Source organism: Sminthopsis crassicaudata, chromosome 1 (assembly GCF_048593235.1).
Source record: "Sminthopsis crassicaudata isolate SCR6 chromosome 1, ASM4859323v1, whole genome shotgun sequence".
NCBI classification, from domain to species: Eukaryota; Metazoa; Chordata; class Mammalia; order Dasyuromorphia; family Dasyuridae; genus Sminthopsis; species Sminthopsis crassicaudata.
The window spans coordinates 221,759,465-221,881,360 of NC_133617.1; the positions used below are offsets into that span (position 1 = coordinate 221,759,465).

The following is a 121,896-nucleotide window of genomic DNA, read 5'->3' on the forward strand; positions in this document are numbered from 1 at the left end:
TCTTACAGAACAATAATATTCCATAACATTCATATACCACAATTTATTCAGCCATTCTCCAATTGATGGGCATCCACTCAGTTTCCAGTTTCTGGCCACTACGAAAAGGGCTGCCACAAACATTTTTATACATGTGGGTCTCTTTTCTTCCTTTAAGATCTCTTTGAGAAATAAACCCAGTAGAAAGAGTATGTGGCAATGAAATTCTACCTTTTTCTGGCCATGGTCCCAACTGCGGGGCCCCAAGTTTCAGTTATAGACTTTCCCAGCCATACCACCATACAAACATGGGAAGATGCATTAGTGAAACATTAATGGGAGATCAACCCATTCCTCTTGACTACCATGACTGTCCATACAAATAGGAGCTCTAGAGATGTTAAGAGGCATGTAACCAAATGATTTCAGCCACTGGAAGGGAAACCAATACTTCTCTGATGATCAAAATGAAGGGAACTGAAGAATTTTATTTTACTAACTTTCCTTACAGTAACCCAGGGCTGAGGAAGACAAATGGCCCATAATAATATACAGAGGACTGATAGGAGATTTTAAAAAGTTCCAAGACAATCATTAGCCAAGGATTAGTGCTTTGATATTTTCAGCCTCACTAGTAACTTTTTCTCTAATCCTGTGGCTAAGACCAATCAAATGTAGTTCTTTCGCCTAGGAAGACTCTAATATAACTTCACCATCCTTCCCAAAGGCTACCTACATCTTGCTGCCTACAGCCTGGAGGAAAAATGTCTTCCTGAGGGCACTGATTGCTGCCATTACACCACTGACAAATGTTGACAATACCAGAAAAGGTCATGGTTGAGAGGTCCTAAATTGAATGGTGGTCTACATAAGGAGCAAGGCAGGGAAAATCCAGTGTCTAACCCTCAGTCAAGTTTTGGAGAACATGTTGGATAAGAAGAACCTAGATATTTCTAGAAACTAATGGTTTCTGGGAAAGGAGAGATGCTTCAGTCCAAGATTTTCCTGGATCTGGCCTTCAGATCTGATAAAGCTTCTGAACATAGTTTCAGTTGATCTTGTCTTGCTTTTTTTTTTTATTAAATCTCAAGAGTCACCCAAAGTTCCTGTATGTTTAGAAGAGTCTATATAATCCAAGGAAACTATTCAAGTGCTCCTCAAACAACAGATTTCTTTTTCCCCAAGAAGACTAAGATAATTCCTTTCCAGGAAAGGTTTTGGGGAACATTTGGCAGGTTCTTAGCTTCCTAGCAGTAGAAGGGAGGAGTAACTATCTCTACATTACTCCACATAAAAATGTATTTACTTAAACTAAAGAGGATCCCTGAAATGGTTTAGTAGTAATCTTGAGTCCTAGATGAAAAGAAGGAATAAACCTTGTCCAACTCATAGAAGAAGGATGCAATGCCTCAGCAAAATCCTCAAATATTTGGTATAATTCCTAATCACCTTTCACTTAAGAGAAAGTAAGGTTCTAACTGGCAAATCTAAAACTGTTAAGGTACAGGCCAAGTCTTGATATCATCCCTGCCGCCATGACTGGCTGTGTACAAGAAGATAGTGACATCTTATTTCCCTCACCAGAGATGACACTGACCATTCCAGAAATGTGATCACTTGTCCTTTAGTCTCATTGTTCCTGGCACTACTTCTGCTCATCAATACTTAACAACAAGATATCCATGATGAACTTCCCCCAACATCACTCACCTTATGGAAGATCTGGAACTTGGTCTTTCTAAAAACCTAGGATCTCCAGTCCTCTCCCCCCCACCCCAAAATTTTCTCCTTCAGGAGACAATTGCTTTTATTCCTTTTTCATCATGACTTTCCCCATTGCAGTTCCATTGTCTCTTGGGTCAGCATAATAAATTAGTATAAATAGGAATTTGGAGGGAGTTTTGTGGAAGCTACAGATGGCGCATAAAGACCATTCAAAAAAGTTTAGAAACTGAAGAAATGCATAAAATATATACCATAAAAGAAAAAAGTCTGACTTCTTTTCTGGCATGAATTTTACCCAAATTTTCCAGATCTCAGAGATACTATTCTCCTAACTCCCATTGATGTAGAAGATATAGCAGCATTTGAATATTTTTATGTCTTTATTACTTAATTTTCTTTTACCTACACCAAGTTCTTCCTCCAATCCTCTCAATCTAGGTTTCTTGCATTCCCAGGGACAAACTTGTCTAATTTCAGCTCTATGGCCACAAAAACTGTAGACAATCCTATCGAACCCAGATTCTTCAACTGTGGGTCATGACCTCATACAGGGTCTCATAACTAAATGTGGGGGTCATAAAATTATGATTTATTATCAAACAATGTTTATATATATACCAATTTTTATATATCTATATATCCAGAGTTATATAAAAATTTCTTAGCAAAAAGGAGTCGCAAGTGGAAAAAGTTTAAGAAATCCTGCTATAGAAAATCTGAAAGACCTGGCTGCTAAGGGGTAGGGTTTGGTAAGAGTACATCTACTAGGATCTCTGCCACACATAAGACTAATTTTTGCTTAAAAGCCATCTGCAAGCCTTAATTTGTCCAGAGGACTAAGGCTTGAGCCATTAATGTAACTTCCTACTTACAAAGACCTAAAAGAGCCAGGCTTCTAGGAAAAAGGGTCTCCTCAAACTTCACAGATATCCCATTGCCATGCAAATCAACAAACCCTTCTGAGTCATCACACCTTCTGACCAGACCCACTTCCATAAGTAGATAATGAGGACTGAGTCTGGATCAAAACTATATCATTGCTAAGCCTTTGACCCATAAGCTTAATAAACAAGTTTCTTTTTAGGTATAGGAGGGGGGGGAGTGTCAACAAATCTTTCTGCTCCAATCTCAGGTCTGGCCTTCAACAACTTCTTACCAAGTTCAACATTTGGGGAACTCCACTGCCTAAAGTATATGGTTACTAAATAATAGGATTTGAAGGGCATTTTTCTTTCCTCCCGAAGTTTCTCCAACTTCGGCTGAAAATTCTAATATTAAGTGAGGCATTTCTCTATGTTAAGCATTACCAGACATCCATCCCACTCCATTCTATCCTATGCCCTCACCTACAATAGATAAATATTATTGAGTCATTTCAGTTGTGTCCAATTTTTCCTGCCTTATTTGGGGTTTTCTTGTCAAAAATACTGGAGTAGTTTGCCATTTCCCTCTCCAGCTCATTTTACAGATGAGGAAATTGAGATAAACAGGGTTAATTAACTCTACCTGAAAAAAATAGCCCAGTTGATCTTTAATACTTTAGCATCAATAAGTTTATCAGATAACTTTCCTAGACATTCATACCCCCAAAGTTATATATAAACATTCAAATTTTGTCTAGGGACAAGAAAAGCAAGGTGGTATGACAGTAGTTGCTTGCTAGAAGAGATTAGAAAATTTATCTTTGACCTCTCTCATGGTCCCAGTAGCCAATCATTTATAAGTCTTTTCTACCTATTCTACCTTATGTCAAACACTCAGATTGACACCACTTCAATGGCCTTCATCATTTCTTGTCTAATCTATTACAAAAATTTCCTAACTGGTTTCCTTACCTCAAATATTTCCTCAGCTCCAATCCATTCTTCACAGGATGTCACTTATCTATTCAATAACCTGTAAAGTTCCCTTAGTCTGCAAGATAAAATAGACTCCCTGGTGTCCTATTTAAACCTCTCTACAATTTGGCTTCAATCTATCCAGTCTTACTTTATGCTCCTTCAGGTAAGTAATTTAGCCTCCATGGTCTGCTGTTATTCTCATCTTTAAAATGAGTAGAGTGAAATGGCCCTGAAATCCCTTTGGCTTTCAGGTCAATGATCCTTATATGCATTGTTTTTGAGTCAAACTAGACTACTATTTTTAGCTCTCATCCTCTTTTTTCCTCTGTGCATTTATTTGTCCCAGCCAGTCTCTCCTAATCTGATCTGTTGAAATCTTCTTACAAGATCCAGATCAGAGAATGCTGCCTTCATCTCTTCATTAATTCTATCACATTTTATCTTGATTATACTTATTGGTGTTTTATTCTACCAGTAGAATGTAAGCTCTTTGAGGGCAAATACTGTCTCTTTTTTTTAATATCTTGTATCTCCAGTGCCCAGAACAGTTATCTTAAATGTAGTAGGTACTTAATAAAGGATTTTGGAAATAAATGATTTGTTCAAAGTTTTTATGATTCAGCTAAAGATATGACCTCTAGGGTCATTTCCAAGTGTGGAACTGCATAATTTTACAATTCCACATTATTATTCTTCTGCTATATTGGTGATGTTAAGGCCCATAAATTGAATTGAACTGAGATGAATTGGAAGCAATTTGGTAAATGGTAAGAGAAATAATACTGATTTTCAAATCACAGGGCCTGGGTCCACACCCCACTTCTCAATTTTACTGTGTGAATTTATGCCAACCTCCCTGGGCTTAGTTTCTTCAACTGTAAAATAAAAGGTGTAGACTAGATGATCTCTGAAGTCCTTCCCAACTCTAGATCTGTGACCATTTTAATTGAATTGTCCTGAATTAAATTTCATTGAATTGAACCAGATGGTCACCATATTAAATGAAAAGGGAAAGAGGGTCCTTAAGTTAGAACAAAAATAGAGAAAAACAGAATGTGGTCCACACAGATAGGAGAGCCAAGCATCATCTATAACAATAGTTAAACCTTCTGATCTCTGTTCATAAAAGAATCTGAGTGCTGTTTTAGATAAATTTCATTCCCACCAGCTTAAAGGATAGTTTCCCCAAAAATAACTTTTTTTTAAAGTTTGCATTTGCCAGCTTTCAAAAGCATGAGGTTTTTTAAAAAAACAAAAAACTCAGAATTTTTTCAGTTACTTATCTTGGCTATTCATGCCCAGAATCCACACACATCAAAGGAATCCCAGCTCTGGGGAAAGAAAACAGGGCTATTTTCCCTCTTGTGTCATTAGACTCCATGGATGGATCGCACAGAATCAGGGGTGTGAAAAGAGGAAAACCAAACATCAGTGGGAGAGATGCCAAGTTCCTTCCCTTGCAGTGGATGGAGAATCATTCCAAGTGAAAAGGCAGTGAGGAAAATAAACTTATTTGTCTTCCAGCCTAAGGTAAATATATATGTCAGAACTGCCCAACCTGCTTTATTTACACTTAGAAACAGTTACAGCAGACCTCTGGTAAAATAACATTGGAGAAAATATGTGCAATAGGGATATGTTTGTGCTGCAATGTTCTGTTTGCTCAGATAAAAAGTACTCTCAGTACCAAGTTCCCCTCCATGACATCTCAAAATGTCCTTCTTTGGCTTTGTGAACTCTGCTTATTGTAGCTTTAAAAGCAATAGAGGCAAACAGCTGATAAACGTCTTGATAATTTTTCCAAACAATAATGAATTGGAGAAAAAAAATTTGAGATTGTTTGGTTTTTGCTTTTTTTGTAGAAATTTTATGTTAATTTTAGCAGAAAGTGAAGTATTTCAAAAAGTTGTAGAAATAATGTGTGCCATAAAGGTTTAAACTGAATAAAACAAATTCGCAGCTTGAATCGTTTTGTGTAAAGACTCAATATAAGAATTATGTTTGAAGCCATACTCCAATTGATAAGTGGTTAAAGGATATAAACAGACAATTTTTCAGATGAAGAATTAAAACCATTCTAGTTATATGAAAAAATGTTTTAAATCCCTATTGATCAGAGAAATGCAAATTAAGACAACTCTTAGGTACCACTTCATACCTTTCAGATTGGCTAAAATGACAGGAAAAAATAATGATGAATATGGGAGGGAATATGGGAAAACGGGACACTAATACATTGTTGATGGAATTCTAAGCTTATCCAATCATTCTGGAGAACAATTTGGAACTATGCCCAAACGGCTTTAAAACTGTGCATACCCTATGATCCAGCAGTGTTTCTACTGGGCTTGTATCCCAAAGAGATCTTAAAGAAGGGAAAGGCACCCACATGTATGTTTGTGGCAGCCTTTTTTGTAGTGGCAAGAAACTGGAAACTGAGTGGATGCCTGTCAGTTGGAGAATAGCAGAATAAAGTGTGGTATATGAATGTTATGGAATATTATTGTTCTGTAAGAAATGATCAGCAGAATGGTTTCAGAGAGGCCTGGAGAGACTTAAATGAACTGATGGTAAGCAGAACCAGAAGATCACCGTACATAGCAACAACAAGATTATACAATGAATAATGCGTGACTTTTCAACAATGAGATGATTCAGGCCAGTTCCAATGGTTTTGTGATGAAGAGAGAAGACTGTGGGAACTGAGTGTGGTTCACAACATAGCATTTTCATTCTTTTTGTTGTTGTTTGCTTTCATTTTGTTTTCTTTCTCATTTTTTTTCTTTTTAATTTGATTTTTCTTGTGCAAAATGATAATTGTGGAAATGTGTATAGAAGAGTTGCACGTTAAACATATATTGGATTACTTGCTAACTAGAGGGAAAGATGGGGGAAGGGAGGGAGAAAAAACTGGAACACAAGGTTTTGCAAGGGTGAATGTTTAAAACTGTGCATGTGTTTTGAAAATAAAAAGATATATATCTAATATATAATTTTAAAAGAATATTTGTCCGAATACAATTCTTCCTTTGCAACAACAACAAAGTTCGGTTCTGCACATATATATTGTACCTAGGATATACTATAATATATTTAATATGTATGGGAATGCCTGCCATCTAGGGGAGGGGGTGGAGGGAAGGAGGGGAAAAATTTGGAACAGAAGGGAGAATAAAGGATAATGTTGTAAAAAAAATTACGTATGCATATGTACTGTCAAAAAATGTTATAATTATGAAAATTAATTTAAAAAACTAAAAAAAAAAAAGAATATTTGGCATTCATGAAGGATCCTGGAACTAGAGTTGTCAAGTTGGTTGGGTAAGGAACATGACATATAACTCTTAGTCAAAAAATATAGATATGAATCTTAGCCCTATCACTTTCTAGCAATGTGAGCAAGGGCAAGGAATGGAACTTTCTCAAGCTTTTCTTACCTTTAAAATTGGAGTATTCCACTGCTGTGTTCAAGTTCCCAGTTTCAATTATTCATACCCACTTTCCACAAGCTTCCACTTTCCTATGAATCTTTCCCTTTCACAATATGATTAATGTGGAAGGATGTTTAATATGATTGCACATATATGCTTGCCATCTTGGGGAGGGATGGAAAGAGAGGAAGGGATAAAAATTTGGAACTCAAAATCTTATTAAAATTTTTTGCAGAAGACTATCTTTACATGTAATTGGAAAAAATTTACGTCAAAAATTAATTCATTAATTAAATACAAATTTTAAAATAAACATTCCATAACTGAAAGTAGTGTATGCAAAGTACATGGAAAATAACAGCCCTCTTTGATTGGATGCTTAGACAGAATTGGGTAGTATTCAAAAGGCACTAGTCAATCAAAATCTTCTCTTTAGTTGATTTCTTTCTTCCTAATGGCATCTTGGAAAGAGAGAGCCGCTGTTACAAGAAGAAAGACCTTGGGTCCTTCCCATACAAGGCTGATGTATGAATTGTGAATATTAGGACCATAATGGTTGGTGTAACGTCACACAAGCAATAAAATTGAGAGGTGGAATTGAAAGTCAGGATTATTTCTCTTACCACTTACCATCTTGCCTTTTTGTTCTGACTCTTCTTTTACAAAATGACTAATGTGAAAATATGTTTAATATGACTATGTATGTGTAACCTACATCAAATTGCTTACCATCTTGGGAAAGAGAAGGAGAAGTAGAGAGGTAGAAAAAAATTGGAATTTAAAATCTTATAAAAATGAATGTTGAAAATTATATTTACATGTAATTTAAAAAATATTAAGTGGGGAAAATAAAGAATAGAGTCCATGAAAGGTAATAATATTGAAAAAATCTAGAAAGCTAAGTAGGAACCAAACTATGAAGGGCCTCAAATTCCATACTAAAGAACGGGCATTTTATCCTAGAGGAAATGGGAATTCAATAGGAAGGATAATTCCTTGGAACTCAAGAAGATTCATCACCATCCAAAATCTGTTACTTAATTAGTTTACCCATAAAGTCATCTGGGGTTTTATTCTAGATAATTTATTTCAGAGTCAGTTAGAGACTCAATAAAAGGTGAATTCATTTCCTTGTACTCTGTGGCTTAGCATTATTATATCTAGTGGATGGTTGTGACCTGGAACTTCAAGGCATACAGCTCTGCTCAGGAAGGTGCATGCATCTATCTAGAGACAGAGATACTTCCACCTCCATTTCTTTCCTCTCATTAGTACTTGATTTCTCACCTCAATCACCCTTGAGCTGAAAGAGGAGCATGCTCGTATTTTCCCCTTTCATAATATTTAGAGGAAGATAAATCTGAAGCCAATAAGATATATCAGCCAAATATTTGTAAACTATCACAGTATAGTATTCAACAAAGGGAGAGCCTAAATTTTCCATTTCCCTGCATTTTAAGCTTACTCATTTTTTTAAATGATGATTTCTTTATAATGCTAGACTCCCACTAATGGAAGAAATTGGCTCTATGATTTTTCCCATTCATTTACAGAAGACTCAACATCTTAACAAGTCCTGCATCCTGTAAAAGATTTTATAGTGGGATCCAAAATAACATAACACATGTGGTCATGGCACAAAAATACATCCATGGGCAAGTTAGAACCAGAGCCTATGAAATGTTGTGTCAAATAAATACACTTAGCTTTTATATCATGGCTAATAACACACTAATTCCAAAGCATGGCACCAGATGCCTTTGATTACAGTCGAGCAGAGTGAGCGTATAAGCAAGAGGTGTGACTTATGCTTGAAACTCCTAGCAGCCAGAAGAAGTATGGTGCTGTTGATGTTCTGCCATGATTTTGGAAAACAACCTTTTTTTGAGGCTTGTGACTGTCACACCTACTACTCCTCAGTTCTTTATATGCTTCATAAGTGCCAAAGAATGGGAAATGGGAAACACATTGACAGATTCATTCAGTAATTCTCTTGTTTATATCTTGGTTTTTTTTAGAACAAAGTAGTCCATGGGCCAAGCCTCCTTCAGTGAAATGAACCCCTACCTACTTCCTGTAAATAGCATTGTACCAGCAACCAGACATTCCCCAGCTATGGGTAGAACATGTCAGTACATTCCATGCCCAGTGAACCATCTCTGGTCTCTTTTCTCTCTATGATCCTAAAGAAGAGAATTTATGTTCTCACAAAAATCTTCTACAGTACTTATTACCATCAAATATCTGCCACCTGACAAATCAGCTGTCTGCTGAGAGACAACTACAGAAATCTGTTCCTTCCATATGTGATTGAACATGCAGACTATTCAGCAACTCTCACGGTGACTGTGCTGTGATCCTTACATCACAAGTAGGAGGAGTAACCTGTTTCCTAATTTTTATAAATGTATGAGGATACTTCCCCTACTCAGATTTCACTAATCTGCAAGTTTGGTTCCCCAGTAACAGTTGTCACAAGTTCCAGGGTATCTTGTGGGTCAAATCCCCCCCTCCTATAAAAAGCTTGACTTTAATAATCATCTAATAGAAACAATTAGCTCAAAGCAAAGCTTTATCAAGATGATATAATAAAAACAATAGCTATAAAATATCTCCCCCTTAAACTTGGCCAGTCAACAAGGCTTCCTGGATCTACTCCCCTCTACAAGTCAGTTCCAAATTTTCAGGGCTAATTCTCCCTTGACACTATAGTTGGATCTCTTCTCTACTGCCAAAGATCATGCTCCTTGCAGCTGCTCCCTTCCTCAAATCATTCAAAGTGTTTCTCTGTTGCACTGAGTAGTATGTATCTGCTCCTTGATGAATGTGGTATCTCTTTTTGGCCAAATAGTTCTGCAGCAAGATGTCATAGCCGCTGGCTGAGGATGTCCTGCCTTAAATACCTTAAGTTATGCTTAATGTTGACAGGCTTGTGTTTCAAGAACTGTCAAACCTTACCCAATCTCCAGCTAGTCAGTAGAAAACATCCTAGCAAATTCCATCAGAGTACTCCTTCAAATTTAATAAAAGGCATTAGGGTATAAAGTTATCTTTGCCCTTAGTTTAACATTTTATCACTTCATCTCCTTATTTTCTATTTAAAAATATCACCTAGTTTTGAAGTAATAGAGGAGTAAGAGGAAACCAACTTTCCCCTCCCCCTGCATATTTTTATATGTACAATTTCATATTTTCATACCACAGTTGTACAAGGCATGAGACAAGAGTGTGCTGCAAGATTCATTGGATCATGTTGCTTTCATCCATTTCCAAACATATATAAATATATGTGTATGTGGGTGTGTGGGTGTGTGGGTATGTAAGCACACATACACATACATAATCAATACATTATTTGTATAGAATAACAATAAAAGGTGTTCTCCCAAAAATCAATGTAGCTTTCAGGCCTTTTGTGGAATGTCAGCATGTTGATAATAAAGTTCCACATATAGCATCTATGGATATCTCTGTAGCTGCTGGAGTATATCAGTCTTTTATTCTGAGTCTGCTACCAGATCTTCATCCATTAAAAGAATGGTGTTGATGAGTGTGGATTAGGTAGTTAACAGGACCTTTAAGAGAAGCTTCCCCTCTTGAGATAGGAAAAGAAATCCAAGTTAGTAATCCAGGAAATAAATAAAAAGTCATTCTATGTCAAGTCAGAGCTAACGGTGTTATTGTTGAACTTGGAATTGGGAAGATATAAATTCAAATCCTGCCTCCAAATTTTACTGGTTTTTGGAACACATAAAAGTTACTTAAAACCTCTCTGAAACTCAATTTTCTCACCTGCAAAATGAGATTGTTTTTGAGGTTCAAATGAAATAATTTATGCCTAGCAACATTCTTTGAACCAGCATAGATCAAACTCCTACCCATACATCTATTTGACAAACTATGCTAAATGGACATGAATTCAAAAGCAAAAGGCATTTAATAAAACACAAGGTACATAAAATTAGTTGAACCAAATGACAAATATTCTTTTCACTTACAAACAAGTGGTTATTATCTCCCATACCTCCAGAGAAGTACCATTAAACTTTTCACTTAATTCTTCTGTACCCCCAGTTCAAAGCACTCAAGTGAAGTTAAGAATTTAAGCTACTCTGCTTAATTAAAATGCAATTTCATCTCAGTGTAGTAGATTAGAGAGTACTAATTCCTCAAGACTGGATGAACACTGAAGCCTCTGGTCACAGGTCTCATAGTCATGATGGTGAGGGAAGGCTGGACATGTACTCATTGCTCAGATCCATATCACTCACTTGTTCTTCAGGTGATTTCCTTTTTGTGTGCTTCCATATGCTATGCCATTTCTACCAGACTTTCTGCTAAAACATTCTCACAGCATTTTTTTTTCATTTTTACAGCATTTCTACAACCATTCACCTGCAGAACCTCCTTTTCAACTCAAACTAACTACCAAATGACATCACCACATTGAAAGCTAATATACAACCTTCTAGGAAATGTAGTCATGTCAATTCTCTCTAAAGAATGATGTTCATTTATGCCCAAACATCATGAGAAAAAGAGCCGAAGACTAGATTCTCTACATTCAGGAAAAGCTTTACAAATTTTAAGGTGCTATATAATCTGAGAGGCAATTACTAGCTGTGTGATTCTAGACATGTCATTTAATCCTGTTTGCCTCAGTTTCTCACCTGTAAAATGAACTGGAGAAGGAAATGGCAATCACTCCTGTATCTTTGCCAAGAAAAAACCCCAAATGAGGTCAGGAAGAGTCAGTCATGACTGAAACAACTGAATAACATATAAATGTCATCTATCACCAACATCATCATCATTATACTTCACATCTAAGGACCAGACAAGAATAATAACAAGTATTTCATAGCAATGACCCAAAACCAAGGAGGTCAACATGAATTCACCATGAACAAAACAGGAGACCTCAATGAAATAATAGTTTATTTCACCTATCTTCTACCAAGAAAGAATTCCTTTATAATGATATTAGCCATAGCTACGGCTCCTTCTTATTTTGCTGTATTGGCAAAGTTAACCTAGGCACAATTTATGAAATTCACTAATCCATTATACTCAACAGTGTTCTTTTTAGAAGGTTTAAACTAGTTCAAAGTTTACTGACCTTACTTAGAAATATTATACTTTTAAATTTAAAATACACTGACAGATCTAAAAATGCTCTTGTAAGTCATTCAAGGATGGGGTGTTTTAGTCACAACCATATTGCAATATAACCTGAAGACTGTATTTGTGTTAAAAAAAAATTTTTTTTAAATTAAAAAAAAACAAGAAGCTGCAAATTAATCCAAACTCCTTACATAATCTGGAATTTCACCCCAAAGGTAATTAAAATGTCCATACATTTAGACCCAAAGGCCCTATTCCTAAATATACATCCCAGAGAAGCCAAGGAGAACAAGAAAAGCCTCATGCCTGTTAAAATACTTATTTGAGCACTTTTTTAATCACAGGGAACTAGAAACAAAAGAAATGTCCATCGATAAGGAGAATGGCCACACAAATCATAGTACATGAATGTGATGGTGCAATATCATATTGTAAGACGTGATGAATATGACAAATACAGAGAAACCATACAGAGAAACCACACTCTTATGCACTGATGCAGAGAAAAGCTAGCAGAACCAAATAAATGCAATCACTACCAAAAAAAATGAAAATGAAAAGAATAGAAAAAATCAAGTAAACTGAGTGCTGAAAAGTTTTAACAACCAAGATGGATACAAGATGCAAAATGAGACATACATTATTGGACATGCAAATGCAGGAATCTGTTTTGTTTGACTATACATATCTGTTACAAGGATTTTATTTTTCTTTTTATCCTAATGGAGATGGAAGAGGTGATGGGAGGGATAAAAAAAATTTGTCTTCATTTAAAAGGTTAAATTAATTTTTTAAGGATGAGTCAGATTGAGCCATAAGTTTATTTTCTGAGGACCAGCCTGAATAAGCTCAGTCATGTCACTCAAGTGCTACAGGGTAATGATATTTTCAGTCCACAAAATCCTAGAGATCATCTATTAAGTTATAAAAAAGTGGTGTCCTGCATTAGCAGAGGGCATACCTTTATCAAAATATATTGCATGTCATTAAAGTATAAGAGCACTGTCTTCAGAAATACTTCTTGAATTGATTTGAATTCAATTAATACTGAATTTTAAAATAAGAAAGAGCAGAATTCCACAGACTTTCCTGCTTCCGTCCTCTATTGTCACCCCACATACACACCCTCAAGTGAATTCTCCAAAAGTTGAAATGAAAAATATTCTCCCTTTCCAGCTTTGGGAGAACAGACTTGAGAACAACTGTGCATGGCTCCCCTGGCAAGGCACCCCCATAGGTGGCCTATAAGTGAATTTCCCTACAAGTGAAAGATCAGTCTTCCTTTTGACTTATTGATGAGATTTATCCTGAAAAGTCTTAAATTGTATCAATTCTTACTAAAAAAAAAATATGAATAGTTTTTTTGTGATCTTGGGGGAGGAAAATTGTAGTCCTTCCTTTCCCTGAGGAAAGAGAGTAATGTACTGAATGCTGAAAAGAATGAATTATGATACCCATTGATTTTTGGTCTTCCCTGTTAGAAAGACTAATAATTTGAAATTTCTCTTGCCACCAATTATAAAGGGAGTTTTTTCTTCTTAGAAGCTTCTATAGATATTTAAGTTATTACTTTGCCATATCTTTTATTTCTTTCTCTTCCTCTCTCTCTCTCTCTCTCTCTCTCTCTCTCTCTCTCTCTCTCTCTCTCTCTCTCTCTCTCTCTCTCTCTTTCTCTCTCAGACAGAAGTCTTGGCCAATAATTTTCCAGTCCCTTTAAGGGCATAAAATTCCTCAAATCTTATCAAACAGGTCAAATGACCTTGGAAAAATAGCCTCCTTTTTTCTTTTTCAGGCTATTTTCTTCATAAATCTATGCCCTCTTTTCTTATTATTTAGGATCCAAAGTTCTAAGAGCTACTGCCAAAGACTTCTGCCTACACTAGACATCATCCTTAGAATTCCATTGTGAATTCTTCCATCACTCTTGAAGCCTTCCATTTGCCTCATTCCATTAGCTAACCCAAGGGCTTTCATATCTATCACAAGATTGTAATTTTATGATTCCTCTGGCTTTTCTGCAGTTTCTACTTATTGCTTCTTGTTCTGCCTTCTTGAACCAAGTAGAAGAAGTCCAATCTCTTATTGACCCAAAAGGTATTTTCTTCAAATTATTGAAGAGAACAATCATGTCTTCCCCAAGTCTTTTCTTCTCAAATTAAACAGCCCTTTTAATTCCAACAACTCTATGTACCATGTTCTCGTTTCCTCTTCATCCTGGTCATCCTGATTTTGGTGTGCTTTAGCTTAACAATGCCTTTCTAAAATGTGGTATTCCAACAATACTCAAGATGTGGTCTGATCATGACAGAGAAACGTTCTGTGCTTCTGAATGGAGCATTACCATACTTGCCTATCATGTCACACTGTTGTCACACTGAGCACGTGATCTACTAAAACCTCCAGATTTTTTTCATATAAATATGTCTAATTATAACTGTGGATTGTCTTCATGAAATTGATTTTTTAAGCCATTTGTAGCTTAGCTTTGTAACTATTAAATTCTATCTTGTTGGATTTGGAAATTGTTCCAAAAATCAATTTTAAAAGGATTATTAAGCACTTACAACATTATAGACGAGGCACAATACAGATGAGCAGACACTGCTAAATAGTAACAGCCCTGATAAAAGAGCATCACGGTAGTGCTAGCAGACAGCTAGAACATGACATTTTCCAATGGTGCCTAACTTTATCCAATAGACTGCTGGAAAGTCTTGTCTTCTGTGTGGTGCTTCCACTAGAAGCTTTGAATATTCACTGTAACACAGACAACCTAATAACACAAAATCTATATGCCTTGGTATAATGTGGGGAGGGGCAAATGCTGTGAAAAAGCAATCCTTCCTTTACCACTACAGTTTATTATATTTTATGCTCCTGTAACTCCTATTTCTAGCTCTAGTAAAAGAGATGAAAATTAGTTAACATTAGGATTAGGACTTGATACAGCCACAGTAAGCTAGGTCACCATCTATATAGCTTTGTAGAAAGGGAACTAAAGCCCAGGCAGGTGAGCTAATAGATAAAAGGATATCTCATTGCTTAAAATATATTCATCTCCAAATCCAGATGAATTATATCCAGCATTATATATAGAAAGGACTTGCAGATATAAATAAGAATGGCAGGCTCCTCATCATTGTTAATGCTCAAGCAGAGACTTAAAAAGGAACCGGCCAGGAATGCCATAAAAGAGAATCTGGAAAGATAAGAGGTTATACTAAAGGACCTCTAAGGGGTTTTAAAACATTCTGTGACTCTATAACTCCATGCATCAAATCCTGAAGATGCCATTGCTTTCTTCTTGAAAGATATTTAGAGGTTTTCTGGATGCTTTCTCTTGGTCTGACACTTTCACTGTTGGTGACTAATAGGATATAATGTTGTACAAAATTATACGATGATCAATTCCGATGAATTCCGAAGGCTCTCTTCAATAATGAGCTGATTCAACCAGTTCCAATTGTTCAGTAATGAAGAGAGCCATCTGCATCCAGAGAGAGGACTGTGAGAACTAAGTGTGGACCACAACACAGCATTTTTACTCTTTTTGTTGTTGTTTGCTTGCATTTTATTTTGCTTCTTTTTTTTTCTTGTGTGGCATGATAATTATATAAATATATACGGGATTTAACATATTTTTACTACATTTAACATATATTGGACTACTTGCCATGTAGGGGAGGGCGTGAAGGAAGGGAGGGAAATTGGAACACAGGGTTTTACAAGGGCTAATGTTGAATAATTGTCCACACATATGTTTTGAAAAATAAAAAGCTTTAATTAAAAAAAAGGATTTAATGTTGTAAAGGGAGAGATCATAAATCTTCTTGCATCTGAGGCCAACATGTAATCCCATAAAATGGGCTTCAGACCTTTGTTTTCATTTTTAATGAAGGGATTGAAGATTCCTAATATTCTTTTTTAAACTTTGTGGGTTCAGACACACAGACATACACACATGTACATACATCTATTGGTTGAACACAGAAAAAACATTTCAGTTTTCTTTCAAGTAATTTATATGTCACAAACAAACCAGTTGTCCTAGTCAGGGGCAATATCTCCCACTGTACACAAGCCTGTAATCTCAATAATTCCTTGCTTCTCTCACCCTGTTGAGGGAGGTGTCCTCTTGGCTTGCAAATTAAGGTTGTTTCTAGGCATTTTTTATCTAGACTCGATAAGGAAATTTGCTTCCAAAGCCAAATTAGTTCACTTTGTTCCATTTTGAAACAATTATCATATGTTTCCCAGTCTGAATTTTGGATCCACCCCTAAAGTCAACTTTCCTCTAGGTTAGGGATTCCTTTTAATGCCCTAATAGTGTAGTTTCACTAAACATAGAATTTAGGTTGGGGAATAATTGACTCCCTTTCTGTGCTATTCAGATTAATTTAAAGGTATTCCCATCTTACAATTTTTGAAGTATCCAGGTCTGTTGGCATATAAAACTGATTCTAAGTCACCTTTGTTTAAAAGAAAGAATGTGTTTTTAAAATTCTAGAGGACATTAGCTGAGGTCAATTAAATATTTCTCAGGTACCTGTTATTTGCAAGACACTGTGCTAGGTGCTGGGACAATAATAACATATATTTCTCTGGTGTATTATACTTTACAAAACATTTCCTTTTGCACAATCCTTTGAGAAAACTGACATTCAAAGTGATTGCATACTTTGTCTAAAGTGCAAGCTTTGTCCAAGTTTTGCAGCTCTACCCAACTAGTAAAATTGTAAATGCTGAAACTTGGACCCAAGTCCAGGTTCAGAATTCTTTCCAGTACACCATGTCACTTAAAAAAATACAGAAAATAGAGGTATGTTTTTCTCTCTTTCCAGTGCCATCCCTTTCCCCAGAAAAATGGGCTTTCTTTCTCTAATGTATCCTAACTTCTCACACTTGTGAAGATTTCCCACCCTTCACATCCTCAATGCACAGAAGCATGAATCCTACTTTCTTTTTTTTTAATTTTTTAAAATTAATTTTATAATTATAACATTTTTGACAGTACATATGCATAGGTAATTTTTTACAACATTATCCCTTGTACTCCCTTCTGTTCCGAATTTTCCCCTCCTTCCCTCCACTCCCTCTCCTAAATGGCAGGCATTCCCATAAATATTAAATATGTTATAGTACATTCTAGATACAATATATATGTGCAGAACCGAATTTTATTATTGTTGTTACAAAGGAATAATTGGTGAATCCTACTTTCTTGAACCAAAATCCTATTAGGACAGAGAACAACATTATTCCCTAACAGCTTAGAAGAGATCACAGATACCTTGAAAAACTAAAATGTAGGAAGTATCAAACAGTAAGAGACACTTTGTGTCAACCTGAGAGTAACAAACTACTCCACCATTACTACCATAGAACCGTGGGAGCAATATAGCAGAATGAATAGACAGGAAGATGCATTTGAACACTCTCTATCTTGGCAATGTGGCTTTGGGCAAGTCATTTAACCTTCTAATATTCCCAGTCAATTGTCTAGGAATGCAAATTGCAGAGATGCAGTGATTTCACTATTGTATTCACTTTGTCATTTAATTCAGATATAAAACTTGGAATCTGTTTCTCAGTAGGGAACCCAAACCTAAATATCACACTTGAGGTTCCCAGCAGGCAAACAATTAGAAGCAAGCAACATAACTTAATACTAAAGTGTGTGGCAAGGGCAACCAAAGGAATTCACAGGAAATAAGGATAAACAAATTTCTGAAAATCAAACGTATGTATATATGTACAATATTCAATTTTCAGGAACTTGTTTATATATACACATATGAATATATGTGTGTGTGCATTGTATTTCATTTTCAAATTTTGTTTATCCAAAGGAGGTTTTACTGTTATTGTATTTGTTAGGAAAAAGATCCTCTTCATTCTGAGTCAATGTTGGACAGAAAATGGGAACTGATACTTGACAATGTCAGAATAAATCATTCCCTTTTGTTCTTTAGTCATTTTCAGTCATGTGTGATTCTTCGTGATCCCATTTGGAGTTTTCTTAGTCAAGATACTGAAATAATTTGCTGTTTCCTTCTCCAGTTCATTTTACAGATGAGGAAAATTGTGCACAGTGAAGTGACTTGCTCAGGATCACTCAGCTAGTGAGTGTCTGAGGCCAGATTTGCATTCAAGAAGAGTCTGACTCCTATCCTTTTTATAACATAGTTTCCAGACCTTACAACAGGCAAACTCCTCTACTCTGGATGTACTTTGTTTGCTAATGTTCCTTTTAAAAAGGGATAACCAAAACCTAAGATGATATTCCAGATGCAATTTGCATAGTGGGAGCTCATATAGTGAGGTAAGACAGGCATCCAGAGAGTATAGATGAAGAAAATAGGGCAGGACTTTGGGTGACACCAAATTTTAGAATGTGTGATATGAATACTGTCCTAAACATGTGTTCATATTAGTGCCTAGTACAGTACAGACAATACAGCAATGTATTTTGTATATGTGACTTGCCCATGATCTCACAGCTAGTTTTGTAGGTACACCAATTGATAAATGGTCAAAGGATATGAACAGACAATTTTCAGAGGATGAAATTGAACCTATATCCACTCATATGAAAGAGTGTTGCAAATCACTACTGATCAGAGAAATGCAAATTAAGACAACTCTGAGATACCACTACACACCTGTCAGATTGGCTAAGATGGCAGGAACACATAATGATGAATGTTGGAGGGGATGTGGGAAAACTGGGACACTGATGCATTGTTGGTGGAATTGTGAAAGAATCCAGCCATTCTGGAGTGCAATTTGGAACTATGCCCAAAAAGTTATCAAACTGTGCATACCCTTTGACCCAGCATTGCTGCTATTGGGCTTATATCCCAAAGAAATACCAAAGAGGGGAAAGGGACATGTGTGTGCCAAAATGTTTGTGGCAGCTCGTTTTGTTGTAGCTAGAAACTGGAAGATGAATGGATGTCCATCAATTGGAGAATGGTTGGGTAAATTATGGTATATGAAGGCTATGGAATATTATCGCTCTGTAAGAAATGACCAACAGGAGGAATACAGAGAGGCTTGGAGAGACTTACATCAACTGATGCTGAGTGAAATGTATAGAACCAGAAGATCGCTGTACACTTCAATGTTTTATGAAGATATATTCTGATGGAAGTGGATATCTTCAACAGAAGATCCAACTCACTTCCAGTTGATCAATGATGGACAGAAACAACTACACCCAGAGAAGGAACACTGGGAAGTGAATGTAAATTGTTAGCACTACTGTCTATCTACCCAGGTTACTTATACCTTTGGAATCTAATACTTAATGTGCAACAAGAAAATTGGATTTACACACATATATTGTATCTAGGTTATACTGTAACACATGTAAAATGTATGGGATTGCCTGTCATCAAGGGGAGGGAGTAAAGGGAGGGGGGGGATAATGTGGAAAAATGAATACAAGGGATAATATTATTTTAAAAATTACTCATGCATATATACTGTCAAAAAATTTTATAATTATAAAATAAAATAAGGGGGAAAAAAAGAACAAATAGCCACTTTCTTAGTTCAAGTCCTCATTTTTTCTTACCTATCATTGGCTTACCTACCTTGAGTATCTCCCCTTCCCATCCATTCTACACACTAATGATGCTAAAGTAATTTTCTGAAAATCATATCTTTCCATGTAGGCCTCCTACTCAACCACTGCCAGTTATTACCTAGGATAAAACAAACTCTTTTTAGCTTATAAAACCATTCAAAACCTGATTCCAACCTATCTTTTCAGACTCATTGAACATAACTCAAATTGGGATTCTCTTGATTCCTCACATGTAACAATCCATTTCCAGTTTCCATCCCTTTGTACTGGCAGTCCTACATACATGGAATGTACTTCCTTTCATGGAGCCCTCTCCTTTAAAACATCACTTGATTTCCCCCAAATGTTAGTGATATATAGTACCTTATATTTATCTATTTTATTTATTTATAATAATATGTTCTATACTTATACCATATATCCTTAAATATACTGCTTCTTTCCTTTTTAGAATATAAACTTAACCCAAACTCTACCTAGATGCTACCTTTGGACCTGTAAAAAAGAGAAATCCATCAGAGTATATTCCATATACTCACAGAATTTCAGAAGCTTAGCAAGAACCTAAGAGATAATCTTATTCAATTCTTATGAAGCAGTAGTCCGTACTGTCAAGTTAAGCACCTACTATGTACCAGACATTATGCTAAGCACTGGGGATACAAATATGAAAAAAAAAAGAAACTCTGCCCTCAAGGAGCTTACAATAAATTGGGGGAAGACCACACACAAAAAGAAGCTAAAAAGGGAGATAAGTATCCTAACACAGGAGAGTAGTGTAGAAAACAGGCAGGGAAATCTTAGACTTAGAATAGCCAGGTGACAAACAAAGAAATGTCTGAGCTTAGCTTTCCTTTAAAGGAGGGTTGGGAGTTCATGGCCCCACTCTTGGCCTCTCTGATTGATCATTGCTTCTAATGATGACTTCCAGAATGATGAGGTTACCCAAACAATGGGCTTCCTGGGGCATAATGAAGTCCCAAAATAGTGCATTCTGGTGAAATCACCATAGATATTCCAGCTGTAGACCTTCTTTTTAACTCACTGGAGTGATAGAGAGCTTTCTACCTTCAGTTGTAGCTAATAGATATAAAAGTTGAGGTTTTCTGCTCCCAAAATAACCTGATTATGCAATTGGCTAAAGAAACCAAAATCCCATTTTCTCATGCTGTCAATTTGAAAACTAATAGACTTCCATAGTTAACCACTGTCTTCTCGATTAATAGCTCCTCTATTTGGCATTTAGAGATCTTTACCATCTGGTACCAGCCTATATTCCTTTATATTTTTTCTATATTCCTTTTTTCCTCTTAAGTTTTATTTTGTTGCTCTGGGCTTAGCAAACATTACGCAGAGTAGACATACATATTCTTGTGCATTGTAGAGCAGAGAAAGGAACTGTGAAAATCTCTATTGTATGAAGCTTGCTTTACTTTTTGAATATATAGTGAATTCAACATGTTGCTTTCCAAATAAAGTAAGCTTCTTGTGAGGAGAAATTGTTTGGTTTTTTTGTATTTATATTTCCAATGATTAATAGAGTACTTGGCATATACATATGATAGATTCTCAATAATTTGTTGATTGATTTTTGATCTGGAGCATCATATTCAGTTATGGCTGTCACATTTTGAGAGACATATTAGCAATCAGGAGTATATCTAAGGAAGGATTACCAGGATGATAAGGAGTCTAGAAATCATGGTATATGAAGAAAAATAGAAAGAGCTAGATCCTCCTCAAATCTGTTTGCTGTCCTCACTAAAATGTCAAATCCCTATTCCCATACTTGTGTCAAAGCATAATGACTCAGCATGAAGGAAATCTTTGCCCAACTTTCCAATAAACATAAAAGTAGAAAACCTCCCCACCCTTAGGTGACTCACTAAATGAGGAAGTTTATTTATGGCACAGGCAGCCCTCACAGTACCCACAGCACATCCAAAAGAGGTTCCCCAAGAACAATGGTCCTCAAACTTTTTAAATAGGGGGCCAGTACACTGTCCCACAGACGGTTGGGGGGCCGGACTATAGTAAAAACAAAAACTCACACTCTGTCTCCATCCCTCAGCCCATTTGCTATAACCCAGCGGGCCACATAACCGTCCTTAGCGGGCCACCTATGGCCCCACAGGCCGTAGGTTGAGAACCCCTGCCCAAGAACATAGAATCTTCTTAACTTTTCACAAAACCTGGCAATGGTCACTAGACATCAGAGTTTTACTTAGCACTTTTTTGTGCCCATGGCACAATGACATAAAATTTTAAAATGACCCTCAAAATAAACTTTTTTTTGGTGAGACAATCAGGGTTAAATGTCTTGCCAGGAGTCATACAGCTAGTAAGTGTCAGGTGTCTGAGGCCAGATTTGAAAGCAGGTTCTCCTGACTCCACAGATGGTGCTTTATCCACTTCATCACCTAGATGCTCTTAAATGAACTTTTTAAGATAAATTTAGTCCAGACCCTAAGACCCAGTCCTATAAGAAAATGGTAGGATACTACTAAATAATCTATTTCAATGGTAAAGCAATGATGGGGTTGGCTCATATAGAAAATTAGGCAATATGAAGCAAGTAGGAATTTGAAGAAAAACTTTCCATTTGGAAACTTCTGATATTAATTATTCTTGCTAATTAGGTGCTAAGTTAGTTGTTTTTATGCCACTGTAAGAATTCAAGTGTTGTTCTAAATGTTGATGCCCTGGAAAAAAGTCCCAGTCACCCTATCCAAGTTAACAGCACCACCAGGAAAGGTATATCTGAGTATTAAAAGGAGGAAGAGTGATTTATCTTACGACATCATCAGAATGAAAATTACTGTAAAACTTTTGACTGATTCCACAATACGCAAGTCCTTGAACACTTGGTTATTTCCATATTGTTGCATGAAATATGATGCTTTTAAAAAAGCAAATCAGCACATTCATTTTACCTGAAATATTAAACAACTTATTTATCTTTATTTCCTATGAATTTCTTATTTACCCATACCACAATTCAATACTGAATTGCATCACTTCCTTCAGATTATTTGACTTCTGGGAACTTTAGGTTTGGGTTCCCTACTAAGAAGCTTCTTAAGGACAAAGACAAAGTTTTATAATTCAGTTCAATAATAAATTCAGTATTTATTCTAGTACTTCCTTTGTAAAAAAAAAAAATCTAGCTAGGTATACAAAGTTAGATATAATACTAGAACTGCTCTTCAAGAGTTTACAATCTATGGCTAGAATGAGAGGGAAAGATAATACAGAATGTTGGAGAGGATGTGGGAAAACTGAGACACTGATACATTGTTGGTGGAATTGTGAATACATCCAGCCATGCTGGAGAGCAATTTGGAATTATGCTCAAAAAGTTATCAAACTGTGTATATCCTTTGATCCAGCAGCATTGCTATTGGGTTTATATCCCAAAGAGATCTTAAAGAAGGGAAAGGGAGCTGTATGTGCAAGAATGTTTGTGGCAGCCCTCTTTGTGGTAGCCAGAAACTGGAAACTGAGTGGATGTCCATCAATTGGAGAATGGCTGAATAAATTGTGATATATGAATGTTATGGAATATTATTGTTTTATAAGAAATGACAAGCAGGAGAATTTTAGAAAGTCCTAGAGAGACTTACATGAACTGATGCTGAGTGAAATGAGCAGAACTAGGAGATCATTTTATATATATAATTCAACAATAATACTGTATGAGGATGGAAGTGAATATCTTCAACAATGAGATGAACCAAATCAGTTTCAATAGTGTGGGAGATGAGTATGAACCACTATATAGAATTCCTAATCCCTCTATTTTTTATTTCCTTCACAGGTTAATTGTACATTATTTCAAAGTCCAATTCTTCTTGTGCAGCAAAACAACTATATGGACATGAATACATATATTGTATATGTTAACATATACTTTAACATATTTAGCATGTATTGGTCAACCTGCCATCTGGAGGAGGGGTGAGGGGGAAGGAGGGGGAAAGTTGGAAGAAAAGTTTTTGTAAATGTCAATGCTGAAAAATTACCCATGCATATATCTTGTAAATAAAAAGGTATAATAAAAAAGAAAGAAAAAAGAGTTTACAATATAATAGAATAATGATATCTACACAAATAACCATGAAACAAAGGACAATGAAAAAAGTAAAAAAGGAGACCAGTTAAGTGTTTCAAGAAATATGAGACAGAGATCATTTTGGCCAGGGGTTTTCTAGGGGAAGTGAAGATGTTAGGAAGTGAAAGGAAGGAAGGAAAGAAAGAAAGAAGGGAGGAAGGGAAGGAAGGAGGGAGGGAGGAAAGGAGAAAGGGAGAGAGGGAGGGAGGGGAAGGAGGGAAGAAGGAAGGAGAAGAAGGAGAGAGGAAGAGAGGGAGAAAGGGAGAGAAGGAAGAAGGTAGGGAGGAGGAAGGGAGGGAGGAAGAAGGGAAGGTAGAAGAGGAGGGAGGGAGAGAAGGAAAAGAAGGAAAGGAGGGAGGGAGAAAATATTTATTTATTTAATACCTAATATGTGCCAGAAACTATGCTAAGCATTTAATAATCATATTTGAGCCTCACAACAATCCTGAGATAGGTGAGGGAGACAGAGATTAAGTGACTTGCTTGTTATGGGCCAGAACTCTGAACTTGAAACAAAGGATTCTTACAGAGTACTAAGTCAGTGGAATTGATAGAGACAATGGTTATCTAATTTAGCATGGTTCAGTATGATTGATTTAATCCTGCAACAAATAATGGTTTCCTAGGGATATAAGATTGGTTTATACTCAGGGTAGAGCATATAAACTAGAAGCCTCAGCCAGGATTCATTTGGAGAGATTCAGAGGACAGAGAAGGAGGCAGGAGCTCAAGCTCTTGGAACCAAGGAGAGAAATAGGCCTCTAAGAAATCTAACCAGGCCCCGGGAAAGGAGACAAGACTTTGAAAGAGATAATAAAGGATTTGGACTTTAACACCTGGCTATCCTTATGGTGATTACTGGACTGAAAGGAAGGCTGCTCCCAGAGACCCCAAGAAAACCGAAGCAAGAGAACATTACACTTGCTCATGTTCCCACAGTTAGTAAGTATTTGAAGTAAAATTTGAACTCACATCTTCTTGACTCCAGGCCCAGTACTCTATTTAATAACCATCCAGATGTCTCTGACTTTATTATCAGGGAAGACTACCTGGAAGAGATAATATTTAAGTTGATTCTTCAAGGAAAAGCTTGTCTAAAAAAGAGGAGATAAAGAAAAGATTCCTCTATATTCTTTCCTCCACCATCCAGAAGTGCATAGCAAAATTCTTAAAACAGAGTATGGGCTCATTTGGGTTATTTTATATCAACTACTTTTAATATGATCTTTACCTGGTTTTTCCCCTATACCTAGTTTGAGTATAAGTTCTCTTTTAAGAGTCTCTGTGATGTTGAAGGGTTCCTAGACATGATCAGTATCATGCTATCTACAAATAGAATTGACTGGGAGCCTTAATCATCTAAAGAGAATCTCTTTTCCATTTGAACTTTGTGCTGAACACCTCCCATGGATGAAAAAAAAGTTTATTGTCCAAGTTATGTTATGTAGTTCAATTCTTTTCAATTCAATGATCTATTATTAAGCATTTACCATGTGATAGAATCTGTGCAAGGTGCTAGATAATGCAAAAATAAAAATAAAAATGTCTGATCTCAATGGCTTACTTGTGAGAAACACATTGTATTTAGAAAAGTAAATACAAGATCTATACAAAATAATTGGTGGAAACACTAATGAGTGAGTCAGGAAAGGCTTCTTGTAAAAGAAGGCATTTGAGTTCCATGGAAGGATCATCAACAGTATTGGTCCATAAGTATATAGCTCATAAATAGTCGCTGAATATGGACAATCTGAAGAGGAGTAAGGTGAGATGAATTGCCTTTAGGAAAATGCATCACGCTTTTAATGAGCCTAAGTTGCCTCATGAGAAAAAGCCCACCTTTTTAACATCAATAATTTTCTTTTGTATGAATTCGAGTCATGGGATACTGCATTCTCCAGAGAATTAAAGCTATAGGCCATCCAAAGAGCCATAAAGAAATGTATTAAAGATGTGAGTTGATAGCCCATGACAAAAAACAGATGGGTCAGGAGAAGCAATAAAAAGATATCATCAGAGATATGTGGCCAGAAAAGGAGGAGAGCTGGTCATAAAAGCGAGAACAAGGAATAACCAATGAACAGTCAGCAAGATCCATTGATATCTACATGATGTCAAGAGATGTATAGAAAGACTTCTAGTATTTGGGGCAGACCCTCTATGTAGGATCCTTGTGAAGAAAAGGAAAAGAGAAAGAAATAAAGAAAGAAATAAAGAAAGAAAGAAATAAAGAAAGAAAGAAAGAAAGAAAGAAAGAAAGAAAGAAAGAAAGAAAGAAAGAAAGAAAGAAAGAAAGAAAGAAAGAAGAGAAAGAAAGAAAGAAAGAAAGAAAGAAAGAAAGAAAGAAAGAAAGAAAGAAAGAAAGAAAGAAAGAAAGAAAGAAAGAAAGAAAGAAAGAAAGAAAGAAAGAAAGAAAGAAAGAAAGAAAGAAAGAAAGAAAGAAAGAAAGAAAGAAAGAAGCCTCCATAACTTCTCACAGGATAAAAACATGTGAATGAGTTATGATCTGAATCATTCATTACCCTTTCATCTTTTGTCAGTGGTCATTATAAATGCCATGCTAGACTTCTAGAACAAGTTTGAGTAGCCAAAGAACTTCATATACATTGAAGCATTTTTTCCATAGAATTTTTTTTAATTGAACATTATCCTTTGAGGAAAATGAATACAGACATCAATACTGAGAATGAGTTTTCCATACTTTATGCTCACACATGTAAGACAATTCTTAAGGCATAAAGTTGAAGCATTCCAGGAAGAAGAAAAAAATACATTCTTTAATGAATGATGTGACCCTCCTCCGACTCAAGGAAGAACTGATTCTCTATCATAGCTGACATCTGCTTTTCATAAAATTACAAAATTTCAGATTTGAAAAGAAGGTCAGGTACTTTCTTGTTCAATCCTTTTGATACAAGAATGAGAGAAATTGCACAGTATAGTTGAGTAAAACATCACAGAGAGTTAGATGGTGGTCCCAATTGGATCACTGACTATCCAAGTAATGGTAAAAACAAAATCGTTTGACATAGTCTCTCCATTGCATAATTAGGGATAGTTCCACAGGTTTCTCTCCACTCTGGAATCACAAAAATGTTAAATATTTTTTTAAATGGTATAGGAAGTATTGTGAAATCCCTGGAAGCCAAGTCTTCAGTATGAATACATATATAATTAGCTCTCAATGCTAATACTTACATGTGTGACCTTAGGTAAGTCACTTAAATTTCGACTTGGGCTTCTTCATCTGCAAAATTAGGGCACTGAATTAGAAGTTCACAGACAATTTTCCAACGAAGGCTATTATACCTGCATAGTTCAGAATGTGCTCAAAATCTAGCTAACATCAATTAATCTTTAATAAAGAAAAATAGAATTAGGACGGTAAAACTACTAACATTTCCAGGGTCAAATATAAATGATTTGAAAGAATTGTACATTATTTTCAATTATCAATACTACTTTTCAATGATAAATAATAATTGTCAACATTTACAAAGTGTTTTAAGATCAAAGAATCCCACCCCTGCTACTGATTACCTGGAACTTTGAGTCTTGGTTTCTTCACCTGTAAAATTAGAGAGCTAAATTAGAAAGAGTTTAAGTTCTCTTCTGGTCTATATTTATTAAACTGTGACAGTAGGTTTCAGAACCAGAAAAGACCTTAAAGATCAATTCATTTAATCCTTTCATTTTGTAGATGAGAAAATAGAGACCCTGAAATATATTCTCGAATCTAATGCTCTTTTCACTATACCACACTTACCTATATTATTTTCTAGTACTTTAATTTTTTAAAAAAATATTTAGTATTTTGTTTTTTTCTAGTTACATGGAAAAATGCCAACATTTTATTTCAAAATTCTCTCCCTTCCTCCCTCCTCACCCCCTCACTGAGAAGGCAAGCAATTCGATATAAGTTTATACTTGTATAATCATGTAACCATATTTCTGAATTAGTCATGTTGTAAAAAGAAAACATAAATCAAAAAGAAAAACCTCAAGAAAAATAAAGTATTAAAAAGTATGCCTCAACCTGTATTCAGATACTATCAGTTCTTTTTCTAGAGATAGCATTTTTCATCGAGTCCTTCAGAATTGTCTTGAATCATTGTATTGCTGAAAATAGATAAGTTATTCACAGCTGATCATCTTACAATATTTCTATTATTTTGTATACAGTTCATTTCATTTTGCATCAGCTCATGGAAGTCTTGCCAGATTTTTCTAAGAGCATTTTGTTCACTATTTCTTTTAACATAATAGGATTTCATCAGTCACAAAGCATAATTTGTTGACATTCCCCAACTGATGGACATCCTCCCTATTTCCAGCTCCCCGGCACCAGAAAAGAGTTGTTATAACTATTTTTGTACATCATATAGGTTCTTTTCCTTTTGCTTTTTATCTCTTTTTGGATACAGACCTACTTGTTATACTGCTAAGGTCAAAATGTATTTATAATTTTAAAGATCTTTAAGCATATTTCCAAATTGCTCTTTAATGATTGAATCAGTTTACACTCCATCATTACATTAATGTCTTATTCTTCCCACATCCACTCCACTATTTGTCATTCTCCTTTTCTGTCTTATTAGCCACTCTAATAAGTATGAGGTAATGCCCCAGAATTGTTTCAGTTTGCATTCCTCCAATTAAAAATAATTTTGAGCACCTTCTCAAATGGCTACAGATAGCTTTGAAAAACTGTTCCTCTAGGGGCAGCTAGGTGGCACAGTGGATAGAGCACCAGCCTTGAATTCAGGAGGACCAGAGTTCAAATGTGATCTCAGACACTTAACACTTCCTAGCTGTGTGACCCTGGGCAAGTCACTTAACCCCAGCCTCAAGGAAAAAAAAAAAATACAAAAAAAAAAAAAAAGAAAGAAAGAAGAAAAACTGTTCCTCTAAAAACTGTTCATATCTCTTGGTCATTTATCAGTTGGGGAATGGCTCAATTTAACTCAGTTCTCTATGTATTTGAGAAATGAAGCCTTTAATGGAGAAACTTGCTTCAAATTATTTTTCACAATCTTGATTATGAAATAAATTTCCCTCCATACTATTCCCCTCCCCAATTTATTCTATTCTCTCTCCTTTCAACCTGTTGCTCCTCGAAAGTGTTTTGCTTATCCTTTAATGCTCTCCCTTCTATCATCCCACTCCCTTTTCTTATCCCCTTTACCTTCCACTTTTCTGTGAGATAAGATAGATTTCTATACTCAATTGAGTGCATATGTTATTCCCTCATCGAGCCAATTCTAATCAAAGAAAAGTTCACTCTTTCCCCTATTCACCTCCCTTCTTTTCCGTCCACTGTAAAAGCTTTTCCTTGCCTCTTTTCTGTGATAATTAAATATGTTCTACTCACCTCTTAATTTTATTTTTAGATATAATTCCTTCATATTCAACTCACACCTGTTTATATATACTCCTAACTGCCCAAATAATGAGAAAGTTTTCATGAGTTATAAGAATCAACTTCTCATACAGGAATATAAACAGTTTAAAGTTATCAAGTCCCTTATAATTTATCTTTTCTGTTTACCTTTTAATGCATCTCTTGAATCATGAATCTGAAAGTCAAATTTTCTATTCAGCCCTGGTTTTTTCATCAAGAATGTTTGAAAGAGCTCTCTATCATTGCATATCCATTTTTCCCTGAAGAATTATCCTTAGTTTTTCTGGGTAGGTGATTTGTGGTTCTAATCCTAAGTGCTTTGTCTTCTAGAATATCATATTTTAAGTTTTCCTATTCTTTAATGTAGAAGCTGCTAAATCTTGTGTTATCCTTCTTGTGACTCCATAATACTTGAAGTCTTTCTTTCTGAATGCTTGCAATATTCTCTTCTTGACCTAGGAGTTTTGAAATTCGGTTATAATATTCCTGGCAGTTTTCATTTGTGGATCTCTTTCAGTAGGTGATAGGTGGATTCCTTCAATTTCTATTTTACCTTTCGGTTATAGAATATCAGGGCAGTTTTCTTTGATAATTTCTTGAAAGATTATTTCCAGGCTCTTTTTTGATTATGGCTTTCAGATAGTCCAATAATTGTTAAAGTATCTCTCATGGATCTAATTTTCAAATCAATTGTTCTTCCAGCGAGATATTTCATGCCATCTTCTATTTTTTATTCTTTTGGTTTTGTTTTATTGTTTATTTCTGATAGAGTCATTATCTTTCTTTTGCTTAATTCCAATTTTAAGGAGTTATTTTCTTCAATAAGATTTTGTACTTCTTTTTCCATTTGGCCAATTCTGCTATTCAAGGCATTCTTTTCCTCATTGACTTTTTATGTTCTTTTACAATTTGGCCTAGTCTGTTTTTTAACATGTTTTTTTCAGTATTTTTTTCAGTATGTGTTTCCTTTACCAAGTTATTAGGTTTTTTTTTTTCATTTTTTGCATTCTTTTGATTTCTCTTCCCAATTTTTCTTCTACCTCCCTTACTTGATTATAAAAATCTTTTTTATACTCTTCCATGGCCTGAGATCAATTCATATTTTCTTGGAGGCTTTAAATATTGAAGCTTCTGAGTGTGTTTTTTGAGCTTTCTTATCACCACAGTATCTTTCTATAGTCAGAATGTTTTTCTGTTGTCTGTTCATTTTTCTTTTCTAATTTTTTACTTATAACTCTTTGTTAAAAAATGGATCTATTCCATGGTAGAGAATACACTACCAAGCTTCAGAGGTTTTGTGCAGCTGTTTTCAAAAATCCTTCTAGGGACCTGTAAGTTTTCAGTTCTTCCAAGGTAGTATGCTCTAAGTAGAGAGACATATTTACTACTCTCCTGGCCTGTGCTCTGATCTGTAAGTCACAACAATCACTCTTTTTTCCCCAGAATTGTGACAAGGGTCCCTGCTCTAATATTAGAACCAATATTCAAACCATGTTTTCTGATTCTAGATCCAGTGCTCTTTTTACTATATCACGAAATTGATAAAGTATTCTACTCATAACAATCTTATGAGTGTGTATATATATATGGATTATGATGTCCACTTCAGAAATTAAGAAACTGAGGTACAAAGAAGATTATTAAATGACTTTCACGGAATCAGAATCCAGATTCCAATTTAGGATTTCTAATTACAAAACCAATGTCCTTACATGTTCCTTTAATTAAGATCCAGCTACATTCAACATCAGCATGTTCACTATTAGAGACACTCCTATCATCTCAGGGAAATAACCAGGTGACTGTTTTTATGAAATAAAGGACAAGATTGTCTACCATGATCTAGCCATCTAGAGCACCTCCAGAGAACATAAACAAACAGGGGATTTGCCTTTATCAGGACAAATGGCGTGGCTTTCTTTGAAACACATAGATAAAATTCTTATATGGATGAGTCTGATTTCTCATTTCCAAGGAGGAAAAAAAAGTACAAAAGAAATGAGATTGTTTGAATAGTTATCAAGGATGGAACCAACTAAATAGTCTTGAATCCTGGAGTCTGCAATATCAGAATAACTTCTCACCTAGGGAGCTATCCAGGGTACTAGAATACTTTTGTCTAAAGCTTGCTATCTTTTTTCCCCCCTAAATAGAAAGTCCCCTCCAGGTCTGACTTTCTGCCCATAGGTTTTCAACCATTTTTATTATCAGCTACCTTTCTCCTTTATAGGCTCCTTTTCCTCATCTATAAAATGAAGAGGTAGAATAAGATTGCTTGTGAGGTTCCTTCTAGTTTTAAAACTGTAGCCTTTAATTAATAAGCCAGTACTACTTTCCCCACCATAGCTCAAATTTTTTAATCTGTAAATTAACATCACCATTATCATCATGCAACATTTATTTATACTTATTCTCCATTAAAAACCAACTCCAATGCACCATGTAAAATATAATAATAATAATCCTAGGCTCCTGCAGGTTATGGTGTAGAACATAAGTTCTGTCAGGTGTTTCCAAATCAAAAAGGCTTCAAGCATAGATCTAGGAAAGGATTACATTTTTTTTTTTCTGAGAACCGATTTAGCTAAGGTCAGAAGATTGATCACCAAAGAATTTTTTTCAGCCACAATAATATGTAAATAACATCTACTAAAAGCATGAGGAAGTTAATGAACTGCATTAGTAAATAGAATATATGCAGAGACAGTCAACAATCCTTGAAGTTTTGAAATACTTACTCTTCAACTGTCAAAAAACTAACAATTTGTTCCATGGTAGGAGTAAACACATCAAGTCTCTTCTTTTGACAACATCTCCTGGTGCCAATTTGCAATCCCTAAACCCAAACAATTATTCAATTTAGGGTTAGAAAATTCTTTTTAACCCCTGTTTGTCTAGTTGGACATATAAGACCATCAGGCCTCAGTCCCTCACATCATATATTTGCATTTAGTTTGTATGTCTGCTAGCAACAAAAGACTCAATTTTAAGCTAGATTCTAGTCAGTACAAATATCAGTGAATTTCCCACACATATATGTGTTAAAAGCACAACAGAAACTTTTCAAATAATTTAATCTATATGCATGCTATTCAAATAGAAAGAAAGCTAACAATTAATCTAGATTAAACTACCATTAGTGGTTTAAAAAAGAACAGAAAATAGAAATAAAGACTAGACTATGGTTCTACTGGTATAGGAACTCCCAAATGAAGAAACTCCCTCTACCAACACAGGCTTTTGAGAACTGCCTAGGGCATTGAGAGATTAAGTTTTAGAATTCTCAGAATGAGATACATTATATGTTAGGGAAAGGGTGTGTGTGTGTGTGTATGTGTGTGTCTGTGTGTGTGTTAGAAACTAGTTCTAGGGGCAGCTAGGTGGCGCGGTGGATAGAGCACTAGCCTTGAATTCAGGAGGACCGGAGTTCAAATCTGGTCTCAGACACTTAACACTGCCTAACTGTGTGACCCTGGGCAAGTCACTTAACCCCAGCCTTAGGAAAAAGAAAAAAAAAAAAAAAAGTTTTATAATACCTCACACAAATGTGAGATATTCTTTAAAAAAAAAAAGTCTTCAATCCTCCTTAAGGCACACAGATAAATGCCATTTTAAGAATTCAAAAGTGGAAATAACAATAATAACACACATTTCTAAAATATTTTATGGTTTACAAACTACTTTCCCAACTAGTACCTTGAGGACTAGAGAGAGATCGCTCAGGTTATCATCTCCTTACTACAAAATTAGGGGACTATAGAGGTTTTGACTTAACCCATGGTCACAAAGCTAATAAATTGCCAAGCTATAATTCCAACCCAAGTCTTCTAAATCCAAAGTCCAGTGTACTTTCTAATACATCACACTTATTATTATCTTATTAATTAATTATTATCTTATTAATTATTATTATCTTATTAATCTTTATTATTATATCAATTTTTGAAAAATGAACAATACAAATACATAGAGAGAGGAATGGGCAAAGGGTTACAGATTTCCCAATTTTCTTCAAATTCTAAATACTTCTATAGCTTCAAATTACATAATGAGTTCACAGTGTAATGATTTTAACAGAGTTGAAAAGTTTATTTAAGAAATTTGTTAGCTAATCAAGAGAAAAGCAAATTAAAAGTCCTTTTTAGTTTTTCCCCCCATCTGGAAAAAAGAAATCAAGAATATTAATATTGCCATCTGGTGGTAGAATCAAGATTTTACAATGATACGGTTGAGAAATCCAATTAATAAAGCACCCAATCACTATATGCCAACTAAAAGACATTTATGTTTGCTGCTTAAATAGTAAGAGGATCTTATTAGTTGCTTATAATCTGATTGTAATTTTTCAAAACCTAAAACTTTTAATAACAATAAAAGGATAGATTAAAAATAATGCTTATTGTAAAAAACATTCATCACTATTTTTCTCACACAGCCCACATTTCTTATTATTATTTATTCAGGAACATTAATTGACCTGGTCTAAAGGATACTATTGAAAATGAAGATGAGGTATTTTTAGCCAAGTTAAGAGGAGACAAGAAGAGTTCCAAAGGCCAAACAGTAGCTGAAGCTATCCTCTGATGAGGGGTACCAGGACTGTATTGTCTGCACTTTCTAGGAGAGCCCTGAAACTTTCAAAAGAATGATGAGCAAGATGTAAGGGCATCTCCAGTAGAATACTTTAACCAGTCTTCCAGATGGTTGCATAGCAAATTACCCTGCAGTTTTCCCTTCTGTCTCTACCAACAATCAGAGAAAGGCAGGTTGAGGGGAGATAAATTTTAAAAGGGGGAAAAAAGTGAAAAAGAAACGCTATAAAAAAAATTTTTTAAAAAGCCTGGACTACCATTGAAAAATATGAGTCAGAGCAGTTCTTGGCATTTGAAAATGATTGTTGGAGATCTAACTTACAGACTTTAAGGAGAATATTAAGTCATTCCCTGCATCTAATGCTTTTGCAGATCATCATAGAGCAGTTCAAGCTCTGGTCAGACAGAGAGGAATGTCTACGTCATCTTTACCCAGAGAAGAAGCCTCATCATTAAATTAAATCTTACTAAAATTTACCTTTTTTCCATTTTCTTTAGTCCCTTCTCAGTTACATGCCAGTTCAAAAAATTTGCCAACACATGTCACATTTTCATGGTATTTCATGGCAATTGTGCATAGACTACATGTTTTACATAAAACAAGTATATTAGAATTAATAATTTTGTTGTAATCTACACTGAAGACCACATTTCCAGGATTAATATTTTGGTCTCTAGAGTTCAAAGTGCTATGAAAATGTGATAGAGCATCTATTATGTAGTGTTACTGGTAACTTCTTTTCATTTTAAGTGAATTTCAATATTCAAATCATGATTTAGGTCCTATTGGCATGGTTGTGAATTAACAATTTTATAGCATCATTGAAATTATATCATGTATATATAAATGTATATACCTATTTATATGGATATAGATATACAAGTCAAAATAATTTAATCAATTAATAGTGCAGACAGATTTTCATAAATGTTATCTTTTTAAATCTGATGGTATTGGTATGGATAAATAGGAAAATTGTCATTAAAGGATTTGTGAAAACATTGATCAATATTTTTGACACATTTTACTAGATTACTATTTCTGAATTAATTAAGTTTCTAATTTTATTATTTTCTTTTTCTGGCATTTTAAAATATTGATTTATTATGCTCATTAGCAAAATAAGCATTTTAAAGTATTGATTGTTTAGCTTTACTATTTATACAAATACTAGTATCATCATATACTGGTATTTTCCATATCACATATATTTTCTATTTCAAACGATTATACATATTTGCCAAAAAAAAAAAAAAAAAAAAGCAACACAAATTTCCAGCTTTAAAAAGTTACATTCCTGAAAAAGTTTTAACAGTTTTAATATTCTTTTCTTGCCCTGATTCCTTCAGTGTTATTGACATTTATAATTACTATAGAAGTATGAAGCACTGTACAGAACTTGGGAATAACTATTCTATTTCTTCTTGTCAGCTTTTGCTACTTTAATTGATCTTTCATTAAATATTTTTAAGTTTTTATTTTTTTAATTCAGTTTCCTTTTTTCAGGCACAATTGTCACTTTATATATCAATAAACAAATACAAACAAAAGCATTTGCAGTCACAAAGCAATGAAAAGGCCAATAAAATATTTTTATGCTTAAAAGAAAACATGCAGATAACTGGAAAAGGAAAGTGAATTGGTCTATGGTCTAGAATGAAAGGATTGGAATGTTGTTCAACTGAAAGATATTAAAGGCAGAAAATCAGAAAAGCTTAAATCAGTATTCTTCACTTCTTTTGTCATAGATCCCTTTGGGAGTCTAGTGAAGGTATAGACCCCTCTTAGAATAAGATTCTTAAAAGCACAAAACATGAAGAATTAGCAGTTACATTGACATACAGTTAACAAGATATTTAGAAACCAAATTCATAGATCCTAAATTGAAAATGCTTGGCTTAGATCCTTAGCTCCATCGTAAATTTGGCATTAATACAAACATAGGTGGTACACGAAGCTAATAAAGTAATGCTTTTCATCTGCACATCACATAGCATACTATTTTGGTGGGTTAGTTGCCATTTCAACTAATGATGAAGAGGGCAAATGTAAAAAGAATTCATTGATTCTTTACTGGCTTGTGACCATTAGACTCTTTCCAAAGAAGATTCAATGGTCAACACATCCTTGCCTTCTCATTTCAGGTGAATCTTAGCCTTCTCCCCCCATAAATTCCCTAGAGGGGATCCACTTTAGGTGTGGTAATCTTCCTGGTCTGGAAATACCAAAAATGCACATACTCTCTCCATTTACTTATCCCTTATTTTTATTTACATGACCAATTCCTTTCCCTTTTTTCAGTGATACATCTCTCTGTTAATTTTACAATATTCTGAGCAACTCTTTTTTTTATTTTTTTAATCTCTTTGATAATATTTTATTTAAATTTTTGCATTGTTATTCATTGGGGAAATTGATGTATAATGTTCTTTTTATTGAAACTTTTTATTTTCAAAACATATGCAAAGATAATTTCCACCACTGACTCTTGCAAATCCTTGTATTCCAATTTGCCTCCCTTTCTCCTATCCCCTCTCTCCTAGATGGCAAGTAATCTAATATAGGTTAAACATAGTAAAAATATATGCAAATCCAATATTGACTTACATATTTATACAATTATCTTGTTGCACAAGAAGAATCAGATCAAAAAAGAAAGAAAATAAAATTCAAGCAAACAACAACAAAAGAAGTGCAAATGCTATGTTGTCATCCATACTCCCTTCATCACAAAATCATTGGAACTGATCTAAATCATTTCATTGTTGGAAAGAGTCACATCCATCAGAATCGATCACCCTATAAACTTGCTGTTACTGTGTATAATGATCTCCTGGTCCTGCTCACTTCACTTAGCATCAGTTCATGTAAATCTCTCTAGATTTCTGAAATCATCCTGCAGGTCATTTCTTACAGAACAATAATATTCCATCACATTCATATACGACAATTTATTCAGCCATTCTCCAATTGATGGGCATCCTCTCAGTTTCCAGTTTCTGGCCGCCACAAACATTCTTGCACAAACAGGTCCCTTTCCCTCCTTTAAGATCTTTTTTGTGATATAAGTCCAGTAGAAACACTGCTGGATCAAAGGGTATGCACAGTTTGATAGCCTTTTGGGCATAGTTCCAAACTCTGAGCAACTCTTAACTAAAAATATATTGCAGCCTATTAATATCCCACAAGGTGGCTCCCCAGTACCCTTTGAGTGACCTACTTCTTTAATTATCTGGAGAATGTGGCATTTTATGACTTCCACCTATATAGCATCACCAGGTTGGTATTAAAACAAAGGTGGCTTTTGTGTCAGAAAAAAGCTTGAGGGTTATCAAAAGCATGGTATAAATTCCTCAATGCAGTACAGCCTGCTTTCTTTCTCCTTTTCAGTTCTGGGCCCTCTTCATTGAGAGTTCACAATCTAAATTGATAGATTAATAACATAAGATGGACATAAAATGGGAAAATAGACATTATCCTTTGGGTTTTTCTTATTATGTGAATTACAGAATTAGATTCAAGAAAAGCATTTTCTTAAGCACTAACTATATGCCAGGGACTGTGCTAAGGTTGAGAATATAAATATAAACAAAAAGAAACTTCCTATGCTGGAAGAATTCACATTCCAATGAAGGAAGAAAACACACAAAATGGAGCTAAAAATCTAGGGGGCAGCAGATAGAGCAATGTACCTATGTATGGGCAAAGTGGGAAAATAATTCTGATACTCAAATGCAGGTTCTGGGGGAAAAACTCACCAATCAGAGGAAGCATTAGCTAGCTAATAGAATGGAGGTAGAAAAGTAATCTGGGAAACTATAAGCTGAGCAAATTAAGAGTGAACATGGGCATGGGTAGTATAAGTATTTTTCCTCAGACTGAAGTTATAGAAAGGAACACTTTTAAATGATGATCATCATCATTATTATGATTGAAAAATGATTATGAAGAAAGTACCAATAAGTGCTGTAGGATATACCCACCTTCCTATCCCTTATAACATATTTAAGGATAATTAATATGACAAGAGTATCCATAAGAAAGCTTGTGTAAATGTAATCTTATAGACTTTATCTTTTCAGTCAAACAAGTGATTGAAAGATAAAGAAAATACATTGTCCTTGTTTTTATTTTTTTGTTGATTATAAAACTCATTTGATTCAGTAGAGCAAATTGACATCTTTTTTCCCCCTGAGGCAATTGGGGTTAAATGACTTGCCCAGGATCAGACAGCTAGGAAATGTTGAGTGTCTGAGACCAGATTTGAACTCAGGTCCTCCTGACTTCAGGGCTGGTGCTCTATCCACTGCGCCACCTAGCTGCCCTTAGCAAATTGACATCTTGAAAGCTCTATTTCAACAAGGTAACTGCCATGCATGAAGCTTAACAAGAGATCACTTTGTTTTATCTCCTTTGATTATGAATATCAAATGAGACATAAAATAGAGAAATATATTCTTCAAATATGTTGGCTACCACCATGGAAGATACTCAGTACAGAGTCCATTAGAAAAATGATACCCCATAAATTATGAAGCTTCTTTGAAGGTCCAGTTTCTCATTGATATTATGTTCTCTAATTCAGATCATAACAGATTCAAATCTAATGCAATCTCAGAACACTTAGAAGAATAATGACATGGAATACAAAATTATTCAATGGGAAACACAGATGTTTAGGATCACAGTCCCAGATGCTGTGAACAGAATGCAGGTTTGTCTATATGCAAAGTTTTTCCCATAGCCTGAGCTAGTATTTTAGTCTTGTTCCTTCGAGTTAAATCAGTGGCTTCCAATCTCTGTTTACAGAATTAGACCCTGAATTGGATCCCGATCAAATTTTGTTACCTGAGGTTTAAAACAAAACTTAGGGGAACTGAACTTTGTTCTCAAAATTCTTGAAAACCATATATCCTAATGACTGTCACAATGTAGAAACAACCTTTTCACCTGCAGGCTGAACAAATGGCAAATCCCAGGCTACCATTTATGACTCACCTGTGTCATGAGTCAAGACAAAAAGCTAACATAATAAATAGCAGCAGCTGCAATCTCTGTGGAACTAAAAAAAAAAAAAAAAAAAAAAAAAACACCTGACATCTTCCAAGTGTAATTGTTCTTAGTAGGAGGTGCCTCTGCTGACATTGATGCTCCGTGGATGGATGAAAGCTTGGTCCTAAAGCCACCCTTTCTTCCTGGCTCTTTTCCATTAAAATAAAAAGCTTTTCTATCCTTCATCTCAGCTTAGAATTCTTTTCCACTTGCAGAAGATTATACCTTTGAACTAAACGTGGTAGTGAAAGAAAAAACATGAACCAGAAGACCTGGGACTGACGTTTCTAGTTCAGGCTGTTAATAGCTGTGCATTCTTAGGAAGTCACTTAAACTCTCTGAGCTTTGTTATAGGGATAATAATAATGCTTGCACTACCTCGAGAAGGGCTATTGTGAGAATCAAACAGAATATTAAAAGATTTACAGAACTATAAGAACGATCATTAGAGATCAAAGGAATTTTAGAACTAAAAGAGGAGTATGTAGGTCAACCCCACTCCCTCTCTTGTATGTGGTGCTTTGTTTTTGTTTTTGTTTTGCTTAGGCAATTGGGGTTAAGTGACTTGCCTAGGATCTCACAGCTAGGAAGTATTAAGTGCTCTATCCACTGCACCACCTAGCTTCCCCCATCCCCTCAAGTTTTTTACATGTTATCCTTGTGTCAGAAGTTCTGGCTTGAAAGACCTTTTTAAGCACCACATGTTATCACTCAGATAAAACCTAGGCTTATCTGTATCTGAGACTCCCCCCAAAAGGATGGCCACCAGCTCCTTTGTAAGGAGGCCAAGAAGATATCAAACACAAGACTGGTTTTATTTACACATCACAAAATTATTAAAAAGGATTCATACCCAATCTAATGAGCCTCAAAAATCACTAACCAAGGGTCTTCCCCTCTCTAGGATCCTATACAATCCTCTGGCCTGAGCAGAATCCCAGCAAAAGGAGAACTTTCCTCTGTGGATTTCTCCTTTCTCTTTTTCCCTCTTGGCTTCCCCTCACCTTCCAGATTGGGACCGGTATCCTCACTGTATTCTTACCCTCCGGTCTTTTCCTCCTTCACAATGGCGGTTGGCCAATCCCTTCCAGGTTCCCCAATTGTAGGGCAGATATCGCAATTCATCCTAAGGACTCCTGGTTCTTGCCATCTGTCCTATCACTGAAATTTTTAGGAATTCTAGTTTTTTCTGTCTTGCAAGTAAGCCCTTCGATAAGCACTTTTTCCCCCAACAGTGAGTTCCTTAGGTCGTAGCCTGCAAGTAGTGCTTATAATAGTTGTTTTCGTTGTCTGGGTGGCCACTTGCTATCCTCCACCCCCTCTTCCCTGTTACTGACCAGAAGCTGCTTCTCCCTAGAATAAGGATGAAGATGATATGTACCTGTACATAATAGGTGTTATATACATTCTTTTTTCTCGGTCCAGTCTTCTTATACCTTACTCATCTCTATATACTCAATAATCCAGCAACTGGCCTCCTTGCTATTCCTCAAACAAGATCCATCATCTCTGCTTATCCTGCATATTTTCACCAGCTATTCCTCATACCTGGAATTCTCTCCCTCTGGAGGCTTTTCTTCAAGGCTTAGCTAGCTCCCTTCACCATTAAATGGCTAATCTCTTTTGAGGGCAGGACAGGTTTTGCCTTTCTTTTCACCTCTAATACATACTGGGTACCTAATAAATGCTTGGCCTGACTTGGCTTGACTTCTGCTCTATGACTTTATTACAAATGATTTCTTTAAATGCTGTTACCTTTAGACATACTTCACTCCAAGTCCCATTTCCCTCTCCTGGCCATAATGGGAAAATTTTCCATGTGTCCGAGTTTATCTCCCTTTGCTAGGGAATCCCTATCCTATGTAGTTCTTTAAGTCTAGAGAATTGTGTAAATCACTGTGAAAAAATGGAAGATTTCTATAAATGTGATGTATGGGAAATATTTGGAAGTTCATTATTTCTAGGCATCATCAATTTTATGACTTTTATTATGTTCTTCAGAGGTGGTATATATAGAAGTTCTAGACCTGGATTCAGAGAGATCAAAGTTCAAATTCAGTATCAGATACTAAACATAATGACCCTAAAATTCACAACCTCTGCCTCAGTTTCCTCAACTGTAAAATGGGGATAACAACACCTCACAGGGTTGTTACAAAAATCAAATGAAATCATATGCAGACAGTGCTTAGCATAGTGCCTGGCACATAGTAGGTGCTTAGTACGTGCTTGTTCCCTTTCCACTTTCCTGTGCCCCTTCCCCCCCAAAAAAGTGGCTGATGTCTTATGAGCCTTACTACTTAAAAGGGAGAACTATTAATAGCAGATATTGACACTCAGATTTTATCTGAGTTGGGCCAGAAGAGCCAAAATGAAAAAGAGCCCCAAAGTGAGCCCACTCTTTTGTGTTGAGTAAGCCTACCCTATCATTCAAAATTACACACAGGATGAGGAAACTGAATCCCAGAGTAATTTTGACCAAAATCAAGTAGTACCAGGAAATTTGATCCTAGTTCTATAACTCCAAATTCAGCCTCCTACTTCAGCATGATCTTACAAACTACCCAACTTCTCACTTACCTAGTCTTCCCTAAAATGTGTTGTAAAACAGAGTGCATCACCATCTGGCTCTGAGCCAAGTCTAAGAGAATTGTGTCCAAGAAGGCTTCCTGAAAACTATTTTTTATATATATGTTCAAAAACATTCTGAGTGAAAGGAAAGAGAAACAAAATGTATTGTCTGAATTCAATTAAGTGGAACGTTTGAAAATTGGGCATTTCTCTCCTCCATTCTTCTTTCTGCTTTTATAAAAAGGCCATCTCGGGGAGGGGGAATTCATATCAGGGAGTTATTTTAAAATTAGCTTTCTGCAATGAGATAAAGTTCAAACCTGTTTATATAGTTCATAGAATGAATCATTAATGGTGTAGTAGAGAGGGCACCAAATATGGAATTAAAGGGCCTACACTCAAAGCCCACTTCTATCACTTACAACCTGTGTGAATTTGGATACATCATTACTGATTTATAGAATTAGACTAACTAATCTTTAGATCCCTTACAGAATGAACATTAGATTCCTAACTGTAATGCCCTACTGAGAATTGACAGTTCTGATATGCATTAGCTTTGTGACTCTGAGCAAGTCACAGTCTGCCAGGCACTATTTTGTCATCTGAAAAACAAGTATGTGAAACAATACAATAATCTCTCAAATCCCTTTAATCTCAAGCAGTTATCTGGGTTTGGGACATTCTCCATTCTCTATTCTCAATATAGGCACTCCTCCTGTTCTCGTCTCCCTGGTTAATTTTCCATTGAAAAGCAGTTTGATAGAGAGAAAAGAATTTCTTTTAAAGCCTAATAATTTGAACAAAATCAATATAGGCAATGTGATGATACTATGAAGTATCACACACAAAAAGATGTGATCAAATAGCACACAACTGAAAATACCTTAAAAAAGCAATAAAAGAATTCATAAATAGATTTATTCATTATCAACTGGCAATGTTTGGATTTAAAATGAAAATACAATTATAGTATGAAAAATATTCCACCAAAATTCTAAGAGATCTCCATCTAGGGGTCTAACAGAATCTTGAAAGTCAAGTGTTAAAAATGATTTGTTTTGGTGAATCTCTAGACTTAATGTTGTTAATGTAGATTAAAGGTAAAAATTATGCATTTTTTTTTCTTCCAGGGAGCCAGGTTGCTATTTACCAGCACACTCCTGCATCGCTCTACAAACATTGCTCAAGCTCAAAAGGAATGTAGTCATCATGAGAATGAAACTGTAAGCTAATATCAATTATTTAGAGCTTTAAAGTTTGTAAAATATTTTATCTTTTGATCCTCATAACATCTGTGCCTACATCTTCAATATCTTAAATATTGCCTTAATTCACTAGAGAAGGGAATGACAAACTAGTCCAGTATCTTTGCCAAGAAAACTCCATGGATAGTAGAGCCCACATTGAGTTGTTGGGGTTCATGTGTGTGTGTGTGCGCGTGTGTGCGTGTGTATATGATTCCTTTCTGCCTTTTGCAAAGGTGACGGACTAATCTGTGTGGGGGACTAACTTATGTGGGACACTGTGTTGGTCAGGATTTGATGTTGGTTAATTTTGCTACGTTTTTGTTTTTTGAGATGGCTTTCTCAAGGATGTCAGAAAATGTATGTTAAAACAAGATAGTCAAAATCATTTTTCTCTTTGTTATGAAGGAAACAATGTGGTAGAAAGAGGTATGCATTAAGTCAAAAGGAATCTAGATTCTACACTTACTCTAATAAACCTTTGGAAAGCCATTTGACTAAACTGAAACCTCAGCTTCCACTTCAGTAAAATAAATGACTGAAGGTGGATTTAGGGTCAGATACTGCTTCAGAAAACACATTATCGCCTTGCCTTGTGCATTCATGAGTACTAATGAAATTAAGTGAGTTATTGCAAATCACCTTTGTTCTGATAATCTGTTTATAATATCATAAGCTATTTTGTGTGACCTTTTATGAACAGTATGGATTACTGCTCCATCTCACATGTTAAAAGTCAAAGTAATGCTGAGAAGCGTTTCTTGTAATAAGAAAATCACAGGTCCAGGGTTACTGAATAACTAGAATTGAGGAAAAACGAGGATTGCCTGTTAGAAGCTCATCAAAGATCTACTAGTGATATCCTCAGTGATATCAATTGTATGCAAAAGATCAAACGGAAGGAGGGCAGAAAGGGAAACTGTTTTCTTAAAGACATTCTCCAGTTTTTATAATATTTCAGTTACTTAGCAATCTTAGTGCAAAAAAACAAAGTCAATGTCTTCTTACATGATTTTGTTCTACAAGAAAGCATGTTTTGAGATTCTTTACTATGTAAAGCACCATGCTTCTTGGCTAATCTAACTTCCTGTTTCAAGTTGAGAACTTTGAAGAGGTTAAGTTGATGCTTCTTCCCATTCTCAAGCAGACATTAAATCATCCTATAATAGCACCATTTTAGAACCAATTAAAAACACTCACTAAGGAATTACATAATTTCAGAATATAGGATCTTGATGTTCTTTTAACAAAACAGGAAAGGGTGAGGAAAGGGGAGATAGACAAGTATCTTGTTAAATCCAATAATCTCAGCTTTGCCTTCTCTGCCATGTTTAAGTCAGCATATTTGGGTTTTCAGCAAACAGCTCTATGATCCCCTGCTCCTCTATGGACTCATCTTAGGGCTCCCACCTGGATACTAATTCTACACTATCTTCGTGACCTCATCAGCTCTCATGGGTTCCACGCAGGTGACTGAAATCTAAATTATGTAGCCCTCTCTGCTCTCCTGAAACTCTGCCCCAAATCTCTAAATGCCTGCTGGAAATCAACATCAAGATATCAGCTCAAATTCAGTATATACAAAGAACTGTTCCTCTCTAACCCTATTCATCTCATGTCTGTCAAAAGCACTTAAGCAAGGTTAACAGCTTAGGAGTCATCGATTCTTCTCACCCCCTCAAACTGTAGATTCTACATCATTTCTCATCCATCACTGAATGTCAAATTATGTTCACTTTAATTCAGATCACCTCTTCAACAATTGAAGAGTACACACTTATTAAGGGTTTAATTAACTCTTTCATACCTATACTATTCAGGACTGACAAACTCCAAAGCATCAGTCACTTTTAAAAACTTCAGCTTTTTCCTATTACCTCAAAGATAATAAACAAATTCCTCTAGTTGGCATTTAAAACTCATCTTAATCTAACATCTTTCATATTCTGTATTCCAGCCAACTTGGTCTACTTGCTGATCCTCACATGACATTTCTGGCTCCCTAGGCTGTCTTAAAGAAGGGAATGGGACGTGTATGTGCAAGAATGTTTGTGGCAGCCCTCTTTGTAGTGGCCAGAAACTGGAAACTGAATGGATGCCTATCAATTGAAGAATGGCTAAATAAATTGTGATATATGAATGTTATAGAGTGTTATTGTTCCATAAGAAACAACCAGCAAGATTTCAGAAAGGCCTGGAGAGATTTACATGAATTGATGCTGAGTGAAATGAGCAGGACCAAGAGATCATTATATACTTCAACACCACTACTATATGATGATCAATTCTGATGGATGTGACCACCTTCAACAATGAGATGAACCAAATCAGTTCCATTTGTTCAATAATTAATAGAATCAGCTAAACCCAGCGAAATAACTGTAGTAAATGAGTGTGAACCACTACATAGAATTCCCAATCCCTCTTATTTTTGTCCGCCTGCATTTTTTACTTCCTTCACAGGTTAATTGTACATTATTTCAAAGTGGGATTCTTCTTGTGCAGCAAAACAAGTGTATGGACATGTATACATATATTTTATTTAATATATACTTTAACATATTTAACATGTATTGGTCTACCTGCCCTCTGGGGGAGGGAGTGGGGGAAAGGAGGAGAAAAATTGGAACAAAAGGTTTTGTATATGTCAATGTTGAAAAATTACCCATGCATATATCTTGTAAATAAAAAGCTATAAAAAAAATTTTTTAAAGTTTGTAGTGTCCTTAATTTCTAACTGAATGGAAACAAAGGGGAAAGGCTTTTGCTTCTGCTACCTACCATCTGATCTTTCATTTCCTCAAGTACAAAAAAAGGATAATTTATATAGCATTGTTGCACTAAATATTTTGTAAACTTTAAAAGTCCTTCATAAGAAATTACTCAAAGTCACTTCCCAGTGCATTTTTAGGCCACTATAGGCACTAATCCTGAGGGAGAGGGAAATTACTTCCATCAGAATTGATCATCAATATACACTTTGAGTTTTTTCTTCATGATGATAATTCACTGATAATTTAAAAGAGGGGGAAGGGGTCGATAGACAAAGATAAAATGATTGAAAATTAGGCCCCAGTGTTCTCATAAAAAGGGACTTATTCCTACTGGAACCTAAAAGTATCAGAAAAACATGGTAACTCTTACTTCAAACGTGAAGACTAACTTGAAATTTGAATGGGGAGGGAGAGGAAGAGACTCAATTTTAACAGAATCCAACATGCTGAGGCTTACCTTAAAATCTTAAGTACCAGATTTTGAGAATTATACGAGGGAAAAGAAATCACATGAAATAAAATAAGCTCTGGAAATTACTTTGGTCTGCTTTTACATTATATAAACATGATGGTAAAAAAAAAAAACAGTACTTAATGATTTTTTTAAGTAAAAACTCTAAAATGCATTTATTTTCAAATACTTTCTTCATTATAACCACCCTTCTTCCTATACATTTGAAGTACAAATCATCAATTTAAACAAAACTGTTTCATTAACAAAAACTTGATTGACCCTCCCTTTGATCAGCAGTATTCTCTTGTCTGAATGGAGATTAATATAGTCAATTTTTGATTGAGACACTTATATTGTCAATGGCAAACTTAAAATGATAAAAACTAAGAATAATAGAATTGACTAACAAGTAACTAAGTGCACCTTTTAAAGATATTTAAGATATATATTTAAGGTTTTACTTCTCACAGTGATGACAAAGCCAAATCTGCAAAAGACTACGTAAATTAGCTGGGAAACTAAAGGTAAAGACTTACTCCCAGTCACTCAGTATCATTAGAACTTGAACTCAGGTCTTTCTGATTCCAAAGCTAAGTTTAAATTAAATACTATTATACACGACTTGTGTCATCATCACTGTGAGAAGTAAAAAAAGCCAACTATCATCACACTACCTTTGGGAATTGAAAATGTCTCAATAAAGAAAAAATAACTTAATAATTTTTTTTTACCCCAAATTGCAAGAATCCTCTTCTCTGGTGATCAATCATCACACTACCTTCAGAAGAGAGTAAGCATTCTCAAAATTCAAGGTCACTAGTAAATATTCTCAGAAGAATTTTCTGAGACTAAAAAGAATTTCCTTAGGTTTATTACTAGAGGTAGAAGTAAGAGAAATATTTCTCTTCTCCATTCTCTTCTTTAAAATCCATTCTCTCCCTGCCCTTCCCCCTACACACACACATACATACACACACACACACACACACACACACACACACACACACACACGCACGCTTTCTCACTGGAAAATTAAAAACAATAGATTGGACCATAAGCTTTTTTTTCCCCCCAGGAATGCAACTAATCAAGCATCTTTAGAAGCAGTAAATAATCAGGTGTTGTTTGATTTTTTTTCTTTAAAAAAAGAAAATGAGACTCCACCACTATTTTTAATAGTTTATTTATTCACTCAATTGTTTGATACCCACCCACCCCCGGAAGCTAGAAAATAAAGATTCATTACCTACTTATTTTGTTTTTTTCCATCTGTTATAAGCATTTATCCTACCTATAATTCTGACAAAGGGCAATTTATTTTTTTTTTAAACTGCACACACCAAGATCACTTAATAGGTGTGAAAAGCTCTGGGCATACTATTAACTGAAAGCATCTAAAAGTGATGAGAGTACAATTTTGCAATGTATTCCCCAAGAATATTTTTGTCTTGTCAAAAACTTTTTTCTAAGTGGCACATTTTGAAAGATTACATTCTAAAACATCCCCTTCCACAGATAAATACCAATTTTAATGACAAGTTAAATACTAATCTAAACTACTTCAGGGATTAAGAATATATTTTTCATTTGCCAGGATTTCTGAATCTTTTACACTACATTTTTTTCTAAGTGCCATTTCATCTTTAAAAAACTTTTAAAACATACTACACACTCAGAATACAAATCATGTTTCTTGTAAATACAAGAAAATGGGCAAAATTAGGGTACATTAGTTTTAGGGGAAAAAAATCAAAGTAGTGCATTTAGCATAACATGAACTTAAGGCCTTAAGTCACTTGGTTGTAAATCTAACTATTAGCAATGATGTATTTCCCCATGCCTACATACACAAGTAAGCAGGCAAAGCAAAAGAAAAAAGGAAAAAAAAAAATCTAAACATGTATGGAACAAAGACAAACAATTAATTCATATTCTATTATTCACTAAACATTTGGACTTTTTCAAGGCGACTCCTGATAGCAAAATAAATGAGGATTACATTTTATACAGCTATGAAAGTGTTTAGAAACCAAGAGACAGCCCCCTAGCCCCCAACATTATTAAAGCACCTTGTGGTATATAGATTGGGTTAAAATGCCTACGTGCATATTATTTTGTTGATGCTTCCTAAACCACATAATAGTGCATGATCACCCACTATATAATCAATCTTATATAATAGCCATTTAAAAATAGATTCAATTTCTTAAGTTTATTTGATACCATGTCAGGCGGCCATTCTTAAGCATTGAGGTCAAACCTGTATCTATTAAACAAAGATATCTTTAATCAATCCCACCATTAATATGAAACTACACATATACCCATTAAAATAGAATCTCACACTAATTATTTTAGTTCTTCTCTCCCATTGTGATGAAATCACTGTTTACTAAAGTATTGGAAACAGCACTAGCCTAGGAATTAGGAGACCTCAGTTTTTTGACACAGAATCCCCTTCGTCCAGTGGATCTAACTCGTCTGACCTTGGGGTTAGGTAACTATCTTCCCTGGTCTTAATTAACTGTCCCATCTATAAAATGAAGGGATTGTGTTGCCCAAAATAATTTCAATGCTCTCTTCAAAGATTTATAATTCTCTTCCATAATCTACAAAGTTTCATTGCATTCTTTGTGACATTAACTTTTAAGGGGGAGCTTGTCATCAATGTAAAGTTAAAAACACAGAACTTTAGGCCAAGGGATTATGCTTTCAAATTTATGTAAAGAAAATGTAAGCCTCGTAAGCATGCTTTTTCCAGTTATCAGAATGGGAGGAAACTTCTACAAAGACAGTAGAGCATACACCATGGAAAGATCTTTTGGTTGCATGCTAATGGCAAAAGGTAAGCATTACTCATACGTTTCATAGATGTCTTTGTACACAGGCAAAGAAGTTACCAGAGACAGCAATAACATGATACATGTGGTCTGTCCACTGAAGAAAACTAGAAATCAACCAAAATATTGTTTTCTCTAAAACATTTCATTCAACTGATAAAATGTGCATTTAGAACCAGATCTGATATACTTCACTGCACCACATCAAGTCCCACAGGCCAAGAAGACTAATATGCTTCATTTTCACTTAGACACATTTAAAAAAAAAAAATATTCATTTATTAAAATTCAAATATGCTATCTTACATTTAGATCCAATTACTGTTCTCTTGCTCTATTATTACCTACAATTAGTATAAATGAAATGAAGCAAGACTAGGTGCAAAAAAGTATCAGACCCCATAAATGCATTCTTAAATTGAAAATGGTTTACATGGTTAACAAATAAATTTTGCAAAGAGTAGTTAAATCACTTTTCAGGAAGAATATTTAAGACTTGTTTAATAACATCAACTTTCCATCATGGAAATTTATTTTGTATGTAAAACTGGGGGGAAAATACACCTAGTTTAATATTTTAAAATAAGTTATAAATTTGATAAAAATTATTATCTTGGTTTAAAACTACTTGATTAGAATTAAGGAGAATTACTCTCCTTTAGGAAGACACCAAAAGAAACTGATAGGACAGTGATACATTCAATGCAATAAACATTTAAACATATGCACAATTTTACTATGATTAAAATGCTTTAATTCCTTTAGTTTTTTGTATGTGTTTCAAATGTTCATGGTGAAGATAATTTTGATTATCACCATCCATAATACTAAAAGCAGCATCAAAATTCATGTTTCTTTCCTTCTAAGAACAGATTTCATTTTGTGTTTTTTTTTCTTCCAGATTTAATTACAAATATCAGAATAAGTCAAATACATGGGGTTGAGTGCTGAGAGAATGCATACTAGTCTCAAATTATTATACACAAAACACTTCTTAGGAATCACCTTCTAATGATATAAGAGACACAAACAGGCTACCCAGCAAGAATCTGTTAACAGTTTTATTTTTTTATGTTAAATACCATGGGACAGGATTGTAAGGATGAAAAACTCAAGTCAACAACTGCCTCACAAGGGATAAGAAAAATTCTGCCATGATATTAGCAAAGGTAAAGGAGAAAATTTACACTGTAAGAGGCACCATTTCCCCACAGAATACCTCTTGGCATATTCCTGAATGAGTGGGATTAGCAATCTAAATAAATCATATTTCAAGAGGTAACAGCAACAGATAAAATTTAAAGGGATTATTAAAATAACATTTACAAGACTCTGAACAATTCTTGAACTCTTATTAAAACCACAAAGAACAATTCTTTATTTATGAATTTCATAAAGGACTGAATGTGCAACTGACACCTGCTATTGATGATCTGATATAATATACAATTTGTCCAGTAGCCGAACAGTTTGTTTTTATTGTGTTTTCTAACCGTGAGAGATCATTAAAGGCAAAGCCTATCATGACGCTGTACACAAAAAAAATGGTCACTGTGGGCCATACTACCAATGAAATGGTAGGTAAACAAATCTTTTTCTGGTCAAGAAAAAAAAAGGAAACAGCACTCTGCATGCTTCGCTCTACAAGATGAATTTGCCTAGAAAGAATCCAATGAAAATGGCTGCAATTACAACAAGAAGTGAAGGAAGAGGACTGGTGACATTCTCTCTGAAAGACATGGCTGAGCTTGATCCAGATTTATCTGCATGTGCTACCTTTCTGAGCCTTAAACCTTCATCCTGGGGGAAAAAAAAACAAAAAACACACACACATTAAAAAGATGGTCATTAATATACTATCAAATAATTTTAAAATATTTTAAAGAAGTAATGAATGACAAATAATTAGAATGATCAGTGTTTTATTGATGGGCTATGCCAAAATAATAAAAAATACTATATTAAATAAATTTATAGGTTTGATGCTATACCAAATCTAACTATGTAGTTTATAAAGAGAGACAATAATAATAAAATTAAATTTGGAGGAATAAAAGCTCTAGTGAAATACTAAAATCAAACCTCAAATTATTCTATAAAGCAGCAACCATCAAAACTACTTGGTTAAAAAATGTAAAAGTAAATTAGTGAAACAGATTGGTTAAGATGACCTAGTGTTTGGTAAACATAGGATCAAAGATCATTTGGAGAAGAATTCTCTATTTGAAATTAACTGAGGTGAAAACTGGAAAGCCATTTGGCAAAAATTAAAGATTATTTTTACCCTCATATCACAATAAGCTCAAAATGACTATATAATGTGAGTAATAAAAAAAAAAAAAAAATAGAAACTTTAGCAACAATGGCTAGAGAATGAATTCTTAAATACGGAAGAAAGGTAATAACAAAATTTTTTTTAAAAACCATTGATCAAATGGAAAACCTATTTTTCAACAACAAAATCAATGCAGATAGAATGAGAAGAGAAAAACTATTAATGGGAGGGAAAGGGGAAGAATCTGTTTCTTTAAGCTCTGATTAAAAGTTCCTTATGGAAAGCTATTTTCATGTCAACAGACAGCTAAGAATAACAAAGTACTGCCTGTGATCTTTAATTTGCACTGCAGACTATTAAAGATAAAAAGCTCTGCATGTTTTAAGTTCTATTTTATTAAGAATCCTTTAACTTCCTTCAACCTTTATTGTAACAATTTTTAGACATTCCAGAAAAAAAGAACCTAAATTCCTAAATTACACATCAGCTGAGTAAAGTGCTTTGAACACTTATCTAAGAGCTACATAAATAGTAACTATTATCAAAAAATAGAAAAATGTTGTAACAATTCTTTAAATAATTAAACAGAGTTTTACACTCATTATTCAAGCTGTTCTTCACAACAACCCATGAGTAAGTATTATTATCCCTAAGCATTGATTACAAACCCTCCTTTATATATTATCCCCCAATTGGAAAATGCACAGAGCAGAGACTATGTAGAATTTCTATTTGTAGCTCAAGTACTTACTAGCAAACTGTTTGTTACAGTGTTTCAATAAATTTTTCAGTTTTATTCCATTCCTCTTTCAATCTCATTTTGCTACACAGATCAGGACTTACTGAAGCTATACAGAAAAGTAGGCAATATCAAAGGACATGAACAGGCAGTTTGCAGATAAAAGAAATCAAAGCTATCTAGTCATATGAAGAAATGCTCTATATCACTTTTGATTGGAGAAATGCAAATTAAGAACAATTCTCAGGTACAACCCTCACACCTATCAGATTGGCCAATGACAAAAAGGACAATAATAAATTGTGGAGAGGATAGGGGAAATGTGAGCCACACTAATGCACTGTTGGTGGAGTTGTGAACTGATCCAACCATTCAAGGAGAGCAATTTTGAACTGTGTCCAAAGGACAACCAAACTGTATCTCCCGTCTGATCCAGCAATAACACCACTACTGGATCTGTATTCCAAAAATCATGAAAAAGGGGAAAAGATTTATGTACAAAAATATTTATAGCAGTTCTTTTTGTGGTGGCAAAAAATTGGAAATTGCGGGAATGTTCATCAATTGGGGAATGGCTGAACAAGCTGTAGTATATGAATGCAATGGAATGTGTTATATAAGAAATAATAAGTTGATTTTAGAAAAGCCTGTTAAGTAAGACCTGTATGAATTGATACAAAGTGAAATGAACAAAAACAGAATATGTTCAGTACTAACATGTACAATATGTACAGTAATAACAACACCATAAGATGATTTAACTATTAATGACTTAGCTCTTGTCAGCAATACAGTATCCAAGACAATTACAAAGGACTCATGATAGAAAAAGGTTATCAACATCCAGAGAAAGAACTGACTCTAAATGCAGATTGAGGCATATTTTTTCATTTTAACTTTTGGCTTTTTTTCCTGTTTTGATTTGTTTCTTTTCACAAGTGTGATTAATATGGAAATATGTTTTACATGATTGCATGTATCAAATTGCTTAGAGTTTTAGGAAGACAGGAGAATATTTTGAAACTCAAAAACTTAAGAATGAAGAAAATTAGCTTTGCATTAGGTGTGGGAGGGGGAGAAAATAAAACATCCCCCCAAAAAAAGTTTAAGTAGATAATTAAAGTTCCTTAGGAAAGCATACTCCACACTCCTGGGTAAAGCAGCTTTGCCATGTTCTCCAAATAAAACAAAAATAAATAAATAAACAAATTTTTAAAAGCGCATCAAGCCAAACTTTGAATGGGTTATCCAGTAAAAAGTGAGATTTATTTTTCTAGCAGAGGATCATTGATGTAGAGCCTAGTTGCCAAGTGGCAACAAGTACAAATCTTCAAAGAGGCTGCTGCATAAAGCTGTGAGTTTTAGAAGCAGCAGCAATAACCAGGAGCATCCAGAACAAAATGATAATAAAGGATCTGACCACCTGATTAGAAAGAAGTTTTAGGGAACCCTCTGTACTAACATGGGACTAGCTATCATCTGGTACTTTCTTCACCTGTTATCCAGTTGCAAGTGACAGTTTCAGAAAGGAGAGGGGACAATTTGAAAAAAGGAAGGCTCTACCAAGGTAAAGATCAGAGGGCAGAGACCAGATCACTTCCTGGCATAATATCACTTTTGAAATATTGAAAAATCTACAAATTGCCTAGCTGTGATACTAGCAAGAAGAGGACATAAAAGAATGAAGCTCCACATATCCAGAGATGAATAGAGCTCAATTCTACATAAAGTCTAAACTCAAAAATTAGTCTAGAAAAATTAGCAAACAACTTACAACTGCCAGTCAACATGCTAAATATGCTGGACACACAATGTACAAATCAAAGGGCTGTTTTTTGTGACTGCATATTTTATATTTTGAAAACATTGTAGCTCTTAACATTGTAATATTGTTATTTTTATTCTGAACATAAACATCAAATTTCCATATACAAAGTAGGACAGAAATAGCGCATGAATCTATTATGTAGACTTGCTTTTCCTTCTATTATAAATCTAACATGTAACTCAAAGCTCTGACTTATCAGTGTTTCTTTCCATTATATCAATTCCATCATTTTTTAAAAGTTCCTGCCTACTATCATTCTTTGTTTTGTCCTCCACTCATATGTTCAACAAAAGGTGACAGATTAAGAGAGTCACTTACCATGGATATAAAAGGTAAAAGAGGATGAAAAAGGGTTTGGTAACTTTCTTTTCCTTTAGTGTATTTTCACATACTACTTTTCTAACTATCCAAAATTAACATTTCTATAATGTTTATTTTTTGCCAGGCACTGTGCTAAGCACTTTATTAATACTACTTCATTTATCTTCACAACAACCCTGAGCCAAACAAGGGTTAATTAACTTGTCAGAAGTCACATACTTAGCAAATTTCTATGGTCAGATTTTAACTCACCTTCCTACTATTTCAACTATTCTGCTACCAACTACCTCGATTAACCCCTATATTTCTTCCTACTATTTAAGAATGGCTCCATAGTGTAGTAGAAAGAATACTAGGAAAAATCAGAAGAGCTGAATTTTTTTTTATCATATATCCCTAGCTGTAAAGCTTCATCATCTTTAAAATAAAGGAGGATAAATGTGCTTTTAAGACTTCTTTTCAGTTGTAACATCCTATGGCTCCTAGTGCTGCTCAAGAGAACTATAACTAAGTCCGACTATAGTTAAAAACCTTCACCTTCCATTTGGTACTAAAGGCTCTTTTAAAAAAAAGCACTACACAAAGTGTTACGACCAAGTGGAGATGCTTTTAGACTGGAATTTAAGAAATCTAAATTAATCAGTATCTAATACAAAACATTTTTGAAAATTACTTTAAATCCTGATTAATAGTCACATAAAAGAAAATAAATCAAGATAGATGATGGCTGGCAGTAGTTTTTGTTGCTAATTTAAACAATTGCAAACAGGAATTAGCATAGTGGTGAGATTGCTGAGCCTGGACCCAGGAAGATGTATTTGTAAGAATGTCAACTAAGCAACTATGTAGAGTATTGGAAATGGCACTATTGAAGCAAGAATTATGAGGAGGTTCTTACAACATTCTAAGGAAGAGATGAGGCCCTAAAGTTATGGTGGATAGCAACTGCTGTGAAAGTAGAGAGGAGGAAACAGAGGTGAATGCCAAAATTACAATGGTACCAGTCTCAACCACATTTGGCTACTTGTCAAGATATGTGGACGGAGAGTGAAAGGAAGTAAAGCTTCAGCCAGGGGGGACCCACAGTTGTGAACCTGAGTTACTAGAATGGTGATACCCTCAAATAGGGTTACTGGGACCTCAGAAGACAAGAGAAGCTGATTTGCCTAAGGTCAAATACCTAGTAAATTAGAAGACCTAAGACTCAAAACCAGTCCTGATTTTATAGACCTAGAACTCTTTCTAATATGCCATACTTCCTCACATGCTCAATAAGTCCTTACATTTTCATTTACTTACACAATGTTAGTAAGAAGGTATTTTATTTTTAACTAATTGTATCCTATCACTTTGCACATGTATGCAACAAAAGAGCATTAAGTAATTTATTACAGTAAAAATTTTAGATAAATGAGCTATTTGCCATAGCTTTATATATAATCTAAATTTAATCCAGATCCTCATACTCAAATTAACTTTTAATTGTCTAATGTTTTAAATTGTAAGATGTAAAGATAATTTTCAACCTTAAAACTTAATTCAACCACAATTCCTAAAATGAAAAATTCTGGTTAAATATATCATGAAACAACAATCAAGACAAAGCTCAAAATGCTTTAAAAAAAAAAAAATCTACTTCTACAAAAGGGCAATAGAAGTGGCTTTCAAAATATTAAAATCTGTTTACTGTAGAACCTGTTATTGTGACTGTTAAAGCATGCTTTTAGGACAAATGTTTAATAAAAAGATATAGGTGAAGGACTTAAATCAGAACTATAAACCACTATAGGTTCAAAGCTAATTTAAATTCTTGGTAAATGGTTCATAAAAAATAGACATCCTCCAAGACAGGATGTGAAACCTTGATATAAACAATCTCCTTAAATGTGCCAGAAAAATGAAAACAGATCATGAGATTGTTGTATCCTTACCAAAATCACAAGAATTTTAAAAACTCTTATTTTAAAAAAACTGTCAAAAACTTTTAGATTAAAAAAAAATGCTAAATTTATTGTAGACTTAATAGAAGTTAGCAAACATACATTAGAAACCTTGAGAAAAAAGATTATAATAAATTAACCTAATGGTTTTATAACATGTAAAATAAAAGTAAATCTTTAAATAAAAGCGACCACTTTAAATTCTCATATTAAATAAAATTTATTTTAAAATATAAAACTTGGGGGCAGCTAGGTGGTGCAGTGGATAGAGCACCAGCCTTGAATTCAGGAGGACCCGAGTTCAAATCTGGTCTCAGACACTTAACAATTCCTAGCTGTGTGACCCTGGGCAAGTCACTTAACTCCAGCCTCAGGAAAAAAATAAAAAAATAAAAACTTACTCTCAGGTGTCGATTTTCTTCTGATAATTTCATCATTTCTCCCTGAAGTCTTTTACATTCTTCCACTAGTTTCCTTGTTTCAGTATCATTGAGTGAAACACTATGCGGTTTTGGCATGGGTCCATCTTGTTTAGATGCATTCAGTGGAAGAGCTTTGCTAGGTTCCATATCGATCTGTAAATATTACAAATATATTTTAAAGTTTTAAAAAACATTAAGATTTTTAATATGCCACAAATTTTAATTTGTTTTGCTTTTTCAGCAACTATTCCAACTTAAATATATCAAATTACTTCTGAATCATTAACAAAAATAATGCCTATCCCCCCAAATAAAAAATTTCTAAGTATTTAATTTCACTGCTACAAGAATATAAGTCCTAATTTAAAAAAAAAAAAAAAAAAAAAAGAGAGAGAGAGAGGGAGAGAGGGAAAATGTGTCCTCAAAGAATAAGCCCATTGATATTTAAAAGGGGAAGGAGATAAAGGGGGAAATGGCAGAGAAGGTTGGTTTCTTAATTGTCCCAATTCTGGAGCTTAAAATGGAGCTCTGGAAGGTAGAGAGGTTCCTTATCCTTAAGGTCTCCATATCATTCCCAACGATTACCCTGTAATTAAGAGAATTTTAGGAAGGCACAAAAGAAAGGTTATGTTAATTAGGGAGGATGTAAATAAAAAAGGGAATTTTTAAGAGTATGAAAATAACTGTCAACACAATGCCAAAAGCAGGCTGAAAAATGAAAATTAAAGAAATCCTAGAATTGAGAATTGCAATAATCCTTAAGAGATAATCTAGCCCAAGGATCTCATTACAAATAGGTACATACTGTGAGACCAAATAAAATAAAAATTAGAACCACCACCTAATTCTAAAGCCAGTGGTCTTATGAAGTATAAAATAGTAATGAGTTCTTTCAACACTCATTAATAGCATCTTCAATGCTGAAATTAATGTAACCTTGCAAAAAGTATTATTATTATTAGCATGATAAGAGATACTGAACTATGAGGAAAGTTAAGAGATCTGGATTCTAGTTCTGGCTTTGAAATCATCACCATAGATACTTCACAACTATCTAGGCATAAATTCTCTCCTCTGTAGATAAAAAGATATTGGACATGATTTCAAGTATGTCTTAGAACTAATATATTAAATGGCTGTAGTTCAGGTTATTTGGTTTTTAACCCATCAGACTCTGTGACCATGATATAGTGAACACCATCAGCCAGAAGTACAATAACTAGATCTCCAAATATATTCTAGCTTATGATCTTATTTCTTCATTCACTTCATCCTAAGATACCAAATGTCTTAGCTTTTTGTCTGTAATAGAATCTAGTCACATTCTTAACCTGACAGTAAGTTATTAATTCAATTTAATTAATTTTAAAAGCTTGGTTTTTTCACAATTTGTTTTTTTGGGTTTTTTTTTTAAGGAATTAAGTCTATGCTTACACATATTCTTAAAATAAGTGTTTTATTGTACAACTATGTTACAATGGACAAACTCAATAAATTACACAATGCCAACATGGTACACATGCAAAGGCATTGACTGATTCAGAGGGTCTGGGGGTTCAATTCTTACTTCTGAAAATGATTACCTGTGACATTAAAAGAAAAAAAAAAAAAAAAATTACTTAACCATGGCCCTCAGTTTCCTCAAAATGAAGAGCTTTTGCAAGGATTTGGACTAGATAGTATGTGAGGTTTCTTCCAGGTCAAAATGTACAAACCATATTAAACATTTAAAACAAACAAACAAACAAGCAAAAAAACAAAAAACAAAAAACAAAAAAACTTGTTAGGCCAAATGAGATTATACAATACTATATACCAGTTCAATTGTTTAAAAAGAAAAAAACTGATTCTGTAGGAGCTTAATTTAAAAAGCTTAATGATAAACATAATGAAGGGGTTCTCCATAATTTTGCATTCATTTAAAAAGATGATAAATTCCAACAGAAGAGGAAATTTTTAAGTCTTAGAAATATGTACAGCAAAATACCATTTTTTACAAAATCAAAACCAAGAAAATTCTGTTTAAAAAGTTCTTTCCATACAAATGGAAATTAGCAATGAATCCCAAAGAAATAATGTAACAGTTAAAAAGAAACTTGGGTATAGTTGAATTTCTGAAGTAGAACAAATTAAGACAAGATGAGAGAAAAGAGAAACAAGTCTTAAAACAGGTTCCTGTGAGATTTAGGAAACACAGGGATTTGGTAGAAATGTAATAAAAAAAAACTGAATAGATTTCATTCAAATAGTATCATTCAAACAACAAAGGACAGTAAACTAGTGAGAGTAGTACATTACAAACTTGAATAGTGCTCAAAAGACATTATGCTTTTTACATGGTAGCAACCTTTATGGAACTTATAATCTATTAGGTCACAGTGGGTGCAAAATGCATTTTAATTTATTTTTAAAACAAAAATAAAATTAAGTTGCTGGAAATCAAGATTATCTTACTATGTGTTTTTGTAGTTCTAAAATCTTTTTTAAAACCAGCATTTCCATTCAAATGATATTCTATAAGAAATGATTGAAATGGCATTTTGTAAAAAGGAGAATTGTACTGTACACATTATAGCAGAATTTAATGTAGAATTTAATTTTGAGCACATGATAGTTTGTAAATTTTAATATCTGACAGGGTAAATGCCTTAACACAGCAAACGATGATATAACTGGGCAGACTGTAGGAAGAGAGAAAAAAACAAGCTAAAATAGGCAAACTGGTAAACTCATATTGAAAGGCTAGCAACCTAAAAAATTATATATTTCATTACTGATAATAAAAAGAAACAAAAAAATCTGTAGCAGGATTTTTTTGAGGGAAGATTTTTATAAACTTAGCAGAACTACATATAGCAGGGTTTCTTAAGCTTTTTTTCACTGCCGACCCCTTTTTTGTCTGAGAAATTTTTATGCAACCCTGGGAATACAGATATGTAAAAATAGGTATACAAATCAAACACTTACCGATAATAAATCATTTTGTAATCCTCACTTTGTTATGCATCCTTATGTGGGATCACAACTCACATTTAAGAAGCTTTGGTATATAGTATAGTATAAAAACAATGCCATAGGGAAAGAGCACTAAACTTTGATGTTGAAAAACCAAGATTCAGCTTTGGGTTCCAATACTTACTAAAGGAATGATGATTTAGAGAAGGCCACTTCTCCTCTCTGGGCTTCTATCTCTTTTTTATAAAATAGGAATTTCAACTAGATGATGCACATTTAAGGCTCCTTCTGATTCTCTTACGTTTTTCCTTTTTGACTGCCAAGCCAAATATAACTTGGTACTCAACATATTAACAAATCTCAAAAGGTTCAACTGAATACCTCCAAAGTGAAATGTAAAGTTATTGAATGAGCTGTGTAAAAAACTCTATTACTATATACCAACCAAGTCACCATAGACCATCTGGTCTATATCTGATTAATATATTACTTTTAGTTGTGTTAAATGGCATAACTATTAACCTATACTGAGTAGGTTTCAAATCTAAAACTCTTTATTAAAGCCAAATCACCATGTCATTTACACAGCCATATCTGAAAGACTCTGAGAAAACAGAGAAATTGACTCCTCAGTACCAAGCTGTTCAAGAAGTCCATTCAAGGAAGATAACTTACTTCCTGAAGGGATATTTTGCTCTATGAAATGGTATACTTTATTTGCTCTAAAAATAAGAAGCAGATTACATACAGTAAGTACCCTAGGGCCCGGAATACCTTACTGAACAGTGATTTTAATATTGATAATGATACCTATTTACTGGGATATTGCTGGGAAAGAGACAAATACTTCACTATTTCCTGTCTATTGTTTGCTTTATATTTGGCCTATTTGTGTATTGAAGATGAAGTATCTAATTTATGCACTGGTATTAAAAACAACACATTTGAATTATTAGATTTTAGTGTGTATTTCCCAGTTTTTTAAATCCTAAAAATACATGTCTATGCTACAATACCTACTAATTTACCCAGATAAGAAACTCAAAATATTCAGGAGCCAGGGATAAGAAATTAAAATTTGATTTTAAAATATCATACCAACCTCATCAAAATATAAAATTTTGCTTTTTCCTGTGAATGTAACTATATCACATTCACATATTTGCAAAAATTTATTTTGCATCAGAAGAGAAATTATTGTCAAGAAAATATTCTGTAAAACTAATGCTTTATATTAATGAGTTATAACTCTTAGATATTTTGGTTTATTTTTAAATAGAATGAAATTTTCCAATTCTGTACAGTTTTATAAGCTTCAACTACAAATATGAGCTGAAACTAAATGTGTAGCTGTACCTGTTTTATTTCAAAGTATACTCTGAAAATTTATCTCCAATTACCTACAATAACTTAACACCAGTAGAATCCTATAGCTGTAAGCTCCCTGTAACAAACCTTAGGCTTTTGCTGTTTGAACATACTGTGTGATGCCCTGGGGTCAGTCTTCAGGCTATAATTGGCAGGTGTTGCAACTGAGGTGATGATGCTGACTGGAGTAGTGAAACCGGTCCCTGGTGTAGATATACCCTGAGGTGGCATGGGAAACACACTCTCAGACTGGCATCAAACGCATCAGATTTTTCTTGCATGATATAAGGGAGTGACTAAACCACAGAGAAAGTATTAGTCTTTAGAACAGTAATATCACTACTTTAAAAAAAAAAAAAAAAAAAAAAAAAACAAGTTTTATGGATAAGCAATAATACAAAAATATCTACTAATAGTTATGATTTAGAAGACAAGGAAATACATTATTAAAATTTTGCCATCATCCCCTTAAAAGTTATATTCTTGTTACATCACCCTTGTTTACCAAAATTATATGAATGTTTCTGCTTCTGTGGCTTTGAAGAATTTCCCCTATTAATTGATTTTTTACTCCATTGTTTTTAATTTCATTCATGAATTTTTAGCCTAAAACTCAATATGTAATTCAAATGATTACATTTCTACAAGGTCCTTTCAGATTACTTCCTCTATTCATCTCTCTCCCACCCCTGCCCTGGAAAAAAATATTACAAAAATTACAAAATTACAAAAATTATTTATCAATAAGCTATGAAAATTACAAAGTCAAAATCTTATTATACTAAGATTGGGAGACACCCAGAAACACTTAATCAGTCTACCATTAAGCATTTGTATATAACAATTTTTAAATCAAGGAAAACAGCATTTGAAATAACATTCTCTCCTAATAACAAGGTTCTTTCAAGTTTAACATAAATTCTTTAATGTTGTTGAGGGGCCATTTTCTTTTGGCTTTATCTCAATGGAAAAGATCTGCAGAAATCCAAAGATTAACTTTGTTAACTACCATACCTACAAAATTATTACAATGGATTAAAGAAATCCTATATCTTTGTGTTGCTTTAAAAGTTATTTTCAAAAACAACCTAATTTCACAGAAGACAGTGAGAACAGATTATATAATGTCAGAGACAGAAAAGACTAAAGTCTAAAAACAAAAAAAGCAAGTTTAAGTGACTGATAAAATCAGCTTGGACATGTGTAGAAATTCTAATAGGATGTCCCAAATTGGAGCAACAATTTACAGGTGATAGCTGAAACAAAGAGAATGAATGAGATTAAAGAGAGACAATAGAAAGGGAGAGAAGGACTGAGAGGAAGAGAGGAAAGGCAGTCCCTTGGGGAAAACTCATTAGGGAATGGGGAAGGGAAGGGGATAGTATCAGAAAAGGGGGAAGGAGTCATAAAAAGAGGGAAACTACATCCTAGGAAGAGGCATAGAAAATCTACCACATCTGAGGGAATTTAGAGAGGGGGAGAAACATTGTGTGAATCTTACTCTCATCAGAGTAGACTCAAAGAGTAAATAATTGACATATTTGTTTTTCAGAGAAAAAGGGGAAGACGACAAGGATCTAGCCAAAGAGGCAAAGAAGGAACAGAGAGACGTAGGAAAACCAGGAGAATTCGGGTGTTTGTGAAGTTAAAGGAGGACAGTTACCTAGTATGAAGATAAGAGACAATAGTTAAGAGTAAAAGAGAAAAATTATTTAACAGCACTGAATCAATCATTACTTTTTTCAATGGAATGGACTAACCAAAAACTTAAAGAAACAAAAAGGTCAGTCAGTTAGAGTCAGAGATAACTGAAGAAAAGGAGGGGCACTGAGAAATTCTAGGCCCTTAAGCACAGGATCATAAAAATCATGGAATCTTAGATGTAGAGGAAATCTCAAAGGTTACTGTTACCAGAGGAAATTTTTATAAGATTCTGCTGCAAATACTCATCTATCCTATATATTTGTAGACTAGCAAAGATGTACTTATTACTTATTTTAAAAGCCCATTTACTCTTAGTGAACTCTGTTAAGAAACATTTTCTTATATTGAGCTGAAAAATACCTCAGTGAAAATCAGTCTAATTTTTACTTAATGGAAGATTTTAAATACTTGAAAAAGGCCATGTAATGTCTCAAATATATTCTCAAATATATGAACTTGGAACTGAATGTTTTCCAATACCCTCATTAGCTTAAAGGTACTTATGAACCCCTCTGATTAGCCCTTGAATTGACAAAGCTAAAAAATGGCATCCAGAAATGCGGTTATCTGCTCAGAGAAACCAGTATTAAAGTAAGCAAAACTATTTTGGAAAAAAAAAAAAAGGTTAAAGTTAAGTTTACAGTAGTTCTAAAGGCATAGTCAGTACTAGTCCAGGGAAACCACAACTGGATTGATATGTGCTAAGAAAGGAACAGAGATAGAGATTCAGAAAAAAAATAGTAAAAGCATGTAGCTTGCCTCCATGGCTGAAAAAAATGCATGGCTGGGCTTGGTGGAATCCAAGGAATGGAAACCATAGTATAAACAAACAAACAAAAAAAAGTAATATGGCATGTTAGTAATAGGCATTTTTCAAATCACAATGTATTCATTAGCACCTATTATGCTCCATTCCATGTACTTGTACTGGAAATACAAGTTCAAAGAATGAAACAAACTCCTGCTTACAGTAAGTTTATATTTCAATGGATGGAGGTGTGTGTGTGTGTGTGTATGTGTCAGGGTGTATGTTGGGGTGTGTGTGTGTGTGTCAGACACATACAACATAAAAATAATGAAAATACATAAAAGCTGTTAAATATGGTATTATTGCGGTTGAGGGGATAAGGAAAGGCATCAAGCAAAAAATGGTACTTGAGCCGCCCCTTAAAAGAAAAGATTCTATGCGGCAAGAGGTGGGGAAACGATGCATTCCACATATCAGGACAACCAATGCAAAGATACAGATACCAGAGAAGTTTCATGCATCAAAGAGAGAAGGTTCAATTCGTCTAGACTGTGGAAGGAGGGGGACTAAAGGTTGGAAACAACATGATACAGGATGGAGAAATACACATGAAGGCTAGAAAGACAAGAAGCTATAAAGGTTTGTAAAAATTAAATAGCTTTACTCACATGTAATATCCTAGAACCCAGTGAAAGTCATTGGAGTTAAATAATTGGGGGCACCAAATAACTTGACACTTAAGAAAATTACTTTGGCAATAAAATATAGGATGGACTAGACACTTGAAGCAGAAAACCAAATTAAAGGACTGTTGAATAATCAAAGAAAAAGGAGGCTTCAACTGTGGAGGTGTTGATTCTGTGAGTGAAGAGAGGGGTTAGACCAGGACAGATAAATAAAGACAGAAATGGCAAGATCCAACATGTATGATTATGTATTGTGAAAAAGAGTGCTAAAGATTTAGAATATATGCTACTTGCCACTAAACCAAGAACTTCCTTTCAAATTATTGTTTTTTACATCATCTTAGTTTCCAAATATTTATCCCTTATAACAAATAAAGAGAGATGAGGTGGGATGGAAAGTTCAGAAAGATTAACCAATAGCTTAATGTGACAACATAATGCTCCACAATCCTAGTTTCTTCTGCAAAGAAAGCAAAGAGGCATTTTCTTCTTTGGGACCAAGAAAACCAAGAATTATCACAATCGCAGCATCTCTGAAGATGATTCTACTTTTTTTTAACCTAACAAGACATGACACTACTTTAAAAACTTCCTTCTTCATATACTTTCAATAAGCTTGGAAAAGTTACTATAATCTGATGTTACTGCCTTTGTTTCTAACAAAGAAAATGAGCCTTACCTAAAGAACTTTACAAATACTTATTCAAGAGAAGAAACTAGAACTAACATGGATAAACTACAGGCAGGGGAATTTCAGTTCAATAGAAGGAAAAACTATGTAATAATCTAAGCTATGTAGTTATGGAAAAGGTTACTTCTCTTATTAGCATTGCCCAAAGACTAATGTCTTTCTTAATCTCTACAAATCTAAATCAATCAAGTTTAATAATTGTCTAACTTTCTTTTATGCATGCTTTACATTCGAAAATTAAGGCTGCATGTCAACACCCAAAACCAAATAATAATTTTAACAATTTTCCTAAAATGACTGAAACTTCTAAAATAGCCAATTATTTTATTAAATTGCTCATCAACAGAGAGTCATTTTTCCCTTTTTAGGGCATTAATGCATCAATCATTATTTTGGAGGAGGTGCAGATATAAACCTAAAACAAAATATATATATATATATATATATATATACTCAAATAAGTTCATTTCTTTTTTTTTTGACTAATCAATAATATCTATGACTACATTTTAAAAGTTCAGAAATGTTCCTTTCCTTCACTTTTATGTAGTCTTTTTTCAAGAAAAATGTGATCCTATAATATACCAACCAATACATCAACCCTCCAAGAAGCTTTCTTTTGCAAAAAAAAAAAAAAAAAAAACTGATGACTGAAAGTAGGTTTTCTTATGAACGTGTCCAATAATTTTTTAAATATATCAAAGTATCAAGTTTTTTAAATGTTTAAGTTATATAAGGACCCACAAAACACATATTCATTCTCTCTCTCCCCCAAACCACAAAACACAAACACATTACAAGCAAAAGGAACTTGAAAAGAACAGAGAATTTTATCTTCCTATTTGGGATATTTTCAAGATAGTGATATTACTAATTATTTTATCTACTTACCAATTTATCATTTTCATTGGGCATTTCAAATACACATCTCAATTTGGAATCCATGAGTTCATCAGGTTTTGCTTCTTTCCACTAAAAAAGAAATTATTACCCATCAAAAATCTAAGTACCAATTCTCTCTCAATTCATAAAACATATATATAAATCTGTTACTTTTGAAAAGAGTTTTGGGAGTAATCTATTTGCAGCATCCTCCCCATTCCCATCCCCCCCCCTTTGGTTTACTTACCAAAAATTTACTATGTAAAATAGTTATTTTCTTTCATCTAAGATTACATGTTTTAAAACTTCAAGGAAATGAAAGGATGAATTATTATGATCAAGCTTAAACAGTGTATATGCTAAATTATCCCACAATATGAATTTAAGTAAGCAGACAGAAAGTGTTATATGCCTTATTTCTATAATGCCAAATTGACTCCTGCTTCTTATGCTTAGCCTTTGGGGCTAAAACCACAGTAACAATTCCATGATCCTACAAGCTAGGATCAGAAGTGACAAAATATAATGAAAAAGAATGCGGTCTATTCAGCTATGAATTAATATCTACTAAACTTGATAGGGTATACCATCAACTATACAGTCTGCTCCCCTTAAAAAAATTTTAATTGTCTTAAAATCTTAGGCCATTTCTAAAAAAGTAAAGTACCCCAGACTACAGAATTTTCTCCTTATAATGGTTCTTCCCTATTCTTGACTATTTTAAATAGCCTAAAAAGTACAGAATGGAAGGAAGTTTGTTCAGGTGTGAATACTTCATTATGACATTCTCTAATAAAAAATAAAATTTTAACAGCTTCTAATATATTAAAATTTCCAAATACATTAAAAGGGAATAATGATGAATATTTTCTAGTGCTTTTCCAGTCACAGGGATTTGCTTTAAATAAAAACTAAAATTTACAAAAATAAAATTTTAACAGATTCTAAGAGTGGGATGATTACTTGCATATAAAAAAAAAAGATCCTTCATTTTAATACTGTATACAAGAAACCCTTGAAATATTGAGTTGCATGTACATTTGAAATTATTCAATTCGTGTACATTTGAAATTATTCAATTGATAATAAGTGTAACTATTTCATAAAATATCTATTTGATTAATATAAACACCAACAATAAAAAGAATTCTTCCAAGCACTTTTCAACACTGTGACAGTCAACAATTTTAAATTAAATACAAATTAAAATTACATTCCATGGCTACATGTAATTTGTCTTGAAAAATTTCCAATATGAAATTCTTATTAACCAGAATATCCAAAGAACATGACATTCTAGTTAAAATAAGTTTTAAATCTGATAGAAGTTCACTCATCAAATACAACACAACATTTCATTTAAAAAAAGTTTAAGTAGCTCTCTTTCAGGTCTTAGTAAATATACTGTTGTCATGGATGCAATCATATAAAAAGAAGTTTTAAAAACTCAGTCACAATCCTTTCCCAAGATAATATATGACAAACTAAGTAGCCTGTATCCTTCATAAGTATTAGCATAATCAAACAACCACTTAAAGATTCAGATTGAATTTCTTAAATTTCTACTGGTCTTACATTCCTCTAAATTGATATCTTTAATAAAACTGGAACCTGAAACAAATCAAAACACAGCAAAGTAGTAAGGATCAAAGTTCTTTAAATATTTGCCAATCAATGTAATAATGGTTGTTTAAGGAGTTAGGATCAATAGTTAGCATATTGTTAATTCTTGATTAAACTAGTAGGACTTGGCAGATACAGTACTGACTAGCACAGCATCAATTTAAAATACAGTATTGAGAAAGACAATAGTTAACAGTTTTTCTGTCTGATGATATTTTTGACTATGGTTTGAGAATTCAAGGAGCAGATATAAAAAAATCAAAGATAACTTTTAATTACTCTGAAAGAGTTCCCACTTTATATACTTTTCTAAAAAAGGCACTAATCAAATATATAAATTAAATGCAATTTTTCTCCTCCTTGTATAATCATCATACATCAATCTCTATGCAAGTTCATTCTCTCCAAATCACCTGCCATAATCTACTTTTCTCTCCATGACCTTTTTATATGATCTCATTACTTACTACGATAGGTGGATTTTCTTCCAAATCTGTATATTTTTTTCATAAGTTCTAGTCCCTAGCTTTATCTATCCAATGGACAATTGCCAGACACATTTCAAACTCAAAAAGTACAAAACATAACTTCTTCCCTAAACTCAGCCCTCCTCTAGACGTCTTTATTCCTGTTGTGGGAAATGCCATTCTTCCAGTAATCTAAGTTCACAAGATAAAACTAATTCTCAATTCTTCACTCTCACTCAACTACCTCATATCCCATTTAAAATCCTATGAGGTCCTATGAATTCTTATCTCCTCTCTTACATTTGTCCTACTCTCAATTCCCAAAGATTTCCTGTAAGAAGACAGAAACTGGACCTCTGGCTTACTCTACTCTTATCTGCTCGCTTTCAACTCCAGGGAACAAGTTGTCACTCCCAGAATGAACTGATAACTTTTAATCTTAGCATCATTCTGCTAACTTAAACACTCGATACTATCCCTCCCTCAGCCTCTTTCTCCTCTCTAGGCTAGGGTAGAGCACGAAACTACTCTCAAAGCTTTCTTCTATATAGAGGGCAAAAATTAAATTGCTAAGTCATCCTACTCTCTTATCTATTGCAGCAATATGGAACAAAATATACATCTCTCCTTTTTTTATCCTCTAGTTCCCCTATAGATGTAGAGGACCAGTAACATTTTCTGCACCTCATTTTCCTCATCTAATGTCTTCCCACTTTAAAAAGCCAAAATGTCACCGCTGATGCTATCTTTATTTAAAAAAAAAAAAAAGAAAAGAAAAAAGAATTTTGACAAAACATTTTTCCCAGCTCTGACCAGACCTAACTTTAATGAGAAGGTAAATTCTACTTTGTGTCTCTGCTTTGGATTTTTTTTTCTTAAGATATATTTTGAGTTAAAGAGAGTTTTATTATCATCACCTCTTTGTATTTTTTTGATTAAAGATTCCCTTTTTTCATTTATTGTAGGAGATGGGAGTTATTTCACTTAAGAATGATTGCATATCTTTTTTTCAAGCTGGGCATGATAGTGCACAATTATAATTCTTAGAACCAAGAAGTCTGAAGCTAGTAGATTTCTTGAGCCTAGGAATTATATGGAGAGGCAGGGAGGTCACCAAGTAGCCTAAAAGGAGCCCAAGTTGGAAATATACCAGTTCAAGCTCCCTTCCCAATTATAATGAGCCATAATAGTTATTTAGTTCCAGCATTTCTACACTAGGTGAAACAGGAAAATCTAGTCTTTACTTCTTTTATTTTTTTAAATCCAATTTCTTTCAGATCAAAAGACTATATACAGTTGTATTCTAGGAGACAAGAGTCTTTAAATTCAAGACTCTAAATTTCAGTAAAATCTGTAACATTGATACATATTTGACCAACTGTGCTTCTGAGAGAAATAAAGAGATATCTAAACTGACATGGGAGGGTAGGGGTAAGAGGGTAGGAGTGAATATGGAAGAAAGAATGGCCAGGGATCATAAGATATCTGAGAACAAGTTTCAGACAACAATGAACTATTCCAAGAGCCAAAGGGATGGCATACAAAGAGTCAGAGATACAATTAAAAGGACTAAACAAAACCTGTTGTTACAATTGTTTTAGTTGTTTCAAGTTGTGTTCGATTCTCCATGTTCTCCATGACCCTTTTTGGGATTTTCTTGGCAAAGATACTGGAAGTGGTCTACCATTTCCTTCTCCAGCTCATTTTACAGATGAGAATACAGGCAAACAAAATAACTTGCCCCAGGGTTACATTAAGTATCAGACTATAGATGAATTCAGAGACCTTTCAGTCTCTAGGACAGTGACCCATCTACTATGCCACCTAGCTGCCCTTTGAAACTAGATAGTCCATTTTTAATAAGGTTGAGTATGCTATTCATTGTGTAACGAGATAAATTATATTTGTCTAGGTTTCTGATTTCTTTTAAGTTCAGACATATTTCTCAATATTTTTTTCTTACTCACACAATTATCCTTCTTTAATTCAAGGTAGTTTGGACACAGACCTAAGGAAATAAGCAGGATATTGAGATAAACAAGAGTAATCTGTGTAAGAATTTACCATCCCTAGAAAAAAGTTCTCCTAGCACAGTGTTGTCTTAACTCAAATAGAAAAAAAGGGACCGATAGTATGTACATAAGGATGCCTGAGAGTCATATATTGACTTTTAAAATGTAATGTTATGGATATTTTATTATATTTATTTTGTTAAATATTTCCCAATCACATTTTAATCTGGTTTGTTAAGTATTTCCCAACTAATTTTTAAACTAGTGTGGACTATACCTAGGAGTGTTTCATGCCACATATAAGAAACCTATAAGAATTATAAAAACAATTCTTATAAGAATATAAGAAACATTTAAGAATTGTGTACATTTATTGCATGTTGGAACTTTATCCCTTAAAGAATATTATTAATTTTAAGTTGTAATAATAGGATTTTAAAGTTTAGAGGTGTGGGGTTTTTTAACTTTTTTTTTACATAAAGGTTTAGATGACTTTTTATCACCACATAAAAATGAATTATTTATTACAATAGTTTTCATTTTGAAATGCTAATAATAGATAGGTCTCTGATAGATTAAATTATACAATTTGGGAATATAGATCCCATTGTAACTGAATTTACTCTAATCCTATTTTAAGTGAAATATGCCTTCTAATAAGAGACTTTTGAAAAGCCAAGATTTTTGTGATACTTATCAATAAAATAAAGTGTTTAAAAACCTAAATAAACAAATGAGTGAGTGAATAAATAAGTAGAGGTTTAGGTGGAAACCCATTTTGTGAAAAGAAAGTAAATGAAAAGACTTCCAAAGCTTCTTGTTGAGTCATTTTTCTTTAGATTGTTAATGATTAAATAATCTATGTAAATGACTAGCTTTTTTTATAGAGCCTGAATTTTAAAGACAGGATATATGAGAGAAAGCAAGTGTATATTGTCTATTCCAAAGTTTAAAAACTTTTTCAATTATAGATAGCTTCTGCCACAAAATTATATAGAAATAGACACAGATATCTATCAATTAGATGTAAAGCCAGAGCTCCCTTTCTGTGTAATTTTATAGGTTTTCAGGGGGGGTGGGGGGGAGACCTATTTTTAAGTATTTCTTTAAACTCTAAGTAGATATAAGACCCTAGTTTCTAAAACAGAATGTTGAAGCAAACTAACTTTGAGAACAATGAAGAATAAAGAAAATCACAGGATCATAATTTAGAGTTAAAAAGGATTTCAGAAGACATCTAGTTTAATTTTCTCATTTGAGAGAGGAGAGAGGAGATAAGGGGGGGGGGGGGGGGGGAGGGAGAGGGAGAGAGAGAAGTAGAAAAGCCAGAATTCCAATAGGTTCCCTGATTCTCAATTCTGTTTTCTCTCTACCATGCTACCATCATTAAAAGTCAGGCATTAATAATTTGCTTCATTGCTTTTTCCCCAAAAAAAAAATAAATAAATAAATAAATGAATGAATAAATGAATAAATAAATAAATAAATAATTTTGTTTTGCATTTATCTTTATTTTAGCAATACTAATGTGCTTTTTGTGTCATCCTGATAAGTGATTTTATATATATATATATATATATATATATATATATATATATATATATATATATATATATATATATTATATATTATTGCAAGATTCTGTTCTAGAGCTGACATGTAGAATTAACAAATTTTGGAAATACCAACCCCATCATTTTACAGATGGGGAAACTGGGGACTGATAAGATTGAGTGAGTTGCAGAAGATCAAACAGAAAAAAAAGAGAAGGCTTTAGCAATGAGTCACATACAAAACTGAAGACTCTGGTAATACTTGGATAGTAGAAAATATCAAATTGATGTAAGAGCTTTTGCAATCAACTTCTAAAATAAGTTTCAGGAAAGGAAATTCCATTGTCCTATACTACACAGTAAGGTCTTCTTTTGGAGGTTATTGATACAAAAAGTACAACATGGAATAGTTTATACCAGCATGAGACAAAAACCAACAAGGAACTAGCTTAAGAAAAATGTCCTAAAGTACTCTGAGCACACTGTGAAATGTAAAGACATTCACACCTAATCTGAGAAATCAGGACGTCTAGTGAGGGAAAAAAATTAGGCCATCTACAATGGTATCTCCACTTAAAAGTTTATAAAGGAAATACAGAGCTTGATGATCTTAGGCAACATTTTCTCAAGGCTAGCGAAAACATCATTTTGAGTCTCTGGAGAGAAGAAAAGTAATGGGAAGGTTCCATCTGAAACTTAGAAATATAGGAAAATTTCTGGATGAAAGAAATTAACATTCACATATGCACCATTATCAATCAAAAAAACCTACTTACTGAGACAAAAGAAAATCTAGAAAAGGATGAAATCATACATTTATATGGATCACTTGACAATATCTTTGATTTTAAAATAAAGTCTATGATAGTGAAAGCTAAAACTTTTTAAATCTTTCTCTGGTATGATTACAGAGAGGCAATATTTCTTAATGCCTTATGTTTGCACAATTTAAATGATTCCTAAAAGTGAATTCATTACACAATGTACTCACCACAGCCTCCATATCTGAAGTGTTTGATGGTGCAAAAATCGTCTGTACCATAAACTTGTGTTTACTCTTCTCATTTGGATCGTAGTCAAAAGGCTGTAACATTACTGAATAAGAAGGAGGAGTAAATTATACTGTGTTCCACTGTAAATTTATTGTTTATTTTTGCTATCATGCATCCTAGATTTTATAATTAGGAAGGGTATAAAAATTCAACCATTTGTATATTTATATGAAATATTCTGAATCAATACCCCTTAAGGACCAATTTGAATTTTAACTAGTAAAATTTATTTTTTGAAATTGGGAAAAAATGACTAGTCAGTAAAAAAACAAAAAGATAAGGATATATATATATATGCTAACAAAAATTTAGACAATTTCAAAATTCTACCTCATGCTCTTATTTTAAATCATTCCCCTTAAGACTTGATTTACAGTTAATAAATATTTGTGAAAACTAATACTTAACACAAGTCCCTTTTCTGGCATTTCCTAATCAAATACTGTTTTGATTTCTTCCCCCCTCCCCCAAATTAAGACACTTGAACTAGAAATGATGTAACCAGTAACACAAACTTTCCCCTTTCCCCCAATATCTTAAAAATTTTAGAATAGTGGAAAATACTTCAAAAATTGTTAGTACTACAGCAACAATGAAGTTATGTGATGATCAACTGTGATGGACTTGACTCTTTTAAACAATGAGGTGATTCAGGCCAATTCCAATAGATTTTTGTGATGAAAAAAGTCATCTGCATCCAGAGAGAGGACTATGGGGACTTAATGTGATCACAACATGGTATTTTCATCATTTTTGTTGTTGTTTGCTAGGTTTTCCCCCCCTTTTTTTCTTTTTGATCTGATTTTTTCTTGTGCAACATGATAAATGTGGAAATAGGATTAAAAGAATTGCATATGTTTGATTACTTGCTGTCTGGGGGGAGGAAGGAGGAAGGTAGGTAGTAGGGAGGGAGAAAAATTGGAAGTTTTGCAAAGGTGAATGTTGAAAACTATCTTAGGTATTTTGAAAAAAATAAGCTATTATTTTTAAAAAGATTAGTATTTAATAAAAAAAAGTTTAATTTTTCAAAATGCTGCAAAGAATTTTAAGAGTCACACTATTCTAATGAAAATGTCCCAATAATCAAATACATTTCCCAATCTCCTGTCCCCAATTGCACTAATATATTCTGGGTAAATTGACTTCTAGAGCCACCTTGTGGCACCTTGTGGAACATGTCTGAAACTATAAAAGTATAGTTTCACATTTTCCTGATCACATCATAATTAAAATGGATACATAATTTTTCGGATTTACAACAGGTGGAGTAGTATACCTAAACAAGAACTGTTAAAAATATATTTGCTTTCAGTCTTGCAAATCTAATCAAGGCATATGGGATAGGAGTTATATCTGATTTCACTGGTACACAGAATTCCAGGTAAGGAAATTTCCATCTACCAACACAGGTTGTTATCTTTATAGGTTTAGATAGTTGCCCATACCACTCAGAGGTTAACTGACTTTCCCAAGTTTCCATAATCAATCTGTCAGAAACAAGGTCTTCCTGATTCCAGAATTAATACTGTTCAGTATGTCACTGCCTCGATAAATCTAAAGGGCTTTATATTGAAAATAGTGAGAAAATAGCCTATTAAGAAAATAATGAAAATTTTAAAAATGAAAATAATAAATAAAATAATAATGAGAAAATAATGAAAATAATGAGAAAATAGCCTGGTGACCATACTAAATATTGTAGAACTTAATTTTTTTAAATGTAAAAAATGAATAACACTAAAGCCCATACACTCAGAGAAGATATGCTGGAGTAGATCTAATGACAAACTCCAGGAATTCATGTGTCTACCAGAAATGTACACAGGGCCAGTTACATCAAGGAAACAATTTTAACTTCACAATAGGAATAGCATTTGCAGGTGGGTAACAATTAACAAGAAAAGGGGAATATAAACTATCAGATTACACCATACATATTGGACAGAATAATAAAGATAAATCAGAAGTTTTGAAAAATAGATTATAAGGTTTACATGGAGGCATGAAATAGCAATGAGAATTCATTTAACAAAGACAATCATCTGCTGAAGTTCTCTTTCCCAAAAAGAGAACAGCTAATAATTTATTCATTTGCCTTAATGATAATTTCATTCATCAAAAAGAGGAGCCTTCCTTTATTAAGAACTGTTTTGCATCAAATTCTCATCAGCAAAGTAGAAGCAACTGCTCAGAGAGAAATGATGAGAAGCTAAGAAGTGACCACCTTAGAATAAGTGAACAAAGACCAATGACTGTTATAACCTAGATTTTTGAAAATTAGATTTAGACCAAAAGGACCTCATGGACTAAAATCAACTATGAGATATAGGAGCAGCAATGTATCTCAGTGGATAGACCACTCACCCTAGTGTCAGGAGGATCTAAGTTCAAATCCACTTTCATATACTTGACACTAGCTATGTGATCCTGGGCAAAAAAAAAAAAAAGAAGAAAAGAAAATGAGAGATACACCATAGGACATGGTGGGGAGGGGAGGAAGTTCTGATTTCAAAAAGAAAAGAGTGGGGAATCTGCAAGTTATTCATTAATAAGTCTTACTTCTAATTCCTGGCAAGATTCTAGAATATATTATTACAAAAACGTACTTGATTAAGTATCTTGAAAAAAATGAACATGGATTCAAAAACTGGTTACATCAGAAAGTCTATTTTTTTAAGTTAGACTGGAAATCGTGAGTACTGCAGAAATAATTCACCTAAGTTTTAGGAAAATGTTTGGCGAAGTATCATTCTGAATTTCAAAACAAGATGGAGACATACAACTAAGACTATAGAGCACAGCTCTGTGATTTCAAAACTAGGTGAATGTTCAGTGTTGAAAGACAGGTCTATAGTGGAGTGTCCAGAATGTCTATACTTCAACTTAGTTATCATTTTATTAATGATTTAATGAAAAGCAAAGATCATGTGCTTAAGAAATTTATAGATAAAAATAAAGGAGTGAAAGTAACATCACACCCCAAAATCACTATCAAACAGATTAGAACATAAGAACAGAAAGATTAAACAGGGAAAATTTGTAAAATATATTTGTACTAAAAAATCCCCCTAAACAATATGTATGCTGGTGTTTCATACTGTTCTATTTGAATGGAATATGATTCCAACTAAGGAAAGTTAGCTTTTATAATATCCTCAAAACAAAAAATAAATCAAATACTTATATTATAATATTATAAATATGATATATTATAAATATATATTATAATATATATTATAAATATTATATATATTATATTATTATATTATAATAATATAATATATAATATTATAAAATATTCTTAGGTTTCACCAAATATTTAACACTGTTGCTATAGCATAAACAAACTAAAATACTCCAATATATATGTACAGTTACCTTTTCTGAGAACTTTGAATAGAAGCCCAAGCAGGCCAATTTTCATTCCTCTGCTGATTCTGCTTGACTTTTCTAGTCTCAGCTGCCTTCTTAACTCTTAAAGTTGTAATATCAGTACCACCTTAAATTTTTGTAACTAAATTTCTCCAAAACCAAAAATCTTGAGTTATTAAATATTCTGCTTTCTAATAAAAATTATTTATAAATTAAATACTAGGATGTAACAATAGTCTAATGTTAACTGGCATTCTAACTGGGGAAAGCCACTCTTCTTAAATACTCAACTTAATTAATAGTAATCACTAGGTGATCTAATTAACAAAAATTCATTTTTTTTTCTCTTTTGCAAAGTACCTGATAAACCCTGGCTACAAAAAATTTCATTTTACAGATTTAACTTTATTCAAGATCATGTTTCTAAGATTCATTAACACAGATCAGGAATATCTAAATTTCAAATAAAAATTGCTTTCCTTTAGGTCCTGCCTATATGCTTCCACAACTCTACAACACATATATTTTTTCAAATGAATTACTTATTCATTGTCTGACAATTAACAAAATATCACTGCTTACTGAAAATCAAGAGCTAACTGTGTGTAGACCTAGGAGTGTGAACTCTGAAACATTCACTGATAACTAAGATTCAGAATTGTCCCAAAGTTACAGAAATTACCAAAAAGTGAGCTAAAAATACTGTTAACATGACCTGGGATCATGGGATAAGTTAAAAAAAGAGTAATAAATTTGTCCAAAAGATGGATTTTACCATGTCCATGCTTCAGTGATCTAAGAATCTATCTTGCTTTCAATTCCATTGAAAACTTATGACAGAGACAAGAAAAAAAAAAAAAAAAAAAAAAAAAAAAAAAAAAAAGAGGCAGGCACTGAATTCATCCAATATTCCCCTCAAAACAAGTGTAAAACAATGCCTTCAACTTGAATTTTAGAGCAGCAGAGTTAAAAGATTAGTGTGAGGCATTTTTCTAGCTTAAGACAATGCAAAGGAGAATAGCAGAAAAGGTCTATTACAATAAAATGGGTGCTGACCACAAAGCAGCACCAGTGGGCTCTGGAAGTAGTAGCAAAAAGCAGCAATAGCTTCTAGAGTTCTCAGCCCAAAGATGCTCTTAAGGGGGTCAGACAAAAGATCACAAGGAGATTAGAGGGAACTCTGTAAGCACTAAGCACAGATGAGACTGACTGGGACATCTATTGCCCATATACAATTTCAGATGGCTATTCCCATGTGAAGAGAAGCACTTGTGGTCAGTCACATGGGCAAAGGAACTCTGGGTGCAGTTCAGGAAGAGAAAAGCATTAGCAATGCAATTGTAGGAGAGCAGAGGCTCTGGTCACAGTTCCAAACAAAGCCAATAGGAGTACCAGTGCTTGGTGCTACATGGGACCAGGAACCCTTTCTGGAAAAAGAGCAAAACTTGGACCAAGGGAGCAGTGATCACATGGAGCACACCATCTTCATAGCACTGAAAACTCGGGAAACCCACAGAATTATTTCTGAAAACAACAGCACCAAAAAGCCTGAAGTCTGGGACAGTGCCTTCCCATCTTTAGGTGAACAAAGTGCAACTTTAACAAAAAACTCAAATCAAGAAATATGCTGGAAGAATAAGCAAACAAGAACAACAAAAAGAACTTGACCACAAAAAGCTACTACAGTGGAAGGAAGACCAAGATACCACACAGAAGACAACAATGTAAAAACAGCTGCAAAGCCTAAAAGGAAAAATGTTAATTAGACAAAAGTCCAACAAGAATTCCTGGAAGAGTGAAGGAAAAATGTAAGAGTGATAGAGGAAAATTCAGAAAAAAAAATGAAAGTGACATTTCTAAATTGTGAAAAGAGAACAGCTTGGTGAAGGAGGCAAACAAGCAAGTAAAAACACGCACACAGAGAATCTCTCTCTCTGTGTGTGTGTCTCTGTCTCTCTCACCCACACACAAGTGAAGAAAATAACACCTTAAAAAATAAAATTGGCCTAATAAAAGAAGAACCATAAAGTCATGGCAGAAAATAATTCTTTAAAAAGCAGAATAGATGGAGGCAGCTAGGTGGTACAGTGGATAGAGCACCAGCCCTAAATCAGGAGCAATTAAGTGCAAATCTGGCCTCAAACACTTAACACTTCCTAGCTGTGTAACCCTAGGCAAGTCACTTAACCCCAATTGTCCGGAGGGAAAGGGGAAAAGGGGAGGGGGGGAACAGAATAGACCAAAAGGAAAAAAAAAGGTACAAAACCTTACTATAGGAAAAATTCCTCAAAAACTTGAACTGAATTCTTCGAGATATCAAAAAACAAAGCAAAGGCAAAAGAATGAAAAAAGAAAATGTGAAATATTTTGTTCGAAAAACAAGTGATCTGGAAAACAGATCAAGGAGAGATCATTTAAGAATTACTGGCCTACCTGAAAGCCACAATTAAAAAACAAAAAAAATTGAGGGGGGATGGGTGTGCCTAAACATTATATTTTAGGAAATTATGAAGGAAAATTGGCTCTGATATTCTCTAGATCAGAGGGTTTTGAAATAGACACTGAAAAACTCCACCAATCACCTCCCAAAAGAAAAACTTCTAGGAATAATAGAGCCACATTCAAGAGCTGTCAGGTGAAGGAAAAACTATTGCAAGCAGAGGAAAAAAACAAAACAAAACAAAACAAAACACCAATTCAATATGGAACCACAGTCAGAATTATACAATATTTAGCAGATTTCATTTTAAAGAAGCAAAGGATTTGGCATGTAATATTCCAGACTGCAAGAAAGCTAGTAAAAATAACCTATCCCAGGAAAATTTCAGAGGGAAAAAATAAACATTTAAAGAAATAGAAAATCTTCAAACATTTCTGATGAAAAAACCGGAGCTAATAGAAAACCTGCTGTTAAAAGTATAAATCACAAGGCAATTATAAAAAGGTAAACATGGAAGAGTAATCCACAATAGATTCAATAAAATTCATTGGTTTACCTTCCTACACATAAGATGATACATGTAACTCCTAAGAAGTTAATCATTAATAAAGTAGTTAGGAGGATTCATAGACCAGTGGCATAGGTCTGAGCTGATTATCTTACGATGATCTCTAAAATATATCAAGGAATAAGAGAGAAGGAGGAAGGGACAGGTAGAATGGGAAAAAATATCTCACAAAAAAGGGGTGTTGAAGGAAGAGCAAGATGTGTAAAGAAAATCCTGGGGAAGGGGGAAAGAGGTTGGCGGTATAGCAGGCAATGCTTGAACTTCATTTTCATCAGAACTGTTTCAATTATAAACACAATGCACATACACACAAAGTTAGCTATACAACCTATTTTACTAAATACAGAATAAGAGGAAGAGATAAGAGGATTATAAAAGAGAAAGCAAATTAATCAAAAGTAAAATAGATCTTTGAGGAGAAACTTTATCAGATAAAAAGAGGAAAGAAAACAGGATTTAATAATTTCCTCTGTGAATATGAATGGGATGAATAAAACATAAAACAAAAACGGATAGTAGTATAGATTAGAAACCAGAATCCATCAATAAACATTTATAAGAGCACTTAAACAGAAAGATGGTACACATAAACTTAAAATAAGGAGATAGATTAAAAATCTATTATGCTTCCCCTGAATTTTAAAGCAAAGTACATGATCTTAGACAAAGCAAAAGCAAAAATAGAACTAATTAAAGGAGATGAACAGAAGACTACATTGCTAAAAAGTACCAAAAACAATGAATAGAGAATTTTTTTACAGCAATTATCTGAGGCCTCTTTTCTCTAATATGTAGTGAAATGAGTCAAATTTATAAAACAAGAAATATTTCCCAATTAAATGATCAAAGTATGTGACCAAGCAGTTTTCAGAAAAAATACCTACAGTCATATGAAAAAAACATTAACATTATTAGATCTGTACCCAAAAAAAATATCTAAGGAAAAGACCTTTATGTACAAAAATATTCATAATAGTTCTTTTTGCAGTGACTAAGGATTGGAAATTGAGGGAATGCCCATCAACTGGACCAAACCAATATGACTGTGATGAAGTACTATCTGGCTATTAGAAAGGGGGAAGGACAGGCTGGAAGTCAAGATGGGTGGAGAGTACATTAGGACTTTGCCAAAGCTCTTCCTGCACTAGATAAGCCTCTGAATGGATTTGAGCGATAGAACCCACAAATGTTTGGAGTGTAACAAATTTCCAGCAAAAACAGCTTGGAAGGACTTCAGGAAAGGTCTATCTCAATCAGGCGGGAGGGACAGGACTCAAGACCCAACAATGCAGAGAGACCAAGATAGAGAAAACTTGCATAGGGGGGATCTTATAGCCAAAATACTATTGGCTATTCTCCTGATTCAGAAGCCAGTCCATCAGCCCACTAGCTGTGAGACCTCCAAGGCAACTAACGAGTTATGAAATGATCCAACCATTCTGAAGAACAATTTGCAACTATGCCCAAAAGGTTGTAAAACTGTGCATATATGCCTTTTGAACCAGCAGTGCCACTACTGAAGTCTGTATCCCAAGGAAATCATAAAGGAGGGAAAAGGACCTACCTACATGTGCAAAAATGTTTGTAGCATCTCTTTTTGTGGTGGCAAAAAATAGAAAAATGAGTAGATGCCCATCAATTGAGTAATGACTAAATAAGTTAAGGTATACGAAAGTAATGGAATATTATTCTGTAAAAAATGATGAACAGGATGATTTTAGAAAGGCCTGGAAAAACTTACATTAACTGATGCTAAGTGAAATAAGCATAACCAGGAATACATTGTACACAGTAACAGCAAGATTGTGCAATGATTAACATAAAAGATTTCATTCTTTTCTCTATGGTTCAATGACCCAAGGCAATCCCAATAAACTTTGGATGGAAAATGTCAAATATATCCAGAGAGAAAATTATGGAGACTGAATGTAAATCATACTATGTTCCCTTTTTTTTTTGTTGTTTCTATTTCTTTCCTCCTCTCATAGTTTTTTCACTTTTGTTCTGATTTTTTTCTCCCAACAAGATTCATGAGGAAATGTTAAAATAAAAAAAAAAAGAATGTACCATTTTAACCACCAAAAAATGTTGGTTTTACATGTAACTGGAGAAAAGAAAAGAAAAATTGGTATATTTAAGTTTTTTAGAGATTTTTTTAAAAGTTAAAATAATCCAATAAATTTAATTATTTTACTCTGATGCAATTAATTTGTGCAACACAATATATACCTTGGAGAAAAATACACCCATAAAAGTTAATAAACTTGCCCAAAGCTTATTTTTAAAAAATTTAAAAGAGGAAATGAAAGAATTTGGGGACATACAAAATCACGGGGTTTTGATATGGATGATAATTCAACAAAAGACACTAAGTTATTCAAATAGGTAGGAGATAAATCAGAAGAGTTTCATAAAAACCAGGAAGGAGTAAGAAGCCAAGTGTCAAATACTAGAAAAGTTAAAAAAAAAAAGATTGAGAAAAGGCCAAAATTAATAACCAACAGTAACCTATGGAGAGGATAGTTTAAGTTGTGTAATGATGTAGGAAACAAAACAGAGGGAGTTAAAAAGTGAAAGGAGAAATATAAGCATAAGTTGTTTTTACTAGGAAATTTTCTGAAAATTAAGAAAAACAGGCCATAAGCTTGAGAACGTCTGGGTCAAGTAAAAGTTGGAAGTTTTTAAAGGATGAGAGAAACTTGAATGTGTTTGCAGCAGGAGGAAATAAACTAAAAGATAAGGAGAAATTGAAGAATGGAAGAAGTCAAGTGAATTTAATTGTTTGTAATGGGCCTTGTTGGTCAAGATCAGCAGCCCAAGCTTAAGGACTAAGGAAAATTAGCTACTGGACAAGCTTGACCAGAAAAGAAGTTTAGATGTAGCACAAAAAAGGAAGTAATAGTGAAGCATTTTGAGTTCCTAGCAAAAAGGCTCCAGTAATAATGAATCATTTTGAATACTTCCATGGATATGTAGTGACTTTTGACTATAGATAATATAAATCAGACTTTGGACCTACACTAGGATAGTTAGCAAAGGAAAAGCACGCACACGCGCACACACACACACATATATCCTTGAAGATAATTTAGTAAACAATAAGATGTATGTAGTTTACAGACTTTTGAGCTAATATCTCACTACCACCTCCTCACAATTGTCTATAGCATGGCAGAAAAGGTGAGTTTTTAGAATATTTACCCATGTAACATCATTGTTATCATCAGAAAAACCGAAAAGCTCTGAATGAACATAACTGAAAGCCACTCAAATTTGTAGAACCCACATTAACTATTCAGAGTACCTGAAACAGTTACAGTCGACCCTGGATCAATAATTCCACTGTTCGGTCTCACACAGTACCGACGAGGTGCTGTTGTCTTCACTTTGAAACATACTTTTCTGTCTGATGGATTTCGAAGTTTAAGATTTGTAGTGACTACATCTGTGAAGGGGCCTGTAAGTTAAAAAATAAAACAAAAAAAGCTCATTAAAATACAGCAAAAAAGGAAGGAAAATTTGTCTTACAATGCTGAATAAGTAAAATTAAAATTTTATAATATATATTTTAGTCCTAACTTGACCACTACCTGGATGTGACACTGAACAATTGCACTAAACTAATCCCTAGCAGTAACTAGTAACCAGTAACAAAAATTTTCTAACCCCCCCTTAAAAAAAGTTAATTTCTATTTACTTAATATATATTTTATTTCCTTATTTATGTATGTGGTTGACCCACCACTTAAACTATTTGAATATCATGCAGTAACCCTAGCATCTAATTAGTGTTTATTATAATAACTACTTAATAAGAGTTTTGATAAGTTAAACTGTAAAACAAATTGTTAAAAGTGTAAAGCAGAACAAGAAAAATGATAAAATGATAAAATAAATCAAAGTACAAAAACTGAAAAGAATTATTATAAAATTATAATGATTAAGGTTAGTCCAAAAGAGATGTTGGAAAAATTATCTCTCTCACTTCTTTGCAGATAGATGAGGGGCACTATATAGATATCATCAGACTTCTGGTGTGTTGGTTAGTTTTGCTGTACTATTTTTTCTTCTTTTTTTAAATGAAAGATGGCTTTCTATGTGGGAGAACAAGTTATAAATAGGAGAATGTCAGTGATATATAAACAAAAGGTTAATGAAATTTATGTCATATCTTATACAAATGTCTTACTTGACAGTTGTACAAAAAAAGAGCGTAACTGATCAGGAAAGAAAAGAGGACAGCTATGTAGTGCAATGAAAAGAATACTGGGCTTGACATCAAGAAGACATGAATTCAAATCTAGTTCAGACACTTAGCAATTTGTGTGACCCTAGAAAAATCACTTAACCTAAATTTCCTTATCTGGAAAATGAGATCATAATAGTACATCCCAAGTTTTTAGGAAAAATAAAATAAGACATTATTTGTTAAAAAAAAAAAAAAAAAAAATTGTACCTTAAAGTGCTACATAAATGTTAGCTGCTATTACTACTGCTTGGGCTGAACATAGCTTACAATTACAGTCCCTCTGTCACTAAGCTGCCAAAGCACAAGTCTAACCAAACCATGTCTCTACAAAAAACAAAAAACAAAAAACAAAAAAACAAAAAAACAAAAAAAAAAAAAAAAAAAAAAAAAACCACTTTTGGGGCTCCCAATAACTCTCTGAAACAATCTTGTCTGGCTTTTAAAGTACTTCAAAACCTAATCCCTTTTTGACCATTCCATTCTTTCCTAACATTCTTATACTTTATTCCCTTCCCCTACAATCCAGCTTCCCTGGCCCCATCTGTTTCCATCTCCTGACTTCACCTGCTTGTTTATGCACCTAAATCAAAGCTAAAATGGTTCCCAAAAGCTGTCACTGAAGTGAAGGTGTTAGTTCTAAATAGTAGAGGGTGGATCAAGAGAGCAACAAGCCTGAAGGCCTAGATAACAAAGATGCCCTAGTGGAAGAAATATATCAGAATTAGTGTGAGAAATCTTCAAACCTATGAAGAAGAGGGGGACTGAATGAGATCAGGTGAACTTTTCTCAAAAAGTCAAGAGATAGAGTAGGTCAGATCTTAGGCCTAATTCACAGGATACCTATTCCCAGTGGTCTGCAGGACCAGAAGATTAGGGTTTAAGCCTAGATTGTAGGAAGTCACATGGTCTCAAGGTCTAGAGGTCTCTGGGGCAAAAAAGGTCAAAATCCAGGTCGAAGCTTCAGAAAGTGAGGGTGACCCACAGGAAGTAGACAACATTGGTAAATATTGGTCAATAATTGTTACTTCCTTTTAGTCCATGCAATGAAAAGACTTGGATCTTTTGCTATAAACTTTGCTATTTCCAGCTTGCCAGGTGGTCAAACACATATTGGGAGCTGAGATCCCTTCCCAAGTGTGTGTCTGGTCTTTTCCCTGCAGGGACTAAATAAATGCTTTCTCTTTGTATCTGAAGATGTCTCTATGATTAATCAATTTGGGTAAGAGGATCTAGCATCCATCCCACATAGGCCTCTTAACTGGCCATTTTCTCTCTTACTAAAATGCTTTCCCAGTCCTGTCTCTGACACTTGGCTTCCTTCAAGTCTCAAACCAAATCATACTCTCTTCAAGAGACGTCCCTGATCCATCCCCATGTTTTTTTTCTCTGAGATTATTGTTTGTATGTGATCTATCCCACCAAGATATAAGTGCCTTAAAGTCATGAAGATCATTTTTGCCTTTTTTTGTGTCATCAGTGCTTAGGCACAGTACCTGACAAATAATAAGTGTTTGTTAACAAATGTTTATTGATGTATTGGCTGACATATATAAATTTGGGAGGAGATAAGGAGTTGAGATCACAAAAGGAAAAACTGAAACCTTAGAAGTAAATGCAAATTATACTTTGCTGACATATTAATGAGATATATATGTATTAATGTATGCACATACATATATAGGGCCAGTGCAGCTGGATATATTAATAATATCAATAATATCAGGCTCATATATTTTGTGGAAAAGAAAACTGAGACTAAGGAGGGTCCTACTCTTGGAACATACTAACAGTTTATGGAGCACAATGCAGAATGCTACATTAAAAAGAAATTAACTGTGCTCAGACAAGTAGAACCAAGAAAAAGCAGTATCACAACCAGGATAGAATATCTGAAAGGATAATCAACAAAATTCACTTACATTAAACATCAAACTGTAAAATTCATTTCAGACAAGATTGAACAGTCTACTAATTCCTCAATGCTTAAAATAAAAAAATTTAAGAACCCAGTATCAGAAATTCATCTTTTCCTGTAAAATGGAAAAAGGGGGAAATAATCTGTAAATTACTGAAGATGATGCTTTCATTCATAATCTTTTTGTAGTGGGGTATGATGCAGAGTTAATGCAGCCTTAACTTTAGCATAATTTTAAGTGATTCTAGAATTACTAGCCATCCTGCATCTTAAAAACAGGAAAGGCAAAAAAGTGACTAGCTTTCCCTTCCCAACTACTGGGTGGAAATCAATTTGATGATTACTTAAATTTGGACCTACTTCAGCAAAACAAAGATTGATAACTGAATCCTGTGTTAAAAAAAAAATATTTTTAAAGTAGAAAGGGTCACAACATAAAGGGAACAATACAAAGCCAATTTCCTAGACATCTATTCTAACATTTCATTTGTTTGTATGGTATCCCCCACTGAAAAAAAAAATCCCACCATGTGCCAGGAATGATATTCACAAGCAGCCTAGGAGATAGGTACTGTTATTAATCCACATAGTATAAATGAGGAAACTTATATTGGATGGAGGCTAAGTGACTTGCCCAGGACCACACAGTTCATAAGTGTCTGAGAAAAGGTTTGAAACCAAGTCTTCCTGACTCCAGTTCTAGGGCACTAGTCATCTTGCTGTCTTCCAAAACATGGGATGCCACTTAGTACACCAACCTCCCTTCAAGCTGATTATCATGATGGTTTTAAAGACAGTCAAGTCAGAATCCAATTCTATGCCACTCCATCTATTTCTCTGACTTGTAGATATAGTCACTAAACGGAGTACTAGCCAAATCAATAGTTAACAAGAGAATTCAATTAACCAGCTTTTCAGGGTTCCTGCCAGCCCCTCAAAGTCTCATAGGACCACACAAGGTTCCCAAAACCTATTTCCTGGGCTGACATCTCCCTATTTTGTCACTGCTCAATCACAACACAATCCTCAGCACTAATGATGATGTGAGTCACTAGAGAAGAAACTGATAAAACTAAAACTAGGCATCAAGTCTGATCCATTGATAATTAAAAGTAACAAACAACCTCAAGACAAAAATAGTAAAAATGATCTTACAACCTTACAAGGAGGGACAAAAAACAGTGTGTTGAGTGGTGAAAGTCACAATTTCTATTTGAATTAAAATTGTTACCTTTAATTAAACTAATAGCAACTAAAATCCCCAGGAGATACTAGCAGAGTTGCCCACTGTTACCCACAACTTAGTATGCTTTCTGACTTGGTGGCTATCTTAACAAATAAAAAGCACCTTCAAGGTTTAGCTCAGACCACTCTTCTCCAGGTAGTATAGTCCTAAAGCACTTTATTTCACATTTCCTTTGCCCTCTTCACTTCTTATACTTAAATGTATAGAATATATCTATGTACATATACACACACATTTATTTCTCCAAGAAGAATGCAACCTCCTAAAGAGCAGGAATTATAATAATTCTAACTAGAATTAGTATTTCAAGGTTTAAAGTTCTTTAGAAATACCTCATTTTATTCTCACTATTCTGAACATAGATGCTATTATAACCCCAATTTTACAAATGAGACAACTGAAGACAGAAATCAAATGACTTAGCCAAGGTCACATAGCTAATAACTATTTTGAGGTTAAATCTAAACTTGGATTTTCTTAGTTCAAGGTCCAGAACTCTAATCACTGTGCATCCTAAATGACTATTAGGTAACAAATGTTTGGTAATGTTTGTTTAAAAAAAAAAGGGGGGGGGGAAATGCAATTTTATATAGTTTTGGATAAGATTGTGCCAAGACACTAGATATTATTACTGATAATAAATGAGGATGATAAAAGTCTTTAAACACCTTGGGGGAAGGAGATGAGAGAAAAAAGAGAAGAGGACAAGCTCATACACAAAGTATACCTCTCCAAGCTATAAAGGAAGCTTAGTAATTCTAAACGAGGAGAGAGTACATTCCAAGGAAAGGGTAGATACTGCTCCCAGAATTAATTTACTACAAAGCCACATAAAAGTTTTTCAAATTGGCCAACACAGTCAAGCCTGTGCCTTTACAAAGATGATTTTGGCAACTATGAAGCAGAATAGAATTTGTGAGAAATGCTGAAAAGATGGCTTTCCAAAATGTTGCAAAGCTTTGAGATAGTGTGGGATAGTGGGTACCACCGATGAAGACATTTTCAAATGTTGATAGGTTTAAGGCAGGTTAGGAGTCACAGAACAATTAAGTGATCAATAGTAGCCTTGAGCAAACAAGAAACTGGGCATCCCCCCCTCAGAAAGGCACAGGTGGATTCAACCAATAAGACTCCTGTACTTTTGAGAAAACCACAAACAAGATAATAGCCCATGCAGCCCAAACTAATTGGGGTCAATGACAGGATTTGACCAAATCACTACTGCACCTGCTTAATAGGCTAATTGAATATTAAACAATACACCCCCCCCAAAGGTGGGGTTTTCTGCCGTTTTTCTACTAGTCATATCAGAAAAATTGTAATCTGGTCTCTGAAGGGAGGGACTGCGCCACACTAGCAAGTATAAAGGTTCTTCCATTTCTGTACTCAGTCTTCCTCTTCCCAAGGAGGAGTGGGTCCTGCTTCTGGCCAGAAATGTTAAGACGATTCCTTTTTCTTTAACAAATTTTCCTTGATTAAGAGAAGAGACTGAAAACAGGGATGCTAATTAGGAGACAACTATGAATGATGCAGGTGACGGATAATGAGAGCCTAAACTAGGCAAACAATTGATTTAATAGAAAAAACAAATAGAAGGGGATGGATGACATGGAGGCCAACTTCACAATTAACTGAATAAGAGCATTGGCTCAGCAGAAAGATTGTTGGTTTTGAAAGCAGAGGACCTAGAGTCAAATCCAAATTCCTGCAATTCTTACTAATTGTGATGTGATGACCTAGTCAAACTCACTGGGCTTTAGCACTCTCATCATTTGCAAAATAATTTTTATCAATTGACTTCTAAGTGTAATTAGACATTCTACTTCCTAAATCTGATTATGAGGAAAGAATGAAGAATTCAAAGGAAAAAATGTCCTTAAATTCTTACTTTTACACCTTTTAAAAAAAATTTTAACTATTCAAAAACTTAAGTAAAATTCAATTCATTCTTTACTTTCATTTGCTTTAGCTACCAGAAAAAAACTCCACTTTTCACTAATGAACATTAAAATCATGCTACAATTTTACAAAGTTTTGGTTTCAACTTTTATGGAAGTATTCCAAAAGTATCCCACTTCTCTATCTCCCTGTATATTGACCAGATACTGTCAGTTTGAAATTCACTGAGATACAAAATGTAACTGAGTATGACAAATAATGAAGAAATTAAAAGCTTATCTGTCATAATTCTAACCTTACCTATAGGTAATTTATATACAAGTAATTACTTTGTCTTTTACTTAAATTTAAGCTACCATCTTTTTACTAAAACTGCTGAATAAGACTGGCTTGACTTGAATAACACCAAGTTTATGGAGAATTAAAACGGCTAAAAAACAAACGTAGCCATATGAAAGTGACCAAAGAATGTGTTTCAAAAATTGAGGTAATTTGTTTTTTAAACCTACAGCTAAATATAAAAAGCTTTGGAATTAGAGATAAGCATTCTGTCTTAATACCTTTCTTAGAGATAGGAATCAGACTGTTAGAGACAATTTCATGTCCTCTAGAATGTTCTTTGGTCTTGATTTATGGTTTTCATTAGTTTGAAAAATTCCTAATGAGAAAATTCTCTTTACCAATTAAGATCAGCAATTACTTAGCTTATAATCAAAGGAAAGTTGCCTGGAGTTAGTCAGTACCTGCCCTCAAGGCCAAATATCATTCAACTATAGAAAAATGCATTTAAAAAATGTTTAGTAATGACAACATTTTCTTCAAAGTGTCATATTTAGGACTTGGGACAAATTTTCAATACAGACCAAATTCACTTCAAAAATCTAACACCTCAATTTCTTTAAAATTCAACCATCTATAAAAATGACAAGGCTACAATAAATTCAGGCTTGGCCATTTCAGAAACCATAATGTGGCTTTATTAGTGTTAAATCATGAGTGTTATTATAATGTGCACAATAATTCATTTTTATAATAGTCCAAATACGAATTGTCTCATTTATTAGGAAATTTATAGTATTCTTATTATCAACTCAATCCCAGTTACTTTTTATTTGTTCCTTTTTCACTCAACAAAAAACTACCTTCTGATCTTTCTCAATACTCCTTTTCAAGAACAAAAAGATCAAAACCCACTACAAACATGTATTGTCAAGCAAAACAAATTTCAAGTTTCTTCATTGATTATATGCAATATATGTGCCCATATATACGTGTGTATGTATGCATCTATATCTAAATATATATAGATATGTAAATGCACACCACCAATTGGTAAGTAGCATATTTCTTTTCTTTTTTTTTCCTGAGGCAATTGGGGTTAAGTGACTTAGCCAGGATCACATAGCTAGGAAGTGTTAAGTGTCTTAGACTAAATTTGAACTTAGGCATCCTCCTGATTTCAGGGCTAGTGCTCTATCCATCTGGCCAGTAGGTAGCATATTTCATCATTAGTACTTTGGAATCAGTCCTAATTCTTCCAAAGTTGTTTATCTTTACAATATTATTGTCATTTGTTCTACTGTTTCTGTTCATACACTACCAATTCATACAACTTTTCCCAGGTTTCTCAGAAAATCCCCTTCCGTCATTTTTTAGATCACAATAGTATTTTATCTCATTTATATAACATAACTTTGTTCGGTCAGTCTCCAATTTATGCACATTCCTTCAGATTTCCATTCTTTACCTCAAAGAGGTATTTTTATAAATCTTTTAAGAGTTTTATTTTGGGGGCAGAGCCAGTCCTGGAATCAGAAGTTGAATTCAACCTAGGACTCAGACACTTAACACTTAGTAGTTATGTGATCCTAGGCAAGTCACAACCCACAAGTGCCTCACCAAAAAGTTTTATTTTGCTTAGGTCTAATCCTTTTCTTAATCTACACCTTCCCTCTAATTTCCTCTTCTCTCCCTTCTTATCTCTCATTTCCTTTTATTTTTGTATTCAATTATTTGTGTCTATCAGAAGACTTCTGATTACCATACCAATGTGAAGAGAATGAGGTTAGGTTTTCCACAGATATGGTCAAAACAAGATGAAAGGAGGGGAGAAGTATCTTGTTTAGATATCACCAACCAATCACCATGAGTCAAAGAATAGGCTAAACAACAAAGATCCTAACAAAGGGGCCCAGGTTTAAATCGAAGAGGGTCAAAAGGCAACAGGACATAAGCTTTTTGACATATGGAATGGGTGAATAAAGAGAATTCTAAATCCAACCAATTTTAACTCTAGTTATAAATCCAACCTAATTGTAATTCGGAGGAAATCTAACCAAATGAAAACTTGACCAACTGTAACAGTAAATCTGACCAACCCAAACCTTGAAGGGAGGGGTAAGGAACCAAACTAACAGTATAAAGCTTGCTTCTGATTCTGTAGGTGTGTTCTAAAGGATTCTTCTTTCACTGTAAAAGAGCACTGATTCTAACATTACACCTGGACTAGCTTGCAAGCAGGTAAGTAGGGCCAGTGGTAGCTCCTCTAGGCTTACCTCCCTGGATCCTGCTAAATTCCACTGGGCCTTTTGCTAACAATTGCTAAAATGATTACATATTATCATTACATTGCTGATAAGATTAATATTTCACAAGCAGTAATACAAACTAGTCCCAATTTTCAAGTTCATTTTTACTAGTCCAAAGCAAGAAAACCACACCCAATTCTATCTATTCCATTTCTGACAATAGCATCCCAACAATTCTATCTCAACTCCATCCTTCAACTTCTACCTGCAAAATAACACAAAAATCAAAGGCTGTTTAACCTTAGCATATGAGGCAAACACCCCGCCAAAAAAAATTCACAAATCTAATTATTCAAGTTTTATTTTGTTTTTTTTTTTCTTTTCTTTCTTTTTTTTTTAAAGGTTAGAAATCTTAGTTTCTGGTACTTCATTTTCTGAGGTCACAATTCTCCTTTTCATCTTCTATTCATTAAGTAATGTCACAACTACAAATTTTCTCAGATTCACCCTTTTCCATTTTCATTCATAGTCCAGGTATTTATCTAACACTTAGATTTACTGCTTCAAGTTCCTCTTAGATCTACCTGTAGGTAAACTCAATATTCATAAAACAGATTCTATTAGTGGATAGAACACTGCCTGGAATTAGGAAAACATACTATGATCTCAAACACTAGGTGTGTGACCGTGGCATGTCACTTAACCTCTGGTTTGCTTCGGTTTCCTCATCTACAAAATGGAGATATTAAAAACACCTTGCCGGATGGATTGTTATGAGGATTAAATGAGATAATGCTTGTAAAAAAGAACTTAAGGGGCAGCTAGGTGGGAGGGAAAGAGCACCAGCCCTGAAGTTGGGAGGACCTAAATTGAAATCTGATCTGACACAACACTTCCTAGCTTCGTGACCCTGGGCAAGTCGCTTAACCCCAATTGCCTCAGGAAGGGGAAAAAGGACTTAAATTAAGTGTGTGGCACAAAATAGGATCTATATATTCTGACAAATCGAGAAGCCACAAGGTCTTCACCTACTTCTTCAAATGCAAATTCTCTGCTTCTAGGGCTTACTTCTAGGGCTTCTAGGGTTATGCTGTTCACAATCAAAATCTATTCTCTTTTTTCCACTCTTCACCCCCAAGAAGTCGATTGGTCTCCTTAACTGTCTCCCCCCCCCATTTTCTCACCTCTCAATAACTTTTTCCATATTGTACTCTCTTCTAACAATCTATGGTGGCCTATCCTTCAACTCTGCTGATCTAAATGTTATTTAGGGCTTCAAAAGTGATCAAATACTATTTTCTCCCTTAGGGTGTATTCTCTGATTATGAAATTAAAGATTAGCCTTCATATACATGGAATAGAGACTTGATGGTAAGTACCAGCAATAGCATTCTTAATTTATCAAAAATTCACACCAACAGCCTTAGAAAACACAAATTATAGGAGAATTGCCGTACACTTCAGACCAAATTTGCTTCTGGGTCTTAAAAGAAAAAAATCTAGCCTTAATTTTTTTAAAAAACACATCCTTTTCAGTTTCCATCAAAGTGATTCAACAAATGTGGATTGAAATAGAGATCCTGCAAATTACTCAGAGAAAATTTAAGGTTATACCCATCCTCAATATAGATACTGTACTATAATTTTAAATATGCTAAATCATATTGATCAACTCAAAAATGTTGGTTCTGTATTATCCTCTTTGATGATAACTTGCCCATTTACAGCTTAAATGATAAGATGAAGGAACTTTTCCAGAAATTGTGCGACACAATACAACTTGGGCTTCCGGTTTGATGCATATACAAAAACTTTTTTTTTTAAATTTTTGCTACTGGGTGAAGAAAAATAAACACTTTTTGACCATTAAAAAATGGCACTAGACAGAAACATATTTAGTATAGTTTGTCTGACACCTAGTATCTGTAAATCAAAAAATTTTAGCAAGGTTTTAAGATCCTTTAAAGCAAACAGAATACTAAGATCATCTCAGCAATATTTAAATTTTTTTCTCCTTTAATTCATGACTCATTATACAAAGAAAATTAAGATGTGTGGGACAAAGAACACCAGCTCAAATAAATCAAGGAGATTTCTCAAGGCAAAAGCAGAAAGGAATTTTATAACCATTTCACAAGAAAGGGCGTCTCCCAACTAGCAGTCAAGACATGGAGAGGAAAGGCCCAGTTAGGCAAGGATTATATAGGGACCTGAACTAACACTCCCTATAGGCTGGATCTTTGCCCTAATAAGTTAGGACAAATAACCTCACACTCTTAAGTCAATAAATGAGAAAAAAAAAATTCTAACCCAAGCACATCTTTAGGATTACTAAATTAATTTATAGGGGAATTTTAATGCCAAGGTGGCCCATATCTCTCAAAGAAAAGGGCTATATGATCTCAGTCTTTGTAAACCACCTGATGTCTGAAGAAAAAAAACTTGGGCCTGAGGCACAGTTGACATTCACTCAATTTTATGAGTCTCTATTATGAGACAGCTTTCACAGTTCACTTCAAAGATAATTTCATTGTATAATCCCAAACTGAGATTATCAAAAAAGGTATTAAGAGTAATTAAAAAGTAAAAGAAAAAACAAACAAACAAACAAACAAAAACTATTTGGAATCAAAGGATCTGAGTACAAATCTGGACACTGCCACTTAATACCCCTTATAAGACTTTGAACAAGTTACTTTTGAATTGATGCAGCTTTTCAATTAGAAAAACAAATAATTGGAATTGTATTAAAAGCAGATTTTTTTAAAAGGTAAAATACATTTTAAAAAAAGTTTTTGGCACTACAAAGCAGAATGACACCCTTCAATATAGTTATAAAATGTTAAGAAATTAACATAAAAATTTTCAAAGTGATCGTTAGAGGAAATAAACACCTGAATGAATATAAGTGGACGGGTATGGGTATTAACTCTACATGACAAAATTTTTTAATCGCATAACTTTTGGGGAAACAATTCAGTTATTTTATGTGGTATATTAATAGGAATCTTTTATAATTCCATAACATTTTAATGATTTTTTAAAATATATTAACTCTAACAATAATATGGTTTACTTATATCCAGAGAAGCAACAAAGGCATTTAGAAAGCACTTAATAAATAAATGCTTCTTTATCAATGTGATTATGATGTGACACTATTTGAATAGTTTAAAACATATAGGCAATATTTAGTCTATAAACAAATTCAACATTTTAATCAGCCTATTACCAATCAGCTTATCCTTATGCTTAAGTAAGTTTAGTTATCCATAGGCTAATTAACCAATTAGCGGATTGGCTGGAGTCTTAGCTCTTTTCTCCCAGAAATTTTTATAGAATTTTAAATGACTAATGAAAAACAAATCTTGTTAAATACACAATTAACTTTTTTATATTCTCAAAATCTCCATTTACTTGGAGATAGCAAAGTCTTTTTCATTTTTAGTAGCTTATTAATTTTTCAAAATACATGCAAAGATAGTTTTCAACCTTCACCTTTGCAGGGATTATTTATCTACCAGATCTTTGGAGAAGTGAGAAATTTATGACCAAAGAACTACAGAACATTATGAAATGCAAAATGAGCAACTTTGTTTCCATTAAGTTAAAAAGGTTCACACAAACAAAACCAACACAAAAGATTAAAAGGGAAGCAAAAAGCTGGAGAAAAAAATGTATAGACAATGTTTCTGATAAAGGTCTCACTTCTAAAATAAAGAACTGGGTTCAAATTTATAATACAAGTCATTCCCCAATTGATAAATGGTCAAAGAGTATGAACAGATAACAAAATTAAAGTCATCTAGAGTCATAACTTTAAAATGCTCTAAATCACGATGGGAAGGGGTCGGGTCCTCCCCCACCAAAAAAAAAAATCATTATTGATTAATCCAACCATTTTGGAGAGCAATCTGGCATTATACCCAAAAAGTTATCAAACTATGCATACCCTTTGATCCAGCAGTACTACTACTGGGCTTATATCCCAAGGAAATACTAAAGAAGGGAAAGGGACCTGTATGTGCCAAAATGTTTGTGGCAGCCCTTTTTGTAGTGGCTAGAAACTAGAAAAATAAATGGATGCCCATCAATTGGAGAATAGTTAGGTAAAATGTGGTATATGAATGTTATGGAATATTATTGTTCTTTAAGAAATGATCATCAGCAGAGAGGTTTGGAGAGACTTACATCAAGTGATGCTGAGTGAAATGAGCGGAACCAGATCATTACACACTTCAACAACAATACTGTATGAGGATGTACTCTGATGGAAGTGGATATCTTTGACAGAAATCTCATTCAGTTCCAATTGATCATTGATGGACAGAATCAGCTACAACCAGAGAAGGAAACACTGGGAAATGAGTGTAAACTGTTTGCATTTTTGTTTTTCTTCCCAGGTTATTTTTACCTTCTAAATCCAATTCTTCCTGTGCAACAAGAAATTCGATTCTGCACACATATATATTGTATCTAGGATATACTATAACATATCTAACATGTATAAGACTGCCTGCCATCTAGGGGAAGGGGTGGAGGGAAGGAAGGAAGGGAAAAATCGGAACACAAGTGAGTGCAAGGGATAATGTTATAAAAAATTACCCATGCATGTATACTGTCAAAAAAAAAAAGTTAATTATAAAATAAAAGAAATATTAAAAAAAAAAAAAAAAAAACTGGGGGGAAAAAAAGTTCTACTAGTACACAAAAGAATTAGCCAAAATTTGGCTGAAATAAATTTGTTATACTATATATAAATGTATTCAACTCTTACAGAATATTAAAATCTTATTTTCTACTGGGATATCATGTGATTATAACACTTAACTGATATCTATGAAGGGACATAATATGTAAGGTGAATTGAGAGAGTATAACATATAAAACTCTATTATAGAAATATGAATTTGTTGCCAATTTTACACTATAGAAATTATGAGTACTATTCTATTCCAAATCAGTTACTAAGGTTCTGTAAAAAAAAAAAAAAAAAAAAAAAAAAAATCAAATCTATCTTCATTTCTAAACCTATGTTGCTGGCTACCGTAGAAGGGATTCCCAATCAAGACTGAACTAAATGATCTTTGAAGTCCCTTTCAACTCAAAATTTTATTATCACTTATTAATTCCTTCTTATATAAGACTATGATCTCTAGATGTTTTTGCTTAAAAAAAAAAAAAGAAAAGGAGAAAATATGTGAAAATTTAAAATTCAACTAAAATCAAGCATAAATAAAGCAGGAATTTTTTTAAGGCCACTACTGTCCTTTATGATAACTAATACCTACTATCAATCAAAAATGAAAATAAGATTAATGGCATGCAGCATGATATAGTAGATAAAGTGCTGGACTTGAAAATTAAAGTTCTGGATTAAGTCCTAACTGATCCTTCCCAAACTGTGAAACCATGGATTTATTAATCTCTGTGAGCCTTAGTTTCCTCAACTGGAAATAATGAGCTATAGCACCTATTTCACAAGATTGATTTCAAATAAGGATGCAAAGCACTTTGCAAACAAAACTTACAAGTTACAAGTTACTACTATTAGTAGAAGGGAAATTTTCCTTCTATCAGTGAAATTGCAGATCTAATTTAAAACAAAACAAAAAACTAACATCAGTTATTACTAAGTACTTTTAAAAATATTTTCTACTGATGACTTTTTTCACAAAATTTTCACTCCTCCAAACAAAATGCCTTGCCTTGTAAGAAATGTTTTAAAACAAGTAAAAAAAATTTAGTTCAGCCAAATCAATATTATCAACTGTATTTTACAATATAATACAATATTCCATAATCACAGTCCCCCAACTGCTGAAATGAAGAAAAAAAGATGCATTTTCTTAATTCTTTTTGGAGTCAAGCTTGTCATTACAGTGATAGCCCGTGAGTTTTTTTGTTGTTGTTTTTTCCATTTGTACCGTTACAGTCATTGATTCCTTTTTTCTTCTACACTTAGCATGAATTTATTGAGGGCTTCAGGGTTCTCTGAAACATTCTTTGTTCCTTTGTTTCTAACCGCACAGTAATATTCTATTTCACGTTGTTTCCAAATATAACAAAGTTTCTCTTTAAAGACACTACCACTTTTCTACAATCTACACAAAATAGATTATATTCTGCTCAAATTTAAAAATTTATTACAATTTTATAACAAATATAGGTGAGAACTCAGGTTGTCTGGACAATTACAAGGTGAGAACTCAGGTTGACTTGATAAGAGGAGCAAGCTCATTGGTTGGAGTACTTCTTCCCAGAAGCCCTTGCATTCTCTGGGAGGATAAAAGAGGACACCACTCCAGAGATAGGAGAAGACTCTGCACTACATCAGGCTTGACGGGGCTCTCTGCAGGAAGGGAAGTCACTTCTCTGGACAAGAGTTAACAGCAACTGCCTGGAGACAACGGTTCACTACAGGAAGAAGAATCTGTCCAAGAGATTTGAGTTGACACAGCAGATCTCTTCCCAGAGAGAGATCAGCAGCGTCTGGAGACAACAGCACGCTACACTTTTGGGCCTGGTCCACAGCCTTGGTCCTCCTTTTAGTTCCTATGGGCTAGAAGGTTCAGTGCAGGATACTTCTGAACATATCCTTTCCTCAGTGTTCACAGTATTCGGTCTCCTTATTCTGACCTTTTTTTTCTGTATTAATTTCTGTATCAGAACTTGATCTGATATATTTTCTAGATCTTTATGAAGATAGTTGTACTATGAGAAAGAGCTCAGCAGGCAGCTAGGCATGCAATGGATAGAGCGCCAATCTTGAAGTCAGGACAATTTGAGTTCTCACCTAGTAATCCTAACATACAATAATAAAATAATACATTAACACTGACAAAAACTCACAGAAAGAACCCTTTAAGATCATTTTACAGCTGAAGAAACTAAGACACACAGAAGTTAATTTGCCCAAGCTCTCATTAAAAAGTGACTGAGAACCAAGATTGAAATTCAGGAAAAGGAGTCAAAATTCAGTATACTCTTTCTACTATATCATGCTGCTTCTCTCAAAGTAGTCCTCAAAATCTTTATATCTCTACATGAGGATGCACCAGGGAACACAGATAAAAAAGCTACAGATTCATCACACTCCAAAAGCAGAGAACCTTTTGCCTAGCCTAAAAACTTCTTTTACAACAGAACAGAAAGAAGAGACTTGGAACCTGGCAAGTCAACATGGGAGAGAGGAGGAAGCTTCCATAGTCCTCATTTCCAAGTAGATAGGCAGCATAAACTCTAGTCTACCTATTTTACAGCACAAGAAAAATGAGGGATATTCTATCACCATGGGATATACTAAACTTCCATTACCCTCTTTCCTCTTCCTCCAATAAGCAGTGTCTCCATCCTTTTCCCTGGGATAGTAATCAACTTCCCTTACCCCAGTATATCACTTTAATGCCAATAACTAGTCCATACACTTTTATTATAATCTGAAATCTGCATTAGCTTTGCCTTTGCTGATTTTGTTTCAAACTTTGTTATAATGGGGAGGAAGGAAAAAGGAAGGGCGAAGAGTTGTATATTTGAAAATAACCCATTTTTGCCAATTGATTTGCATCCCCTCAGGAATACATTCCATAGTTTGGAAAACCACATTAAATGGCTAGCAATTCCCTAACACATGGGCACATAATTTGTTTCCAGTTTTTGCTATCACAGAAAGCACTGTAATTAATATATATAATATGCATATATATATATATATATATATATATATATATATGATCTTCTGGCTTCTTTGTGATCACCATCTTCTCCTCTTCTAGATGTTCATTAGCTTTCATTTTAATGAATTCCAGAATTTTGCCATGACACTGGGGGGAGTATGATATATGTGGAAATGAGGGCACAATTTTTAAAGGTTATCAGTAAAGTAACTTTTTAAAGAATTTTGCTAAAAAGACATGGACAAATTTCTAAATCTGAACTGTAGTTCAAAAATTCTATTCTCTTCCCTCTATTGAAAGGTGGAATATTTGTTAGTACTCCATTAGCTTTCCTATTTCTCCATGATCCTTTATAATTGCTCAGTGGCTGAGCATTCCAGTTTTTTCATCAGTACCCTGGGTAGTAATTCATCTGTGCCTGATAACCTGAACTCAAGTAAGCACTCTCATTACCTCTTCAGCTAAATTCCCTATATTAGCTACTTTTTATGATGTCCTAAACTAAAACTTGATTCAGAAAATAACAGAAGGATATTGAAGGATTTTGAACATCAAAGCAGGCACATGTCAAGAGAGCTATTCATTAGAAGATTAATCTGACAGTTCAATGTTGTCTGGATTATCAGGAAAAGAGGATTTACATGGCAAAGAAGAGCCAAATATTATACAAAGGTCAAGTGGAGAGCTAATGAAAGGCCAAACTAGAGTAGTTTTAAAAAAAAAAAAAAAAAGGTTTTGAAGAGTTAGGGCAATATGAAGGACTTAGAATTAATCAGAATTAGCAAATGATTTTAAGAATAGGGAATAAAGAATGAAAGCTAGCTAACATTTTAAATGCTTTATTAATCTGTAATGTTTTTATATATACACATATAAAAATATGATTTACATAACTTCTCAGGTAGGTAGTACAAGTATAAGGTGGCATAACTTGGGAGTAATAGGTAGAAGTCACAAAAAGGAAGATTTAGTTCGATGATTTAGTTCAGTTTAAGGAAAAACTTACTTAATAAAGCCCTACACAAAATTATAATCAACTGCTCTGGGTAGTAAGTCTTCCCTTACAGGAGACCTTCACAAAAAAGTAAAGATAATCAAGTATTTTAAGATGACTCAGTTACTCTTGTATCTATATGGACCTTTGGCCTCTAGATCCTCTCCCAATCTTGATTCTGTTAAAAACAGAATCATTTTTAAGAGTCAGAGGAAAAACTTTCCCAAGTTCAAGATGATGAGTTCTATTTGAAGCAAATTAGGTCTGAAGTGACAATATAGATGTCCCAAATGGGGGGGGGGGGGGGGGATCAATAATAAAAAATTCTCCTGCTTCCTGCTGCTCTATACTCCTGTATAGCTCAAGTAGCAATTACTTTCATATAATTAGCAATATCAGATATTGTGTCAAAGTTCTAGGTATGTCTTTCTGGTGAAAAGTGAGAGAGCAGACAATAAAGACCATTAACACCAGATTAACCTTTTAGAAACTTAAAGATCATAGAAGGGGATTCTAAATTACAGCAACATCAATTAGTTTGCCTAAAAAGTTACAGAGCTAGTTAAGAGCAAGGCATTTCCACATTAGTAGGGTAAATTTCTTTCACACTCAAGTAAATGGAATCTCTCCCTCATGAAGAAGTATGAAAAACTATATGACTTTATGAATGACAGGTTGAGTTACATGAAACTTTATGTCAAGGTAAATTCAATTCAATTCAATTCAAACATTAAGCATCTATCAATCAACAAGCATTTGCTATGTGCCCAGTTATTGTTTTCATATAAATACAAAGGCAAAACAATTAATACCCTCAAAGAGCTTACATTTTCTTAGGGAGATAAGTTCTAAGGTTAATAAGGACAGAATACCTATGCAAAATTAATAATGAATGATTTGGGGGCTATGGAGCTATATGCAAGATTCTAACTATGTATTAGGTACTGTAGATACAAAAATAAAACAGTTCCTGCCCTGAAAGAGCTTACATCTCACTAGGGAACACCATACACTATATGCATACATACACACATATACAAATAAAAACAAAAGTTAACAAATTTCTAGAGGAAGGGAAAATTAAGAACTAAGAAAAAAGTTAAGACTGTACAGAAAGACTTAAAGAATCTCCCCTACAAGGACTCAAATGTAGGAAATAGAAAGGAACAGATGGAAGTACCATAGAAGCTTCAAGATCAATAAGAACTGGCAACTGATAAAATTGAGGGAGAGGGGAGATCAAGGATGACTTTAAGGTTGCTATTCTAGGTGACTGAAAGAGATGTGGGACTTAACAGAGATGAAGAAATTTTTAAGAGGTTTATATCTGGACAGACATAAGCTATAATGAATCCTGTTTTGGCAATGATACATTTAAGATAGCTACATAAATCAAAGTAGAGGTATTTATACAACAGTGCTACTCTAAAAGCCAATTCCCCCCAAAATGGGGAAGTATCCTAATTTCTTCTTGGCAGGTACAATCTGTATAGTATTTCAATGATGATTCATTTTAATTTGTCTACAAATTTCTAGGTGGTCTAAAACTTTCAAAACACTATCCCACTTATCAAAACTCCTTCTCATCAACAAGATTCTCAATTCAAGTAACTCCATGCCATTGATAAGCTCCTCAATCCTCACAACAGGACAGTAAAGACTAGAAAATGCATCTCCATTAGCTGATACTGACACTGGTTATCCATACCATGCAGTCCTTTTCTCATTTTATGTTCAATTGAGTTTAAAAAAATATTTTTTTAATACATGAAGCCCAAAAATATATATGGAATATCTTCTGAATATATTGGTGATAAATAAAACTCATGCTAAGACCTGCCAGGTCTAACCTTGAAATCAGGGTAGAGAAGCCCTAATAACAATTTTGTATTTTTTTTTCCCCTAACAAAAAGTACACACACCTTAACATTACTTCTCATATTTGTTGCAATAAAAAAATTCAGCAATAAAATTCATTAAGGCTAGAAATTGGCAATAAAAGGGATCCAAGGCTACTCAGTAGCCAAGGATACATGACAACTAAGAAAGCTCTTTTATAATCATCAGAGGGAAAACCAAAAATAAACAGTGACATCAATCTAGCATAACAAAGGCATATCTCACTTCTGATTGGTCAAAGCTAAAGTTACTAAGCCCAAGTTACATTAGCTTATCACAAGGTGGAAAGTTCCTAAATTGACAATTTCTGAGACAGAAAAAGGTATCTGCAGTTTACATCTTATTAATTTCTGATAGATTAGAATTTTGTCTGTTAAGTCCTGAAAAAGAAAACTTAATGGATGGAGTGTGGTTTATATTACAAAAAGAGACTAAATAGCTACAAGCTTAAAGAGTTTAGAGGCAGTTCAAGCTTACACATTAAGGTAAAATAACTAATATAGAGCAAACTTGATTACTAATACATAGCAAAATAATACAAAATAAAGTGCCATATCAATTTAATTCCACATTTCTGATCTTAGAAGACATCTCACAAAACACCTTCTAAAAACAAGAAGGCTGTATTAAATTATAGTGAATTTGCATTAACAATAGAACTATTTATAGAAAGCACATCACCTGAAACTTCAGAGAATTTCAGTTATTATATACCACTTAACTGATTCTATATTTACCTGAACTCTAAACCTGATATCATCACTGGTATCAACAGGTAAAAGAAAAACTCTTGTAAAGGATCCAAGAAAATGTAAATTAGAAAATGGATCCTCCTTTCTCTTAAAAATTACCAGAAAAGAGACTTCAAAATAGGAAAATAATCTCAATCATCAATGCAATTTTACAAGTGGATATCTGGCACGGGAGAAATGGAGGTAACAACTCTTGAAAAAAAGGTAGGATGTTCTTTACCCTGTAAAGGTCAAAGTAGGAGCTCCTCCTGACTCATTTTCCTAAGTGTGCTATTTCCTTTCTGACCAAGAAATTTTCCCACTTTGTTAAGTGTGAGCCTGGCTTACACCTTATAAATCTGTGGAATTTTACTACCTGAATGACTGGCAGTTCTCACTTTACATAAATTTGCATTATGTAAATTCAACTTTGTATAAAGAAAGTTCTGGAAGAAATCAGCATTCAAAAAATAAAAAAATCCCTTAACTTTTTCCCTCCCTTCCTCCTCCTTTACCTTCTCTCTTCTTTTTCCCTTCCTTTCTTTTCATCCCCTCCTCCTCTCTCCCACCCCCCCCAAAAAAGACAACCATCACCTTGAAACCTCCAGCAAGAGAAGAAATGTGCACCTCATTCTACCTACTACAGACTCCAGACTCCAGACTCTGCATGATTTTTTCTGCCTATCTATCCACAATCTGGTCCTAGCCTCCACATGTCACCCATCTTCTCCTGTCTATATTCATGTCTAGCCCCAACTTGTCTGCTCACACCTCACCTCATGTTCCTCCTCTCCATTCCAGCCAGACCCTCCATATGGTTGGCCCTGGCTTCACATGTTTCTCCTCCTTTCATCGCTTCTCTGTCCCTGGCCTGCATACATCTTTGAATCATGTACCATTCCCCTCTTTCTTCCCTACATCCACAAGCAAATTCACATTATGTAAAAAATGCTTTACACAAAAATCTATAGAATAGTACCTTAAAGTGAGAACTATCTGTATAAAATCCTCAATCAAATTTTGATTTTAAATCTTATAAGCCAGTAACATATATATATATATATATATATACATATCTATATACACAGAGATGTGTGTATCCAGCATTCCATTTTTTAGAGAAAAATATTGAGAAATTTTTACTAATTCTTGCAAAATTTTCTGATATTCCTAATTTAATTCTCCCCTTAGGTTACTTTCCCCATATCACCCTAAATGAATGAGATTCTTCAAGAAAATTTTAGAAACATGATTATATAATTCCAAAACTAGAAACTCATCAAATTCAGATCAAACAATTAATATCTGTCATGCTGATGAAGCACTAGGTTGGGAGAGCTGTTCAAAATGTGAAAATTTCACAAAGGCATTCTCCTAACCAAAAGAACATTTCACTTTCTTGAAAGACACACAGAATGACCCAAGACGCTCTAAACTGAGGTTGAGAGTGAAGAAACCACTTAAAATTTTTGTCAGGTGGAAAGGGAGCGAGGAAACAAGGATGAGGTTTACAATGAATTAGAGAGGATCCCAGGAGAGAGCAAACTTGGATGGGCATTTTGTCTATATCAGCAAGTACATGATGGGAATCCCAAGAACAAGAATATTATTCTACACGTGGTAATGGCAGTGTTTATATTAATGAACAAAATTATGCTCCAGTGCATCTGATCAGGAAGAGGTAAAGTCCCTCAACTATAATGTCCTTGAAACTAAGAAATGTTCATTATTTGGGTCCAGGTCCAAGTGCAAGATAAAAACCCAAACTTTTGGATGATTCCTGGAGTAAAGGTATCAGGCTGAACTTCGTTTCTTTCACACACATTCTCCAAGATTATAGCATATTACATGTACAGCATTCCCTAAGCCAGGTGGCCTGTAGTTTCTTAAAAAGTATTGAGGTCTCTTACTACTTCATTTCCAAAGGCTATACCACATCAATACTTGCATTCTATGATATTATTTCAGATGTTTCAGTAATGATTTATTAACAGAGTTCCTGTGTTGATGTGCCCTAATTACAAAAATGTGCTATGAAAAACCGGGCCATGCATATATGATGGTATCAAGAATGACTCCTTAAAAGCAGAGAATGACAAGTCAGAACATGAAGAAAAAATTCCCTTAGCTCTACTGGGTTTCAGGCATGAGTTCCATCTATCTGCTGGTCAATCAGGTTCTTTACTATTTATAAAGTCTAAGCTAGGCTCACAATGAACCAAGTGAGAAAATTTCTTCATTTATAAAGGAAATAGCTAGCACACTCAAGAAATAGTCCAGAGGATCCTACCTTAGCCTTTGCAAGATTGTCCCCTCTCAACTTTTTCCCAGATGGTAGACATCCACATGTAGCAGTTTTCAAACTGTACTCCCTTCTGGGTAGCACATGGCATTCCTCTTGAATGGCAAGAGATTGGCTTTGCAATTTTACAAGTATACCTAAAATCAAAAACTCTAAACTACATCAAATAAAGTCTCCCAAGAATTCACCTTAAATATCAAAACTTCATTAATTACAGTTAAGGCGAGGTTGATATTTTTCTTATGCCTTAATATTAAGGGCATTTTATCAACCCTTCATTTAAGAATAACTAAATTTCTAGAGTTTTATTCAGAGACAGTATGAACAGTCATTCAAATACCCAGTTGACTAGTCAGTATAAATATGTAACTTCACTACATATTAATTACTAACGGATACAATTTCATGAAATCACACTTTAAAGTTAACTTGTCAATTTTTCCACTTTGAGAGAAATTCTAGCTCCTCAAACTGGAGAACCTTCAGAGTTTCACAACATGATGTCAGCAGGACTGGTTAGATCTTATAAAGTGGCAAGTCCAAAAGATCTTCACAGACAAGATCTCTTTAAAAAGATGCTGTTAAACTCTTCTCAGTTATTATTTTCTAATTTAAAATAAAATATACCTCCATTAAATATATCATATATTAAATAGTTTTCAAATACTTTGTCTTTCTTTTTAAAAGCTCAATTCATAACAAAATCCAGATTTTAAAAAAAAAAGTTACCTTTCTCCTGGCAGTTGATTAAAATGGTTTCTCAAATTTCACAATACAAAATTTTTGAAATGCAATTAACATATGCAATATCATATTTAAAACTTATTAACAATCAGGTAATAGTAAGTCAAATTTATTTTATTACTACCCCTGATATTTTTACACCAGTAAATCTTAATCCAGCATGAAGTAAACTCAACAATAGCTGTTATCGTGCTTAGCATGTTAGGTTTTTTCTGATTTTTAAAACTTTCTGAACAACCAAAAAAAAAAAAACCTTGAGTTTGAATCATGCCTTTATAGTACTTAAAAATATTTAATTTTTGATTCCTCAATTGCAATTTAAGTTTATGATATGTATGAGAAATTTGCTGACTTTCAAAGTGGTAGAGCATTATAAAAAAAAAAAAAAAATCTGTCAAACTGAATTCTTATAAGATCTAAATGCTGTATTATTCATCCTCCACACTAGGAAGAAAAGCCAAGTATAGAATTAAACACTTCACAAACTTAAACTTCACAATTATGAGTTCCTACTAACAAGCCTGGGAGGAGATAGGTATTCATCTCACTATAAATGAAAACATAGCACTTTTATTTCAGAATAAGAATTTCAACCAAATTATCTTGGATTTCTTATTACCAATGACAGTATTTAAAATCTTATTTTTCCCAAAGGTTGCTATTTTCAGTTAGCTCCTATTCAAAAAGTTAGCTAGCTGTGTTACTCCCAGGTCGATGTTTCCCTATTTTTAAACCACCTGAAGAGCTAACTCAATTCCTAAACCTTACAAGGAAGCTTCCTCAGTCCCAATTCAAAAATGGTTCAAATTGAGATGTTCTTCACTCAGGTAAAAGAAAAACACCAAAATGCCTTTCAACAATTTAAAGGCAGTACTTTTTAAATCATTGTAACTAGGCTTTTGTGTATGGTAAATAAAGCAATTTAAGTTGGAAATGCCTTTGGACGGATTGGGGAGCACTTTTTCCAAAGGCTGCAGCCCCCATCCCAGATATACAACAATTCCAAGTCATATGAAGCTATTAAATAGCTTTCCCTGTTATTTAGAAGCCAGATTTGGTCAAAACTTTCAAAGACAGGGTGAAGCACATTTCCCTGAAAAGTCCTTACAAGGGAGGATTAAAATAAAAAGTTAGACAAAAAAAGCAAACTATACCTAACAAGCGTGTGTTATACTCTTCCTAAAAACACCTTTACCTTTTAAAAGTTTCCTTTCTCAACTATTTCTGACAAGCTAGCTCTTCATATTACAAGAGCAAATCAGAAACAGATTTCCAGTTCCTTAGTGCTAGAAAGGGAATTTTCTTTTTTCAAAGTAATGCATTTTTTTAGAGATCCTGACTTGGTCCCTATAATGACCTCCCTCACTAGCGCTAGACAACCTTGCAGAAAGAAAGAAATGGAAAAACAAGCCATAGCTTGAATGGGGGAGAAAGGAAGGAGGGCAGGAGGCAGCTGAACTGCTTAAGTAGGGCCATGATCATTCCAAATCTCCATGGTCCCCCCCCAAAAAGGCCTAAGAAGACTTTTTGGGCCTGCTAAAGTGGCACTCATTAGGACATATAAATCTCTTTCCATAGGGGGAGCAAAGTAAAGTGAAAATGCAGAAGGAAAAGGGGAAACTGGAACTCTTCAGATGAGGAGAAAGTATAAAGGAGGCCCATTGAGAAATAAAAGCCAGTAATTCATTTCTAATTTAATTTGAATATTTATGAGATCCTGGCACTTCAAATAATAGGATCTATCAGTTTTAAGATTCAAAGTAGCAGTTTTAAAGTGCTGGATAAATTTAATTCTTTTTTTTTTTTACTAAGAAATTTCACTGATACCACAAATTCCCCTTTTTCTAATCAGTGCCTTAAACCATTGCTTAAAAATTCACAGCAGAGAATCAAGTTTATATCCTCCCTAGTTCTGAGTCCAATTTTATGAAAGAATTGTTTTAAAACTATTCTTAAGTACCTTTAAATCTAGAGTTAAATGTCCTTTCCTTTAGGTTAAATTTTGGGTTTATTGAGACCAATTTGCAGATCTCTGTTCTTAGTTATCCTTTTCTAAACCAAAGTGTGACTTATATCACATTTTACACAATTTAATAGAATTTTTGTATCAAAATAATCTTTTTAATAGTTTCAAATCTCACTCAATTTAGTAGCCTGCTTCTGCTCTCTTGTTCTCATTGTCAAATATTCTTCTTTGTATTGCTATTGGAAGATCCCATAACTCTCCTGAGGGTTCCCAAAGGAGAGAACCCAGTAAAAAAGGAATACTCTGGAAATTCCTCAAGATGTCAACCAAAAGAATCCCTGAGAAAGGAATAAAATAATGCCCTGGGAAAGGGGATTATCTTTCCAAAAGGATTAATAGTGAAGGCTTGAAGTGCCTCAGTGTGAAGACAGTTACTACTAGAGAAAAGAGTTCCCCTTGTTCCTCTAAAGATTCATCTAAATCTTTCTGAAAAGATTTCCTATTACTCCTCTAAGATGATTCTCAGGCTTACTACTAGATCCCTGAATTCAATTAAAAAGATTGAGTAAAGTTTGATCCCACCTTAGCTCAGAAGAATTCAGAAGAAACTGAGGAGTTTTGTTCCTCACCAAGAAGTTCCTCAGTCAAGTCACCACAGCACACTAAGAAATTTCTCTAAAAGGCTGGCCCAAGTGGGTCAGAGTTTCTTACTCAGGTGCTGCCACAGTGGTCAATTGTTGAGATAAAAAAATCTGCACTAAAGAGAAACTGAGGCAATAAAGTTCCAAGCATGTCCAATTTCTTTATTACCAAGCCTAGCAATTACCAATAAAAGGGATCCAAGGCTACCCAGTAGCCAAGGACACATTTGACAACGAAGACAGCTCTTTTATAGTGATACAGGGAAACCCAAAAAACAAATAGTGACATCAATCTGGCATAACAATGGTGTAGCTCACTTCTCACTTGCCAGTGCTAAGGTTACTAAGCCCAAGAAACATCAGTTTATCATAAGGTGGACTTACATCCTTTGGAAAATTCTGTAATAATCAATTTCTGAGGGGAAATTGGGAACTTGTTTACATATTATTAATTTCTGATGGATTAGAATATAAATTAGGATTTTGTATTTAGAAAAAAGGGAATAAAGTGTAATTTGTTACAAACAGGCAAAAGAAAACATCTATAGGCTTAAGGAACTAAGGGAGTTCAAATTTATACATTAAAGTTAATAATAATTACTAATATGCTTAATTACTAATAACTATACAGTAAAATGATACAAAATTAAGTGAGGTATCCAATTTTCAATTCCACACATTATATATGGAATTGAATGTGAGATGCACATCTCATATACATTATTTACTGCTTCTCCCTTTTCCCTTCCTTTCTTATTTTCATATTCAATATCAAAATAGGTGGGCCTTTAAAAAAAAAATACACAATGACTAAAGCAGTACTCGCTGGAAGTTCTGTACTGGCTTAACTTTGAAAAGGAATAAATAATTTGTTACGTACTCATGAAAGGCAGCTAGGTGATGCAGTAGATGAGTGTCAGACCTGCAGTCAAGAAGATCTTCCCAAGTATGAATCTGACCTGACACACTAGTATATGTCCTGGGGCAAGTCACTTCACCATGTTTGCCTCAGTTTCCTCATCTGTAAAATAAGCTGGAGAAGGACATAGCAAACCACTCCTCTATCCATAATCAAGAAAATCCCAATTGGGTTCACAAAGGGTCAGACACAAGTGAAACAACTGAGCAATATATATTTATGAAGCTTATCATGATGAGATAGAGATATAACAAAGAGAGAATAGAGAAACTGTGAAGTTACAGAGAAAAGGATGAATGAAAAACAATTCTTAAACACTTCTATTCAAGCATTAAGTTTTGGAGGTACTAAATACAAAATCGAAGGAATGAAAATGAGGTGAGCCCTTTGATGCATAGTTCCTCTGGTATGTCAGCAAATTTGGAAAACACTAAAACAAAAACAAAAAAATGCCTCTTCCCTTAGGTCACTATAAAATATTTTCTAACTTATCTAACAATTTAAAAAACTATTCAAAAAATTTTTAAATTATATAATTCAAATATTTTTGCAGTTTTCAATCAGTATTTTTAAATCATTGTGACTTTTTATTTGAGTACTTCTATAACAATCATATTTCAAGGAACTTCAATAGTGTTATTCACCAAAAGTGGTATTAACCATAAAACTCTATGTAATAGAGAATAAGGGGAGGGGGGGAAGGGGATACAATCTATACCAGGGCTTCTTAGAACTTTTTCCACTCAGGATTCCCTTTTGGCTAAGAAATTCTTATATGACCTCAGGTATCTAGGTATACAAAACATTCACTGATAATAAATCATAATTTTGTGACTCTCACATTCAGTTACATGTAGAGTCCCAACCCACAATTTAAGTAGTTGCGATCTATAGCACTAAAATGATCTTAATAAAGTACATTTCACTTGCAAAACTCTTCTATCTAGTGTTAACAGCTGTCACAGTGGAGCATGTTCCAAATTTTGCCACTAAATGGTACACAACTTTGAGAATAGCATTATATCCAGTTTGGTCTGGAGCTTTGTGACTGGAAAGCCTTCCAGCTAGTCTCAAAAGAAACTTTAAAACCCACTTCCTTTAGGTGGGAAAATAAGCCAATTTTTTTTTTTCCTGCCTTGGGGGAAGACTTATAGCAGCTAAGTGTAACCACTTTTCTGAAAGCTATTACATACATCAAGTGTTAGAGTTTGAATCTAAAAAGACATGGCAAAGCCCACTTCTCAAATGAGTAACTATCTAGCAGTAACCAGAAGCCAAAAGGAGAGAGAAGCTTCAAAATCATGCATCTATCTACCTGCAATCAGTAGAAACTACAGACCTAATAGAGACAATGTATATAGCAGAACAGATCCTGGCAGAGAGAACTAATCTGGCAGAGTTCTACTGTTCATTACAGACAATTCATTCAGCTAGTTGCCTAGCACAGACTACACATAGCAGACCTGAAGGGAGCAGTGTGATAGCATGCAGTTAGATATGACTGCCTTGCAATACTGGAGGTATAAATTACTTCATATATGTTTCACTGGCCACATCTGCGCCCCCGTATGCATTTGCTTTACATGTATTCATGCTTAGAAGAGAGAGAGCACACATCCAACTATAGTATTACAATTAAGACTCCAATTACAAGTCGTCTTTGGTTTCTAAAACTAACACAACTTTATTTCCTTATTCAGTCCCATTGTCTCAAATCCAATAAACCCACCATCACACCAGCAATAATTTACTATAGGTCACAAAATATTTCAAAATCACTGTATTATTTAAGTAATTCAACATCATAATCATATTTCACTAGAATCTAAAACTACTACAGTGCTATGAATAGGGCTAAGAAACTAAGATTCATGCAGCTGGTATAACCAAAGTCATTTGTCAATATTCTCATCTTCAGCCAAAACTCAGTAATTTCTTAGAAAAGATCCTTTCCATTAGTGCTTTTTTTATTTTTTAAGATGTTGGTTGAGGGGGGTTAATGATGTGTAGTGGAAAGAACATTTGGCAATAAATCAGGAAACATGCCTTCTACTCCCAGCTGTTCCATTAACTTGTCCATGTGACTACACAAGTCATTTATTTACACCTCCCTAGGACTGTTTCCTCATTTGTAAAATGAAATTGTTAGACTAGAGCAAGGGTTTTCAAAATGTGATCTTGGGATCTCTGGAGGCCCTGAGACTCAGGAAATTAAAACTAATACAAAGAGTTTAGTATTTATTTGTTTTTTATACTTCCTTATCTTAGTGAGATCAAATTTTCTTCATATACTTCAATGAATCAAACCAGCATATCAAAAAGGACTGAATACAGAAGCAGATAACATTAAAAAGATTTGCAAAAACATGTAAAGCAATTTCACTTCTCAGTAAATTTTTTTAACTGAAAAGTATTCTTTCCTCATTAAAATGGTATTTATATTGACATGTAATGGGCTTATTATTTTAAACAATAAGTAATTTTAAATTATCAATTCCAAAATTATACAGAAAAATATCAATAGCTATAACTCATATAACCAAAAACTCTTCAGGGTTTTGTGTTTTTTTAAGATATAAAAGTGATCCTCCTAAGACTAAAAAACTTCAGAACTGCTGAAACTAGAAGCCCTAAATTAAAGTTCCTTCAACTTCAAAAATTCTATGATTCTCAGATGTTATTTTGTTAAATTAACAAACATATTCTTTACTATAATGAAGCCTAAAATAACCCTATCAACAATGGGGATTGATTGTGATTATCCCCAGTCAAGTTAAAAGCAATAACTTCAACAAATCTTTCTTAGAATATATTCTGTTAAAAGACTTAAATTTACCAACTGACAAATACAGTAGCCCAGCTCAGATAGCAGATCTTCAAAATAGGGAAATAAATTTGACTTCAATTTCTATTCTAAATTATCATGCAAAATGTTATTACTATTGGCACAGCTCTGAAACTATAACGTTATTCAGTATGTCATACTTTTAGATTTGTGTTATACTCCTAACTATGTGTGAAAATGGAGTTTTTAAAAAACAGGAGAAAATTGTTTTTTACTAATTATTCTAAATTATAAAGAATCAATACTAAATTTTTAATCAATGAGACTATTTTCTTTTGAATATATCAAACATATGACCTAAGTCACCCAAAATATTTGATAGATCATTTACATTACTATGTAAATCTTAAGTAACAAGTTATTCACAAATTACAAGATATTATGTTTTATAAAGTTTTACAAAGAGGAGGAATACTGCTTACAAAGAAATAAGATGAGGATTTTAGTATTTTAAGCTCTCTTCTAAGTTCTAGCATTCAATATTTGAAACTCAGGAAGCTCACTCAAAACTTTGGTACCTCAATTTCTCAGTTCAAAAATAGTAATGGCTGCCATCAGTCACTAAGACATAGAAGAAATCCATAGTACAAAGAGATTTAAAGATTTCCAAATGAAAAGATCTACTTAACTTGTAACTTTTGAATTTCCCTAACTGGATGTTTGAAGGTACCACATCTTTTTGCTCTTTGATATTTACGCCCAATTGCAAGGAACTGGAAATTGAGTGTGTGCCCATTAACTGGGGAATGGTAAATAATTTAAGGTATTTAAAAGTAATGGAATATTACTGTTGTATAAGAAATGATTAGCAAGCTGATTTAAGAAAAGCATGATAAGCTTACATGTTACATGAATTGATGCTGAGTGAAATGAGCAGAACTATGAGAACCCTGCACACAGTAATAGAAAAATTACATGATGGTCACCTCTGACACAATTCTTCTTAGCAAAACAATGATCCAAGACAATTCCAATAGACTTGGGATAGAAAATGCATCTGCATCCAAAAAGAACTATAAAGACTGGATGTAGATCAAAGCATACTATTTTCACCTTTTTTTGTTTTGCTTTTTTTTTCCTAGTGATTGTTCACACTTTTGTTCTGATTTATCTTTCACAACATGACTAATGTGGAAATATGTTTAAAATGATTGTACTTAGATTGCTTGCTGTCTTGGGGAAGAGGAAGGTTAAGAGAGAAAAAATTTGCAACTCAAAATCTTACAAAAGTGAATGCTGAAAACTATCTTTACATTTAATTGGAAAAATAAAATACTACTGAAATTTTTTAAAATTTATTTAAAATTTTTTTAATTTAAAATAAAATTTATACCCAAGAGCTTCTATTATATAGCTTCTAGTATACTTTTCTTTACATTCAACTCAACATCATCAAGAGAATGAATTAGAACCTGCAGAAACCAAAGACAATATCCCTGCCCAAAAGTGTTTAAATCTAATTAAGGAGAAAAAAACCTGATTTAAGTAACTCTATGCATGATCACCATTCTGCTACTTTAACAAATAAGTTTACCACTTTTTTCCAAAATTTCTCTATTTGTTCCTCTAACTTCCCAATATTTTTATTTAAGAGTGCAATCCTATCACATTAAAAATATATTCCCAAGTACTAGTAAAAAGTCACTCATTAAACAATCAGCAACAAAATTATCAAAGTTCTGTTTTTAAAGATTTTTTGCCCAATTACTCCCTGTTTTTAATTGAGGTAGCTGAATGTATTCGTGAGATTAGAGAGGTAAATGATTTGCTGTTAGTAAGCCAAAGTTTCCCTCAAAATTTAAGATGGAGAATTGAGGACCCAAATTGATCCAGATTAAAGTTAAACACTAACTTCAGCTTTCTCCCCATCCCAGCTTTATTAATTTCAGCCTTTTAACAATCATTCTAAGAGAACATTTAAGTCACGTAGGCAAAACTTCTTTGGCAAAGTAAAATGTAAGGATATTAATTTAACAGTGACCAAATCCACATACTCTGTCACTATCCAGTAACACTGGTCTCCTAGCTGTGCCTCATATAAGATATTCCAGCTTCTAATTCCAGGCATTTTCACTAGGTGTCCTCCATGCCTGGAAATTTTCTCCCTTTTCATCTTGGCTTTCTGACTGACTTACTTTAAGTCTTAGCTAAAATCTCACTTTAATGTCAGGGTCTTCCTGCTATTAATTATCTCAAATTTATCCTGTTAATTTGTACATAGATGTATGGGTATATATTGTCTCCCCCATTAAACTGTGAGCTTCTCTTAAACAGTTATGTTTGCCTTTATTTGCATTCCCAGCACTTATTAGTACATGCCTGTCACACAGTAGAAATTTTCCTTTTACAAATATGCAATTTTATCCTCACAACAATTTATCATCCAAACTTGGGAGATAGGTGTTATTTCACCATTTTACAAAGAGAGAACCTGAGGCAGAAAGCAGTTAAATGTCTTGCAGAGAACCATACAGCTTAATAAGTCTACGTATGAATCTGGATTTGAACTTAATTTCAATTGCCTATGTCATCTAACTGCACCTTTTGACTTGCATAGGAAACCTTGATAAACTCCTACCAAGGATAACAAGTGTGTATCCCAGAGTTTTCTTGCCATTTCATACTCAATTGTCACAGAATCTTAGATCTTTAGAAATGCAAGGAACTTTTTTAAATCTTTTATTCCAACTCCCTCAATTTTGCAATATATTAGGAAACAGAATGATTCACAGGATCCCCCATTTGAGTTGCATAAGACATCAGTTATCATCTATCTAGTCTAATATGGAGATGAGCAACTACAGCCCAGAGAGGTTAAGAGACTGGCATAGCCCCCTACATAGGGAATTGGTCTCCAATTTCTGGAAAAACAGACAAATAAGAACCCCAAAAGGGAACAGAGTAGTATCAAAGAGTTATTTAAAAGGCTCAAAGAGAGCTAAGCATTATCTGGCAGGAAAGCAAATCCATCTTAGGCTCAACATTGGGAGGAATCAAACAAAAAAAAAAAAATGCTAATGGAAATTCATTTCTCTTCCTCAAGTGGTTCCAGCTTCACTCACCTAAACTTTTTTATTTAAAAATAGTAGTTTAAAAAATTTGTTTTCTTTAAAATATAGAAGAGATAAATTGACCAAAATATTGAGGAATTTCCCATATATCATCAGATCTCTCCATTTCATTTAATATTCTAATATGCTGGCTATTTGCATAAGGTCAATATATGTTTAAGTATTTGCCCATTTGAAGACAAGTTCCCTATAAGTGAAAAGCCAAATAAGCCATACTCTACTAGATCAAATGTTATAACTTCTTTAAAGTTAAATCAAAAATCTGAATTCCACAATTTAAAGACATCAATGTTTGAATGAATATATGGCATTATTTTCACAATGGACAATAGGATAACAGACTTAGAGTTGGAAAGGACCAGAAAAACTTACACAGGTAATAAGTTGCAAAGCTAGTATATAAATTCAAGACTTATGATTCCCAGAGCTTTTTAACTACATCACAATTTCAATATAGTAGTACTGCACTCAAAAATGCAGATCTCAATCAAATCCTAATTGCCATTCTTTATGCATATAAACCCATAAATCTACCTCAAGAGTCCCCACTCAATATACCTGCCTTCAGGTATATTGAGCTGCACAATAGTTCACTGATGAAGCTGCCCAGATATCAATAGAGCATTTGGGTTGTCAATTTTTTCTTCTTTTAAGTATATAACTGGCCTATCATACAACATACTTTAATCCTATATTAATTAATTTATAAAGTAACTATCTTATGTTATGATCCTTTGGGTAAGTACCTATAATATGCAGTTATAAATAATCACTAGATAAATAATAAATGTTATAATAAGTTATATTTATAAAGTAAGTCATATTAGCCATGCGTCCAGGCATTTTGTTTTAACTATTATCACTTCATTTGATCATCACAGAACCTAGCCCCATTTTAGATTAGGAAACTAAGACAAACAAGTAACTAGCCAGGGTTACTGAGTTGAAGTCTCTGAGGCAGCATTTGAACTCAGATCTTCAGACCTTCACACAAACACTAACCCACTGAACCACCTACCTATCTTATACTTTGGTTAAAAAGATTTGCTTTTGTAAAGAGAAGCTTCTGACTATCAAAAACAAAAACACACACACAAAAAAAAAAAACCCACATACACACACAAAGCACTGACCACTATAGATTACATCAAAATATTTCAACAGCAGGTAGCTATTGATGTAATTTCAGGCTTTCAAGAAAGGTCCTTTTTTTCCTTTAAACTAATACCTATGAATGAATACAATATACATAACCCAACCCAGTCCTTTCCTGAGTGCCCCATGACTTTTCAAAACAATAATAAACCTTCTAATGCTTACCTTGAAACAAAACTCTTAACTCAACAGCTTACATAACTCTTCTATAGAAGTACATAAATATACCAGTGGAAATAAACCAGTGTTTAAAAAACAAAAGGGCAAACACTAGTTGTGTAATAGTATCCTAATACTCCAAAACTAATTAAAACTAATTTTCTGAACATTAGAAAGCAACTTTGCTATGTTAACTTTCTTAGGAAGTGTTGCTGGCAGGAATGCAAGAACTTTCCAGTTGATCTGACACTTTCTGTAATATTGACAATTTATCATGTTTCATTTTACCCTTTAAAATGCTTTTTTTTTTTTTAATGGAAAGTAAAAAATACAAATGGAATTTAACTTTGACTCCCAAAAAGGACTTAGGACTCAACTACTTAAAAAGGTAAATAAATCGTGCCTTTGGTGTTAATCCCTAAAATGCAGTGCCTGGCATTGTTAGTACTTAAATGTTTTTTTTTATTCATTCACTAAGTCCTTTAAGCAACATTCCCCATTCTAAAGAGCACCTGGATTCCTAAACAGCAGGTAGAAAAGTGTGGAAGACACCCCTTCAAGGTAATAAGATTAAGATCCACTTAATAAGATTAAGATCCACTCTCCACAAACTTTTAGGTACATTTACAATTTTAGGTATTTTACAACTTTAGGTTTATTTACACCTAATATCTGTATGCACGTCGCTGCCCCAAATATTACAGCGTTAGACCCTCCTTAAGACTGTAAGGTAAACTTATTTTAGTGATTTGCTTAATACCAGAATGCAGTAAAAGGAGACTCAAAAGTTAAGACTCTGCTAAGGTCACTATCTAGATAAAGACTTGGATAAGAATGCGGGCTTACAGTAACCACTTTAGTATCAAAGATATAAAAGGTGAGAGGAAGATTAGCTAATCCGGTGACACTCGCCCTTTCCCCTCACTTCACAAATTAAAAAGATAAATAAATCTCGATTATATTCTACGATTTATGCAGGTACTATAAAAACTATGGCAGGGTACCTATTGGAATCCTTCAAATTCCATGTCCTTTTTAACAGCCTCCCTACTTAAGTTATGGAATGACCAATATTTTGGTCAAAGGTTTTGGTACAAAATTATTTTAAAACAAAACCTGGGAAAGAGGCTTTTTTAAGTTTTCTTTTTTGAGTTTCTAAGGGAATTGAAAATTCTGGAATACAATGAAAAGTAGACAAGGAGAAACTAAGCAAAACCCAAGAAGGGGCTTTTAAAAATCGGTCTGTCTGAAACATTAGACGCTGAGTAAAAATTAAATAAAAATGCATTTCTTTCCCGCTGGTGTTCTACTTACAAGAGGTCAAGAATCATCCACACCAAAGCCTCTCCCCAAGCGCTGAGAGATTCGCTTGGCTCTCTCCTATCACCATAACCAGGATAACGAGCATCTCTCCCCCTCGTCCCATGAGGCTCATCTGAGGGAATGGTTCTGGCAAGCAGCGTAGGTCGGTCTCACAGGCAGAGTTACCAGCCCGAGAAACAGCGGACCCCAAAACCTAGCGCTGGAGGACCATGGGCTCCGCCGAGCTCCGGGGAAGGCCGAGAGAGTCCCGGAGGGTCCACAGGAGCTGTCTGGAGCCCGAACCCGCGCCCGCGGGAGCTGGAATGAGCCACCCCCCGGGCCCAGCAGGAACCCCCAGGCGCACAAGATACGGGACCGCCTCCCCCGCCCGTCCCAGAAAAAGCCCAACGAGTCCCGAGGGGCAGAGAAGGAATGTCAGGGGGAGGCGGCAGCCAAAGGAGGGAGAAGAAAGGACTGCCGGGAACCAAGACCCATAAGCTGCCTCCCGGCGGGATCCCAAGATGGCGGCCAAGGCGCCTGGTCCCGGCACCCCAAGCTCGGCTCGCCTTTCCTTCCCTCGGCCTCGGCCTCCTCCACTGCCCCCCCCCCATCATCCCCCGCCACAAGCTGGGCGTGCGCGCGCGTGAAACTGAGTGTGAGTGTGAACGGGCGGGGGAGGGGAGAAGTAAGGAAAGGCTGACGCCGAGAAAGACGAGAAGAGAGCTGAAGAGCAGGGAGAGAAACATGGAAAACAGGGAGAAGGGACGGACGACGCTCCTTCTCCCTCCACCCCCACCAAAAACAAGAAAAGGATGAAGGGACCCGAAGCGGGAAGCTGACGGTCTAGCTCTCTCCCCACTACCTTCATGTAGGCCCACCTCACTACCTACCTTTAAATTTGAGGTCTGTGGGCGGGTCGAGAAGCAGGATCTGCTCGTGCTTAGCCATGGCCCCGGCAGCGGCCGCCATCGGAGAGACAGCACAGGGGGAGCGGGGGCGCGCCCGAGGCGGCGGTTTGCCTGGGTGGGGGGGAGGGGGGGTTGTCCAGAGGAGGGAGAGTGGGAGGAGCCGAAGGAGGGGGAGAGAGGGAGAGATGGCGAAGCGCCGGGACTCTGAGAAAGGCACAATCACCAGCCTGGGCTCACCACTCGCTCGCTTCCTGCTTCAGCCAGCGGGTCGGGCAGTCTGACGACCAGTCGCTTCCCCCCCCCAACTAACAACTGACTCAACCCCACACCAGCCACCGCGGCCACGCGCACTGCGATCCTCGCTGTCCCACGTGATGCGCCCTGGCGTGCGACGTGCGCGCCACCGTGAGGCCTGTGCCTCTTTTTCGCCCGCCCCGCCCTTGGAGCCTTAGCGCAGCATGGACCTTCACGCGCCTGCGTGCTTCCGCTTGCTCTACAGATTTCCAGACCTAAAGCGTTGTCGGGACTGTCAGTGGAAATAGAAGTATCGAAGGGGAGGTGGGCAGGGAGTATTGCTGCGGGACTGAAGATGTCTTGTGCTCAGAAGTAGGCCCTTCCCTTCCCTCCCCACGCTGCGGGATCAGGGAGTCAGAACGGAGGTAGCATCTTCTAAGCTGAGGAAAAGGGACGAGGGAAACGACTTGGGGAAAGCGCTCTCAAAAACTACAGCTCCCAGCATGCAGTGTTCCAAACAGGCGGGATATGGAGACCGCGCCATTGGAGGTGCGGCATGCTGGGAGTTGAAGTCTCCCGCGGGGCAGCTTAAGCGCAGTGCACCTTGGAACTTGTAATAGCGGCAAGACCGGCTAGCAGTCAGGCCAGCCACGGGCGGGAAGAGGAGCAAAGTCCGTTGACAGATGTTGGGCGGGGTCCATTGGCCCCACACTCTGTAAGCCTCTGGCTGACTGATTTGCCAGGCACCCTCCAAATGTGAATCAAGTGGATCCCAAGAAGGAACAGCCTATATACATATGGTTTGGGGTTGGGTGCTTTTTTATTTTTTCTTTAAGGAAAGGCCTTGCTTCAAAACCATCACTTTGTATTCCGAAAAGGGCCACGGTCTTTTAGAGCATAAGATACTGACTAGTGATGCAAAAACCTGATAAAGGAGTAGTATCAACATTGGAAAATATGCACATGGCACATAGCCAGGAGGAAATAGAAGGCATGATTCAAACGTGGTGAGCTTTCATAGGTGGGGTTTCTAGTCATTAGACCCACCCACGTTTTCTGCTGAACAAAATTGGATGAACTTTTCCAAATGCCATTAGACAAAGCATGGACTTTACACCGAGCATGTGATGGCAACAAACCTCCAAACTTTTCATAATTGGTGATTTTACAATAGAGATTTAAAAATAAAAAAAGTCAAATTAATGTGCAATGGACTGCCCTAGGATAATGCAATGTATATGGGTTAGCTGCTACCCTTGAAGTAGTGGTCCAATTTGTATGAAAACAGTACCTAACATATAATGACTAACCCCAATGCAGAGGACTTAGAATCAAAGCCTAAATTTAGCAAAGGTAGATAAAGGGGGGAACAAGGTGATTCAGTGACAGAATGCTAGACCCGGAACCAGCAAACCCAAAGTTCAAATTCAGGGTCAGGCACTTAACTTGCTTGTGTGAACCTGGGCTTGTCACAACTTTTATTTGCCTAATCCACTACAGAAGGAAATGGCAAATCACTCCAATAGCCTTCCTAAGAAAACCCTGTGGACAACATTGGCAAGTTATGGTGACTGGACAAGAATAAAGCTAGCTAAAACTGCTAATTTCACGAAAGGTAGCACATCCATCTGAGATTCTCCGATTTGTCTTCTATGTGTCTTGTTTGTAAGTAAGGTCTGCATATAGTCTGTCTCCCCACCCATAGAGTGTAAACTCTTCCAGACTAGGGGCTGTCTGTATTCTCTGAGTTTAGCACTGTGCCTGATTTATAGTAGTATTTAATAAATGCTAATTGACAGCTTAGCACCTTAAAAGCAGAAGTATCATCTTTAGACAAAATAAATTGGAGTCCTATTAGTCAAAATATATTCTCCTGAAGGGCAACAAATTTGTCTTTTATTTATGTTTAATTTGTCAGTAACATCTTGCATTTGGAATCAGTTGTGAGACATGAGAAATATTGGCACAGACTACCCAGCATGGCATGCCCCAATCAAAGAAGATGCTGTGCTCCATGAGCAGAATTTCAGTAGCTCAAAAGAAAGTGAGATGTGCACATTTGGAGATATTTCCATTCCAAATGTTCATATCAGTGGTAAAGCCTTCCGAGTTTGTAACAGTCAGACTCAATATATGTTGACCCTAACATAGTGATGTCATTTTAGTCCTCTTCTGTTACATAATAACCAACATTTTACATATGCCATCAAAACTTACCTAGCAGGTAAGAAATAATAAGCTTCTATTTATTCAATTAGATTTAGAACTCCTGGAAAACATGCAGTTTCTACTAAAGCTTAGTGTAAAATCATTTTTCAGCATCTTTCCAAGTGACAGTATGCTTACTGAAAGCTGGTTTTGACAGGGAATAAGGTAAAAAGATATCTTAAGAATACATACACACAAACATAATTTTTTAATGAGACCAAGTTGGGGTGGGGAAGGAAGTTCTGGTGGACATGAGGAAGAAGAGAGTATTAAAAGGAAAAGTGGCTTAAGTAGATACTTTGGGGCAGGGTAGATTTTTGAAGTCACCTGTTTTAAGGTGAGCAGCTAGGTGATGGTGCAGTGGATAGAGACCAGTTCTGGAGTCAGGAAGATTTGAGTTCAAATCATCCTCAGACATTTACTGAGTAACCCTAGACAAATCATTTCACTCCTGTTTGCCTCAGTTCCTCATCTGTATGGGAGCACACTCGACAAGAAAATGGCAAACCACTTCAGTATTCTCTTCGCCAAGAAACAACAACACAAACAAGTTCATGGTGTCAGTCTCAAAATAATATTTTTATGGTACTATTAAGTACCATAAAAATGAACAATGTTCCTATTCCACACAAGTTTACATTCCCGCTAAACAGAAAAGTGTTGATGGGAAATAACTTTGTTTTATATCATACTTGCTCTTTAGTTTGTTGAGACTAGATGGGCATTTATGAAGGCAAAGTAAAATGACCAAAACTAGATTCAAAACTAGAGTTTGATCAAATTACTATGTACCAAAACTTAGTGGAGTTTTTCATGACTTAGGTTGTGTCTCTAGGACACAACCTAAAATATACATTTTTTGATTTACAAAACCAAAAAAAAATCTGAGGGAGGTTAACTTTTTTAATGCAGCAAGTCTAGGTGATAGTGGCAAATAATCTTATATAGCAAAGATTTCAAAATATTGTTAAAGAGAAGGAGCTGTTCCCTTCCTTTCCTAGCTACTTTAGGAAATTGGCCCAGGTAATTTGAATAATCTTTCCTAGCTGCCCAAGGGAAATTGGCCCAGGATCAAAAGATCATTTAGAATGGGAATAGGAAGAAAATTGTTTACTGTTAAATATTTCTGATTTCTATAGACTTTACAAGAGCATTCATTGCTGTTCTCCATTAACTGCTAAATAGCCTTGTTCATGTTTTGATTCTTGTAAATACATGACCTAGAAAAGGAGTTTTTAACTATACTTATGGACTTGGGAGGGGCACTGTGTTAGATACTAAAGTTCCAAAATCATCTCTTTGGAAATAATCAGAAGTAAGAAATCCCCCAAAGGCTACCCCTTAGGACTTACATATATATGGTTATTAACTGAGGAGTAGGCATTTCTAGTTTCAGTTATGCCATACCATGTGACTATAGCCCAGGAGGAGAGCAAGTGACCACAGCCTGCTGGTTTCTCCCAGCCCCCTAGTCTTATGTAACCAGTCCCAAAGTCTATTGGTATAAGACTCTTCTCTTCATTGGTGGAAGTCACTGGCCTGCACTTACGAAGTTGGAGAGGAGGAGAAAAGGCTTTGAAGTTTCTTCAGGCTTTTCAGTCTCTTCAGGCTGAGTACTAGAGAAGATTTAGGAGGCCAGCCCCATTTCAGCTGGCTGAAGAAAAAGACTATAGGAGCTGGCAGTCTCTGTCATGTTCCTCTCCCCAATTTGCTACCCCAGAGACTTCCCTTTGGAAGAAATTTATTACTTAGTTGAGCTGTTAATTCACTCCCAATGGGAGACTTCCTTCATTCTGTATTATCTGGTATATATTCTCCTATATATACTGTCTCTAATTTCTGCTTTGCTATTCACTTGGATAAATGAAATTTTTTTTGAATTTTTTTTTTGTTCCGGTTTTTGCTTTTTGTTACCTCCTGTGTAT

At 34.4% G+C, this 121,896-nt stretch overlaps 1 protein-coding gene across 3 annotated transcripts; it reads right to left on the minus strand.

Moving 5' to 3' along the window:
• Positions 1–49,781: 49,781 nt before the first annotated feature.
• On the minus strand, positions 49,782–117,924 carry VAPA (VAMP associated protein A). Of its 3 annotated transcripts, none has more exons than XM_074274914.1 (7): positions 117,512–117,908; positions 81,685–81,837; positions 71,940–72,043; positions 65,303–65,383; positions 60,670–60,801; positions 56,239–56,412; positions 49,782–50,534 (listed from the first exon to the last, which is right to left on the minus strand). In XM_074274914.1, the coding sequence occupies exons 1-7, from the start codon at positions 117,588–117,590 to the stop codon at positions 50,376–50,378; spliced, it is 882 nt and encodes a 293-aa protein (XP_074131015.1). In that variant the 5' UTR covers positions 117,591–117,908; the 3' UTR covers positions 49,782–50,375. The 3 variants fall into 3 exon arrangements, with proteins under 3 accessions (XP_074131015.1, XP_074131022.1, XP_074131031.1); XM_074274921.1 differs by lacking the exon at positions 117,512–117,908 and adding an exon at positions 108,051–108,069; XM_074274930.1 differs by lacking the exon at positions 60,670–60,801 and having other exon boundaries at positions 117,512–117,924.
• Positions 117,925–121,896: the final 3,972 nt, after the last annotated feature.

What these genes read in the sequence shown, in the direction of transcription:
- VAPA (XM_074274914.1), bottom strand. Translation starts at nt 117,590, where the DNA reads ATGGCGGCCGCTGCCGGGGCCATGGCTAAGCACGAGCAGATCCTGCTT. An exon ending in CACAGACCTCAAATTTAAAG is followed by an intron (nt 81,838 to 117,511) that starts GTAGGTAGTGAG and finishes TTTAACTTACAG; the next exon opens with GCCCCTTCACAGATGTAGTC. An exon ending in CCAATGAAAATGATAAATTG is followed by an intron (nt 60,802 to 65,302) that starts GTAAGTAGATAA and finishes ATGCCACCTCAG; the next exon opens with GGTATATCTACACCAGGGAC.